At 42.3% G+C, this 112,883-nt stretch overlaps 1 protein-coding gene across 2 annotated transcripts; it reads right to left on the minus strand.

Annotated features, from left to right (window-relative positions):
- Window positions 1–31,690: 31,690 nt before the first annotated feature.
- On the minus strand, window positions 31,691–109,288 carry adamts18 (ADAM metallopeptidase with thrombospondin type 1 motif, 18). Of its 2 annotated transcripts, XM_084006668.1 has the most exons (23): window positions 109,168–109,288; window positions 107,300–107,613; window positions 86,863–87,118; window positions 85,165–85,379; window positions 84,122–84,205; window positions 83,853–84,012; window positions 80,015–80,120; window positions 78,303–78,440; window positions 78,043–78,196; window positions 75,982–76,077; window positions 74,359–74,507; window positions 60,969–61,141; window positions 59,961–60,091; window positions 59,144–59,267; window positions 58,598–58,842; window positions 48,261–48,381; window positions 46,810–46,936; window positions 41,888–42,092; window positions 38,087–38,284; window positions 36,476–36,546; window positions 36,203–36,368; window positions 34,054–34,249; window positions 31,691–32,638 (listed from the first exon to the last, which is right to left on the minus strand). In XM_084006668.1, the coding sequence occupies exons 1-23, from the start codon at window positions 109,208–109,210 to the stop codon at window positions 32,523–32,525; spliced, it is 3,588 nt and encodes a 1,195-aa protein (XP_083862794.1). In that variant the 5' UTR covers window positions 109,211–109,288; the 3' UTR covers window positions 31,691–32,522. The 2 variants fall into 2 exon arrangements, with proteins under 2 accessions (XP_083862794.1, XP_083862795.1); XM_084006669.1 differs by lacking the exon at window positions 109,168–109,288 and having other exon boundaries at window positions 86,859–87,118; window positions 107,300–107,424.
- Window positions 109,289–112,883: the final 3,595 nt, after the last annotated feature.

A 112,883-nucleotide genomic window follows, 5' to 3' on the forward strand; every position in this document is an offset into this window, starting at 1 on the left:
GGCTGCCAGCAGGAGCAGACTCGGGGCAGCTCCCAGCTCTAATGTATGAGAAACCAAGCTCAGTCAGCCGCCTCTGCATAAAAAAAAAATGTTAAAAACTTTCAGCCTTCGCTTTTCTCTTCCCCTCTTCTCAGCTTTTGCACTTTTATACCTTCCTCCCTCTGTGCTCAAAGGCAGCAGTATGCCCATTAACATTTAACTATGCACAGTTAATGATGCCATCCTCCTGTAATTTTAATCTTCAGCTTGTTTCATGGGCACACCGTCTAGCGACTTATCTGCTACGCAACAGACAGTAAGAGGTGAACGCACACGAAACACACAGTTTTGACAAGGGTCTTATTAAAGAGGCTTGTAAAGTCATCTCTGAACCCTCACTGCCTTGCTTCCATTCAGTGAGTCTCCACAACGGGAAAAAATAAGGAGGGTGAGAAGTGAGAGAGCATTTTATGCCTACACTTAGTCTTAATTCCTTAGGTCGCTGAATGCACTGTGAATGTCAGTCATTGCACTGTAATTGTCCGCATAATTGGGACAAATATGTATGGTTACACAAAATGAGTGTGGGCTCCCTGCTGGCAGATACTCAAGGCCATTTAACGTTCTCAGAAGGAAACAATGAGAGGTATGAGAGAGGCAGGCAGGAAATGGGAAGCAAAGAGGGAGGGAGAAATCTAAACAAAAGCTCTGTAAAGGCACAGGAGGGTGTTCACGGCAGCATCTGACCTGGAGCAAAAACACCTGCAGAGACCCAGCAATCCACAAACACAGAGACCACTGTCCTCACCACTGAACTCATCCTTATCACCTCTCCCTATATTACAGGACTCATGCAAAATCAGTCACAGCAGAAAATGCATGAAATAGTCTCTCAAACTAAGAAAGTACTCAGACATGCAGTTTCCATAATGCCTTATTTTTCTATAAATATTGGCATATTGGTGGAACTACATTCTGAATATTACGTACAGAAATATCATATGACCAAAAGGAAGGGATGGCAACCCTTTTGATATGTAATGCCATTTATTCATTTTTGTATTACTCAGTGTGCCATAATCAAAATTAAGATGGGTGGATTAAGTTGAATTAGGACACCGCATCTCATTTAAATCTCCAACGGATCTGTCAAAGTATTCCATCCACAGAGGCATCGTGCATAGTAACATTTTTCTGAAAACAATTTCCCATGATCACGACTTATTTTTATTGGAATATGAGAGCACTAGAACGCTGCTATCCCTGTGAAAACATCCACATCTGAGTTGAACTCATTAACCCTTCCGACTTCCCAGCAAACTTTTCATCAGCAATTAATTCATAAAAGTCTTGAAGGCCGATATATTTCTATTGCTTTCAACCCTTTGTTGAACAGAGAGCGCCATCTATTGGGCTCAGAAAATAAAGAAAATGCTTCACGAAGCTTCATTTGGACATCACTAAAAAGTCTGCAAAGAAGGCAATGAGTACCATCCAATTACCAGCAGAATAGAGCGGGCTTGTACCGAATGCAGTTGCACAAAAATATCTAACTATGCCGTAAATAACAGGTCACATAACTGCCATTGGCTGGGAAATATGTAATTTGGCACTTAAACATGTCTCTCTTGCACACTTATTGCTGATGTGCCATTGACTAAACCTGTGTGCCGATGCCTCCCTCAGGTTGTTTACCCCTGTCCTAAAGTCTGTTGAAGGTGGAGCTAATATTCAGTACTTTATATATTGCTGGATAATTACATCTATAATGCATAATTTATTTGTTAATAGTTTGTGTGAATAAATTGCAATGTAGCAGTCAATAGCTGTCAGCTACAGTGCAACAGCATAACCAGACAAGGTTTCCAGGGCGCCGGATAGCTGACTTGGTAGAGCCCCATGGGCCGAGGCTAAGTTGGTAAGTATGCAGCGGCCTCAGGTTGGAGTCTGACCCTGGCCCTTTGATGCGAGTTGTCCCCTCTCTCTCCCCCTTTCACTCATATGCTGCTCTCTTCAGAAATAAAGCAAAAAACAACAACAAAAAACAAGTGCAGTGTTTCCCTCTGAAGACTCCTTGCATAAGTATAGAGTTACATAAAATGTAAGTAGAGTACCTCAAAACTGCAATTAAGCATAATATTTGCTGCTTGGTCGACTAAAAATGATGGTCCCATACCAACAGAAGTGATGTTGCATACAGGGAAACATATTTTGTCATGGATTATGTTTGGTCTTTACGTATCACCTATACGTTTCAAACAAGTGAGCAGAAGTCACAATGCTGTATGTGTCCCATTCAAACCAAGTAGATTTCTGACTTTAACTATGGAGTTTTGTATCCTGTTTTCTTTTTTTTTTTTTTTTTATTAACCATGTGTTTTAAACTGTTGTACCATGCCTCAGCCATGCGATCCCCAGTCCAGACGGAGGTGTGTCTGTCACCAGCCCAGGCAGAGGATCGTCCGTCACCAGTCCAGATGGGGTACTGTCCGACACCTGCCCCACGCAGCCGTCCGGGAGTGCGCTCGTCGCCCCTTCCTGTTCCTGTCCTGACGGGGGACAGTCCTACGCCTGCTCCACTCAGCCTATTGGGGGTTCGCCTGTCGCCAGTTCCTGCCCCGACAGGGGACCGTCCGACGCCTGCTCCACGTATCCTCCCGGGGGTTCGCTCGTTGCCCGCTCCTGTTCCGACGGGGGACCGTCCGACGCCTGCTCCACGCATCCTCCCGGGGGTTCGCTCGTTGCCCGCTCCTGTTCCGACGGGGGACCGTCCGACGCCTGCTCCACGCATCCGTCCGGGAGTCCGCTTGTTGCCCATTCCTGTCCCGACGGGGGACTGTCTGATGCCTGCTCCACGCAGCCTTCTGGCGGTTCGCTCGTTGCCTGTTCTGGTCCAGACGGGGGACCTTCCTCCTCCACGCAGCCTTCCTGAGGGGCCCTGCCCACTGGGTCGTCTTCCTGTCCAGCCTCCCGAGCGGCCCCGCCCGCTGGATCGCCCTCCTGCCTGGCCTCCCGAGTGGTCCCGTCGGCTTGGCCTCCATCCTGCCCGGCCTCCCGAGTGGCCCCGTTAGCCTGGTCGCCCTCCTGCCCGGCCACCCGAGCGGCCCCCTCCGCCTGGTCACCCTCTTGCCCGGCCTCCTGAGCGGCCCCACCCGCTTGGTCGCCCTCATGCCAGGTGTTGCCCTCATGCCCGGTCTCACCCTCCTGCCCGGCCTCCCGAGCCCCTCCTCCAGGCCCCTCTGCCCGCCCTCCTTGACCATATTTATGGACTTTTGGAACTTTTGGGATTCGTCCCTTAAGGGGGGGGGGGGGGGGTGGTACTGTCACGCCGGCGAGGTTTGTCCTGTCTTGATTTTTGTCCTGTCATTTCCTGTTTTATTTTGTAACTCCCCTCTCGTTTCAGGTCACTTGTGTTGGGGATGTAGCAGGAGCAGATTTGGTTATCAACACTTAATTATTAATGTCAATATGATTATCGATATTAATAATTATATTTAATATATTATCAGGTCCCAACACTTGTCCTTCCTCATGTGTTTCCTGGTCTGATGTCATCCCTGATCCCTGATTGTTTTCACCTGTGGCCCATTATCCCTCTGTGTATTTAAGTTTCTGTCTCCCCTTGTCTTGTGCCAGTTCGTTACGTCTTTCGTCCCACGTCATGATACTCATGTTTAGTCAAGTCTGTATATCTGTGTTCTTTTGTTTGTAGTTTAAGTTTGTAGCCTTGTTTTTCCTCCTGGTGGAGCGATTTTTTTGTTTATACTTTTTGATTTTTGAATAAAAGCCTGAATACTGCCTCTGCCCTGCACCTGAGTCCTCCCTCCTTGTCCAAGCCTGACAATTTTGTAGGAGACAGAGTTGACTACTCAAATAAATGTACTCAGTTACTCTAGTTACTACTCATCCTGGATACAATCATTTTCCTTGGTTTTCCTCTACTTCTGTCGCTCACTAGAGAGAAAAACAACTAAATTAATTTAATCAAGTGTGAAACTTCTACCTACTACCTACTACTCTAGCGAGTGCGATTATTCATCATAAATGTGTCTGGGTCCCAGGCAGTTGCCTACCTAGTTTTGCATTTAGTTTTTCTGAAAATATAGTTCCTGGCTTTTTAATTAAGCAGAGATCTTGTGAAACAATTTTGAAAAGTTTCTCCTCACCTCCCGTTCTGAGTAAATTAGAGAAACTATTTCTGTCTGCACTTCAGGGACTTCAAAAGCAGATGATATCTGCCATCTTGTCAGCCTTTTGTCACACCATTGTTTTCTTTGTTGCTCCCAGTAATCCACATCAAAACCGAAAGCCCTCCAAGCATCATGTCATCACTGCTTGTCGTACGCTGCTTTCGGAGCCGTTTTATTCTTCCATGTCGCTCATTTGTACCATCCGCCGATTTGCCGAAATTGGACACTTCAATCCATTAAGCTGTTTACAAGAGTACATTTTTCTCTGTTAGCATTCATCAAAGTGGTGCCACAAATTGAATATATTTCAAACAGAAAAGGGTGTTGACATAATTATCAAGGAAATCACTGAAAAAAACTTCAATATCAATGCTCTTTTTGACTCTTGAAAGAGGAGGGGGCATGTTTGATTGGGCTTGCAGACAGTGAATGTTGACAGAAATAATGTTTGATGGGATGAAGGAGACTTGGGTCATATTTATTTATTGATAACAAGGCAGGCAAAACGTGGACAGATGAAAGCTTTATAATGTCAGTGTGTGTGTGTGTGGATATACAACTGTAGAAGTGGACGTAGTATTTGGGACATCACTTGGTTTGTGGACTACCATTTTGAAGTCTCGGGTTTTACATTTTGGCCGTCGCCATCTTGAATCTTTTGCAACCAGTTAAGGAAGTGACCACATTTGGACTGTGGAGGAGTGAAAGGTAAATCTGATGAACACAAGCAGCAGAGCAACAACCTTACTGGATTTGGATCCATCTGCATTCTGCTGTTAACAAAGTTAGCTTCATAATTCCAGGTCAACTTTACAGCTAAGTGTTAGTAAAGTGTTATGTCATCTTAGTAGCGAATGGCATTGGTAGCATGGTAAGGACCTGCATACGCTGCTTTCTGGTCTCTTGGACTCTAAATGTATCATAATACTAAAAACTACGATCGCAAAGAAGTTTGATAATGGTAGGTTTTGTGTGAGGCGGCTTTGTGAACCAAGCTCTTTGCTGCTCTCGACGCAAATGATATACGTCACCACCGGTAGTGATGTCCAAATGAAGCTTCGTGAAGCATTTTCTTTATTTTCTGGGTTGAAAGCAATGGAAATATATCGGCCTTCAACCCATTGTTGAACAGAGAGCGCCATCTAAAACCATTATAAGTCGGGGCATGTGGAGAGCTTCACTTATGCAATGGGGAGATTGTCGGTATTGTCCACGCCAGCCGCATTGAGAGGAGTTACAAGGCTGCAGTAGATTCCTGGTCTTCTCATCGGACGGGAACCGAAAGAATGAACAGCCGTACCTTCTGGAATAGGAACATTCAGGAACAAAACACACCGGCATCTTCGTTTGATCGGCACTGAATCGCTGTGAGAAAGGGTGATGACGTGACGTCATATACGCGACATGTAGTCTTTCTCATTGTGTTTTCTCTACAGCCTTAACACTAGAACTGCTGGCATTTCTAGTACAAAAAATGTACTCGGTCATTGTATTAAGGCATTGTCTTCACAAAAGAATGTCTCAAGTCATAAAATTATTTTGTTTAATAATTACCCTGGCCCTTTTGTTATATAATATAAGTATCTTTAAGAATACTTATCACTTTGCATGGCCGTCAGTATAAATCAATCTAAAATGACACTGAAAATGCGTAGGCTATTAGAAGAAAATATTTGCATATTTGGATGGTATGATATTATAAAATGAGCTAAATACCCCAAATAGACAATAATGAAGCCATAATAATAACAATAAACAACAGTGATTTAATGTTGCAGCAAAATTAACATGACAAAGTCAAGCGCACAATTTCAGTTATTCATTTAGGCATTTCAACAATGTGTGATTGAGAGAACATCAACAAGAAACTTGAGGTAACCATTAAAGCTTTTTTTATATTATCATATTGCAAATATATATTCATGAACACAGAGTAAGGCCAAAGCAACGGCCAAATAGGCTAAAAAGCCTGGATCACTGTCAGATGACCCGTCAGGTGAAGAGCCAACCCAGGACATATTGCTCAGTCCTGATATCTCCCCACCATCAGACTCGCCATCATTCATTTGGTGCAATAAATCTAATGCGTGTTTGGCATCCATAAATCACTTTCTCTTATCCATTGTTAGTTAGAGATCACACACCCTATCCAATTCCGTTGTTAGAATGCCGCGCTCGTGCCACTAGCCTGAAAACTGTGTGGCACAAGCGTGGCGTGCGGCATGGCCGCTGTTTTCGCTCGATTTTTTTTTAATAAATACATTTTTATATACGGGTAAATTTTACCCGGTGGCAGTTATAGGTATAAATGCCTGTGTTTTTAACCTGAATTGATATTGATTATATTTAACAATAGGGAGTGCAGCACAACAACGTTTTCGGAAAAGTCAAAGACTGGGGGACTTCCAATATTTTATTAAAACATAGTTATGTGCAATTGAAAAACCGCAAAGGGTAAAATTTACCTCGTGGCAGTTCTAGTGTTAAACGGTCAAACTCTTGACTTGAAAAATTATCATTTAAATCCACAAACAACATATTTCTAATTCGGGGCATATGACGACTGGGACCAGCAAATAATTATATTATCTGCATTGAGACCCAAACATTTTTTACAATCTCAGAGGTCCCATGGGAGTCAAGCGGAAGGGGCGGGACTTCACCACTCTAGTGGTTGCCTTCCTTTTATTCTCTGTCGCTCCCCCCATCTACCCCCATGTTTCTGTCCAGAGGGATGGTGACAGCTGTTCCTTGTATCAAGGGCTTCCCCTCCCCCTCGCTGATTCTCCCCTTGACACGTTGCTGAATTGTAACCCCCCCACTGGCCAGCTCTGCCACTGCGACGCAGCTATCTGCAGCTGATGCTGTGGAGCTGATAACGGTCTCTTTTATCTGTCGCTTAGCAGCACAAAGGGTCCTGGGCATTGATCAAATGCCAGCAGACTGATGGCTGCTCAACAGGCTGCTTTCTATGCCTGCGACACTGCCTAGGGGACAGAGGGAGAGGAAGGAGGAAGGAGGAGGAGGATTTAACTCTAGTTAGAACTGCAGAGCTTAAACTGACAACCTGATTCCATGGTAATAGAGAGAAAATAGTGCAATTGTCTATTTAGTTGAGCTCGCTGCAATATGAGCAGAGAATGACGAGATTGTCTGGCCTCGGCTGATGGCAGAAACTAATGCCAAGGAGGAAGTTGTTGTTCCACTGCAGGAGTGTGGCATTAAATCAACCCCAAAAACACTGCACAAATGGTTTATAACAAGCAGACAAAAAAACCTGTCACCAGATTCATGGCTCATTATTTTAGCCATGTGGCCAACCTGATCTCCGTAAAGGGGCCATATTATGAAAAACAGGTTTTCTCTGGTCTCTACACCTATAAGCTGGTCCTCCCTGAGCCTGTCAAATCCCAGGATGAGGAAAACAAGCAATTCCTGCATCGTCTCTGCAGCCCACCCTCTGGTAAAACGGTGCTCCTACAGGCTGTTCAGATTCAGCTCCTTTCGTTATGTAACAAAAGGAGTCATTTGCATAAGCCGAACTCCTCTGCACGATGATAGGAGATCCGAAAGGGGGGCGTTTCGCAACACAGGCTGCACAGACGCACTGACAGCGCCAACCGGAGAGACCCACGGAGAGCACTGACGGAGAGCATGGACAGACCGACAGCAGGACCGACAGCCCAGGCCAACAGCGGCACGGGCCGACAGCACGCACGGACAGACAGCACGCACGGACCCACAGCGCACGGAGAGTGCAGCCCAATTTACCGGTCATGGCGCTGGGTAATCTGGCTGGTGCTCCGTAAATAAATCCCGGTGCGGGTGAAGCTGGAGACAATGGCAGTCCGGGTCTGGCCTCTTGCGTTTCATTTTTACGGCTACGGTCCGTGTTAGCTTCTATGTGTGTGCTTACCAGTTCACATCGGACTGCTTCAGTAACGAGCGTCAGTACAAATCTGGCTTTGCCTTGACACTGAACCTCATAAAAGGATCTGTCCCCACAATACCAGACCAGCAACTTCACCTGAGACACATCGGCGAGCCATAGCGATACATCCACGTAAACATTGCCGCATGCTGCCGCGTAGCGCAAGCGTCCTGTCTCTCTCTGAGTAGGCGATGACAGACGGAGCTCATTAGCATTTAAAGGTGCAGACACAGAAGCAGCCTGTTCTCAACAGAGCTCATTTGAGCAACTTTTAGACAGCTGAAATTCAGGACCATGGATGGGTTTGGGGCAATGCATATCAAATCCAGTGTTGTTGGACCTCTGACAGCTGTATGAAATTGATGAAAAACAGTATAATATGGGATCTTTAAAGACTTGGATTGTGAGTTACATTTCAGGTGAAACACATTTTGTTGTGTAATGTTTGCCCTTGATGTTTCACAAGTTTCAAATGAGTCCGCGGAAGTCTCCGTAGGAAGGAGGTCGAGCTGGTGGAAAGGTCAAAAGAGTTTTGTTGTGCATTACATTTGCCCTTAATGGATCATAAATGAGTTTCAAATGGGTCTGTGGAAGTCAACACTGGACTGGCCATCGGGCATATTGGGCATTTGCCCAGTGGGCCGATGGCAATTTTGGGCCGAGCCTTTTTACTAATGGTACAAGTGTTAGTAATGGTATTAGTCATGATACCTATTGGTACACAAATCTGGTGGATCGGCCCATTAGTCATGATTGATTCTGGGCTGGACCAATTACAGCCGAGGGCCGATGCCCCCTCCCTCTTGGGCCTCGGCTGTCAATCAATCATACCGAGAGAGAGTGAGGAGAAAATGGACGACAGCAAGAAACGGAAAGGTGGCACCGAAAAACTTAGAGCAAAACAGAGGAAAGCTCTTCAGGCAGACGCTGCCAAATGTGTTAAAATAACACAGATGTTTGCTGGTAGTGACCATGGCGGAGCTTCAACTTCAGCAGCAGCAGCAGCATCCGAAGCAGCCGCAGATAATAATGGAGGAGGTGGCTGTCAGGTGGATGAGGGGAAGGGGAGGCAGGAGAAGGAGAGACCTGTGGCCGCTTCCAGTGCATCTTAATAGGTCTTAATACATAAGACACAAGGTGGAATAAATATAAGAATGAGGTATTGTATAAACAGCTGTTTTCTTCCAGCCTTAACCTCTCACTGTCTCTTAAAGGGTGCTTTCAGTCATTTTTGGAAGCCTGCCGTGGGTTCCTCTAAGTAAGTACTGTATAGAATACATGATTCATCTATTTTTCTAGAGTGAAGAAGTCCATCAGGTGTCATTCTTTCTGACCTTTCTCTGTTTGTCTCCTTTCACTTTAAAAGGTTGCCATGTTTGAGGAGATGTGCTGTGTTGCTGTGCTGAATGTTGCTGCTGTGGAGGTCTAAGGTGACTGTGGATTGATGTGGTGAGTACATAGTCTGAGAAAATATCACTCAATCACAATCTGTCATTTATACATTTTATTATTCAGCTCATCTTTGTTCCTCTCTGTCGCATTTTCAGGATCCCATCATATGTATTTATTGTTTGTTCAGGAGGTCCTCTAAGTACTGTATAGAGTATATGCTGCAACTATTTCCCCACATTTTTCTAGATACCAACTGTGATCATATAAGTCCATTAAGTGTTATTCTTCCTCAACTTTCTTTCTCTGTCTCCTTTCACTTTTTAAAGGTTGCCATTTTTGAGGAAATATTCTGTGTTGCTGTGCTGTTTGTTGGTGTGGTGAATCAATAGTCTATGAACATATCACTAAATCTGTCATTAATTAATTTGAATAGTCATCAATGATTATGTCTCACTTCTATTCCTCTCTGTCCTAATTTCAGGATCCCATCATACGTTGTACATTGTTCAGGAGGTTAACTAGACCAAGCAGCTGTTAGGTTTCCGCTAAATACTGTATAGAATAACTGGACTGGGAGGATGGTGTAGGTTTAAGTTTATTAGACAATTACATAATAATAATAATAATAATAATAATAATAATAATAATAATAATACATTTTATTTGTTGGCGCCTTTCAAACACCCAAGGTCACCTTACATGATAAATTCAATTCAATTCAATTCAATTATATTTATAGTGTCAAATCACATGTACACCAACAAGACAGTGTACAAGCATTGTCACAACAAAGTTTGTTTTCATTCATAGGCTTCATTATCTTTCCATCGATACCTGGTGGCCGGTCTCCACTGAAAATGCCCAGGCCGATTTTTTGTTCCAGTCCAGCCCAGGTGGAAGTCCACATACAGAGGGGGTCAGGGTGGCAGATGGTTACAAAAACACAGGGTTTCATCTGGACAGTGTCGTGTCCGGGGTGAACCATTTTTTTGTTGTTGTGAATTTGTTTTGCTGCCTTAACCTTACTATGTACGTTTGTTATTTATGTAGTGTTATTTCTTTTTTGTTTTGTTCATTATCCATGCGTTAGTGCAGTCTGGAAATTTTTCCCCAGGAAATGTAATTGAGAATGCAGTTTGGTTGTTTGGAAATTATAATAAATATTAAAAAAATTCATTTTTAAATTTTTAATCATTTTTTAGGAGCAGAGTTGGAATGGTTCGGTAAAGCCATGATCCCATCATGCCAACTTCATTGGAGATGTTTGCTCGGTATAGTAGCAAACCCTGCTGATGAAGACCATGCAATTTGGTTGAAAGACCCATTTTGTGAGGTGGAGAAAGAACATTTTACTAAGTTTGTTTATTACTTGTAATATAAAGAACATGGTCTGAAATCCATAATAAAGGAGATGTCCGTTGGTGTCACACAATGGTATGAGGTTCTTTTCTTAAAATACCAGCAAAAACAAGGATCTCCACTGTTAGTATAATTCCACCAGCGTTGTATAATTAATTAAAATGATTTAAAACTACACTTCAAATGTTAAATATAAAAAAGGGAGCAACATGTTACACTAAAAATGTCCTGTAATCCAGTCTGTAAAAAAAATGGGGGTAGGTATTCAAGTACTTTGAGGGGAAAGATGGATGCAGAGACTCCTGTGTTCGTCGATTCTTCTGCCACGGCCCTGGTACGCCGTCTGACAGTCCTCCTCTCACTGCCAATAAAAGACAGGAAACAACTGTGCGTTCATCAGTGATACACATTAACGGCCACTGGCACACACGCACACATCTTTAGACAGTTTGGTTCACTTTCCTTTACTCATCTTGTTTCGAGGCATTGAACCAAACTCCTCATGTCACGCCCTAAATGTCATGTATGCTTTCTTTCTTGCTCTGCGTGGCCGTCTCCTTTTCGCATGTTTGCTGCAAACGGTACTTTTTCCTCCTCACGGATCTCGTTCTTTCCACTGCCTCACGTCAGTCTCTTTCCCCTTGTTCCTCTCCTTCCCTTCACCTGTTTCCCACCTGCATTTAAAGTTCCGACTCCGTCTTACTGACCACTCCTGAGCTGGAGGCTTGTCACGTGTTGTGTCTCAGCTGTTTGTCATCACCTTGGTCCCACTCTAAAACAGTCTCTTCCACAATTAAGTAAAAAAAAAACCCACCATGCCATAAAACTGGTAATAAATACATATGCAAAAGATATGCAATGTGTGCTGATTATAGTTTTTGTGTTGCTCTTCAGGTATGTGTCCACAGGCGCGACAACTAGCGTTTAAAAACGCTTCTGTGGACATGTACCATTAGGCCTCAGCTCCCAATCCTCAGCTCCACCTCAGTGAGTGGTGCCTTTGGACACCAGGAGCCCGAATCAGCCAAGCTGGAGAGTATAAAGCTGAGAAGCTTCACTTCAGTCTCTCTCCGCCATGCTGTTGTACATACAGTATGTTAAGAGTAGTAGTGGCTGTTGCCCCTGCTCATTAGTTTAGTAATTGGTCAACCTTTTACTATAAGCCAGGATGCCACCTAGGGGTGAGCTGCCATTTTGTTTATGCCTATTTTCTCCTGTACTTGGTGTTAGGGAGGTTTAGCATGTGTTTCTTTTTGTGAGACTAGATTGTTGTGTTCCTAGTTAGGGATGTTTTTCGTTGGCCTGGGTTCTCCCTGAAGAGAAGTATGCTTCCATGACTGGCAATAAAAATGCATAACTGGACCACTTGACTCCTGCCCTTTTCTAAATTATGGTTTTATGTTACTCCCTTTAACCCACGCCTGAGTTGGGGGCGTAACCAAATCTATACAGATAACAAAAAATAACCTATAAAAATATAGACACACATGCACAATCTCCAGAGAGAGGGAAGAAATAATCCCTTTCTTACATTACAATACTTTACTAATTCCAACTGACTTGTCCCTGTTCCTCAAATTAAAAGGGAGAATCAATTAAGAAGTTCCTGTCAGCCAGAGTTGAAACAAACCAAACCTCTCCTGTCTCAGCAGCTGAGAGCCATTTGAGTTGCCCTCCGGAGACCTTCGAAGGAATTGTAAATGCATGACATTTTTAAGGATTTTTAAGATTGACCTGCAAGCGCATTATGAAGTGCTAAGTGCCCATTGTGAGAAATACATAAACAACTGAAAACACATATAGGTGGATTTACTTATTTCACCTACACCCTGCAGGGATTTTTCTTTCATTATTTTTTTATTATTTTTAAACATGTTTATTTGTGATGTGAATGGATTCTCACTGAATTAAAAATGACAACTGTGCCTTCCAAAACTAGCAAATGTTGTGAACGAAAGCATGAAAACATGTTCTTTTAAAGCGGCCCATACTCATCATCACTGCACAGTGCAAGCATTTGTTCAATATTACTGACTAATGGATGTATGGACTAGAAATCTAGAAAGTAGTAGAAGTAGAAGTAGAAACAGTTCTATTTCAACTTCAAGCCACATCATAAAAGGGTTCTTGCTTCAGACGCCTAAGCATTGAGAGTTCAACAAAAATATCACTTTTATGTTATTATACCTCACTCTGACATCTCCATACCTGGCTATTACCTTGCTTTTAGAGGGAGTTTCCTGTGCATTCATGTGTGTTGTACTCTGCAAACACAATATTAAATATAAAATTATTTTGGAACTGATGTCAGGTGGCAAATCAGTTCCTTTTTGGGGGATTTACATGAAATTGTGAACTTTTTATGAAACCACATGCCACTTCTCTGAACAAAGCCAGACATGTGTGCGATCCCCGCAGCAGCCTCAGCTAAGAATAGAGATACATAATGGCATTTTAATTTTCTGCTGCTAACAAACCCGCTGCTTCTCATCCCCTCTCTTTTGTGAGCCACCAAAGCCTTGACATTGCTGCTTTCAAAATTAAACAGAGGGTGTCAAACATTAAGACTGAGAGTGGCATTATTTTGTCACCTTTGGGTTGTTTTCCGGCTCAAGGAGACTCATGTCAGCGTTTAATTAAGGTGGAACGGTAGCATTTCATTTGTTTCTTGATGTATCTTTCTGACAGTTTCTGACATTTTGAACTAATAAAAAAATATATATATATTTTGTCTTTAAAGTGTTTAAAGTTTGGAGTTATCAGCCCAAAACAACGGAGGTTGAGCTCCATCCAACCTCTCTTCTTCACAATGGTGGGAGTAGACGTTTCTGAATTGGATACCTCAAAACCCGATGCCAATGCGTGGATATCAATAAGATTTAAGTGCAAGTGTATTTTACTTGGATTCATGTTTGGTAATCCAGGTGACCCAGGTATTTAAAAGGAAAACTTCACCCACATAATTGTCAATAACTTGCCACAATTACGGAATAAAAAAAGGACCCAAATGAAGACAGAGACAGGTAAATTGAACAAAAAGCAAATGTTAGTGACAAAAGCTGGTACAAAAAGACTAAACTGACTGACTAGAAACTAGTGATGTCCAAATGAAGCTTCGTGAAGCATTTTCTATATTTTCTGAGCCCAATAGATGGCGCTCTCTGTTCAACAAAGGGTTGAAAGCAATGGAAATATATCGGCCCAATAGACCAAGAGTTGTAATAATAACTCCTACAATTACAATAGGGCCCTCGTTGTCGATGCCCGGGCCCTAATTATTGCAGGATATTGTTCTTCAACTTCAACTTTCAAAGATGATAAAGTTTTGTCCTTACAGCTGATTGTAATGCCCCCAAGTGGCAAAAACAAACTATTAATTTAAGTTGTCTTAAGTGCTAATCACTGCGGATCCAGAGAAGAAGTCAAGCATTCAATCACATGCTCTCTCACCCAGATTCAGTTCTGTCCATGTTTTCTTATGTCACTATCTGCAGCATTCACTCTCTGTGATGGTGCGACTGTTGTGTTACCCAGACATCACTTGTCAGTCAAACAGTGGTTGAACAGCAGTGTGACCTCGTCAATGTGTCTGACTCCCTACTGAAGTGTGGTGTTCTGTGAAATGGTTAGTTCATGGGGCAAAAAGGAAAAATGTTGTGTAGATAGATTGATAGATTGATTGATTAATTGATATATTGATTTATTGATTGATTGATTAATTGATTGATTGCACATGTGTACGAACATCTACCAGACATGTTTTTCTCTGACGTGAATCACAACATGCCAATATGTGTTTAATGCTCCCATTAAGCTGGTATTGTTTCAACACCCCTCCCCTTTTCATCCTGAATGCTGCCCCCTCCCCCGAGGAGAGGAGCTCAGAGTAAAACAGGAGGGATCCGCTTTCAAAGTATTTCCATCCATCTTTTGATGTCCCTTTCATTTTTCTCCTCAAACGTAACAATGGTCCTCATTTGTCATCTCATCATTGACACCACTGTAAATCTGAGCCCTGAGAAGATTGGGAAAATACGTGTCTCAGCTGATTTATGAAACCTCCCTAACTATTGATACGAGTGCAAAAATCCAATGTGAAAGGTAGCCTGGTAACATTTGTCAGAGCCATGCAGTGGATACAGTCTGCATGTAGTTTTGCTAGTGAAAGAGAAATAGGCCATCTTTGTTGTGTGTGAGGCTGGGGCTGAGTCTCTCATTTCAAATAGTTTAGTTAATTCACCAAAGGCTGTTCTATTCAAAGGGGATACCGTGACAGAAAAATACTACCTCTGAATACCAATGTGCAACGCTGAAGGTTGGCATATCTTGCATAAAGACCGTGTTTAACTGCTATTAAGTTTCACATCTTGCATAAAGACAAGGTTTAACTGCTAGTAAGCTTCATATCTTGTTCATATGCTGTACATTCACATTAAATGTAAGGTGGACGCTGAGAGCACCAGAAAAAATCAGATTTTATGGCTGCCTCCATCTCACTCTTCCCCTTTGACATTTCCAAAATTAAAGGTAAAAATAACATAAGGAGATGTGTACCCACTTGCCTCCCTGAGTATTCAGCTATCATTGCTAATTCCAGAATATTGCAGCCACTTCAGCGCGCCGCTTCTCCCATGCCACAAGTGGCTCTCATGGGCTTTTTCATGGAAATTCAAGGAGGGTTTTCTGGCTTTTCGGTATCACACAGGTGCAGAGACAAAGAGCAATTATTCCAACCTCTTTGCAAAAAGCCACATTGAGACGTGGGTTGTGGAAATAAGCTGTGTGATTTGCTGCCCTCCTAAATAAAGAATGCCTATCCGAACATCAAAAGCTGGAGACCCTGAGGATGCAAGTGTAGGTTCAATCGATGCCTTATTTTCAGATACAATGCTCTCGAGTATCCATATGCAGGAGCATACTGAATGGATAATACAGTGTAAAGCTGTCGCTGGAAGAAATGACATTTCAGAGTTCTGCATTTATTTCCTATTGCATACATGAGATGAAAAGTACAACTTTAATCACATATAGTTCCCATTTTTCTGGTCCTTTTTAAGTTGAGTTTTTGGATTGTGTCTCTTTTAAAAGGGAGTAATTTGATTAATTGTGTTCAGACTTTAAAACAATTTGTTGGTATTTATTATTTATCGCGAATGTATTAAGTTTCCAAAAAGTTTTTATTAAATGGTACGTAAATAATTAATCTCATGATAATATTTGGTTTAAAGGCAATCTGTTTTTTTTAACCCATTTAGATCACATCACTGATGGAAAAAATTACAAACACATTTTTTTTTTTCATATTTTCTAATATCCAAAACCAAGTGTCTATGGAAAAACAAATATAACTCGTGCTTACATCAGCTATTACCAACCAATAATATCATGACAACCAATCATTCTGCAGCTTTCAGCAGAACCGATCCCGAGAAGATAATCTTTTCAACCAGCAAATACAATTTCTATAGTATAAATACTCTCGGAAATATGTAACAGTAAGGAAGATGGATACTCTGGATGTAATACTTTAAAGTCTGAGGAGTTTTTTTTTTTTAATTGTTTGAAGGATGTGTCACTACCCCACATAGCTTGTCCTTCAGCACAAAGGAAACACAGTAAGGGCGAGACCTTTTAGCAACACATTTAACCCATTCGACTGCAGTGTAAACCTCCATAGATCTGCCAGTGCTATTGAACACCTGATTGATCTGAAAACTGATTGGACGTGACAAGGCATTTTGGTTCGGAGCAAGAGACCATTAGTTAAAGGTGTGAAACAGTTAAAAAAGGTGTGGTTTCTAAATCAAAGCACCTTTCCGGGCTAGATGACTAGATGGGCACTCTCGACTACAGCCGCAGGTCTTGGAATATCAGCATAAAAATAATGCTCTTTGGAACTCATCAGTACCATAGTGATGGTTGTAAACCCAAATATTCTTTCATAATAAATCCCTGTCTGATGTTGGAGGTAGCTTTGGTTGCAAATATTTTCAGCCCTAAAATTGGGACCCAGAGTCAGAAAATGCTGGGAACCTCTGGCACATGATTCGCATTTGACATGCCTAGCAACAGGAACAACACCAGTCTCAATGCCTGTCAGGCTTCTTTTTCATTCTGTGGTAAGAAACCAACGGTGGGTAATTAAGCTAACTTTTTCTATTTTACATTTGGAACATAAGGAAGAGGAGCCCGTCTTAAACTTACTGCCTACAGAACACAGTCAACAACAGTCCCATCAATGGTTACTTCTCCAGAAATGTGTCATAATAAGCATTATGATAATATAGTGATAAGGCAAAACATGTTAGCTTCAATTCAAATGAGAATTATTCTGCTCCTGTTCTGGTTCCTACTTTTCTACCAACCACAGACAATAAGCCCAAATGTAGGTGGGAAGAGAGTCATACCATCCAAAAGTCTGTTATGTATTTTCTTACAAGGCTTGGACAAACTTCCTTCACAGCTGTGCTGTTGACTGTGTCTGCATTAGAAACAAAGAAAAGACTGACTTGTTGAAGGCAGCAGCAGGATGAGAAAATTAAAAAAAAGAAAAGAAATGACAGCGATACTTGTAGCTCCGCGCTATTGTACCAGCTGAATAACTAATATGCATCTGCCTGCTGATTTAAACGAGGCTAGATTCCAGACAGCCCCAAATAGGGCTGGGGTGGCGCTGGCTTGGTGGATGTCTCGCCTCGCAATCAGTCCCCAGCAGCACACGGAGAGCTGCAGTAATTAAGGAGCAGCGTCCCCCATGAATCACATCCGCGAAGCAGGACTTTAATTCCCACTAATTGAGGCCAACGCGGGGAGGGCTGAGGGAGGGACACCGTATTTGAGGCTTCCTGCCTGGTGGACCGACCACTGAGTTAGATGATTAGCTGAGGTGTAGCAAAGGTAGCTCAGAAACTGAACCTCGCCAGCACAGCCAGACACACCTGCCCACCTCTCCCCACTTACACCCCACTGCTCTCTACGAAGGAAACCCAACCCCTAATAGAAGCAAACTTTCCCATTTTAGCTCCACTTTTAACGGCAGCTGCTATTCTCTGCTGAGGGAGCAGGCGCTTTTGATTGATTTGCTTCATTTAGATGTGTATCTACTGCAGTTGTGATTGATGTTGACAGATGTTCATTCAACTCCAGACACAAGAGAAGAGGATATTTAGATACATTTACAGGTGCTACTAGTGCTACGTTGCTACTAATCAATCTAATAATTTGTAAAATTATTAATTTGTTGTGCTGGTAAGAATTGCTTAGACTATTATCATAGTTGCACCGTTTAAAGAGTAACTAAACCTCAGGGTTTTTGGTTAAAAGTGTCACTAGCCTGGAAATACTGTATGTCTCTAGAAGGTCTAAATGGTACACCGGCAGAGCAAACATGGTTTATTATTTTGGTAGTTGAAATAGTATTTTACTGTGAAAGATGTGATGTGAACAACAAATGATTATGGGAAAATATCCGTTTACAACTGTAATTCTCATCTACAATAAATCCATGAATCGTAGTATTTTTTTAGAAATCATTTTGGTGATCCTCTGACTTTTTATGTCTTCATGTTTAATGCTCAATAATTAAAGAGCATTGTTACATTTCCAGAAATGAAAGCCTGAAGGACAGGGGTCGCAGGTTGGGAAACTAACAGAATACTGCCAGATAACATGGGTCAAAAATGTGACTGGAGAAATAAAAACTCAAAAAACAGAAACCACAAAATGAAGTGGGAGTCACTGGACAGGAGGAACGAAATGGCAAAAAACACAAAACTTTGTGTTTTTTGCCATTCCAACTGAAGGTGTGGACCCTCTGGACATGGACCACACCCTGATCAGGGACCTGCAAGTCCCTTACATAACCCCTCTGACTGATTGATCGGTCAGTCAGCTGAGGGAGATCATCACAGGTGCTCCCCCATTTCCTGAGGGATCCACAATAGAATTTTAATGACAAATCTTCTTGACGAATTGTCATTTGTTCGGTAAAAACAGAGGTTAACAGTGCTGCACTGCAATTGGATTAATTTTTTTATCAGAAGAACCTTTTGTTAGCGAATTCAAATCATGATTTACGTAATTACTGTTATATACTTTAAATGTGTTGAAAGTTAATTAAACTAAACTGTAATTGTAGATTGAAAAAACTGTAAAAAAAAAAAGAAAAACTGAAAATACAGCAACTACACATTAGTTAAAAAATACAGTAACCAAAATTGAAATACAGTGATGATTCTGTCGACAACTTTACAGCAATTTGTAAGTAACAGTAGAGTTTACAGCAGCATTTTTACAATGTAAATAGCAAAGCTGTATGTTTCAATACTTCCACATTCATGTAATCAATATACAAATGTCAAACAGATGATAATCCACAAGAGAAATAAAAAAAAATAAAAAATAAGTTGGTTACAATAATCATCTTCTCATCAATGATCAATTTGACCCAGACAGATTGTAATCAATACGCTTGTCCACTGTTCTCCTCCCCACAGTCTGCATTTTAAGCATATTGTGATGAAGCATGGGCTGTAAAGAAACTAGTAAGGTGAGCGTCGTTCTGTATGTGTAATGGTGCAGTCTTTTTCACTTGCATGTATACTTCACCAGAGGAAGAAGCTGGAAGACGCGTCGTCACTGAGAGCTGTCACACTTCTGTCTGGATGGATGTGATTTCAGAGTCTGGCAGACAGACGTTCAGCCGGCAGACGTCTTCCTGCAATTGTCACTGTTGCCTTAGGAAAAGTTGAACTTTTCACACCTCCCAAAAAGCAGCTCTCTCTCTCTCACACACACACACAGACACACACACACACACACACACACACACACACACACACACACACACACACACACAGACATACAGCATTGACTGCAGTAAAGTGCTTCTGCTTGCTGATGTAAAGATGCAAGCTTTATTGTACACCAGGCAGCATACAGATGGACTCCTCTGGCGCCTTTTTACACCATCTTGCTGGGGTTTCCTGAAAACAGTGTGGGTTTTGTTTATTTGAAAGGCCCCCCCATGCAGCGCGGAGTTATTTAGGCAGCGGTAGGATGAAACACAGCGGCAGTTTGACTTTGTCTTGACTCGGCTCGTGGGATGACTTTGACATTTTTATCAAGTTATTCTGATCCATTAAGCTGATCTGAGCTGTGTAAAGATCAACTTTTACGCTGCGGCGATGGAGAATTTGTCCTTTCAGAGTGATTCGGAAACATCTTTCCACTGAGTTGAAATACCAGCAACGAAAGCAAATGTCCCTCTGAAATGACTTCAGAGACATTTTGTTCAAGCACGGGGCCTTTTCCCTTTCAAAATGCAATCTGTTCACTCTCATAAAGGCCTCAATTAGATGAAGGCGAGCCTGATGTGGGGGGCTCTTCATCTGCTGTGTGCCACTCGACAACACAACATACCGTGGGAGGTCAAGTAACAGGGAGTGCAAGCCAGCGGAGGGAAGTACAGTCATTATGTATGAGGACGTCTCCAACTTAAGTGTGTGTCTGAAAATAATGTATCTGCTGTAATGTGACCACTGCTGTGGCCTTGTTCTGAGCTCCAGCATGCCTCCAATATATCGAGCTTTGTAACATTACTTCCAAACACACAATTTAACACTTTTCTTGCTTGCATTGCACTAAAAAAGTAATAGTTAATTGATAATAGTTCTGACCTTGTTTCTTTCCGTTGGATGATGTTCCCCCCTGATTATTTGTAATTCCGCTGTGCCCTCAACATGGAGGAGAGCACTTCATTTACTTAGGAAATCACTGGTGGTCTAAAAAAAAACAAAAAACAAGCCTGGCTGCTTTTCGCCTATTCATCTTTTTATCCGCAAGGGGCTTAAATGAAGGATGGCCTCGGAGATTCAGCTGGCTTCACGGACCAAAAAGTCTGAAATATTGAATTTACATATCTGTTGTGCAATTGCATTCCCTGTGGCAAGCACAAGCACGTAGTTCATCAATAAAATATGACTGCTTGGGAAACAAATGTTGAAATCGCGCCTGTCAAAATGAAGTTTGGGAATGTGCATATAGTTGTGTTGTGATGATGTTTAACTCAGTGACAGAGGTCAGAGGAGTCAAGGCTTTGTGTTTGGGCGACACAATGAAATCAAGGGGAATCTATTTGCATAATATCGATATGTGTTAGAGAGTATAATTTATTTTGCTGTTGTTCTTCGTTCTTTATGTTGTCGTTTGTCATTTGCATTTAAAATGTAAAGACTAAGGGAGTCGAAGGTGTATCATTGTGTATATATTAGGTAAGCATTGCCCTCTGGTGGCCAGACGAGTAACTGAGTGGTGATGTTTCTCATTTCTACTGCAGCTCCCTGTGTGTGTGTGTGTGTGTGTGTGTGTCTTCCATTGTCGAACACAGCAGGATGTCACAGCTATCTATCTATCTATCTATCTATCTATCTATCTATCTATCTATCTATCTATCTATCTATCTATCTATCTATCTACATATACATACATACATAGGCTACACAAAGCTTATGAGAACTTTTCTTCCAGAAGCGTATTTGTGAGGTCACACACTGATGTTGGACGGGAAGGCGTGGCTCTCAGTCTCCACTCTAATTAATCCCAAAGGTGTTCTATCGGGTTGAGGTCAGGACTCTGTGCAGACCAGTTAAGTTCATCCACACTAAACTCTCTCATCCATGTCTTTATGGACCTTGCTTTGTGCACTGGTGCACAGTCATGTTGGAACAGGAAGGGGCCATCCCCAAACTGTTGGAAGCATGGAATTGTCCAACATCTCTTGGTATGCTGAAGCATTCAGAGTTCCTTTCACTGGAACTAAGGGACCAAGCCCAGCTCCTGAAAAACAACCCCACACCATAATCCCCCTCCACCAAACTTTACACGTGGCACAATGCAGTCAGACAAGTACCGTTGTCCTGGCAACCGCCAAACCCAGGCTCGTCCATCAGATTGCCAGATGGAGAAGCATGATTGGTCACTCCAGAGAAGGCGCCTCCACTAGTGATGTCCAAATGAAGCTTCGTGAAGCATTTTCTTTATTTTCTGAGACCAATAGATGGTGCTCTCTATTCAACAAAGGGTTGAAGGCCGATATATTTCCATTGCTTTCAACTAGTGATGTCCAAATGAAGCTTCGTGAAGCATTTTCTTTATTTTCTGAGCCCAATAGATGGCGCTCTCTGTTCAACAAAGGGTTGAAGGCCAATATATTTCCATTGCTTTCAACCCTTTGCTGAACAGAGAGCGCTATCTATTGGGCTCAGAAAATAAAGAAAATGCTTCATGGAGCTTCATTTGGACATCACTACTTTCAACCCTTTGTTGAACAGAGAGCACCATATTGGGCTCAGAAAATAAAGAAAATGCTTCACGAAGCTTCATTTGGACATCACTAGCCTCTGCTCTAGGGTCCAGTGGCGGTGTGCTTTACACCACTGCATCCAACGCTTTACATTGCACTTGCTGATGTATGGCTTGGATGCAGCTGATTGCCATGGAAACCCATTCCACGAAGCTCTCTACACTGTTCTTGAGCTAATCTGAAGGCCACATGAAGTTTGGAGGTCTGTAGTGATTTACTCTGCAGAAAGTTGGTGTGCAAAAGTGCCTCAGCATCAGCTGACCCCACTCCATCATTTACGTGGCCAACCACTTCTTTGCTGAGTTGCTGTCGTTCCCAATTGCTTCCACTTTGTTAGTTAGAACACCTGATTTCAATTATTTGGATGGGTTAGTGAATACTTTTAGCAATATAGTGTGTATATATATATAAACATACATATATGCATGTGTGTACATGTAATGTATATGGATCTATCTGAATAAATTGTCAAGCAACGCGTCTCCAGTGAGTAGGTGGGGGAGGAGGAGGTGGGACAAATATCAACTCCTCTGACAATGAAATGGATGAGCTCTCTGCTTTACATCGATTAATTCACGTATGTACACAGACTGAACAAACCCAACAGGAGCAAATGTGAACATGAGGGAGAAAAGGAGGACGGTCAGAGAGAGGCTCGAGCAGGGAGGCCAGTCCATTTGCTGCTTGGATCCAGTTTCCTCAAGGTCGCAGGGTTAACAGGCAGGTGGGCACTGCTGCAGCTGGCGCCTGCAGGGCCCCCAGGAGCTGAATCAATTCTTACATTTCAGGAGGAAGTGGTGATAAAGAAGATGCTGAAGAGGAAGAAATATGCAAGAGAGTTGCTGCAAACACACAAATCAATAATATTCAATCCTCTAGGAGAAAATATGTTAAGTAAAATGGATATGAGCTGAGATGCTCGATGACACAGCTGGTATGTCCACCTTTATTCTCTGTTCCATTCACTCCAAGACTTGGTTGAGACCAGACGCCAACCGAGGGGGCGCTACTGTCCCTACCACGCTACCAATGCCGTTAGCTGCTAAGACTACTTACCTGACAAATCGCCCCTATCAGGTCACATAGAATGGCTCTATGTCCAAACCCTGTTCTCTGGAAATGGGTGTCCAGTCAATTTTGATGGCCTTGATGGTTTCTTTGGAAATCTGTAGTTCACATGAGAGAATCTGTGCTTAAAGTTAAAAAAGCTGCTATTTAACAATATTATTTGAATTTAAATACTTCCTTTGTGTTGATTCTACATGAATTCCATCATTTTACATTTAAATATCCATTATAACATACTTTATTCTTAAGAAGAAAGAAAGCGATTAATTGCGATTAATTAAGGCAAATTGTGCGATTAATTAGTTAATTGTTTTTTAATCGATTGACAGCACTACTTTAATTACAAAGCCACCTTGTATTGCTAGATCATCAGCCTCATTAATCGATAAAATCCTTTTTAATTCTCTGGACTTCTGAACTGGACTGAAATCACGAAGGGTCTATTGATGTGTGATATTTCAAATCATCTCCCGGTATTTCAGATTGTTCATACTATTGATCTGATCAATGTTGTTGTGTTTCTAATCAACTTAAATTCCGCAAGTTCTCCAGAAATAACTTAGAAGCATTTAAGACAGCCATCAGCTATGTTTCCTGGGATGAGGTTCTCAGGCTAAACGATGTCAAAGCAGTTTATCACCTATTCTTAGTAGTTATTAATTCTGCTTTAGAATAATCTTTTCCCTTGATTAGCCCTGAATCTAAAATTGATTCTTCTAAAGGGAAATCTTGGATTACTGAAGAACTGAAGAAACAGTACAATGCAGATAAATTCACACATGCTTCAAATGACATCAAATCATCCTGGAACCTCATTAATCATTTGTTGAATTGAAAAAAATCAGCAGCATCTGTACCCACAGAGATGCGTGGGACAGAGAGGATCCTCTCAAACCCCAACGAAATTGCTGATGCCTTAACAATTTTTTTGTTAATATTGGCTCTGACCTGGCTTCCAGTATTTTGCATACCAATGAGAACCCTAGTCACCTGATTAAGGGGCAATATCCTCCTCTCAATACCTTTGATCCTCCAACCACACAGGAAATCCATATCATCATGAAATTAAGAATTCTGCACCAGGGCATGATGGCATTAAGAGCATTTTGATCAAAGAAAGACAGATTATTTAGTCCAACCTCTAACCCACATTCTTTCTTTATCACTCCAATCGGGGATTATCCCCCTCAATCTAAAAATTGCTAAAGTTATTACCATCTTCAAAACGGACTGATGACTTATGTCATGTTAGTCGGAAACTATCGACTCATATCCATCCTGCTTTGTATTTAAAAATTATTGAAGAAATCAGTTTATACAAGAGTATCCAAGCAATGAATTGACAATAACATCCTATATGAGCAACAGTATGGTTTCTGTAACATGCTCTGTTTAAAACATTCAACAGAGCATGGGTTACTCCAGTTAACTAATTAGTTAATTAGTTAACTATTATTTCAACAGCCATGGACAAAAGAAAGTTTGCCATTGGGATCTTTCTAGATTGATACTGTTAATCACAGTATTTTGATAATGAGTGAAGGATATTGCCCTGAACTGGTTTATAAATTACTTAACAAATAGAGAACAATGTGTCGCTTAATGGATATTCTTCTTCCAAGTCCAGAATTATACAGGGGATGGCACAGGGTTCAATCCTGGGCCCCTTATTATTTTTGATTCATAAACGATAAACGATTTAACAATGCCTTGTAAACATCTTCTTCCTGTATTATTTGCTGATGATACAAATCTTATAGCAACTCATAATGATTTCAATTATTTGATCAACTGTGAATGACAAATTATTTTTTTTTACTTCTAAATGGTTTCACCTTGATAAATTAACACTTAATCTTAAGAAATGTAACTTTGTGATCTTTTGCAGAATAAATAAGTCTTACCCCAAAGAGCTATCTAAAATTTTCATTAATGGATCACAAATTATGCAAGTAAAAGCTACTAAATTCTTGGGAATATAATAGACGAAAATACTTAAATGGACAAACCACATAGTACCACGAAGATGATGGGCATATTAAGAAAAGTGTCTAATTCATCCTTCAGCTCATTTAACCCTTTACTACAGCTTTTTCCAGATCCAGTAAGGTTGCCACTTGGGGTGCCGCTTTTGTTCATAGGATCAACCCGTGCCTCCTCCACAGTCCAAATATGGTAGCTTCCTTTCACTGGTTGCAAAAATCCAAGATGCTGACAACCAAAATGCCGAATTCAAGGCTTCAAACCGTAGTCCAAAAACCAACGGGTGACGTCACCATGACAACATCCACTTCCACTTCTGTGGTGAGATACACAGGTGGAATTTTATTTGGGTCGCAAAATAAACTGCTGAATTTCAATAAATGTAACATTTATGTCTACAGCACACTTTTGAGCCACATGACAGAGCCTGGATGTTAGTACTGTTCTGATAATTGTCTACTTTTATCATTGAATTTGATATGAAAGGCTAGCGTACATTCTGTTTGTTTGACTGCTAAATTAAGTTTTAACCTGTTAAATGTATTAATTTGGTTTCATTTCTAAAGTATTTAACTCATGGATCAATTTTCAATAACATGCATAAAAAAAGATGTGATTTATCAACTGTGTAATATCACTAAAAATGGCTGTAAAAATGGTCAAGAATGTTGAACTACGCACTATTGGCTCTACTTACGATGTAGAGAAAAGGCTATTTTTGATTGCATGGGTCCCCAGAAGAACATTTAGGAACTCTGCTCGTCCACTGCCACGGTGCTGAAACATGGAGAGGGGATGAGAAAAAAGGCCCTGTAATGCTGGTTAGTGTGTTTGTGTGGCCGATAAAGTCTAAGAACAATGAAACAGGTGAAATATATATTTTGTGAGATTGCTCAAGCAACCACAGCGTCAGCTGTGACTCTGCTGCAGTGTGACACACAGTTGCTTATTTATAAAACAACTGTTTTTTTTCTCTTCCCAAAAACATCCGCATCGACGCTGGCTGTGGCCGACTCCCTAGTGAGACTGCAGGTGGGGTTATAAAGTGATCTGGGTGCTCCGAAAAGCCAAACACTACAAACTTTTTAGAGTTTACAAAAAGCAAGGCTAATGAGAAGAAAGGAGTGAGAGAAAAAGGTGATGAAGGTGATGAGGGGGTTTGGGAAATCAACGTGGAGGAGATGTAAAACAAAACAAAACAAAAAAAAAACAGATGGAGATGGATAGAGGTGGAGGCTAATGAGAGGCAGGCTGGAGGAGTGTGTGATGGGCCAAGATCTGGTGCAGGGTTCAGGAGAGCTGAGGAGGTTTAGTTAGATATCCACGGGTCTTTAAATCACCCAGCGTGACAGACACACAAGGGCCGGCTTCCACGCAGTGCTGTCATGCGTCTTTTGAGTTGTTAATCATGGAGATCTGCGAGGGGGCAGAGCTCTTAACGTCGGAGGAGACGCCCAGCTGCAACACATGAGCCCTACACCGCCACTCCTACGCAAGTGCACACCTCTAAAGCCCAGATCCACCTGCAGTCACCCTGCAGCAAATACCAGACTCTTCCCTGTGCAGGCAGCCACATTGTCTGTGTGTGTGTGTGAGAGAGAGGGGCTGAGAGTGTGTGTCTGTTATCTTTTAGTATGTGTGCACACGCGCTCAGTGAACTCTGGAGGGAGGAGATGGGTGAGGTGGCATTGAAATATGACAGCTCTCACTTGTTCTGAAGCCTGCCCTCAGAGTAAGCCCCGCAAGAAATAGAGAGATCAGTCTCACTTTCTCTCATTCTGCACACACAAACACACACACACACACACACACACACACACACACACACACACACACACACACAGACACACACACACACACACACACAAACACACACACACACACTAAGATGGAACTCTGTTAAAGTGTGATTAGGCTGACTGTCAGTTGTGAGGGGTCCTATCAAGGTTCAGTGCACGCCAAGCGCACACAAATGGCCGTCTTAGCCGTGCACGCCTGACAGTCGGCTAGTAGAGGGATGTCGAGGCTGGAAATAACAGCCAGCCCTGACTTACAGCTGGACTGACAATGACGGGTGCTTTGCCAGCTCGAAGGGGGGTAAAAATGAAACTGGAGACCGTGTTGAAAACAGGAAAGAAATTCCTGCATCGATCAACCTGCGTAGTGAAGGAATTAAGAGAGACAGGCCTATTTTGGAGTTGACAGACCAGAGCATCTACTTCGGCTCAGTGTGCACATTGTGTTCCCTCTTTCCAAAATAGGTTGAATTGGTGCACTTGTTTTTCTCTAGACAAGCTTTTCTTATCGAAGATGGTTGTTACATTCATGACAAAGAGAAAGTGATGAAATAGGAACTTTGAACAAGACAAAGAGCTGCTCCGTGACCGGCGTGGTAAGGCAGCACAGCAAGGCAGTGTAGGCCAACATGTTCACTGTGAGAATGTTTACACGCTGATGTTTGGCTGATATTATCCATGTTCACATTATCATTTTGTGTTATTATAATGATTATGTTTCTAATAGGCACTGACAGTACAGCTGTAATGCTATTAGTTTGGCAAGTATTTTAAAGTATCAGTCAATAACAACTGCTAGCACAGCTGCTTTTCCTTATCAATATGTTTTGTGACACCTCACTTTGCAGCCTGGTCTCTAAAAATGAATTTCCCCACACAGGGAAACTGCATTGTTTGGAGGGAATTATGTTTGCTCTCCACATATCACAAATTAGTTTCCCGGGTAACATGTAGGGAGGACGTATGGGTGGTGGGTCAAAAAACTCTGTGTCCTGTGTGAACTAAGTGCGTTTGTGTGTGTGTGTGTGTGTTTGTTTATCATCATTTTAAAGCCAAACTATAATATTTTTAACTCAGTAGTTTTGTTGCCTTTAACCGTGTTTTTCAAACTGCCACCATTTGGTCTGGAAAAAAAACATGTTGCCTGGAAACACAATTGAGAGTGCACTTAAAGTCGCAGTTGGCAACATTTGTTTGATCATATTCACTGAAACCGACAGTATGCTCCGATAGAACAACATAAATCATCCGGTTTTAGAAAGAAAACGCACCTCTACATGAACCTAGAGCTTGTTGTTTGTTTTGCGCCCTTATCATCCTGTCCACTCAGTGCAGTTCACAGTAAACATTCAAAATTTGTCAACTCGATCTGCCAGACTTGCTGACTGCAGCTTTAAGCTGTATGGAATTCCTTGATTCATGATGGCCAATGAAGAATGATTATCTGTAATAAGTCTGAGCAAGCATTTGGTATCAACGTTTGGCAGTTTTTAATACAATACGACGAAAAAGGATTGAGGTTCGTAACCATACACCCTTCTGGTGTAGAGCCAAAGTGAGAATACCAAATAACATCACCTCTCTGTTTCGGTCTCTTTATTCCAGTCGTGGTCATTCCATTTCTCTGCTCAGTAATGCTTGATTTGCTCCCCACGCTAAGATAATCAAAATGTGTTATTATGAACCAAAATGGGGGGTGGGGGGTGGGCTGGTATCGAGTCCCATCTGGAAATGAAAGCAGGATGGAGAAATAGAAAATCTCATCAGCTCAGCAGTAAAATTGCTCCCCCACTGAGAAGGAGACATCATAAGCACGGCTGTAGGGACATACATATGTATTGTACAAACAAACTCTCACCCTTTAACACACACACACACACACACACACACACACACACACACACACACACACACACACACACACTAAATGCATGAATTCAACCAGAAAACATATACCCCAGAAAGCATGCAAAACACGAGCATGCTCAAACTCACAAGCAAAAGTACACTAAATATACACCTTCACAGGCAGCCCGCTGCTCAGTGAACACATTATATGTGTGCATGTTCGCTGAGCCGACATGTCTGCGTGTGTGTGTGTATGCGTGGGCCCCAGCTTGTGGTGTCTGGCTCGCAGCACGCCGGTAAACAGCGTGCAGCCGAGACGATGTGGGGACTCCAGGCTCCGTGATTCATGCAGACGAGTTGATTAAAGAGCAATCGCTGCCCCCGCGGTGCGAGAAAGGGTGGCGTAATCACCGTAAGAAAACACTGTTTGGTAGCAGAGATCTCGGCACGCTTCGAGTTCTGAATGTTTTGGACCGGGGGGGGGGGCATAATAATGGTGTCCAAAACTTTAAAGCTGCTCCGTCAGTATTGTTGTCAGAGCAGATAAGCTGGTGCTGAGTAGGGAGCAGGTTCTTCGCCGGTTAACTTTGCTGCCTGCAAGCAACACAGGGAAGTTACAGGTTGCAAACGAAAAACACCTGAGAGGCTTCGTGGCTAAAAGAGTCAGGTGATCTACCTGCGAGCCCTTTCACATCACACGTGCTCCTTTTCTCCGTCGTCAGTGGAAACAGCAGGGAGCTGCAAGAGACACAGCTCCTTGGTTATGGCATCGTTTTGTTTCTTGAAATCAGAAAAAGGAACATGAACTATACACCCATGAAATTTGTCGAAAGAAAGAAACCACAACATATCATTGCCGATAAAGTAAGAGCGAAAAAGTAGAAGCAAATGTTTGGTCCTCATCCGGGTAAAGTAGTAGCTGTTCAGCAAGGATATAGTGATGCGATGTATAGTGAGAACAGAAGTGGTCCTTGTACTGAGCCGTGAGGGACACCCATTTCCAGAGCGCAGGGTTTGGGCATAGAGCAATTCCATGTGACCTGAAGGGTACGATTTGTCAGGTAAGATGAATGATGAACCAGGATAGAGCAGAGTCAGTGATGCCAAGTTCCGCCAGGGTGAATGGCAAGATGTCGTGTGAGATGTCTTGGAGAAGAGAGGAGGGCATCGGGTCAAGGGAGCCGGTGGTGGTACGGTTAGACGTAACAAGTGTGTGAATGTCTTCAGAGGAGAGAGGGCTGAAGCTGGTAAGGCCATCAAAGTTGAGAGTTGGAGGAGATGGTTTCTGGGAGAGTAAAAGAGTGACTGAGGAGCTGATGTCTTTTACTTTCTTGGTAAAGTCAGTTGCAAAGTCATCAGCAGTAAGGGAGGAAGGAGGAGGAGAGGTAGGAGGGGTGAGGAGGGAGGAGAACATGGAGAAGAGTTTCCTGGGGTTGGAGGCGCAAGAGTTGATCCTTGACAGGTAGAAGGCAGATTTAGCTGCCAAAACAGTTGAGGTGAAGTCAGAGAGGAGGTGGTGGTAGTGTGCAAGGTCCTAATCCTGGACAGATTTCTTCCATTTTCTCTCTGTCGCTCGCAATACTGATCTGTTGGTTCGCAGAGATTCGGACAGCCAGGGATGGGAGGGAGATGATTGCGCTGGTCGTGACAGAGAGTGTCCAAAGAAGAGATCAGGATGGAGGAGGCTTCCTCAGTAGGCATTAGGGAGAATTGTGCTGTGAGGAAAGAACAGTTGAGGAGAGAGTGGAGGGGGTGAGGCACTTCAGGTTGCGGCGGCTGGTGACAATTCGAGGCGTAGAGGGGAGGGACGTGGTGGACTTCATGGGGAGGGAGAAAGTCACTAAGTGGTGGTCGGACACGGTGTTCAGGGTAACAGAGAGTGCCGAGATGCCACAGGATCTTGTGAAGAAGGCCAAGTTGGTTCCTAGCCCGGTGAGTGGGTGGAGAGGGGGAGAGTGTGAGGTCAAATGTGGAGAAGAAGTCAATGAATTCAGATGAGTGCAGCTTTCCTGGGTGGGTCCTCTCTCATCGTCACCTTTGCCACTCCCATCACTTAGCAACCATCTACAGTTGACAAGAAAGAGCATAGAAGAAGTGACTAATGAAATATGAGATCATACTGGATTCTTTTTATTTCATACTATGATGGATGCTTCACCGCTGGCGCCATCAGCACATCATGTATTTCAGGTGAGAGCATATTTCGGCTGCATCTTCCACTGATGAACCACTCGCTGTTGCCATGTTGATTAAAATCCAATCGTCTCTGGCACGCAATGAATCCTAGGATAAGTTGGGCTGTGAAGCATCCATCAGGTGGATCCTCAGAACCAGAAAAAGGCGGTCACATTTCTGGGCTTTGAAGGGGGACGCATCTACTGAGTCAAATGAAGCCTTCGGGACATTGTTGCTGTTCTGTGGCACCAAACTGAATGTGACTGTGTCATCACTCATCTGCAGTCCTCACATCAGAGCTGCAGTCCAACACACTTTAGTGGAGGCAGACCTTCACCGTTCTCTCTGAACAGCAGCAAAACCCTCATGATGTACATGTAGACTGTAGCCACGCCCACCTGCCTTCATCCTCTCCTCTCCACCCTCCTCTCCTCACCCTCCTCTCCTCTCCCTCCTCTACTCTCCCTCCTCACCCTACTCTACTCTCCCTCCTCACCCTACTCTCCTCTCCCTCCTCACCCTACTCTCCCCTCCCTCCTCACCCTACTCTTCTCACCCTGCTCACCCTACTTTCCTCTCCCTCCTCACCCTACTTTCCTCTCCCTCCCCACCCTCCTCTCCTGTCCTCCAGGGACACAGCCCATTACTCCCCTCATTGTGGCTCTAATGGAAAGATAAAATGCAGGAAAGACAAGACAGACCGACAGATGATCAAGCTGTATTACAATAACTGTATAGGAGAGCGGCCACTCACAACATGACTGGATCAAATGCTTTACGTACACATAGAGGCTTGTTGTCATAGCGGGAATGGGCTGGACAGGAAACATCTATTCCAGTTTGTTCCAAAGTGATTCAGCAACAGTAAACATAACAAGCAGAGAGAGAGTGTGTGAAGGAGGAAGTGCAGAAGGCATCTGACCAGCGATTACTCACAAATGCCTCATAGAGAGTCTCATAATGTGGATCAAAGGGCACAATCCTATGGCATATACAAACATAGAAATAACTTTTCACAGATCCACTGTACAGCTGACAAAATGTAAAACCATATATTATGAAACATAATAACTTAAATAAAGGCATACGAAACCAGGCGCCTTTAGAAATACGACATATAAGCAAACTAAAGCGCCATTGTCCTTTCCTGTTCTCTTGATGGCTTGTAGCTTGAGAAGTACCCAAAAGAGGCGCTCAACAAAATGACAACATATATATTACAAGTCTTCTGTATTTTGCATGGTGTGATCGACAATGTGATGACTTCACTGCTCCGGTGAGATGAGCGTCAGCAGCCATGTCGTCTTCTTTCGAGTCCACGATTTCTCTCTTACTTCTTTTCAAAATCCATTAGTCAAGTGCGCCAGGAAGTAAGCACGCGAGTGTTGAGCGTGGCGTCTGTGGTTGTCGTATCCCGTAGAGGCCAGAAGCCACAGACTCTACTGCCTCTTGCTGGAGCAGGACTTGCAGCACTGCTGTCCATAGAACTTGTGGTTACAAACGCCGTGCTGGGGAACCAAGTGGCACCAGCTGAAGTGGTCCACGCAGTGTTCATCTGCAGGGAAAAGAGAGAGGAAGGCACGTTGTCAGTAGCTGTTCAGACATGTTCACACCGCAAGTGACGACGGTGCCATCAGTGGCCACTGAAGTGTTGCTCCAACGTGTGTTGACGTACAGTAGTTGTCGTTAAAGTCAAGATGAAATTGAAAAAATTGCTTTTTAAATCCCTTTACATATCATCAGATCCCTCATCATATTGTGCACAAATTTAAAGTCCCAGTCTGCAACATTTTTTTGATCATATTCACTGAAGCCGACACTATGCTCCGATAGAACAACATAAATCATTGTTTTAGAAAAAAAAGCGCGTCTCTACGTGCACGTAGAGCCTGTTGTTTGTTTTCCAAATCGACAGCGCCCGGCTCATCCTGTCCAATCAGCAGCTGTTTTACATTTTAAGCCCATCCACTTTTTAGTGGTCCAATCAAATGCAAAGGAATTGATTTAAATCCCTCTTGTAACTGTACGCTGCTAAAATAATCCTTTTCTGTGAACTGACTGGAATGTCATATATACAATGCATCATAATCACATTTATAACACATTATAATGCATTTATAAGGCTATATAAAAGTGGTTTTAAATGTCAATAATCATGCATGACACCTTATAACAAGATTTATAAAGTATTATATGTGGTGGACATAATGTATTACATTCATTAAGTTCAGCATTTATAACGCTTTGTTCTGTGTAACCCAGTACTCAGATTCTTCTTTAAAACATGCGCTCACTTGGGCATGGAGATATAAAGCCTTATAAATGCATTATAATGTGTTATAAATGTGCATATGATGCATTATATACATGACCTTCATAGAAAGTGCTAACAAAATTTTTCATTTCCATTTCTTAGACAGCTCAACTTTGATGAGCAGCGTGTCACGGCAGCTTCATGATAACGGCTTCTATTGAAAATGACCTGTAGCCTGTGGGTATGTTGCTTGTTGTGTGTGACTCATCATTACATCTATTGTTTAAACTGTGGATTGTTTTCAACTGGTTGAATAATTCTTCTGCTTAGAAATTAAAAGAAAATCTAGAAATTAAGGAATGAATAGTCATCACATTTCTGAGAAACACTCCTTAAATGTATGATAAAGACCAAACAAACAACAGGATATAAGCAGCTAGATGCAGATTCTGGGAAATGTTTACTTTTATTTCATGGAAGATTGACTTCTTATTTATATTTTATACAATTTGTTGTGTTTTATTTTTCTGTTAATCAAGTCAATGAATAATTTCAAAACTACATTTCATTTAAATACAAGACAAATTAAATGCAACTGAGCAACTTGTCATTGGACAAAGGAGGAATTGATGAAATGGAGCAGAAAGCCACGTAAAAATGCCACTCCACGTTATAAGGAAATGAAAGTGGATGAATTCCCCCTCAGAGGCCTTTACCTTTCAGTGTCGGTCCAGCAGCTGTGACCCGGCCGGGCCGCTGTGCTGGAGCCGGGGGGGCGGCGGGGCAGAAGTGTGTGTTGCACGCCCGAGAAGTGACGGGCCTCTGGTGGGGCAGACAGCCAGCTGCAGGACGTCCTTGCCGGAGACACTGGATGGACCGAGTCTGGACTCCTCCGCCGCAGGACACAGAGCACTGAGCAGCAGAGAGGCAGGAACACATTCAAGTACACAACGAGGTGGAAAGACATGAGGAGGAGAAAAAAAAGGCACAGACGTATAAATAGGAGAGGGAAATGAAACATTGCAGTGCACAGAGAAAAGAAATCATCATGAAAGGAGCTGAAGAGGGATGCAGGAAAAGTCTATGCAGAGACAAAGAAGAGATGAAGAAAACAAACATCCCATCCAGCATGTACTTGCCCTCCAGCGAGCTGTCAGGAGATATCTTCTCTGGTGGAAACATACTGCGATCACAAGCTCCAGATCAAGGAGAATACGACACTGTGCTATAAGAGGTTGCCCTCAAGACTTTTTGCATAATAGATGATATAACACAGAGCCTACACAACCTGCCCCGAAAGACTGTATCAGAGTGGAGCTTTTGGATTGCATTTGAGGCCTGTTCCACACACAGCAGCTATACTATGCCTGTGAACTCCCTCCACCTACACTGAACAGGCTGCCTCTGAGATTTTTTTTGGGGGGGGGATATCAGAACACAAGAGCCACCCATGGTCATATATCTTGGATGGATTGATTGTTTTGGCCCAGACGTTATGGCTCAGCATGTCAGGGCCTCCCGGAGAGAAGGGGCCCGGTAAACAGAAATCAATGATGTGAGAGATGTGAATCTGATTAACCCTTTTCAGTGTATTTGTTAGTTTTGAAGCAAACTATCACACAAATGAGATGATTTCGCTCCAAGCTACTTTTGAAGAACTGATCCCATTGACAGCAGTGCATAATACTCACTTCCCACTACTTCCTGTCCTCAGTCACGTCGTGTTTTTTGTTACGCCTGTCAACCTTTCCCTTCTTGCATGTAGCAGTTTGACATTTGTAGTAATTCGTGAAACAATGTTTACTTGATATCAGACAGAGTCGATGCAGGGTAACTGAAGCCCCATGGACACCAACATGTGGACAAATGCAAAGCTGGATAGGACTGCCTTTGTTATGGTGAGGCTATGATTGGACGATTGCAGGTGGAGGGGTTTTAGCCAGTGTGAGAGGCGTGAGTGTCTTCTTAACCTCAGACATACTGACGTTAAATAAGGACAGTGGCGCAAACTCCATCTAAGAGCTCAGGTATAAGGTAGCAAGAGAACCCCTCTGTCAAAGTACACTACAAAAAAAGTATTCAAATCCACCAACACTACATCCCTCACTTTTTGCACTTTTTTACAATATTTGCTTTTCTATGTCCTCCTGTCCCTGTCCTGGGAGTCTGGCTACCGCATATAACATCTCCAGGATTGGGGAAACGTTCATTAAAAAAATGTATGAACATCAATAACAATAATTAAAAAACATAATTTGATGGTCAGTGACCCGGCGGTGAAGTCCGTCTATATTTTAGCTCTGGAGATGCTCACTGGACTTATCAAAGACAACGACCATTTGCTAGCTCTCTGTAGCTCTAAACCAATATCAGGAAGCTTGTGTGAAGTGGAACGGATTGGTACGTTGGTCAAGTCAATGTCACTGGAGCATCGTTGCCAGAGTTAAGAGATGTACCAAAACAACTTCGACTGATGACGGCTGTGTCATAAAACAGATCAACATCGGCCATAAGTATAAGTTGCTAGATCTGAGGTTGCTGCTGCTATTTCCCGATTGGAAAGGAGTTTGAGAATGGAGACACAGAACGCGGAAGGGGAGGAGTAAAGTCTGACTTCCTTTCTCTGGGTGTTGAGTTGGGTCCCGAGTCCTCACTTCCTGTTATCTAGACTACTGTCCTGGTAACAGATCTAAGTTTCATCATGTCTATGATGAGAAATTGTAGTTGGGGCATCCAGTTCTGTGTTCCACATCAGTGCAGAGAACATATTGGAGAAAAGCTCTACATTTGAAGACTGGGAACGCATGCGTAGCACTCAGAGTCTCTCATGAAGACAGATGATGATCACAGTCTGATCAACTGTACCTGCTGCCAGGGGGACGAGTACCAGCCTAAGACCACGGTGCTGGAGCTGGTCCTGCCGGGGTCAGCCCGAGGCGGCTCTGGGCACGAACGTCGGTTGCAGCCCTGCTGGAGATCCACCAAAGGTTTCGCCATACTTCTGCACCTCCGTACGGGGAACTCCACGTACCTGCACGGGAGAGGACAGGTCGTTGGCTCAAAATGACACATTTTTTAACACATTCCGACTCGGAGGATAGTACACAGATCTATAAAAGTGTCTTAGTGTGCACATACCCTCCTTGTGAGTCTCTCTCCCCACAGCGAAGCTCTCTCTTCTGGATGCCTGAGCCACAAGACCTGGAGCACTGGAACAGAGCAGGATTTCACTAGATTAACTCTGTGAGTGTTCATCGTGCGGGGTTTCCATAGCAACAGACCCCGCAAGGTCATCTGTCGTTGTAGTAATAGAGCCAGACTGCTAACGATGGATGTACTGATGATTTGATAAGATATCACACTACCATTGTGAGAGCTGCCATTGTCTTTTATCTCGAAGGTTTTGTGCTGCAAGTCTCACCCTTCCACTGACATTTCCATTCCATATTCTGCAATATGAACTATTCAGCATGTAACTGAGTGGCCTCTCTCTCACTCAAACTGCTGCACTTAACATAAATATGAAGAAAGAAGAATTTTCAGAAACAGTGCAGGTAAGAGTTCAAATCTATTTGGCCCTCAGCACTAAATGAATATGCAATGTGAACTGATGATTTGAAAATATGAATCAAGTCATCGATTGGAGTCCCTTGTTTTAGCATTAGCTGCTTTGAGCTGTGTGACGCGTTGGCAGCAAAGAGGTCAGACATTTGACAGGTAGCTCGACAATCACAACTATCTTCATTCCACCAGTTATCTTTTGAAAGAACGTGTTCCGATGTATTTTATCATTTATTTTTAGTCCTTCCTTTGTTCCTCTACTTCCAGTCCTGCTTCTGCTTCCTCCTTTGCCACTCAACAAGTTCAGTGGAGGGATGTAACGTCCAGCCATGCTGCTAGCTCCTGTATGATTGTGAATTTTCTTATATATATATATATATATATATATATATATATATATATATATATATATATATATATCAGGCTTGTGCAAAATTCTGAATTTTAGAATTGGCCTCAGTTCAATTCAGGAATTGGAATTGAATTGGCTCCGCCCCCACAGGAAGTTGAATTTAAATTGGAGTTGGGAATTACAGGAAGTGGAATTCAATTAATGGCAATTCAATGAAATTCTACACACACAGAAAGAATATATTGAATTCTGTATATATTCAGAGTTAGGACATGTAATTAATTGCTATAAATTATCCATTATCAATGTGGTATATTTTATTGTATTTTGATTACTTCATCAATGTAATATCATTTGTTGACTGTATGTAATAAGACTTCAAAAAAATTCAGCCCTGAGCAACAGGTTTGCTGTGGATGAACTTGACTGGCCTGCACAGAGTCCTGACCTCAACCCGAATCCCTTTGGGATGAATTAGAGTGGAGACTGAGAGCCAGGCCTTCCCGTCCAACATCAGTGTGTGACCTCACAAATACGCTTCTGGAAGAATGGTCAAAAAGTCCCCTAAACCCAATCCTAAACCTTGTAGAAAGCCTTCCTAGAAGAGTTGAAGCTTTTATAGCTGCAAAGGGTGGGCCGACGTCATATTAAACCCTATAGATTAAGAATGGGATGGGAAGTTCATATGCAAGTCAAGACAGGTGAGTGAATACGTTTAGCTGAGGTGCATCGTGCCAAGCTGTTTGTTTCAGGTGGAAATTCTCAAACTGAACATTTCCGAACAGGTATCATGTAGATGGCTGCTGCAGCTTGGCTCGTCTGTGTGTTTGTCCTACCTCTCCCCAGGGAGTGGTGATCCACTGCAGCCGCTCGTTCTTCGGGCAGCGCCGCAGGACGCACGCCTCCTGGGCTTTGGGTCTGTGGTGATGTCTGCACATGCTGTCGGGCACCACCACCACCGCTTTGGCCCCGGGATCGGTGCTGCGGCAAAACACGCTCCGCTTCCTCAGTCCGCGGCCGCAGCTTTTGGAGCACTGCGTGGACGAGACGGCGATGAAGGGTGTCAAAGATGTCAAAAACACAGACGTGTGAATCATCAGGAGATTAGTGATTCCAAAGGAAAAATTGGACTATAATACTAAATCTATTTCAGAGTACAAACAACAACTTGTGCTTAGATGATTCTTAGATGTTGGAAAGAGCCTCAAACAACTTACAATGAAAATGTGGAAGGAACAAATGATGGATGCGTATAAAAAGATGTTCAATGACAAGTGATAATCAACATGTTTAAAGAACAACGGTTTTAGTGACTCAGCAAGAATATCGACAAGAAGCTGATGGTTTAAGAGGATAGTATTCTGTTATTTCTATCATGCACTAAAGCCCACCACATGATTGTAACCACAGAAGGATATTTACCTTATCAATGTCAGTTTGGTTACCCGCCTGTTTTATGATGGATTTATTTTTGTTTCTTTTCCTTTTTCTGTTTTGTTTGTGAATATTATCTTTGATAAAACACACACAAAAAAAACCTTCCAATCATGAAATAATCAATAAAAACACTTAGCCTTGTACTTTCTTATCTTTGCTTCATCCTTTAGCTTTCATCACGTGCAGCATCGAGTCATTGGCTGTAAAATTAATTTGTGATTCACCACGTGATATACAAGCAAACAGAAGGTCACCGGTTCCGTGACAGCCCATTAGGGCCTGATGTTAAATACAATAAACCATAACTCGTGGATGAATGTGACCCCCAACCATAAGAGTAGCCACCAACAGCAGGCAGCGCTGCTGTAAACTCCAGCTGGAACCTGGAGGAGGACAACAGCGTAAAACCGCTCTGCTGGGACTGAACCGCAGGCGACAGGGCACTTTATGTGACAACCTCACATTATCCACAACACACACACACACACACACACACCGTGCACGGACACACAACCCAGTTGTCCTTTTGTCACTGGAAGGTCCGATTGATGTTTTCACACAGACTGGCCTCGGCTCTGTGTGACCGCTGACTGAACTTTGGTGTGAAACAAACCATCCAGGCACACAACCGGAGTGTCCTAAAGAGTGTGTGAGTGACAGATGTGTGTCCGGACTGTGCAGGTCACACCAGCTAATCATCAGATCTGCTGCCAGGCTATTAATCCTGTGTATAGGATTATGAGCAAATAAAAACCCTGTCTAGTGTGTGTGATGCACTGCGGTGGCAGAGGAAAACCATGGCATACTTGGTCAACAGCCACAGGATTACATGAGCTAATCAAACGCTGGCTTTGCAAAAGACAAATTCATACAATCCTTCAAATCAACATCCTACACAAGGGTAGGCAGAGATCATTCTGATTCAACTGTTCAAATGAGATTCCCCAAATGTTAGACAAGAAGGATGAGGATAGAAGAGAAAGCATGTATCAATAGAAGAAAAGCCATTGAAAATGCAAATGTCTGACAAGTCCTAAAAAAAAGTGTCTCATTCGTATCAACAAGTTTCACACAATTAAATGATGTTGTTTATTTATTTATATTTATATATTCATTTTTTTTTATTAATGTTCTTCTCAATGTCCAACAGAGGGCAGCAGAGCGTTTGTTTAAGTATGACTGAAAGATCTGACAGCTGGCATAGGAAACTGTGTGCGTGTGTGTACATGTTTGTGTGTACATTTGTGTGCATGTGTGTGTGCGTGTACGTGTATGTGTGCATGTGTGTGTGTGTGTGTCCTTACAGGCATGAACATGTTACCGTAACCGTCATGCAGATGTCTAAACATGCAACTGTGTTTGAGCCTGCAGCAGGCGATGCTCTCTATGCGATGTTGAACCGACAGATGAATTATGACAATGAGCACATATAAGTAACATATAAGACCTGACAGCAAAACATGATGAATTTAAACCAAACACAGACAAGACAGAGAGAGAGAGGGAGGTCGAGCTTCATCAACAGGACTGACATAGGTTTCCCTGTTAAACTTACTTTGCTATACTTGAACAGTGAGTATAAGAGTAGCTACCGTATATGCTTTTTTCACACGCCACAGTGAGAAACTAACAAAATGAACGTTGGAATTGTATTCAGCTGCTTCAGTCTCATTTTCCTGGTATTGGACCTAAAGGCTCACTGTCATGGACGTGGGACACTTGATTGACATTACTGGTGTTATTATATCAAATGATCTTTTCTTAGCGATGTAGTGACAAGAAAACCTGTCTGCTGTAACAAAATAAATTACATGTATTTCATTTGTGGACAGTGTAGCATAAAAGGAATAAAAAAGCATCAAAGTTGTTTTTACAATTACGTCCATGAGGTCAGCTGCACCTCGTTAGACACCAACTCTGGACTTTGTCAACAGTCACTCATGACTGCTGGTTCATTTTGTGACTGGTGCAGCACCAGATATTAAGACATGAAATAATTCATTTAGGGAAGCATGTATTGAAAAAAAAAAAAAAAAATAAATAAAAATTTTTTTTCAATTGTTCTCAATCACCAACGAGTGTATAGGTGGCCGCCTCGAGAAAAAACTATTTTTCTGAGCGCTCTACTTGAAAAGTTGGAAGTCAGAAAAGCACTGGTGACATCACTCTAGCAAACGGAGGAAAGATTGCTTTGGCCGTGTCCCTCAGACAGAAAGTATCACGACATAGAGTGTAACAGCTCGGGCGTAGGAGACCAGCCAGCAGACCCTGAAGGTGCTGGTGAGCGTCGTGCTCGTATCGCTGCACGTGCTGCCTCTGATGGATCGTCCTCCTCGCTTGGCTGTCAGATCGAGATTACAAGTTCACCCATGCAAAGCAGCATCCTCCGATTGGTGAAAATAACAATGTCAGAGACACCGATAGTAGCCCAAACAGATACAGAAAGCACAGTGACAATGCATGTCCGTCATTCCACAGTGGTTAGTGGTGTTAGTATATGATATGTTATGTATGATATGTCAAGATAGCATTTGTGCTCCCTAGAGCCCTGCAGTGTGTGCATGTGACACAGGCCCTTAGTGTGCAGCAGAAAAATGGATAAGATTCCACAATCATGTTCGCAGCATCTAGCTAAATGCTAATGTCGGCATGCTAATGTTGACCATCTTTGTTTAGTGTGTTAGCATGTTAACATTTGCTAATTTGCATTGGATCAAAGAGTGACAGGGTCCCCAAAGGTTTTACGGGCAAGATGATTAGCATTACTTCGACCGATATGTTCTTCTGGTAACATGAAAATTAAAATTTTGTGTCAAAATTAAGTTTGCACATGACAGCAACAATGTTCACTCATAAGTTTCATGGAGATGACTAAGATGTCCTGCTGTTATCTGAAACTGTTTATGTAAAATCATATCATGGTTGTCAGGCTGTTCTTTTGTGTTGTCGTTATGCCGTGTTTGGATACGCCTATTAGTTCTTATGTTTGAGTCTCCTCCGGGGATAGTGGGGGTCGCCAGTCTCTGACAGGGCTATTTTGGGGGTCGTGGGCTGTTTGGGAACCCCTGATCTATCAAGGTCTCTATCAAATTGTGTACCAATCCATCTGGAAAATATAAATATATTTCACACGATACATGAGTTTCCGGTTGCTAGCTTGTCCTTTGCTAAATAGATGGCACGTGCTGCCACAAACCCACCTGTGACCAGGATCCGGTGCTCCACTCGGGCGGGCAGGCCTGGGTGTGGCAGGGCTGGACCTGGGCTGGAGAGATTACGGGGCAGAGGGAGTGCACCACCACCTCTTCCCTCTGGTAAGTCACCTTCCTCAGGCAGCGCAGCGTCCTGGTCTGCTGACCGCCTCCACACGAGCGACTGCAGGGTCCCCAGTCTCCTGTCCCCCAACTGTGGTAGACGCAGAGAGGAAGAATGTATGAGTGGATCTATTCTGGACTGTATGTGCACACCAACCACATGACTGAGCTCCTAATCAGGACAGACGACCACAGGTTGTGCTGCGCTTATTTAGGGACCAAACACACATGGAAAAACACCATTTCACCGTAAACCCACCAAAGACTGAAGGAATCCACTCATCATCAGGTGGCTAAACACTCCCAATTGGTTAACTATGGGTCTTTCTTGCTTTCTTTTCTTACTTTCTCGTATGATTTATGAAAACCTAAACCTGCTGCTTTTAAAATACTCACAATATGTTTACACATTGATCTTTGTCATAGCAAAAATTGGTAGTTATGACCAGACAAAGAAAATACACAGGCTGAAACATATATCCACATCCATCCACCTCTCTCCGTACTATTGGGATGTGAAACTAAACACGACGACCATATTGTATATACAGCGCTCTTTGCCAGGTCTCCCAAGGCTAACCGCAAAATACAACATACAATAAGACTGCGGACGGATGAGGACTACAGTCCCTCCCTCCTCTCTCCTGTCCTCTCTTGGATTTAATTCCTCCGTCCATCTTTACCCTTCAGCTCTCTCCTCCCCGTCGTTTTCTTTCCTATCTCACCTCTTTTTGTCCGAGTTCTGCTCGGCTCTCCTGTCCTCTCTCTACTTTAGTGTCTTTGAAATCCTGCTTCTCCTCTGATGAAAGCCTACTGCTATTTCTAAAATAGCTTCTGTCCTGGCATTGAGGCCGAAGGGGGAGATTACAGCAAATGAGTGGTTTGACAACCGCAGGCTTAGAGGAGGGAGATGGAGAGATGGGCAGATGGCTCAGTCCAGTTCTGAGATGGCGTGCTACCGCAAAGACCGTTCCTCCACGCCGCCGATCTGCTGCAGGCGGAGAAAAAATGCTTTCTCTTTCTTTGAAATGCCACGGAAAAATGAGGCAGCAGGACTAAACTGCAATTTGGAAACGGGAGAGATGTGAACTATCGGGCCCAAAAGCATCGGTTTGGGAGTTTTGGGGACTGTTTGCTCTTTTTTTCCTGCTCAGTTTGCCTGGCTTATAAATACCAATATATCATTGGGGAAAAGTGGCTTAAGTACCACTCTGCCTCGCTGCAAACCACCACCCACCAAACCTGAAATGTTTCAATAACTGACATATTCAGAGGTAGAAGAGTGTAATTCTGCAGACGATGGTGTAGTACTATTCAGTAGCTCCAACATGCGCTGGCATTTCAATTCCTTATTTTTTAGTCCTTCACAATGTTGGTATTTGTTCACGTTGCTGTAGGCGCTAATTGAACTCTGTCCTGTTTCTCTGGATAATAGCAGACTCCCATATGCCATTTTGAATTTTTTTTGGCTGAATTCCATTTAACTGCTTCAGGGTCGTGTCATGCTGTGGAGTTTGACTATGGGATCTTTTGTGTTTATTGGCGACACTCGCACTATGTGCAAGATAGGAGGCGGGGCTTAACTCCATTTAATGTGGGTGCAAACTACATTATTGAAGCTGCCAATCATTTTATTCACTAGAAATCTTTATCGTCTACAATTGTCAACGTCGTACTGAATTATCGTTTCTCTGACCTCGTCCACCAGCAGCTAAATGTTTGATCTTCATTACGTTTCCATTTCAGCCAATTTCCTTTTACCTCATCCATTCTATGTTTTTATACCTTACACATACATTGCAGTTCATTTCACATGTTAATTGTTACTGGAGATAGTCAATTCCCTGGAATCAAATTTAACTTAAAAAACTCACTCAGATGCAAATGTGTATCTGGTCAGTATCTTGTGCATATTCCCTGGCACAGGTTCACCATGTCTCACTCTTGATCTGTCTCCTACATCAAGTGTGCTGCTGCCTGATGCACTGAGGAATCCCAACCTGTACTAAGTGCTTCTACAGATGGCCTCCGCCAAGACAAAGAGCAAAGTAAACAGCGGAGACAGACACAGCAGAGGATGGTAGGGCGGAATGATGTGGTGACGGGCCTGTGCTGTGAAGAGAGCAGAAAACAGACCGACTTTTCAGGAAAATCTATGAAATATGAGCATATCGCTTCCTTGCTGCACGCTGGGCTGGAAGATGGAACTGGCTTCTTAGAATTCTCCTTGCATGCCTCTTTTATGTTCAGAAAGTGCTGCTACGCCACAGCCAGGAATCCCACTTTTGGTTGACAGGCTAACAGCAGTATAGGGAGTGAAGGTTTAAAGCAATTCCAGAGCAACAGGGGGTAGATGGGAGTGTAGCGGCGATGGTGGTGGGGGGATGGGTTGACTAGATCTGCATGGCTAGACTGGCCGGGCCCTGTGGGAATCCTGCCGTCTCTGCACAATAAAACATGGATAGGCCTGTCAGCGCCGGAGATACGTGCTGCAGAGATAAGCAGGCACTTTTACATTCCCCCTCCTGTCAGACACACGTACATGTGCACATGCATCCCACCTCATTGTCAATTTTTCTTTTCTCTGCCTGGCTCTTGAATGTGCGGCCATAGATTCCGGGGGACTTAATGCAGTCATTAAAGCTTTCGTGCTCCTCACTCAACATCCTGTGCAGCACCCGTGGATTGGCCCGTACACACAACCAACAGAAGAATGGCATCAGCTAATGTATAATGAGATCCATGGTTGTCACTGCTACATTTTACTGAATGGACAGGCACCCCCATGTTATTTATCTGGGCTATACCATTTTCTTCACTCAAACAAAAGAACGGCGGGGACACACGTAACGGGGCTGTTTAATACATTATGGCCAAGATAAGAGAAATGGTATGCCCAAGATAAGGGGCTGGAAATGCCCTCTCGGGTGGTGGGAAACTTAGTGAGAAACAGAGGCTGTATGTTGGAGGTGTAACCGATAGCTGTCTGGCTTGTTCAATCCCCCAGACACGGGAGAAAGTTCAGTCTGGACTTGTTGTGCCATGGCTAACGGTGGAGTGACAACATGGTTAACATCACACAGAAGCAGCATGCATTTCTATTTTCACATCGTGGTTTGGATCCAAAATGAAAAAAAATGTTCAGCATCATACAGTACATTTGGAAAATATGTATGAACTGTAACTGCCCCTTTTGTGTGTGTGTGTGTGTGTGTGTGTGTGTGTGTACTCCCTCTGAACCCAAGACACGGTTCCCTGCCTGTTCTTTGGAGCAGCACTGTAAATCAAGCTTGCTCCAGTCCCTTTTATTTAGGCCATGTATTTAGTGCTGTTTCAACTCGTTACTTGAACTGCTTTGCTCCGTTAACCACCGCACCGCTCCCCAAATGAACCATCTGCTTTAAAAATGCATGCCATTAACAACGACGTCTAGACAGCAGCAGAGATAAAACACAGGCGTGATTTTGCCACAGATAGGATCTTTGAGAGGGATGAAGGCAACAAGCACTCCTCTTCCTTGTCTCTTTTTCATAATCTACTATTCTCAAGTGTTCACTAAAGTAAAAGGTCTATTAAACATCCCTCCGTATTTGCTTCATCACAAAAAAATATTGAGAAGGGAATAAGATCAGTCACTGACGGGGCTGTAGCCAGATTTTCGAAAACACCAAATTTCCAGACAGAAGTTCAGAGATGCTTTGCCTGCCACCAACCGAATGTATATGAATTTTAAAAAAAGACAGTTTTATGAGTTTTTTTGTTTTTGTTTATATTTAATAAAAAAAAAAAGGTTTCCATCTTCACAAGGGTTTGGGTTCATGCAAGTAAACAACTTAATTAAATGCATCGCTGAACCGACAAAGTCCCGCCCCCTTCGTTCAGACCTCTGTTCAAAGCCGCTCCCCCAGATTGCAATTAGGAAGTAAGCATTGACAGGCAGGCAGACCGTCTGACAGGTTGGACGGGGTTTTTACAGTCTTTTTTTTTGTCAGAGCATTTAATATATTAATTGCTGCATCGTTCGACACCTTTTAAGGTGCTTAACACAGTCCAGAGTAGACTAGGAGCCCATCCACACAGAATTTTTTTTTGTGTGTAAACGCACAACGCGTTTGGCCGACTGTCACACTGATCCGGCGTTTTCAGGGTCTGAAAACGCACTTTTTTGAAACCAGGTCCCAGGTTGAAAAAGAAAAAAAAGCTGCCTCTCCGTTGTATTTTTGTAGCAGAAACAGCGCCACATAAGGGCCTGGAATATGTACTACAGTGCGCTGAGTCGTTTTCAGTGGATTCGTCTGGATGCAGATTTTCTTGAAGGAAAAATGGAGGAAAAATGGAGAAAAGAAGTTTGATTTGGCACATGCGGACGGCCTCTAGCTGTTCTGCTTGTAATCTACCAGGTAGGTAGATTACATTCTCATCAAGACATCAACAAGACCCAACCAACACCATCATCATTGCTTCAAAGCCATGACACTGTAAAAGGGAAGCTGAAAGACAGCAGATAGGGAGGGCTTTCATGTGTTTTCTCAAATAGGAAAGGAAAAAATAGAGAGCGGGCAGGGAAGGGAGGATGATGGAGAGAGGACAAGAACACAGGCTGAGCAAAAGTGGTGGACCACAGACCATCTCTAGACTGCTCCGCCACAGTGTGTGTGTGTATGTGAGCGCGTCTGTAATAAAAACAGCGCCTACGGTTCCTGAAAATTTGGCAACATGAAGACGCGCCACAACCAACTGTACAAACACACACACACACACACACACACACACACACACACACACACACACACACACACATTACTTACTAAGCAGGGCAGGGCTGTGTGTTGCAGAGATGGGAGCCCAGTGTGGGTCTGGTGTGGGGGTTACACATGGTGGAGTTGACCTGAACCTTCTGGTCCTGCAGACAGATAGCCTTGGTGGAGATACGACCTGATGGAAAGACAAGACAAGAGAGAGAGAGAGAGAGAGAGAGAGAGAGAGAGAGAGAGAGAGAGAGAGATAGAGAAAGAGAGAGAGAGAGAGAGAGAGAGAGAGAGAGAGAGAGAGAGAGAGATGTTACAGTTCTCAAAATCAGTGTGTTTGTGTATGAGCTATTGAGAGTGGAGCTACAAGGAGCACAGTCTGAACACACACACACACACAGACACTCACAAACACACACACACAATCAAATGAGCAGGAGGGTTGCTTTTCAGTCTTAACACGCTTCCTGGACCACACCGGATTAGTAAACAATACACAAACACACAGATAAAATCTGACACACGTGCACTTAGAGTGTACCATTGCGGTATAGAAGTGGTTGTTGTCATGGTGAAAGCACCCATTGGTTTGTGGACTATGGTATTGAAGCCTCAATTTTGGCCGTCATCATCTTGGAATTTATGCAACCGGTGAAGGAAGTGACCTTATTTGTACTGTGGAGGAGCGACGAGTGGATCCGATGAACACAAGCAGCAGAGCGGCACCTTTACTGGATCTGGATCCATCTGGATTCTGGTGTGAAGCTGCTAACAAAGTTAGCTTCATAATTCAAGGTCAACTTTACAGCTAAATGTTAAAGTCATCTTAGTAGCTAAGTAGCACTGGTAGTGTGGTAGCGACCTGTCAATCACAAGGTAGTCCTGCCCTAAAGCATCCCCTCCTTTATGGTCTTTTGACTCTAAATGGACCATCATTTACTAAATCTTCTCTTTTCAGAACCAGAGGTTGCCTTGAGTATACCCATGAATATGCACATATTTCTACCTCTTTTTATGCTAACTGACCAGTAGCTAAGCTTGTTGACAACTGTCATTGGAGGATTTCATTAGCTGTTGCTAGCTAGGTACTTCAGATATTATTTGGCTACATGTCTTTAAACAAGGGGCATGCGGACAGGAGGAGCCAGGAATTGAACGATTGGAGGAACGACTTAAAGCCACAACAGCCACAAATGCTACGAAGAGGAAAAGCTTTGAAGATGAGAAATAGCAGATGTGTTTGGTGAATCCAACTCTATCTAGAGTAACAAGGGCTTATGTTAGAGGAGCTAAACTCTTTATAATTCAAGTATCCCTCTCACTGCATGCTGCTTCAACATGTGGAGATAGCCAAAGCTTAACCGGCCCACTGCGTCTTGATGCTAAGCCGTTAAGTTGGAAAACTGAGAGGCATTCAGGGAACGGTCTCTTCATGCACATGGCACACACAAAGATATCTTCTAGTTTCATCCCTTAAACAAACACACACACACACACACACACAGTCTAACCTCCAGCACACGGAGCAGAGCAGTCGGAGCGCACCACACCCCAGCTGTAGTCGGGCTTCCTCTCGGTGCGAGGCAGCGTGTACTCCCACAACACCCCCGGGTTCTTTCCCTGCAGGAGGATCTGTCAGGCACAGGCACACAAAGGTGTCACATGTGTGAATATAGTAACATCAACTTTTCAAACATTCACAATGAACACTTTTTCCAGCTGCCAGTTCAAACCAGTGACCTTTCTCCCCCAAATGTCCATGCTACCATTATGTAGGGAATCACTTCATGTTCATACCAAGGGTCAACCATATAGAAAGAAATTCTAAATATAAATAATTCATATTCACTCATTTTTTTTAGCCAGCTGCAACTAATACTTATTAACTACTCATTATTAGAAAATTAATTATATGTATTGAATTATTAAAATGTAAGCTGAGAGCAGCGGACACAGACTTGCTTTTTGTAGTATGAGGACGTCACACCAATAAAGACTGTAATATCAAATTTGAGTCATGCTGCATAGGGATATTATGGACAATATATCTACTTTTGTATGCTGGCCTATGGATTTAATACTGATTGTATTGCAGTGTAATTGATTCTGTTCTGATAAAAAGAAAAGGAAAGATAAAGAAAGAAAGCAAAGAAGAGTTTAAGGTGACATCATTACATTGCTTCTTTTGCTTGACTGACAAATCCTCACATTTAAGAGGCTGGAAATAGCAAATATTTGGTTTTAATTAGTTTATGAATCATTTCAGCACTAAACTGAAGACCCTTTTTTAAACCTCATGTAAAGAATCTTGGGGTAACATTCGACAGTGGGCTCAGATTTGATAAACAGATTCGGTCTGTTGTTAGCACAAGCTTTTTTCAGCTGCGTCTCCTGGCCAAAGTGAAGCCTTTTGTAAGTCGGCAGGACCTCGAGAAGACGATCCACGCTTTTATTAGTTCAAGACTGGACTACTGTAATGCACTTTATGTCGGCATCAGCCAGTCTTTAATCTCCCGTCTTCAACTTGTTCAGAACGCTGCTGCTCGCTTTTTAACAGGCACGTCCAGGCGTGAACACATTACCCCTGTACTGTCGTCACTCCACTGGCTTCCAGTTCATTTTAGAATTGATTTTAAACTGTTATTGTTAGTTTTTTACGCCATTAATGGCCTGGCTCCCTCCTACCTGTCGGAGATTTTAACTGTCCGTGACCATGGCAGGGCCCTCCGTTCTTCCGGCCAGCTCCTGTTAGAAGTCCCAAGGTCAAGACTCAAACAGTGGGGCGATCGTTCTTTTGCTGTCACAGCTCCCAGGCTGTGGAACAGATTGCCCCCTGACATTCGCACCATTACTGACCTCAGCCTTTTTAAATCAAAGCTGAAGACACACTTTTTTAGATTGGCATTTAACTGTGACTAGGGTAGTCCTGCTCTTAGGCATACTTATTTTGCCTGTTTTTACTTAAATGCACTTTAGAGGGCCTCAGAGGGCCTTTATTTCGCTCACCGCACATAAAGGCAGGTATGCTCCTGACAATTTATATTCATTAAATACATTTTTTTTAGGGTGAGGTCACCATAAAACATGATGCAAGCTTCATACAAAACCTTAGTAGAAGCTTAAAATGTGAAAATAATTATTTGGTACAGCACTTGGAATTACGCTGCAGTACTCCTGTGTGCTTATTGTGCAAACAGATGATGATCTCTTCGGAAGCGTTTTTTTCTTACTAATTTTTGAATGATTGAGGGGAAGTCTTCAGCACCAAGGAAAGTGCCAATGCTATTTTGTAGATGGATTGTAATGGCTGTAAATGGAGCTTCAACAGGAATGATATTGATAGTACTGCCGCTGTGTGGTTTATAGCAGCCAGTCTAGTGGTCAGTTGTGGCGATATTGCTTTAGAGCTATTATGCTGCATGGCTGTATATTATTTCCATGCAAGTTTGAGATTTAGCTATAGATAATGTACTTGTAGGATCTTTATAATAAAACAAATACTACATGGATGCTTATAACCTGCTGCGTGCATACAAATATCAAGGGCAAACCCCTGCTGAAAATACACTCTGTTACTACAAGTCACCCAAAGGATTTTACCCACTGTCTAGGAAAAAAGTTAAGCTTACAGAAGGTTAAATCAAAGCTGAAACCAAATGAAGGTTTATAAAGGTAGAGTCTAATAAGTCTCGAGATTAAATGCAAACATCCACAGTGTCTTATCATTGTGACACTGAGCTCTCTTATCAACAACCACACTATCAACATGTTATTGACCATCGGCCACAAGTCAAATCAAAATGGTTTTACATCTGCACACTCGTCTCTCAGTGCCCCCTTTAACCTTGAGGATGTCTAGTCTAAAATGTTCAAACAGTGGCCCTGGCCTCTTACCGTATACTGTAAACCAGATCAGAACAGTTGATAGTTTAACACCCACACTTCCTTTGTTGATGCTACCAAACCAAACCAAACCCAAACCCATTACAACCTGAATCAACTACCACCACTAACCGCACCAGGACTTTATCCAAACAAACCAACTCTTACCAACATTCTTGCTCCTTTGCCAATCAACCACCATGATGGGAACCAGCAGCTATAAAAACAACTTCCAGCTGTATTTTTTTTATAATCCATTTAAGAACCTCCACATCATTGAAGCCTTGACACTTTCTAAATAAGTGATGCCTCTTTCCCAAGCCACCCACAATGTTGAATGGCCTAAACCCAACCAACTACAGCATTACCACTGTCTTAGAGAAGAGACATTCACTTTTAAATCATCATTTCAGAAACATCCAAACCCGTCTCTTCTGCAGTTCTTCAGTCTGGCACAACTGCCACAAAAGCTCATCCCCTGACTGACAACACCAAAACCAAGAGCAAAGAACAACATCCTACTGACCGATGACTTCCAGCTTGTTCCCACTTCATGGACAGACTTTGGTTGTCAAAGCAAAGTGACAACAGCAGGAGACTACTGCCATTTCTGGGCTGACAACAGAAGCTACAACCACAATGTTATATGGTGAAACAGATCCATCCAATATCATTGGTGCCCAGATGATCCTTGGTACTAAAAGACAATACCTATCCCAGCAACACCCTGCTGCTGCCTCAAGCGATACAGAAATATCCACTAACGTACTACGAGACTACAGAGCAGCTTCTTTCCTCAGGCTGTAAAACTCCTCAACTCCACTCATGACAATCAGCTTTAATGGCAAAGTAAGTGAGTACATTGATACAGGTACTTTTTGGAACATCCACAGAAACAGGGACAACTAGAAAGAGGCAGATCTCCATCAGGTGCATCTCCAACAACCACCGCTGTATTGTGTAATTGAATGAAGTCAGTCCACAAATAGCAGAGACCACATCTATACAACCAAGTGGCACCAAATACTAATTAAAACTCAAAATCAACCAGTGATTTAAGCAGGGAATCGGCTCAACGATGCCATGTGATACACGTCATATACTACACGTCATATAATACATGCTATATAATACACATTATATACGACATGTCATATAATACACGTCATATAATGCACATCATATAATGCACATCATATAATGCATGTCATATAATGCACGCTTTATACTACATGTTATATAATTGTGGCAAAACCAAAATTTACCTGAGCCGGAGCTTGGTGAAAGGTCAGTTTGGGGGAAACTGCTTAATGCTGGCACACTGAAGAAGTATATTGTTACTTTTAAGATATTACAATACATTTAGCAATGAAAGCAATGATGTTAATCTTTGTAAGCAGTGTATAGGATTTGGCTGGGTTATTTTGAGTTCTGGTTTTAGGCTTGTTTTTGGGCTGAATATATTGTTCATTAGACTGGTTTGGAGCTGATTTTGATTGGACATTGGGCTGGGTCTTTTTTTTATTAATTGAAGAACCAGATATTCATATTATATTCATGCCCATCCAAGCTGTCGAAATGCTCCAACTATGAGTCATTTTACTTTGTTTAAGGGAAAAACGGAATAGGGCTTTTACTTTGAGAACCTGTGGCGCTGGAAAGAGCTCCTGGCATTTTCACAGTGCTATTTAGTGCACATAATAAAACACCTCAGACAAGGAAAGAGTTGCTGTAGCAGATTGTTAAATCCAATAATTAGATCATAACACTTTCATTAAAAGGTTTGAAAAATCAAAATGTTGAAATGTGTATTTGTATTTAGAAAATGTAGACATGTGAGTAAGAAAAAAAGCTTTAAAATGAAAGTCAAATATTTTGTTGAAAAAATATAACCTATAAAGAAAGAAATGCATATTTCCTAGAGAAAATGTCAGGATGACGTGCTGGTGTGATTGATGCAAGTCTATCTTCCTACAGCACAACATGGGACCGCAGGCTGTCATCGCTTTCACAACCCAACCACCACACCACTCACAAAGTCGGATGAGACGATGATGAATCAGAATGTGGTGGATAGAGATATCAATCTCCCTGGTGGACCCACAATGCTTTGCCCTGGACTGGCATGACCTTGCCTCACCATACCACAAGAATGTCAATTCTGGGGGGGGGGGATCCTACTCAGTATCCAGTGAGACCTCAGCCATATGTTCCTGGTCCTCTCCCTTCCCCCCACCAGCTGCACAGCTGTATAGATATGAACACCTTGTCACAGTTTGTGCTCACGCTGCTCAATATTTCTTTTTCTTTGAGTGTGTCAAGCTGAGTAAGGGTCTGCAAGTGATCAGTGCATATACCCTACCCCATGCATCAGTAAAGTAGAAATAGATAGAAGATCAGCAGTGAAAAAAGACCTACTCACTTCATTTGCAGTTTAAGTCCCTGTGCCCTGACCTTAACTTCTCACATCCAAAGAGTTTAATTTCAGAATTCTTAATCTTTTAATCTCACTCTCACTCCTCTCTCTCTATCAACCTCTTTCTCCTTTTTGTAATTACAGGACATACTTATTATGTTCGTGTCATTTGCCGATCTGCAGCAGATGTATGACTGGGACACATGGACAAGCAGAAGGAGTGCTGGCAGACGGAGCAAAGTCTCATCTTTAAATAATACTTAGGATTTGGGTAATTGTTTCTATTGGTTGTGATAAAACTCTACTTACAAGTGGTGGGGATGCAGTTGTATTGCCACTATGAAGTAGGCCAGGACAAGAAACACTCATGTCTGCTGATCTGATTTTAGGCAAACCAGTAGTTTAGTCTGGTTGTCTTAACAATTTTATTGGTAAGACCAAAAGTGAGTGAATCCTCATCATGCATTAAACCTGTGAGCATGCACTACTGCAAGTCCTGCAGGTCCAGACCCGTATCGTAGCAGATTGTGAATCAGTCCCAAATCCACATGAAAATAATGGAAAGCAAATAAGGACCTTTTTTTCATGATGGACACACAAATTAACTACATCCATGCAACGTTCAGAGCTAGTGATAGTAGAAATAGTAGATAAAAGACCACTTTAATGGTGGGCAGGTGGGGAGGAGGATGCGTCCAGCAACACAGGACTTTCAACCAACAACACAGGACTTTCAACAACACAGGATGCAAAACATGCCCAAGTGAACCAAACTGATCATTTTGTAAACATGGTTACTACATTGATACTACAAAATAACATACATTAATTTTAAAGCCGTGCTGAATGACACAGAAAAGGGACATAATGTCCATGTACACAAATCAATAGATTTGAATTGTGTGACTATTTCAGAAACTGCCCTGACACTGTGTTGGCAGGTTAAGCTTGAACCAGGAAGTTGGTCTAACAGACAGTTATACAGTTTGCTTTCTTTTCCACATAAGTTTGACTAACACTTCTCCTGCATTTGACTTTTTGGCACTGTCATCACATTCCCAGAACTCGGCAGATAACTTGGTGGAACAAATAGGAACAAATGCCAAAGTACACGTGAGTATACAGCCATGCTAGTGGTTCATTCATCATGTTGTTCACCTTTTAAAGCATGTTAGCATGTTGCTTCTCACTAATCACCATTACCTACAAACTACAAGCATTTCTTTGGATGTTATTTCATCATAAATCAAAGACTTCTATGAACCATACAGGTGCCTGAAGTAGATGTTGAAAAATGTCATCATCAGCGCACCATGCATATCTGTAATATAATATGAATCTATAACAGCTGTTGAGAAATTTCAGTCTGGAACAACCACCTGTCTGACATACGGACACCACATAGCTAAAAATATAATTTGTGTATGTCTCTGTTCTACAATGGGGAGAAAAGCACAGACATTTCCTGGTGGCCAAAGAAGTGACCAGGCTGGCACTTTGGAGATCTTCCTCTTGGATTCACAGGCCACTCATTCTTGCTTTAACCACAGCTTTTTAGTAGCCCAAGGGACAGAGGGCAGGCTGACTTTTACACAACCACTTCCCCCCGTGGTGGAGGGGGGGGGGGGGGGGGGGAAACAACAAATGTCGACTCTTCACCTGGTTTCCACTTCTGTTTCCACGCCTAAGGGTCAGAGTTCAAAAGAACATGACTGCTTTCGCTGACAAGTTTTGACAAGTTATGTGAGAAGAACATCCCACGCATCCCACCACCATTCACTTAAGCCCTACAGAGTCATACGGAAAATGACTCAGCCACTTTTCGAATATTAGTTTTGCTCTCAGGAGGATACGCCTGTCCAGCATCCCACTCTGCTGCTTCAGGACGGGTGGAGACGCACCCTCCCCTCCAACCTCTGCTTTCTGCTAATTACAAATGTGGCAGCAAAAAAACCTACTAAATCACCTTTTACGATGTAGAACATCTCACTCCAAGTATCCATTTTATTTGATAGCTTTCATCCCCTGCCTCTAACGGGCAGTTGACTGAGGGACTTTCTCATTCTATTAGCCATGATTCACAGAGCTGCAACAAAGCATTTCTGAGATCAGTGGCCAGGGGGGCCACATCCATGGCTTTGAGTACATGTACTGGGACAAACGTGACTGCGGGCTTCTGCCATGTGAGACTGAGCTGAATGCACTCTAACCGATTTTGGTAGTTGAGACAGTGTTTTACTGTCATTTACAGTAAGAGATATCCGTTCATTGAAGGTGCTGAAGTTAATATTTGCACGTGCAGTTAGCCACAATGTTGAGATGTATGCCTTATCAGAAGTGTTTGTAAGTTAGCTTCAGCTTGTCTCTGATGAAGAGAAGCGTATAGCCACTTCTCTAAACTTGCTTTCGACATTTAAAGAGGTTACTTGCCAACAATAGACACAGAAGAGGATGGAGGAGTAACTTAGATATGTGATGGCTCAGCAGAGATAACGGAGAGCCTAATGGCATTATATTCCTTTATATTTGTAATTTTGAGTTTTACTTAACATACATAAAGACAGTTTCACCATAAATGAGTGCAGAAAATGTTTTCTGATCTGCTGCAGTTTATTACCATAAAGATGTATTATCACAGACTGAATATAGGGAATGTACGTAGTCAACACTGTCACCCGTTGGTTTGATGACTACTGTTTTGAAGCCTTTTGAAGGAGTTCTGCATTTTGGCTGTTGCCATGTTTGATTTTTTTTACAAACAGTGAAGGAAGTGACCATATTTGCACTGTTGAGGAGCGACAGGTGGAGAGAACCCTGAGTAGCAACCTTACTGGATCTGGATCCAGATTCTGATTCTGGTGTGGAGCTGCTAACAAAGCAGCTTCATAATTCAAAGTGTTAAATTCATCTTAGTAGCTAACTGCATTGGTAGCGTGATAGTGACCTGTCAATCACAAGGTAGACCAGCCCTAAAGCTGCTTTATAGTAGACCTGCACGTTATGAGGAAAATCTGTGATGGGCGACAACATTGTTTAATATTGTGATGACGAAATGACCTTCGATATTGAAATATTGAATTGTGCATATTAGCTATGCAGTTCCTCTGTCTTTCTGCTTTAAAAGGTCCACTGCTAACAAAGACCCAGAACATCACTGAACAAAGAAATCATTCTTACTAGCATGATTTTATTGGAAATAACTTGCACATGAAGAGCCAACCAAACAATACACAAATTTAAATGAAACATTTACTTATAATTTAAGTTTAATTTCCCCTGCTACCTTCAAAATATTTCTCCTAATCTCAACAAAAACATCTCTTACCATACAGTTTTGAAATAAAAAAGATATCTGGAGGAAAACCATAAACCACAGCTGAATACAAATTAAACATTGTCATTTAAAATAACTAATGTTTCCAGGCACCAGCTGGTTGGTCATTCTGTGATGAGTGAGTCTCTGGGAGGTTGAGCTCCTGTTGGACTTCTTTCACTTCATCTTCTGCTTCCAGCCTCTTCTGCAAACAAGACATGAACACATTTGAAATGATTAAAGGACCATACCAGTCACTACATGTCATTGTCCATCGACAACATCAGCCACCTAGCTTAAATCAACCTCTACCATGTTTAGCAGAATTGCATGATTTTTGCGAATGTTTGTTTGTTTACGCTTTGTCCACATTTAACAGAAGTTACAGAATGTTGTTTGTTAAAATCCTCTTTCTAGCTCAAAATCACAGTTGGAAATTCAGTTATTGTAAGGAACTATTTTTCCAGGCGTAATAAAATTCAGCCCAATGACTCTCTTTGCTCTGTTGTGATTGACAGCTCAGAGGGCAGAACCAAAGTATAAAGGAGGTCAACGATTGGCTGAAAGTTAGACCTCAGTTTGTGAATTTCAGGCTCATATTGATACGACTCAACTCCATAAATGAATGATTTTCAACTTCTTCCAGTTCGTCATCCTCACATTCATACTGGGACATGTTGGGAAGAACTTTTGGCCAATGGGATGCAGCCAAGGGAACATGTGGTCCTTGTGCAGAGAGTGTGCTTAATATTGAGGTCAGCGTACACCGAAATGAGACCAGAACCTGCTTCTAGCTGCGGACGCAGATGTGATTAGATATCAATGCGAACATTTGAATGGCTTTTATTAGAGTAATACACTAATTTAAGATCAAATAAACAACTGTGATTTTCAAAAGGTTCAATTATCTAAACCCAGAGACTTAACAGGCTCAATAACATGAGGTAATAAAATGGGCATGCTTTAATCATTTTAGTGAAGAATCCTGGTATGTTGTTCGGGTAACAAAATAAAATGCAAAAGATAACGATAACGTAATGTAAAGCACATGCATTCATTTCCACTTACCGATGGCGAGATGCAGCCTGAGGCCAAAACACTGAAGTGTGACTCGGTGGTTGAGTTCACTTCGTAGTCAGTAGTGATGCAAACGGCAGCGGGCCAACAGCTCACGTAGTCCAATGCAATGTTTTCTCCAGTGTGGAAGGCGGTTATCTGTATGGGGCTCCGTCTGATTGGTCACATGTACACTTGCTGAGCTTTTATGTGAATGCATGACGCATGTGAAGGAAATGTTTCTGTTTATGCTTGGAGCACACACAAACTCAACAAAGTTGCAGGACCAATGCACACAAGTGCTGTCAATTTGGTGGCAATAAGGTGCCACGTGCTAGGCATACCTGTGACTGGCATACACCTGCCAGCACTAGAAGCTCAAAATGAGAGTGAATACCAACATTAGAATATTGCAGGGGATTTTGGCACATTCTTTTGGGCCACTACCCACACGGTTAGCTGTGTTGCTCATTCCATGAATGCATGATCCTTGCAAGTTGTACCTCGTTGTAAAGGTGACTAATCAGGCTTTCCAACGATATAAATGCAATACCAATACAATACAATACCAATAGGTATTATTAAAGGGGAGGAATAATTGACTGAAATAACGTTTATTACTGTTTTTGAGGATTTTTTATATATATATATATATATATATATATATATATATATATATATATATATATCACCAGTCACCACTGGATTTAGACAAAGAGCCAATTATTGAGCTTTCTGTCTTAAATTCACTTTGACAGTGTGTTCCAGGTGAACCGGAAGTGTTCACTTGATTTGAATTAATCCTAGACACGTCACAAACCTTTTTTTGTCTCCTTCTATTTTTTACCCTTATATTCCCTTTCTTTTACCCACACAGAGGGCCGCTCCGCACAGGACAGGCTGTTTGAACCCTCCCAATGTATCTGATTAAAGTCTTCCACGCCACCCACCCATCCCCAGATCATCCCTGACATAACCAATAACCAAACACAATGAATCCCCCGCAGAAGCATTGCAGGCAGTTACAACCAGCCGAGTTCTCCCTACCACCCAAACTTATTTTTTTCCATCTAAGCCTATTCATAACCAGACGTTAAAAAAAAAGAGGCGCGGCAGCTCTGCCAGGGACCCTGTCACTGTCAATTGCCACAAACGGACATCACCCGGCAGCAGCGGCTTACTTCAAACACCAGCGTCTCATTAGTAGGTCCAGCGGCATAAAGGCTCTCCGGCTTGTTGAAAGAGCGCTGGTAGTCGAACACGGTCCCACCAAAGTGGAACTTCCCCGGCCAGTCCACAGTCCAGTCCCCTGTCAGGTAATACTTCCTCTTCATGGAGCGGGCAGCCAGGTAGCTGGTGGATACCTGCATTTCCTGAATGTGAATGCTTCGTGCCCCAGCTGGGACTGTTACCATGGAGTAGTACTCTAGAAGAAAACGATAAGGAAGTAAAGAAAATAGAAAATATACTTATATTTGGTTATTGCAGTTCTCTTATTTTTATGTAACGTTTCTTCATGAAATCCTGTGTCCACACAGTGTCATCCCTACGTTACCTCATCATGCACTTAACCTCACTTGAAGTCAATCAGTCCATTATAAAGGTGGGATTAGATGCATTTTACTGTGCATGAATTTTCTCTATGTCCTTGCTTGTCGGCCCTTTGTCTTTTATAAATTTAAGCTAGTTTACATGAACAGACACACCACAAAAAAAGATGAGCTTACCGTTGGCCCTGTGTTGAAGAGTGTACTGGCCTTTAAAGAACTTGCAAGTGGAGTTATCTCCCTTACAGGCGCCGCAGGCATCCAGAGAGGCCTTGGAGCCCAGAATCTGGTCACAACCTACTGCCTGCACATGTAAAAAAACACCCATCCATGTGGACGGACCTCAATTCATTTTCGAGAAAAGAATAATATGACATAAAATAGACACTTTACAGTTGTTTGGTTCTAAGAAATAAAAGGGAAAAAAAAGACGAAATACTGAAATGACGCGGGGGAGATTCTTCATCTCTCAACGGCCCCCATTCATTTTGTATCATTTTTGTCTTCATTTGCTGTCTATTCGTTTAATTATGGGAGCACTGAATGGCCTATTACCGAATACACTTATCAACATCTCAAAAGGAAGTGTGGGGTTTGGATTAAGTGAAGGGGACCTTGACAGGATCACCGTCCACTGCCAACCACCCAGCAAGACTTGCTGGACCACATACCATGTGTATCTGTGTTGCATAATGACAACATATATCATCCCTGAAACCTTGAATTGGGCAGGTTTTTAACACCTGTAGCATTCAACATGCCAATATGAATTGATGCTTGTGTATTCATGCGTTTTATTATAGGTTACACCCAAAATATCTATTGCAATCATATTTTTACACTACAGTTGGTCAGGGCTATTGGCTCCTTACAATTTCATAAATATTGTTCCAATGTTTTCCTTCTTTTTATAGGCAGGTGTTGCTACTGCAAATCATTTACCCCAAACTGCACTGTTCTAACTGTGAAGCACAGTGAGTCCATGCAGAAGTTGTACCTCACACATTCCATCGATGCAAACATCTCCTTTGTGCTCGGAGCAGGACGTGCCGTCTTTGACCTTGCTGGACATGGCAAAGAAGAAGTCAAAGTCTTCTGCAATGCAGTACAGCTTACAGATGTCTTCATCTGCACACAAAGAAGACACAAATACACACAGAAATAGCAGGAAAACTTGAAACTTTTGGGGGGGAATTACACTTAAATTTGACTGATTCAGTTCTACTATGACTTGGTAGACTTAAAGTCACTGTGGCTACTGTACTGCAACCTGTTTTACACCACTACTGCTGAGCCTGAATTGGTAGAGACAGGCACTGCATATGAATGCGCCCAGGGGTTTTCATGTGGGGCTCCAGTTTTACTTTGTGGTTCAGATCAGTTATCACAGACAAGTCTCTACAGCCGTGTTTGATTAAGATAAATGACGGTGAAGGTGACTTGGCCCAAGGTCTCAGAAGGCAGTTCAGAATCTGTTCCTCTCTACATCCCCTCCCATTCAGCCACAGCTTAAACAGGCCTGGGACCACGGCCAATCACACTGCTCCCCTTCACTGCACTCTCTCCCTCCGCTCTGTGTAACAAAGCTGGCCCGTAGGCTTCCTTTTTAAATCTATTCCCACTCTGTCAGAGAGTGCAGGTGACTACATGCACATTACACAGAGTGATAGTTTCCTCCAGCTTTTTGGCCCTAATCATCGCAGCAGTAAATAGAGGTTGGCATTACAGAAACACGTTATAAAAAAGATTAGGACTCCCAGAGTACAGAATGAAAAGATCTATGGAATTAAGACAACAAAAAGCCTGCCCTGAGCAATATGCACTTCACTCTGTGTTTAGCAGCACTGTGTTCTTTGAACAATGACATTTATTTTCTTATGCATTATGTGCCCATAATACAGCAAAGATGTCTTCATCATACTTAGACAATGGGTAATTGTAAGGTAGAAAATCTATGACAGAACTGGACGGACTTGTTTGGTCTTATAAAAACTGATCACCTCACCTTCCACTTTGGTGTAGGGTTTCCACTTGTAGTACCAGCCTCTGAAGGGCTTGCTGTTGTATTCAGCACACTGCTGGGCTCGAAAGTCCACATCGTTAAGAGGGCATGGCCGGGTGTTACACAGCTGGTTGAGACGGCTGGAGCCGAAGCAAAACTTGCCGTTGTTCTGTGGCCTGGAAAAGAAGAAAAAGAAACAGATTTACAGGTCAACTAACATATTTGCAAGACGGAAGTTAAAGGGGAAAAAAAGCACTGATAAAGTTAACCTAACTTCACGTCAAGTGACTAGCTACTCACGTTGCTAGTGAGTGACAAACGAGTCACTTCACTAGCAAGTCAAAGGTGACTAATGGCTGGTGACAAATTGTCAACGTTTACTTTTAGTTTCACACAGGGCATGAACAAAAGTCTCTGGGACGAAAGCCCTGTTGACAACTATTGCAACGGGAGGGTTTACAATGAAGTTGTTTGACTGACCAACTGTGATGTGTGTGATGTGTTGGGGTAGTGAACGGGTTGTGTAGGGAGGAGGCTGAGATGGAAGGATGGGTCATAGAAATACAGGACTTTCATCCAGGAGGCTGCTTTCCATCACCTATGTAAAACCAGAAGTCATTGGTTTAAAACTGTGACTATTTTACAACGTGCACATGTTGCTGATACTCTCCAACTTTCATATATGTCACTATTCTCAACCAATGGCGGGCTGCAAGACGCCATCTAGTGGGCCACATAGGTACTGCCAAACAGTCGGAGAGCATTTCTAAATGTGCTCAATGATAATAAAAAACGTCAGTGACTGGTAACACTTATCAATATGTCAATCCAGACCTATCACAGGTAGAATCAAATGTGTTTTTCCACTGTTAGCTAGCTAAAATGTATTGTTTTTTAAAAGTGTAATGATGATGTCTGTCAGCGATGTGTAAGGGTACATGCAGAACATTTTTTTATTACAGCTTACAGAAGCAAAACACATATTTACATAAAAGTTTATATTTTTCTTCCTTTTCTCCTATTTTTTGTCATGATATAATTTTTTCTGTATATATTTGGAAAGATGGTCCTCTGAATGTTTTAACAATCTCAAGTGGCCCTTATGAAGTGGAGTCATTGGAAGTTACCTATTCCGTTGTTTAGGTATGAGAATGTGTTTTAAATAATATTTTTTTGAAAGACAGAAAATGCATTCAACATGTTAGTGAGATTTAGGTTCGGGTTCCTTCTGTGTGGAGTTTGCATGTTCTCCCCGTGTCAGCGTCGGTTCTCTCCGGGTTCTCCGGCTTCCTCCCACAGTCCAAAGACATGCAGGATGGGGACCTATCTGTCTCTACATGTCAGCCCTGTGATAGACTACCTGTCTGTCTCTACATGTCAGCCCTGTGATAGACTGGTTACCTGTCTGTCTCTACATGTCAGCCCTGTGATAGACTGGTTACCTGTCTGTCTCTTCATGTCAGCCCTGTGATAGACTGGTTACCTGTCTGTCTCTACATGTCAGCCCTGTGATAGTACCTGTGTGTCTCTACATGTCAGCCCTGTGATAGTACCTGTCTGTCTCTACATGTCAGCCCTGTGATAGTACCTGTCTGTCTCTACATGTCAGCCCTGTGATAGTACCTGTCTGTCTCTACATGTCAGCCCTGTGATAGACTGGCGACCTGTCCAGGGTGTACCCTGCCTTCGCCCAATGTCAGCTGGGACCCCCCCCCCCCCCCCCCCCTCCCACCCGCGACCCTGAATACAGATGGATGGATGTTTGTGAGGCCTCCATTATAATTTGCTTTAGTGAGAAACTCTGAATATCAATTTTTATCTGTTCATAGGGAAACGAAAAATAACAGCTTTCAAGCTACACAACACAAGTTTGCACACCAGCGTCTCTCAATCATTGTGACTGATGAGCCGAGAGGAAATCTTTCAGAGCACAATGAAATCAAATCATAATGAAATCAAATCCAAGATGGTGTCATTTTAGAATCTCTCTCTTACGCCCCATCATCCATGACAAATCCTACTTCAGCAATACTACAGCATCTTATCTTGTCAGTGAGTTTTTAGCAGGAAAGATCATGTTCGTTTATTAGGGATGTCAAATGCCAAATGAAGTTGGAATGCCATTCAGTCAATATTAGAATGCCAGACTTGTACTGGAAATTCCAACACAACCACCAGCAGAGGACATTGAGTTTAGCTATTTGCCAAAGTGGTCAGCTCACACAGAAAGTCCATGCTGGTCAAACATGCCTAATGCGTGTACTCACACTAGGCATTCCTTATGTGCCCAAGCACGTTTGACCCTAAAGTCTAGTTTGTTTGACTAGTTTGTTTGAGTAGTTTGTGCTCAAGCCCAGTACACCTCCTCGGCCCTGGCACGGTTGGAAGAGAAGTGCTTTGGAGAAGGAACTGAAAAGGAGTAAACGGTAAACACCGAGAAGAGAATTCTACTGGAGGCATATTTCTTTTACTGATGCAACAGTATTGAACGCGTCTGCACTCAATGAATGTCAGCAACAATCAGAGGCAAAACTGTGTGTTGTTTAACTACATTTCTATTGTACTCCCTCGTTCAGACCTGTACCCAATCAAATAGTGTCTAAGCTGCTAAGAGTGATGGAGCACCCCAAGGTGTGTGTATGTGTGTAAATCCACTCTGTGCCAATCTCGCTTCCCTTGGCGAGGGGTTGGTGGGGTGGGGTGGGGGGTGTTGGCCCAGGTTTTCAGAGGCCTGATCCTATTACGATTTAGTGGCAGACAAATGCAGCCCATATGGTAATGTGCTTATGGCAGGCCAGTGAGGGACTTCGTCATATACTGCGTCAGTCATGGCCTTCTGATCAGAGGCGAGACTTACAATAAGTACATTTGTCAAAAGAAGGAAACAAAGAAACCACAACGTATCATTGCCGATAAAGTAAGAGCTAAAAATACTCAATAAATTATCCAAAACTGTGACGTGTTGATGCGGTGACTGCATTATAGTTGGTTGAAAAGAGGGCAAAAAGGCAGAATATCACCCAGTTTTCAACAAGTAATCAACACTGAAACCCTGGTCTGGGCTCAATGACGGCTTTCATCAGATAATCCCAAACAACTCATTTTCAAGACTGAGCAAAGATACATGCTGACCCCATAAAATGGATGAGGAGGTGCAGAATCATAAAACATGATTCTTAAAGTGTAAGACCGGTGAAAATGGACCCCATAGTCTTTTTCGCCATGAAAAAACATTAAATAAGCCATCCAGACATTTTTGTTCAGTGATCACCCATGTATCGAGAAAGCCTCGAAAGACGCTAACAGCCCCATAGCGCTAACACTGATTAGATTGGGGCGATGCGCCTAACGCATCCACAACGGCATATTTTAACCACTAATATTGCTCAAAATAGCACCAAACCTCTTCAGTAGCATAAGGGAAAGAATGGAGTTGATGAATAATGTTCCAAGTGCCCTTAAAACAGGACCGCCTCGTTTCTTTTCCTTATCCGAAAATGTTGCACGGTGAATGGATGTTGCCCGTTTCGCTAAGTTTTCTTGTTGTTCAACATCGTTTGCACTTGGTCTTCTGCTCGGCAAATGCTTCCTTCCAGGTATGCCATGAATATTTGCTTAGGTTAGATTCTTTATGTGAACAGAAGATGGAACACAATCTGTGCTTCATGTCGACTGTTTCACTGAAGTTACACATAAAACCAACACCAACAACGTAGTTAGCGAACCTGGAGTTTATTAAAAAGGACTGTTTTGAAAGACTTACTCACTGCCCAACTTCCAGGTACTCTCGTAGTATAGTCCGTACAAGTCGATTATCGAATCAAGACTTTCCTCATTGAACTGAACTCTAGTGCATTCGGTAATCGACTTGTATGGACTACCTGTCAACATGAGCCTACTGGTAAGGCACAGACTTCTAAACTAGTCTTTTTTAATAAACTCCGGGTTCGCTAACTATGTTGTTGGTGCCTGATCATTGAAAAAAACTGTCTGGATGGCTTATTTGATGTTTTTTCATGGCGAAAAAGACTATGGGGTCCATTTCCGGCGGTCTTACACTTACACTTAAGACTGCTCCTGCTGAGCGAAGATTTTGCAGTCGGCCAGAGGCGGACATTTTCAAGAAGCATCACGTCTGTGTGGTCAACTTCCAAACAATGCAGGATTTAATAGAAATTGTCAAAAAATTGGAGACATGGTTTTTGACAAGAATTCTAAAATGTCAGTAATCTTTGAGGAGATTGTCCAGACAGTTCATTTTGGGGGTTAAGATGACATTAGAGACCGACAGTCAGATTGGTGCTAATCCTTTTTGTTCTGCTCAGATTAAGAGCAGAGGGGCCCAGCCAAAATAATCGCAGAGATTACTGGAGACAAACATCCTGAGTCAAGAACTAAAATGTGACTCAGGGTTCATTTTGCAGCTGGGATATGGTCCGAGTGTGGTTGGGTGTCTGTATTCTGCAGGTGAAAGTGTGTTGAGCATGGTGATGGAGGTGAAGAGATACCATAAAATTGATTCTATTGTCTTCATTGTCTCATTGTGTGTCTTTGAAAATCATATCATGACTCGGCTTTGTTGGATTTAGGTTGTGTCCGAAATAATTTTGTAACCGACTCACTATCCAGACACTGCTATGTAGTGGACGTCGTCCACTAGACGATATAGAGGCCTATATAGTGGACTATGTAGGGGACTATGTAGAGGGCTTTGTAGAGGACGATATAGGGGACTATGTACAGGACTATGTAGATTACGAGATACAGGACTATGTAGAGGACTATATAGATGACTATATAGAGGACTATGTAGAGAACTATATGGATGACTATATAGAGGACTATGTAGCTGACTAGAGGAGTATGTAGAGGACTATATAGAGGACTATGTAGAGGACTACATAGAGGACTATGTAGATGACTATATAGAGGACTATGTAGAGGACTATGTAGTGAGCTCATCTGTAAAATTAAAAACACTTCTCAGGTAATTTTCTCTGTTAATCCGTTAATAACATCAAAACCTGAGATCAGCAGCGGCTGGTGGATCATCCATAATAAATACCAACATTATATTTTGTAATAAATACATATATAAGCTAATTTGTTGTGAGTAAGTACTTTGTATCCCTCTGTGTTATAGTACATTATATAATGCTTGGTTAGTGACCATCAGTTCTACACAATTTTGTAAGATGAACTGCAGGGTTACTCTGAGTTCACTATGTAAGGTAAAATAATATACCCAACATGACACTACCACACGTAGAAGTCACTTTACAGTGACTAGTGAGTGATTTTGGACCCAGCCTTAATGTTCAGCCCTCCCCATCTCACCATCCCCTTTCTGTCCCACTGACCCTGTAACTCCCCGTTTAGCACCACCAACCCATTTCTTAGCTACAAAGCGCTCTTTAGTGCCACAGGAATGATAAATGATCTTGACAGCTAACCTGGTAGGGCTCTGTGGCCCTTTTTGGTCTGCCGGTTCTGGTGTATAATGTGTATCATATGAGGGCCTGTCTGCCTCTGAATCCTTTTGGTGTTTGATCCCTCATGGGTTGTCTGCCTGGCTGCTAAGTAAGCTGTAATGAAGCCTGTGGAGTAAAGAGGATCCAATAGTAGAAGTGTCTGAATAGCTAAACAGGATGCTCAAGTTGATATGATGAATAAATAAAAAATAACCTAAAACTGGAAAAGGCTGTTTAAAAAAAAAAAAAAAAAAGGTTTTGTTCTCACAGCTAAAGAAATATGTTTAAAGAAGACATATTAAGCGTATATTTCTGGTTCATACATGTATGTCAGGTTGCTATGAGAACATGTGTATGAACTAGCTCTCTCTGAAACGCTCTATTTGAGTTCCTGCCCCTCCCTCCCAAAAAGCCTCTGTTGTGATCGGTCAACAGCTTAGCATTACAATTACCATAACCAGATACCAGGAGGTGAACTGCAAGAATAGTGATCAAAATACATTTTAGCCTCTTGCTCAGCATGGAGACTCCATGCTGAGCTCCACACTTACTAGCTTTATTTGAGGGTGTGACAAACTAGCAGCTGGGCAGATATATTGCAAATACTTTGTGACTTCATCACTATATGGAAGAAAATGCAAGATTTGAATTGAGGTGTTTCAGGCTGTTCAGGAGAAGAGTTTCTGTTGGGCAGGGTAACTACCATTGAACGTGGACTTAAGGATTTGACACTCGGGAGACCTTTTACATCCAGAAAAACTGTATACTACAGTACAGGAAAGGCCAGAAGCAAAAAAGCATAATAGGTCATTGTTACACATTTCCAATTGCTGAAATAGTAGTGATGTCCAAATGAAGCTTCGTGAAGCATTTTCTGAGCCCAATAGATGGCGCTCTCTATTCAACAAAGGGTTGAAAGCAATGGAAATATATCGGCCTTCAACCCATTGTTGAACAGAGAGCGCCATCTATTGGGCTCAGAAAATAAAGAAAATGCTTCACGAAGCTTCATTTGGACATCACTATGAAATGTGAAACAGTTGAAGTCATAGTGGAGCTGACAGTCAATTCAAAATTACTAAAAGTTGAAATGGAAATGCTGAAAGAAGTTGAACATCAGTGAATCAGTCAGTAAATGTAAATACTAGGGCCGGGACTTGATTAAAAAAATGAATCTAATTAATTAGAGGCTTTGTAATTAATTAATCGAAACTAATCGCATTTTAATCGCATATACATTTGACAGTGAGAAGTAATTTTTTTCACATGGATTTTTAGTATACCATTGAATAATGACTGAATACATAAGCTTAAGCAACAAAATATTGTTTATTTTTGTTCAACCAAGTCCAACAGACCAGTGCAATTTTTGCCATTTAGTGTAGCAATACCATCTGGTGGAGTGTGGGTTGGGTGTGGGTCCTTGTACTCGGAGTCGGGCTAACGTCCAGGCTAGATGCTATATGTTTTGCATTGAGGTGATACTTGAGGCTCGATGTGCTGCGGTGATATGCGAATTCCTTGTTGCATAGCTTGCACACAACCATGCTCTTATCGCGCTCCATCCGTTCGTTGAAACAAAATTTCCCATCCACGGGGCCAACCAAAGCGGTCTCATCAGCTTCTTCTTCGTTCATGTTCACTGTGGTTTGTTGTTGTCTGAAGTCATGAACGCTAATTGGTGCTCCAGTATAATCGGTCCACCTGAAACTCATCCAGTGAGAAAAGTTCCGAAGTGCAAAAATAAGTGCGCTTAAAATGCGTTAATTTTTTTAACTCGTTAATTTTTGTGTAATTAATTCATCTTAAAGGAGAAATCCGGTCATTTTTGACCCCATGTCCGTTGTCCTCAGGGTCATCCCGACTTATTAGAAGCAAAAAACCAGACAAAAATTGACGTTGCTTAGCCCGAGATCTGTACCTGCCTGGCAGCCTTCCAGACTCGCTACAATGCTAACCCATTGGGGCACCGTTGTATCTGCTTTCCTGGGCCTCAGAAAACAATTCCAAGACCTATGCAACACAGGTTGGGTCCGTACGAGACACCACGGCGCTCGTTTAGCACAAATAGTGTTGCAAAACGACATAAATGTGTGTGTTTTAGCATGAAGTTACTCACCTCAAATCACCCCGTAGAGTAGACATTAGCAGTAGACAGCCGAGCTCCTGTCGTCCCTCCCAGTCACCGCAGAAACGAAAACGTTTTTCACGTAGTTTTGATTTTGTATCCATAAAGAAACGACCGAGCAGTGCAGTCGTCATGTCCGTAATAAATCCATGAAGCTGTTACGTCCATATGTATGACTGTTACAACATAGCAACATAGCTTACAGCTAGTAACGTTCCGGGCGCTCGTCCGTCCCAGTCACCGCAGAAACGAAGACGTTTTCCTCGTAGTTTTGATTTTGTATCCATAAAGAAACGACCGAGCAGTGCAGTCGTCCTATCCGTAATAAATCCATGAAGCTGTTACGTCCATATGTATGACTGTTACAACATAGCAACATAGCTTCAGCTAGTAACGTGCCGGGCGCTCGTCCGTCCCAGTCACCGCAGAAACGAAGACGTTTTCCTCGTAGTTTTGATTTTGTATCCATAAAGAAACGACTGAGCAGTGCAGTCGTCCTGTCCGTAATAAATCCATGAAGCCGTTATGTCCATATGTATGACTATGTTACAACATAGCAACGATAGCTTACAGCTAAACAGTAGCCGGGAGCCAAAACAATGCAAGTCTCGCGCAAGTTCCCGTCTGCCGTCCTCACTCTGGAGCTGTTTTCAAGCCAGTACAGTGAAACATCTTGGACAGTCGCGCGAGGGTCACTTTGTTCTCACTCTGTTGATGAGAGACTGCAGTCTGCACGCGCGACACGCTACACGCGACTCCCACTCATGTCGTCAACACAACTAGCCTACTGAGACTGCGCGAGATTTGTTGTCTTTGTAGCAGCTTCAACTGTCACAAAGGCTAAGCAATCTTACTATGTAGGCTAGCGCCAGTTACACTGTCATATGGACATGACGGCACTACTCAATGGAAAGAAGTTTGTCACTAGTGGCTTGAAAACAGCTCCAGAGTGAGGACGTCGGGAGACGGGAACTTGCGCGAGTCTTCCATTGTTTTGGCTCCCGGCTACTGTTTAGCTGTAAGCTATCGTTGCTATGTTTCTGCGGTGAGTGGGACGGACGAGCGCCCGGAACGTTACTAGCTGAAGCTATGTATATTAATTAATATATATCGCGTTTTTTTTTTAAAGTAAATAAAGGAAAACATCACACTTTGGCCGTTTGTGTCGTCTTGTTCTGCTCTGCAATACATATATTAAATATTAACATTTATTATTGTACGATTATTCATATTTCCTCCGCTTTTTCCTGCTCTCTCTCCTCTCGTCCCTTCGCAATTTGTCTTTCAGCGCAATGCATGATGGTAAAATTTGCTCGGCTAGTGACCATCGGCTGTACACTACTTTTCACGATGCATTGTGGGAAACTTTGAGTGCACTATATAGGGAATAGTAACGCTCACTACACATTCGGACACCCCTACAAAATGGCGAACTCCCTATATAGTGCACGATATAGGGAGTAGGGAGTGATTTCGGACACAGGAGTAAAAACACTGTGGATGTTAGAAAAACATTTTTCCAAATAAAGACCTGATGAAACTGTAATCACTGAAAGTACAATGTTGAGGCCCGGCTGGTTATTCTCAGTGACACATTTTTTCTAATGCCAGTTGGGGCCCCGCCCCCTTTGTTCTATGCTGCGTATGTTCTCTGCAGAGTGTGCCATTGGTGCTGGGAGTAATGGGCGTCCCTATAAGAAGACCTGGTTAATGGCTGCTCGCTCTCTTGCCTCTCGTCTTGCTGCTCTGCTGGAGAGAGCCTCTACGCTCTCCAGCCCATCACCAGCTCCCACACACACGTCGTGTTTTACATCTTTTGTTTAATCACCCCTAGACATACTTTGCACTACACTTTTCTTTTTTTCACATTACTGACTTTATATCTGTTAATGCTAATAATAAATATATTAATTATTGAACCCCTAGCTGTAGTGTGTCTCCCATTTAATGTCACAGCTACTTTGAGCCAGGTGGTTGTGACAACAAGTACTCAGATAAAGACGAGGAAATGAAAGCAGTCAAACAGTCAGTCGTCCAGTTCATTTCAAAGCACTTCAATTGGATTTATAGAGCCCAAAATGATTAATTTGCCTCAGAGGGTTTTACAATGTAGACGATGGATGGATGGACACTTTACGATATCCTCTGAAAACTCAGTCTTCTCTAATGTATTGAGACTGTTTTTAAATAGCACTATATTGTCTTATGTATTTGATTGACAACCATTGCAACCAAAGATGATGGTATTTTGATTCATATGTGCACGTTACTTGGCTAAAAGACAGGACACAGGAGCAGTAGTCATTAACCATTCAGAGCCCACAGTGACAGTCTTCACAAACATGTCCTGCAATATCCTGCAAAGTTCCTGCATCCTCAACGTTACCTTATCACGTCTCTGAGTGACACATGCACATTTAACAAAAAAGCGTGTTTTTCTATTGGTAAGTTTCAGCCCTTTTAACAACTCTAATGCTTTATTAAAATGTACTGTTACATTCAAATATTCTGACCATATTTCTTGAACAAGTAATGAAAATGACCAAAATGTCACTTCAGCCTTTTAACATTAAAATCATTGCAGAAACACAGATGTGATGTCTTTTATCACAATAAGAAAAAATAGTAATGAGCTGCTCAATTAATTTATCTGATTCAATAATTGTGATTTAATATAGTTTCTGATGTTGAATTTAAAGCACATTTGAATAAATAGAATAGAAATAACGTCAAATTAATTACATTTTGAAACAAATGTATTTTCCTTCAAGGAAAATGGGTCTGGGTTGTTATGGGTTAAGAGAGCGACTGTGTCTCATATAATCCACATAGAAACACACAAGTGCAGACATGTAGGATTGGACCACTATGATCTAAGCTGCTATGACTAATTCCTAAATGATAGCAATCATTAAGGATACAAAGCAAACAGCAGATTCTTTGTGATAAAGTTGGAGATCTGTTGACCAATAAAGGTGGTGCAGTGGCCTTGGATGTCTGCCATAAGTCATGATACTTATTTGTGTGGTATGAGAGTCTGTCTATACTGCATGTGTGGATGTGTGTGCTCATGCATGAATACAAGTTCCGCGTTTGTGGCGATGCTGTTTCCTTCAATTGTTGTAGAGCCGCAGGCTTGATCCATTAGTCAGTGAAACGCGTGTCTTCAATAGGGATGCACCGATACCGATACCACTATCGTGTCCGATACTGTGCTCATGTACTCATACTCTTAAAAGTACTCTTAAAAGTACTAATACCACTGCAGCAATTAACCTCTCATCATTGAGCCTAATGAGCTGCAATAATAACCAGATGCAGTATGACGTCTAGTGAGTCTCCACCACATCACTTCATTTAGCTGGGAAGCGGTCAGCTGTGTGTCTGCTGATAGAATCTACCAGGGTTTCACCAATGTACTACAGCCTGATGTAATGTGTGACAGTGAGTATGTAGTGAGCAGTAACTTTACAGCTGTGAATGTAGCAGTGCATTGTGGGTACAGTATATTTGTCAGTGAATAAATGCTACAAGTAGATACAAGCTAAGTTCCTGCTTGTTGTCATCCAGCTTTTAATTAAAGTGAGGCTGGTTAGCCCCGAAGATAGCAACAATTCTGGCTGCTCCGGCTCAGGACGCTGCTCCTCAGGGTCTTTCAGCCTCAACTAAAAAAAAAGTTGAATATTAAATGTAACAACATCATCGTGTTGTATTTTTATTTTATGTTAATGTCAGAAAGTGAAGATTATCTGACAAGGTAAACATGTTCTCAAAGTTATTGTTAGAACTGTAATTTAAATAGTATTATTGAGTCATCATATCGGTACTCGGTATCTGCTGAAATGTAAGTACTTCTACTACTAAAAAAGTGGTATCGGTGGATCCCTAGTGTTCAAACAGCATGAAATATGCTACAAATGAGCTTGCTAGATATGGAAATATCTTTTTTGAATATTGAATATCAACAGTGCTTTAAATTCTTCTGACAACTGGCTAAAAACACAACAAATATCAGTGCTCAGTATCTCATTGCAGACAGCCTGCTTGTCCTCTATTAAATGACAGAGATAATCAATGAGCTGATCGAAACATTGTGACAGAACAATAATAAATCTAGAAATCAACTGTATGAATGTGAAATAAAGGCTAAAACACATCCAATGACGCTGGGATTTTACATCTGGTATGGCAGTATCACATCCCATTAAACAGAGGATCTCATGCCTGTATTGACATGCACAGAGCTCTCTGCTCACAAAGAGATATGCACTGCAGGGTTTGGGTCTGCAGAATTATTTAGAATTATGTTTGTATGAGTGAGCAGCAATAGGGGACGTTTTGCTGACTGTCTTGGCAGCTACCAGAGACAAGAGCATGCTATTAGGAGGTTTTCCTCGTCTGGAGCATGGGGAGAGATAGTCTGTCTGTCTGTCTGGACTATCAAGCTGACTGATGAGAGCCATTATCAGGCACGTGTGTGTGTGTGTGTGTGTGTGTGTGTGTGTGTGTGTGTGTGTGTGTGTGTGTGTGTGTGTGTGTGTGTGTGTGTGTGTGTGTGCATGTGTGTGTCTGCCCTGACAGCTACCTGGCACACAGTGGTTTCAGGTGTTCAGAGGGAAAGGATTTCAGGACACAAGGCTTTCAAGAATGACTTTCTGGCCAGACCAGATTTTCATTATAGACACAGCAACTTGACAATATGAACTAGAAAATTCCCTCTGGGGAAATTTTGAAAGGGCCATGGGGGCTACTGCCGGAGTGTGTACATTATGATGAGATTCTTCATATATTTTAAAACGAGACAGAGTTGTTTTAGAGGCAAAGACAGAGACTGCTTGCTGATAAACTGTCACTGAAGGGAACGCGCACAAGGTTTTGCATTAATTTACCTCTAAAACGGCTCCATCTCGTAACGTTACATTATCATCACATAGCGTGGTGAATGTGCAGGTCACAACTTGTCCACGAAAGCGTTTTGGAGTTGTTGGATCGTGTATTTGATGAGTTTGATGAGGGAAACCAAGAAATCCCATTAGCCTCCGTAGCGTAGCTCTGAGCAGCTAAAATTAGTTTACACCAACAAATAAAGGTAATGAACCTACTGCTGTGACTATAGGGATTATGGCAATGCGCCAATTTGCCAAAATGTTGAACTATCCCTTTAACTGTGGCTCTGGCCTGAGGCTCAGAGGTCACCACGGCAACTTGAAGTGGTTGCCATGACGATAGAGGAACCCAAGGCTGAGGCAGATAGAAACATGCAGAAAAACAGCGATTTTCTGCTACTGCACTGGTCTCACATTTGGGCACATTCTGAAAAACGGTCGGTCCTACCAGAAAAAAAAAAAAAAACAGACCATCATTGCTGTAAGGCTTTCCTGGACGATTTGATATGATTTTGGTGTTTCTGCAGTAAATATTTGGAGACAGTTGCAAGTTTAAAACTGCTTCTTTTGTATTGAGTCAATGAGGAGCAAAGACAGACGTGGCTGCACTTAGAGGCTGCTAATTCAAATTCTGTAAATCTCTCTGATTTTTTTAGCACATTGTGAGAAAGAGTACAAGTTTGTCTACAAATTTGGAAAATATCATGTGTATAGAGTGTAAATTGTGGCCGGGAGGAGTTTGGAAAGAGAAAAAATCTCTTGCCCCGTGGGCCTAATAATAAGTAGGAAAAAATCCACAGTATAACAATAGGTGCTCGGGGCTCATGGCCCTAATGACTTTGTCATCTGTTTGGCTAGTCAATAGCATTCAAAAGGAGTTGATGAATCACAGGATCATGTGTGCGTACCTTGGGCTGGTGCAGGAGCGCTCCCTGTACATGACGCCTCCTCCACAGGTTCGGGAGCAGTCAGACCACTGGGACCAGGCCGACCACTGGCCATGGACTGCCCGAGGACCGTGCTCCCCATATTTAACACACTGACCCCTCCGACACCACTGGAGCAAAGAGAGAAAGACGTAAAGGAATGGAGAGGAAAAATATGCACAGAAAGAGCTTTCTTTTAGAACCCAAGGGTTGGCCTGGGCTTCTTGCATGAGTTTCCTGGTTTGGATTAATGCCCAGCACCACACCTGGATGCGCACTCTCTAACTACACCACACCCGGACCCATCCAAGCCAAATCCTGCACACTTTCTACATATCATCTCTTTATACACGAAGAGGAAGAGCTGCTCTGTCTCCAGCAGGGAGACGTAAAAATGCTTCTGCAGGTGCAGGCGTGAGCAGCAAGGGTGCATACATCACTGAGCAGTAATCCATCAGGACTTTGAATCAAGGAATCTTACAACTACAAAAAAAATCATGTGAGCTATCTGCTATACTTTCATAAGCAATAATTTACTTTGGCCCAGTAGAAGTGAGCATGCTTTTCAATTGATTACAACTTGGCTGTTATATTCACAATATTTCTATGGCTAATAATAACATTTCACTCAGTGATGTAATTATGTTGATCATGACATAGAAACAACAACAAAGCCTGATTTCGCTAAACCGCCCATAAAGTCAGTACTAAAACATTGAAATCACTCACAGTTAAAACTATTTATACCAGTCAGTCTGTAAACTTTAAATTCATATTTGCTCTTAAATAAATATTAATAACTGGGAATTTGTTTAAAGCAAGAGTTGCAAGTAGGTGACAAAGTGCATTCCCCTCAAACTGTTCTTTTATAACTTGTCTGACTGTTTGTAAGGGCAGTGTTTTCACTTCCAATATTAATTTGGCCCCAAAACACAGATTGCTATAAATCATAATTATACTTAAAGTATCTTATTGGATCCTTATCCAGTTACGAGTGTGTTTTGTTTGTTTATGGGTTTTGCTTGTTTGTTTGTCTTCTTGAATTTGTTGTCTACACTCATTCATATGCAAATCATATCCACATTATACATCCAAATGAGACACTATTGGATACATATTTACCTTAATGATTCATTAGAAATGTATGCATGATGTCTTATTAGTGGAGTGAATCCAGCAGACAGGCTGATGATACGGTGCAGGAGCTTTTAGATTTTGGAAATGCTTTTCTTCACGTCTGTCACGATTCTTTCTTTCTCAACAACATTGTAATCTCTTGAGGAAGCATCAAACAGGCAGAGCACCACACAGCACCCAACATCCGGTCCTCTTTTGTGCTCTGTGCTCCATATTACTCAAAGTGACAGAACAGAACATGTAGCGGAACATGTTGCAGAAGGCAAAAAGAAAAAAAAAAAATCCAATGTGCTAGACTTTGTGTCCGTTGACGTCTGCTATGGCACTCATTAGGGTTCCCGACCAAGAGCTGACACGGTCATCAGGCTGGAATTGGGCCGATGTTGTGCAGTTCTTCCTGTTCTGTGTGGATTTTTTTTATATAATCAATAAAAATGTGCTCACACCCAAAGAAGTGAGTTTCCTCACCATGTCAGGACCACAGCTGGTGCCCTCTGCAGCAGGCATGAACTTGGTCTCGCACCGGTGCCCCGTGCGATGGCACCACAGCGACTTGCAGATGTCCTGTCAAACAAATCAATCACACACAAAAATCTGGTATGAGATGGTTTTCTTACGACCACAGACTGACAGCCTTTTGGCATCGTGTGCCTCCCCTCTCTCCTCTTCCTGACCCTACAGCACCTGCTTCCTGTCAGGACCACCATCACGCTGGTCAATAAGCCCCCACCAGGGATAAGCTTCTCCACAAAGCCTCAGTGTCAAATTGAATCACAGCACTTCTTTAATGAAACGGGCTATAATTGTATGTGTCATCTGACCTAACAATACAGAGACAGAGCGAGCGAGTGAGCACAGAGGGAGAGCCGGGTTCGAAAGACTGGCAACCTGCCCAACTGCAACTGGCAACCAAAGAGAAACCCAAAAGGAGGGAGGATACGAGCAGGGGAGGCTGCTCCGGTGTGTCTGTTTAAGTCTTTGTCCTCAGAGTTGGTGGTTGACAACCAGACAGGCATGCTAAAAATCATTTTACATGAGCCTATCAAAAAAAAAAACAAGAGTGAAAGGCAGCGCTAAATCCACTGTTCATCAGCGTGTAGGTTAATTTACCACCCACCAACTTGCACACAGGTCTAACAAACATAGACGTAGTGTTTGATCTTCTGTAAGGGAACATGGCAGGGATTTAGCAGGTTGTGAATAACCAGGGCAATGTCATGTGTCCTAATCCGTCATATATACGATTTGGCAGAGTCAATTTCCCAGCAATTACAGCCCTGGAGAGGATGCCCCATAGTATTTTAAACAGCATTTACATGTGAATCGACAGCGCTGAATGCACCCAACATAAAGGCTAATACCGAAACCTGAGTCCAAGGCTTTGGAGGTGGGGGGGTCGGAGGGGGATCCCATTCACTTTATGGAATGCAATTGAATGGTGGGTCAAATGTGGGGGGTTCGAGGTTGTTGTGCAAAGATCAGGCTAATTAATAAAGTCCCAATTCAGCACTGCATTATTAGCATTATAGAGCAGACAACTGCAGGCCCTTTATGATCTGGGTGCTCCCTCTCATTACTGGAGGCTCATCTAGTGAGTCTTAGTTGAGGGAAAGAGGGGACACATGAATAATACTTGATTTAGGAATGTTGGGTGTAATGTAAAACCATGTAAAACCAGAACTATTTATATTAACTGCTATTGATTTGGTTCTTTGTAACTGCACAGCACATACCACTTACTAACTTTATCTATTGTAGGATGGGTTCTGCCAACTTTTTTTTAAATTTTCTTACTGTTCTTACTTTGGTTTAAAGTGTCTTTGTGGGTCTATATAACATGCTGCCATTTTGGTCAAAACTTTATCAAAAAAGACGCTTACACTAGATACTGTCTGGAGTACACTGTGGTTAAACCTGCAATAGCTTATTTTTTGGATGCAGCAGCTGAAAACTTCAAACATATCATCACCTTTTAACTTGATATGGTAGATTGACTGTTAGTAAACAGTTTCCATTTGACACATCCAGGAGATGTGGAAGAACACCAGCATTTTGAGATTTGGCAGTTGCGTTATTTGTGAATGTAAGTCCAATGTTCACTTTCATCCAACTCCTGAGGGAAATATCAGGCTCTTTAAGCTGCTAAATGCTTCACTTTGTTCACCAGCCAGTCGCTAGCGTTCTCTCTTCCATTTGGTGCTTGGGAGGTAGCATATAGTGGGCTTTTAGTTTTTGCATTTTTGCGAAAAAAATAAATAAATAAAAATAACTGCCTGCTGCAGCTGAAAACACTAATGAGAGCAGTGAGAGTAAACCAAAGAATGTGGGCAATAAATCCCAAACTAGGAGCTTAAATATGCTATAAAGCTCCATAGAGCTGCAGGTAACTACTGGGTCAGATGATGATCCTCTGTCTGTTCATCAAGAGTGAACCCTTCACATACCAAGTGGTCTTGTGATCCTCTCTTAACATTAAAAAAAGTCTGATTCTGGCAGCCATGGTAACAATGTATAAAGTTAATATCTCACCTTGACAAAATCAAGGCTGCACAGTTTGGCCTTGGCGCCAAACTGCCACTTGCACTGTGTGTCTGCGTTGTACAGCTGACCTGGAAGCTGTTCAGGGTACTTGTACTGACCGATCTGCTTGGGTTCATCCACCAGGCAGGATGCCTGGGCTGTTCTGGTAACACAGCAAACCAACTGTGTCAGCCAGGGAGAGAGCAGCAATAACTGGACTGGCAAAGTTGACATTTGTTTGTGCACTAGGACTAGACGTTGAGGCCTACCCAAGGAAGCGGCTGAGGTACTGTCGACTGCAGGTGGACCAGAAGAAGACCCCGTTGTTTCCAGCCAGAGTGGGAGACATAATGTTGCCTTCTGTCTTGCGACAAGGGTTCCCCTCACCATCATGGATCATCCCAAAGCTAGAGAAAATAAATGAAAAGGTTCACTTAACTTTTAGGCATCTCATTCTCTCAAACTGTATACTCTGACATGTACCTTAGCCTTTCGGATCATTGTTTACATGCGAAGTATCCGATCGGTTGAGCATGATATCGTGACCAAGAGGCCAGACTATAGCAGCTAAAAAGCTACAGCGCTGTAAATAGATCTGCGGTCGCACCCCCTGCACCAGTGCTTCCGGCGTGCCTGCATGGGGATGACATTGCAGAAAGGGACATGCCGACACGGTGGTTGGATTCAAACCTGGGCCGCTGCAGTGAGGCCTGACTCTCGGTACGCCAAGTCTACTACTGAGCTATCCTGGCATGGTTGTAACTTTAAAACATTTAATACTCCATTTACTTTGCAAGGAAGTGGCCTTCTACAACAGTTGCAATGGCAACAGTACACATAACAATGGCCGACACTCTGAGCATCCTGATACGTTGATTCAAATAGGAATGTTGTAGTTCGATTTTATTTCTATGGTTTACACATACCGAGGCACGAAGACACATTCCTCATGAGTAGAAGTGGAGGCTTTCATGAGGGAAAATTTAAAAGTGTTCCTTGTGATGATCAAGCCGATTATCAATCCACCTTTTTGATGGTCTCTTAAAATTACATTCCGACACGATAAAACTGCATTTTGAATTACGTTCTCATTACATGTCTTTTCAAGCCAAATCATGATGTTTTTTTTTACTAAACCTAACCAAGAAGTTTTGTTGTCTAAACTTAATTGTGCAGTTTTGTAGAATTTTTAGTTTAATTTTGTTCATTTACAACATTTCAAACACGTGGTTTAAAATTGTGGCCATTCAATCCAGAAGAAAAATGTTTCCCTGGAAACTGGATTGTGAGTCAGTTTAGTTGTATGAAAATACAATTTTGGAGGAGACGGCTGTGCACGACATAATGAAATTAAAATATGATGTAGCTTGTTGCATGAAGTCATCAGAGAATCACACACTTATGTTGATGCTTACTTACAAATTCATCACTGCGACATATGTTTAGTAATCACTGTTTTGTTCATTTGACAGTGAAAATGTTTCTGGGCATATCTTCTGTAATGCAGGTTCAGTCATTAGGATATCCCAACATAGAAGAGTTTTAGTTTTGATGCAACATGAAATCTAAAAAATAAACAGCCTCCTCTCTCAATGGAAACGTATAAACACAAACACTGGGCCATGTGGCCAGAGGCTGTTTCCATTATTCTCTCATAAAGTGTCATGGAGCGGATGAGGTAGTGCTCTTATGTAAGTTACATAGAAACAAATATACTCTGAAATTAGGGTGTTACATAATGTAACACCCTAATTTCAGAGTATATTTGTTTCTTTAAATCAGTCCACATCTATTTAATTAAATATAGATTCATTACATCCATTAACAGCAGAGCCAAAATAGTGACTGGTATCCTGTGATGCGCTAAAATTACACTCAAGTCTATCATAGTTTCACTTGTTTGCGTCTGGGTGGTCCGAAATATCCAGAAAATGATTTAGATTTATTAAGCTTGCTGCCATGCCGTTTTTGTCAAACATACTTATGTCCAGACTCGTGAGCGATGGTGAAGGCCAAGCCTAGTCCTGTATCCTCATTGATGGTACAGCTCCTGTACTTGCTGCACATCCCACTGATGGGGGCAAAACCTGCATAAAGAACAGAGGAGGGAGAGAGATAAGGTGTTAGGATGATGAGACACTTGGTTTTTACTGACTGCAAAAAAAAAAGCTGAAGGTTAATAAAATCAAATTTCCAATTCCATAGGAGACAGGTAAGAGGTAAAATCCCCCTCTATCATGCAAAGAGGGGGATTTTATCTCTACTTGGTTAGGTTTTGTAAAAAAAAAAAAAAAAAAAGCATCATGGTTTGATTTAACATGACTATGAAATTGAAACAAAACAATCATGCAACAAAACTGCTTCGGTGTGTTTCGGCAACAAATCACTGACACGGCACACCAGTGGTCCACCAACCAGACCTCCTCCCTAGATGGACTTCTACAGACTCATTTGAAACCAATTTGCGATATGTCAAGAGAAAATGTAATCAACAACAAAATGTGTTTCCCTTGAAAGATGAATTAACTGCGGGGGACCAGAATGTTCGGGAGCCCAGGCTGAGAGGAGGACTATTGCTGATGGTATAACAGACCACATTAGGAAAACGACAAGGTGTGGGATGTACTGTCATTGAAAAGCTGATGAAAATATTCAGTGTTCAGTCTTTTTTCTCACTGTCTTCTCTGGCAAACATTTCTCCAAAAGGACCCATTTTTGTAATTAGAATTTGAATTACATGTTTTGTTTTAAACATTGTCACGTTTTGTTCAACAAGTCAAAATACACCTATATGCATTTCCATAATAATAATAATACATATATATGTTTTCATTAATTGGGACCATTATTTGATCAAATTTACAAGCCACAGATTCATTTTCAGACACATAAAGACTGAACGTGAGTATTATGTGATGGCTTGTGCTATATTCAAGATCTGTCCATATTAGCAATGTATTCCAAGTCTTCCCACTTGCTGAAAGAAATGTGCTCGCATGATGCCACTTTTGCCAACTCGGTGAACCATAACTGAAAAAAAGAGGACCCATCTAGGTTTCTCCAGTTTCTCATTAGAATTTGCTTTCCAGCCATACTGAATAAAGTCTGTGGCTCAACACTGAGACGTCATTTGTCGATCACTCAGGCAAAGCTCAAAGTTGGTCAGGTTAATGCCTTTTAATACATTCATGAAACATTGGCCCCAATAGACCCAAAATATAAGAACATGTACAATAGAAACAACAGCATATGGTCGATGAATATGATTTAAAGAGCCACGTTTTACTTAAACAACCCTGGCAGAACATACACATACATAAAGAAGTTACAATACAACAGTCACCTTTCACTTTACCTCCTAGTTAATGAGCTGAAGTGCTGCTCTGAGATTAACAATAAGTGGTGTGAAAGCAATATGAATATGGGATTAGTAAGGCTTAGTTGGCTCCGTTGATGTTGATGAACAACTACCTTTTGTTCCTACAATTGTTAAGATGTATGCGTAAACTGAACATAAGGTCATCCCAGAGTGCAGCGCTGGTGACTTATGACGTGGTGAAGCAGGATTTTTGTCAACATTTGCTTCATTGTTGCAGATTTTTTGCCTTGCTTATCCAGACCTAGTTGTTTCATACGGTTGTAATATCATGCAAAAACTTAACAAATAAACAAAAATAGGTTGCATGACATATTTCTAATGTTTCAGAAACAAATATGTGTTATTATTACAAAAACATTTTCCTTCAAGTACAAAGAATATCCTACAAAGACTAAAAAATAATATATTCTACAAGTACAAAAAATATATCCTTCAAGTTTGGCACAATCGTTCTGCTGTGATAACACTTCTTCTCAAAAATGTCCTATTGGGCAATATAAACACACCAGGAGGACATTTGTGAACAAATGTTCAGCATAATTACTGCAGAATGATTGGGTCAAAAGTCACAGGGTATATGTATAAATGACAAATGTCAAAATGAACGCACGTCGGTTAATTTTTTTGAGTCAATGCACACATTAACGCAAAAAAAAAGAACAAGATGGAACTTTCAATGAACGATGTAACATTAGCGAGTGTCCAGTGGAGAGAGGGAGAGGGAAAGAGAGAGCATGACGGTAAGTATGAAGTCAGCAGCTCCAGCTCGCTTACAAAGAGCAGCTGTGAATGTAGCAGTTAGCCCTGACATTAGCAACAGAGGGAGTCAGACCCCGTTACAGCTGTGAATGTAGCAGTTAGCCCCGACATTAGCAACTGGCTCAGTCACACTTAAAGTCCCAGTCGGCAACATTTTTTGATCATATTCACCAAAGCCGACACTATGCTACGATAGAACAACATAAATCATCCGATTTTAGAAAAGAGCCTGTTGTTTGTTTTGCAAAAAATCGACAGCGATCATCCTGTCACTCAGCATGCAGGGCTGTGTTCTTGCTCACACAGAGCCGATCCCCCTCGGGTCGTTCCACTATCACAGGGAGGAGGCAGAGGGAAGTAGCAACAAGCTTCCAATTCCTCGGTTAAAAACAGAAACGAGGAGGTCCAAAACAACTAAGGAAAGGAAAACACCTTTGGAAAAGAAGGAAAAAAAGAACATAGCGACGGTGCCCATGATAAAACCAGAGTCAACATCGGATCCACGTTTCAAAGGTGGCGTGATCGAAGGGATTTCAAAGGGCAGGAAGTCGAGGGAAAGGAGCTCGGTGGTCGTGGGGGAGGAGCGTGAGAGTTGTCAACATTAAAAATCTGACAGTGCCCTTGATCCGCTGGACTTGCCGACTGGGACTTTAAGGTGGGCTGACCTTTTAAGCTCTGCTGGCCTTTAAGGTGGACCAGCACTATTCTCCTTTCAGTGACAAGCTGCTCCTCTGATTCTCTGAGCTTTTTGAGCTTTAATATTTAATTTAACTGTGTAACTGGCAGCAGGTTAAATAGTTTATTATTAATATCTCTACTGCAAACTCTGTTCTGTTTGTACCAGGAAAACACAAGGTTGAATGTTTTCAAAGTTATTGTTAGAACTGGTATTATTAAGAAGCAGGACAAGTATTGAAATTTAAATATTTGTACTCGGTCTGATATAAAGTGATATCAGTGCATCTCTTTTTGTAGAGGCTGCACATTCTGGTGCATATACAGCTTCTGTCATTTATCTTTCCGTTTCCACAACAATACACAGAGAAAATGTATGAATGGTGATTAATCCACAGCTATCTTGTGATGAATCTGATTAATAATATATATATATATATATATATATATATATATATATATATATTAGAGGTGTAACGATTCATTCGATGAATCGATGAATCGATTGTCATTCCTATAGATTCAACTAAATCGATCTGCTAAAATAAATAAATAGAATGAATCATTTTGGCTTCACCAATAATCGATATAAATGCATTTAATCGGATGAATCGTGATTCTTACTTATGATTAATGTTTTAATACGTTTAAGACTCTCTCTCCCCTGCCAGCATGTAGTCTACTGAAAATGTTCAAAATAACTGAGCGATGTTTAATTACATTTTTGTATTCAGCATAAAATATTATGCAGGACTACTTTTTTATAGAATAAATATGTTATTTTTTCACCTTTCAGAAGAATACCGGTAGTCTCACTCGCATTATTGCATGTTTATTTCATGGATATAGAACTTTGGTTACAAGTTACTGAATCGAATCGTGGTTTACAGAATCGAATCGAATCGTTACAAAAAAGTGTACAACTAGTATATCGTTAATTGAATCGACTCGCTGTGAAGCTAAAGATTCACACCCCTAATATATATCGATGCTTGGCTTGTCTTACCCAGAGTGTCACAGGGCTCATTCTTCCAGGAACAGATGTCCAATCCAGTGAGTAGAACAGCATGGTCGTGCCGTTTACCACCTTTTCCCACCAGACCTGACTGCCACTGGCAGAAACTATTGAGGGATTGGTCAGCATGGTGATTGATGGTCAAGCCCAGCTGGAAATGAAAGGAGAGAAACATACACAGCAAAGAGTTAATTCATCAGTCACCAGCATCCAGTGCAAAGCGACACATTGTTGCAGAATTGGAGTCTGAATCCACTCACAGGGTCCTGTTCCAGTAGTAACAAGCTAACCACCACAATGTTGATGTCAGTCCCAATGGTGCCGTCTTTGAAAAGACTGGAAACCTGCAAAAAAGTAGAAAAATAGAACATGTTGGACTTAAAAATATGCAGGATGAAGATCTAACTTCTTATTTGCCTACTGGTACTGTAGGTAATAGTTAAGAGTGAATAACACAACTGTCCTTGAAAAGTTAGCAAAACTCTGAACAGTAGCGAGAAGAATGGGGTAAAGCTTGCTTGATTGACCTTCCATGTTTCTTTATTTTTTACCTTTAAATTTAGGTTTCACAAAATGTGATTTGAAGAAAAATTCAAACAGACCTGTAGCATGCTTTTCTCCCTCCCAAGTTAGACATTACATCAATGCGGACTATTTATATGTTACTTCTAGTTATTCAGATTTTTGGAATCATATTTAAAACTAGCCTGTGTAACTTTGGCTAAATAGTGACCATTGTTAAAGCTAGCCTGTGTAACCTTTGCTAACTAGCAGCCACGTTTAACGCTAGCCTATGTTACCTTTGCTACTGCTTACTTTGGCAACAAGATGTAAAAACGCATCATAACGGTAGCACAAGTTGAGAGGGGTTACAAAGTCAACAAGCTGACTGATATGGGGGTTATACAATATTATCTATGTTAAGTTTGCTTGCTTTGTTGATGTTAGCCACTATAAAAAACTGGTGATACTAGGGCAGTTAAAGCATTACTAGTAAATGTTACATTGTCTTCACTTTTGTGTGATTACTTTGCAATTTCTGTATTCTAGCTGATGCACAAGACTGTCTGGAAAAGCAGATTAGCTTGATAGCATTATAACTTGCTTGGCTTTCCCCATCAGTCCTGTAACGCTTACATTACAGGTCATAGAGGTCTGTTGAATCACTAATGTTCAATAAATGAACATGACCTGGGAGAAACAGAGCAATGCAACACATTTTCCATGTGTCATTGAACCATCTCTATCTTATATTTCCTTGCCGTACTCCACCTTTCCTCCTCCTCCCTTCTACCGCCCTCACCATATTCATGACAGTGAGGACGTAGGTGGTGACGTTGTCCCTGCCATGCTTCTCCAGCATCTTCCTGTCTGCCACCACCAGGGTCTCCACATTCAGACCCCCAACCCTGTTAGAGTTAATGGGAGATCTCTTCGCCCTTCCTGGCCCTTCTGGCTCAGGTATGGCAAACTCGTCTGGCATGATGAAGCGGTCCTCAGCGGGAGGCTGGGGAGTGTCTAGGAGGGCAAAAAGGAAAGGACGGAAAGGAGGGAGAAGAGACGGAGGGAGAGAAATTGGCAGTTAGGGTCAAATGAATGAACTGCCTTTTTCCTGGCCCGTGCCCGGTGATAAGAGTACAGGCTCTGGTGTTGAATGGACAGGAAATTCACTCCCGACACTGCTTCCTACCTCTCACCACTCGAAGAGAAGATAAAGCTGTAGAATAGCCTATGGGCTGAGTAGCCTCAGGCTGATGTAGTCCTATTGCAATGGACGCAATATACTCAAAGGCATTTAATGTGGTTTAGGGTTACCTACTTTATAAAATATTAAATTAACATTTTCATGTTATGAAGTGGTGGTAATAATGCTGTGACAATGCTTTATATTAAACTATTATATTAACTGTCTTAGCGAATATCAATGTGTTTTGTAATAGTCTAGATGTTTTTCAGTGGCTTCTCTACCATGGCACAAATCATCTACCGTAAATACAAATGTTCTTTTTGATGTGGCAAAGTCAAATAATTAAGATTGATAACACAAAATAATCAATGAGAAGTTTCATTGTATACCTGTATATAATATGTATCACAATACTTTGTTAGAGTGCATGGCAATTGTATAGTACATAACTGCATCCTACCCAACACCCTTGAGCATACTCAAGGGAATATAATCAGCATCATGAAATAGTATTGTTACCGTGATAGATTACATCATAAAATCACAATAGCGAGGGAACATCAATCAATCATGTTTATTGTCACTTCCAAAAAATCCGTCAGCATACATGGGGGTAAAGTACCATTCTCCATTGGTCAGGAAAACCATGCACATACATTGATTTTTCTTTCTTTCTTTCTTTCTTTCTTTCTTTCTTTCTTTCTTTCTTTCTTTCTTTCAACAAATGTACTTATTGTAAGTTGCTTTGGACAAAACCGTCTGCTAAATGCCCTAAAGGTAAATGTAAATAAATTAATAAATGAAAAGTCAGTGTTCACATCTAGAGTAAGAGAAAGTGCTGGTGCTTTGTGTGCAATAGGGAAATCTCTCTTCACCCTGTAATTCATTTTGAAATTCAAATCAGAATGGAATCAGAATTAGAGTGTAAAGGTGATAATAACGACATGATTGTCTAAATGATGCATGTGTCTGTAATCCACAGATCTATCGGACACCAAGCAAAAACATGTTAAATCATGGTGTGAATTTCAGTCAGAAAATAATTAATATATAGAGTATATAAAATAATATGTGTTTATGTCTGTGTTTACTGTGCACTCAAATTAATGGGAGGACTGGAGTTCAGATCACCTGACCTGGTGTGAATGCCGCCTCATTGTAGTTTTGAAGTACATGTCTAAAGATCAAGAGTGTAATGACTAGAATGGCTGGCCTGCCTGCTTTGTATATCACACCACAATCACTGTTACTGTAACTGAATATAAGTGTGCACATAATGAAAAAGTATAAGGAATATAAGGTTCCCTTACATACATTGCTTGCGGCGTCCGCAGAAGTGTTGCCTCTGCAGCTTTCCATACTGGTAGTCATGGTGATGATACTGCTGATGTTGGAGGTCAGGTGTGAAAGATTGGCTGCTAGATCTTCTGTGGACAATGTGTTCTGCAGAGCGTTTATAGAGTACATGCGGGTGGTGACCATCGGGGGCGCTGTAGTTGTGTTGCTCAGCCATGTGATTCGGTAGTGGTGCGATCAAATAGTCCTCCTGTGACACACGGATCAAACCTGACTGGAAGACACACACATGGATAGAGAGTGAACCATACAGGGTACTCACAGAACCCCGCGGAAATCTGTTTATCATGTACATGACATCACCAGCAGTACATCATACAATTCTTGTGTTAGTACTTTCAAAGAAAACATAATAATGACATTACATCCTCCATGCATATCACAAAGCACTCATATAGCTCACATTCTGCACAAAAACACCTCTACAATGTGATTTGACAGTACAGGGCTTCCCAGGTTCCACTCCCTGGCCTTAACAGAGCTACAGTAGCTAGGAAGCAGAAATCATTACATAGATATGTCTGCCAAGGCATTCCTGAGATATCGCTGTGAGGTCACCGTGACCTTGAACTTTGACTTTTCATCTCCAAAATCGAAAACAATCATCCTCCCCAACATTTGCCCAGAATTTGACTGATGCGTAAAATTGCAATGAACAACAGACTGTTGCTCAGGATGCAGTTTCAATCATTTTTAAACCAATGAAATACAATTTATATCAGTATTTTGTGTCGAATGATTGATCTCTTTAGTAACATAAGTAGGATAAGGGACAACATGAGGGTAGTTATTGCAGAATGAACCCCATCATGGTGATTCACAAGAGGTCTGCTCACCCTGTTGTAGTTTATTTGGCTGATGTGACAAACTCACTGTACATTATCCCTTACTAATGTATGTTCCTGCTTTTGTTAAACAAAATATCTAAATAATGTGTTATTGTTCATTTTCAGTATTTCATTCAATTTTGAAAGTTGAATACAGCATATATACTGGATGTACTGCATATAAACATATATCATTCATGATTTAATCATTCTTATTCACTACTTAAACTATTACCTGGCACTAACTTATCATTGTATTTAGGCTACTACTTTGAAAAAAATCCACTCATGTAGATAAGCATATATATATGCTATTTTCATTCATCTTCTACATGTTTCACAAGTGACAACATGTCCAATACCGACGTTTCACTGCTGTAGAAAAGATCCAAATTAGTTTGGATCCTGCCTTTGTTGACATGTTCTACACAGCTCCTGGCCATATTGTTATAACAGCAGACTGGCTGGGTGTTTTGGCTCTCTTGTTTTAGTGGAGTGGCCTTAGCCGCCCTCTACGCTGAGACACTGAGCTACTGAGCTACTGAACCTTAACATTCCGTCTGACCACGGAGTTCTACCTAATTCACCCTACGCCACGCCAAATGCACACAAAATAGCTGTGCAATCACACACACACACACACACACACTCACACAGACACACAGATAAAAGCACACACTCACTGAATTTATCAAAACATACACATGCACCCTTTGACCCAATGACCTGTGACCTATTTTTGTGTGTGTGTGTGTCATCTATTTCCCTAGCAACTTACTGAAGTGTGTGTGTGTGTGTGTGCGTGCGCATGCGTGTGACAGGACTCTGCTCTTGTTGAGCTGACCCCATTCCCCCCTAGAGTAGCAGGTGGCAAAATAAACAGAGGCAAGACAAAGGGAAAGCCATGGCAAGGCTCTTGTTGTCAAAACAGTGCATGGATACATGGCAGGCTGCCATCAGCAGCCCCATCCGTCCCTCTAACATCCATCCATCCCTTTAAGCATCCGTCCGTCCTTCTAACCATCCATCCCTGTAACCATCCGTCTGTCCGTCCATCCGTCCAACTACCATCACAGTTTCCATCACATCTCATCTGTTTAAAAATCATCTTCTCCATCAATCAGTCCTCCGAGGTGCAATGGGAAGTTTTACAGGAAGTTAACTGTCAAACTTCATTATTGTGACTACACAGAAGGACCACATGGTCCAGTGGTTGGATGTTTTGTTCTGCAGTCAGTGGTCTGAAGCCCAGCACATCAATAGCTGCCAAAATCAGCCTCGAGCTAGATACTTCAGAGTTACCTGCTCCTGCAGCATCGCGCTGAAAGGCTCAACCTGCAAGCACATGGTTGGAAAGAAAATGTCCCCCCGGGCAATGGATGATATCAAATCAAAGACTTGAATTAAGAAAGAGAAGGTCCTTGGCAAAAAAATGACTCCACCTTCCCAAAATAGATCGGAATTCAAAACAGAGCCAGGGTAGGTCAAAGGAAGTATCTCCCATCAGCACACACTCCTGTCATCTCTTATTTGCCTATCTTTTCATCTGTCTTTCAGCCTGGCATTTACAGCAGACCTGACCTTAAAAAACATACACCTCATGAAATATTCCTTGTTTAAATATGAAACACTTTAAACTTTTTTTTTTGACAGCCCATTCTGTCAAACAATATCAGCATAATCATCCCGCAACACTTGGAGATCATTTCATGTGCTTTTTTCTCCCTTCAACTCATGCTTCCAGAGATTACACTGAGCTTATTAAGATCCAGTAAGGTTGCTGCTCGGGGTGCCCCTCTACCGCTTGTGTTCATCAGTTCCATCCATCACTCCTCCACAGTCCAAATACTTCTGTTCACTGGTTACATAAATCCAAGATGGTGGCAGCCAAAATCCAAGATGGCGACACCCAAAATGGGGAAGTCGAGGCTTCAAAACTGTAGTACACAAATTGATGGGTGATGTCACCATGACTACATCCACTACTTATATACAGACTATGGTATTTCCTGGAGGGACTGATACCACCTTTCATACCAAACAAGTCAAACCTCACCTATTGCAACTCTGGTGCTGGCCTATACGTTTAATGATGTGCGATGAAAGAGAGAGATGAACTGTATAGAGTTTCACAGGCAGAAGACCTCTAGTTATCTCTGTACATTAACACTTGTAAGACTTGGATAGATTAAAGGGATGAACGCTCTCTGCAGAACACCACTTGGCTTTCCTCCCACGTTTATACGCAGACCCATTTCTCTGATTCACACAGTGAGATTACAGGTTGAACCAGGTCACCTCAAATCAGCTATTTTTTTACACAAGGGTTAAAAATCTCCCCTCAGGTCTTTGAAGCCAACCCAACAAACAGCTCTCCCTCTCTTGCAGCCTAACGGTTTATGTCAGGGGAGACGGCATCTTTAGCATGTCTCTGAATAAACTGTAGTCTCTTTTTAAGGTTTCCTACCATGATATTATAAGGCAAATGAGTAAGTGCTTACATGCTGTTAAAGACCAGTGCAGAGTGGCGAGAAGCCCCAAGCTGGTGATTACCGAGCTCTAAAGCACATCTGCACTCCAGCTCAGCAGAGAATCACAACATGCATGGTGGTGGTGGTCGGGGGGGGGGGGTTATACAGGAGCAGAGAGGCCCCTCAGGCATCAAACTTATTCAATAGAATCGCAATCTGAGTAATTACAGTTTGCTTGAGTGAATTGTGTGTCTTTAAAGTGGGGGAAGAGCTGGGTCGGGAAGAGATGGAAATTTTGGATCTTGGATCAGAAGGAGATGGCACAGTAGACAAGGGGCAATGATAAGGTTGAATTTCTTCTCCCTTTAACTTCAAATGGCTGTATTTCACAGCGAACAGTTGCATTCAGCTAGGCCATCTGCAATCACTCCATTAGTTTTAGGGTGCTTTCAGACCTCACCCCATTGGGTTCAGTTAAACGGACCGAAAAAGGTCAGTTTACTCTGTTGGTGCGCTTCGTTTGGGCTGGTGTGAAAACTGTCAATCCAACCCTGGTGCGGACGAATGGCCGCTTAAAAAGGGTTGGTCTCGGTCTGCTTCCAAGAGGACTCTGGTGGTTCATTTGTGGTGTAAAGGCAAATGAACCAAGCACAGGATTGTATGATAGCAGATACTAGTGATGTCCAAATGAAGCTTCGTGAAGCATTTCCTTCATTTTCTGAGCCCAATAGATGGCGCTCTCTATTCAACAAAGGGTTGAAAGCAATGGAAATATATCGGCCTTCAACCCATTGTTGAACAGAGAGCGCCATCCATTGGGCTCAGAAAATAAAGAAAATGCTTCACGAAGCTTCATTTGGACATCACTAGCAGATACGTGATTGTAACATGTTTTCAAAAGCTAAACTACTAGATGCCATGTGCCGGTGGTGAAACCTGTTCAGGAAGTGATCTTATAAGGCCTTTTTACAAAAATATGCCACAATCGTTCGTACCATTTATGAAGAACGGTGTCTCCGTTTACACAGCATCCCGGCTTGTACATCAAAACAACAATGAAAGGTGAACTTTTGCTCATCTCGCATACATACACGACTCTTCAAACGTGTGCATCATATACATGTTGCTGCAACAACGGCGGCCTCGTCCAAGCAACTACTGGCTTTTTATCTTCTCCGGATCAATGCTTTGAGCTTGTTAAATCCGCTGGTGACGCGTCGCCCTGGTAACACATGTTCACAAAGAGGCCGGCTCCCCTCGTCTCGCCTCTGATGCGGCTGCTCTGTGACGACCTCTGTTGGCGTCACGGAGGCATAACATTCTGTCACCCCTTTCCGTTTCCGTAGCTTTTAAAATGACGACGGTGTGGAAAAAAGGAGTGATACCAAAACTAAAAGACATTATAAAAGGGGCTATACATTTTTTTAACGGTCATGAAAACTGTTCCTCGTATCTGACTCAATAATGCTCATTGGGGGCGCACTTGCAGGGCCATTCGATCCGTATGTGCCTCGGCACGATTGCCCCCCCAGGGGTTCCAAGCTGGCTTGCACTAGTGATGTCCAAATGAAGCTTCGTGAAGCATTTTCTTTATTTTCTGAGCCCAATAGATGGCGCTCTCTGTTCAATAAAGGGTTGAAAGCAATGGAAATATATCGGCCTTCAACCCTTTGTTGAACAGAGACCGCCATCTATTGGGCTCAGAAAATAAAGAAAATGCTTCACGAAGCTTCATTTGGACATCACTAATGGACAGTAGAGGGTCAGCCCTCTAAGTGGCTCTGCGGCTGAGTGAGTGAGTGAGTGAGTGAGTGAGTGAGTGAGTGAGTGAGTGAGTGAGTGAGTGAGTGAGTGAGTGAATCAGTGAGTGAATCAGTGAGTGAATCAGTGAGTCAGTGATGAAAGTTGCACCATTGGTCAGTCGAGTTTACTACGTCACCAAGGGGCTGCTCATGAAGCACAGTCGCCTGAGGGAATCAAAGCAGCAGAAACAGTTGCATTCAAAACTCAACACAGACATACGGACAAACAGCAGCAAACATTAGCAAGCCTCCAGCCAGTAGTGATGTCCAAATGAAGCTTCGTGAAGCATTTTCTGAGACCAATAGATGGCGCTCTCTGTTCAACAATGGGTTGAAGGCCGATATATTTCCATTGCTTTCAACCCTTTGTTGAACAGAGAGCGCCATCTATTGGGCTCAGAAAATAAAGAAAATGCTTCACGAAGCTTCATTTGGACATCACTACCAGCCAGCGTGTAAACAATCCAACTTTACCTCTGATAGACAGCAAAAATCAAGTGAAGCATCGCAAAATTCATCAACATGTTTACATGATTAATTGGCTCATTGCATACATTCCTGTTGGAGATAACTGGTTTACTGTGACAACGGTCTTGGTTAGCTTAGCATTTTACTAGCATTAGCCAACACTTAGCGACTGGCTGCACCTGAAACTCCTCACCAACCTATTTAGTCTCCACAACACTGTGGTATGTCCGACACCTTAGTATGACAGGAGTATTCATGAATTGCAGACTATTAACGGGGAAAATATCACAGTATGACGTACAGTGGTGCAAAAGCAGCTAACGCAGCAGCGCGAAGTGACACTAACACAACTGGAAGGAAATCATGTGTGTTTCGCATCATCAAAAACAGTGTTTCCCTGGTAAGTGTTGAGAGTTGAGAGAAAGATGGATTTGGTTTTGTGTGGTGTTTAAAAAAATAATTTAAATAAAAATGTGTGCACTCAAATGGAGTTTAACCTTGAAATGTGATCTGCACAAAATCACATTGACCAACACGGTCCAGGCACATACAAGGTTTCACCTAGTCTTTTCTGTCAGTCGGGATGACATTAAGCAACAAAATGAAAGTTAGGTTTAGGGAAAACATGGTCATGGTTGGGCTGAATATAAGTACATACTGTTAGGTTAAAGCAACGAAACGGACATCAGGTTGAGGAAAACCATCACAAAATCATCACTTAATAATGACGCTTTGAGACACACAGTCTGAAGCACTCGTCATGCTCTGCTTTCTCCACATTCCTCAACTTTGGCCACTATTTGTGGTTTCTTCTTACCGCACCATCCCCTTAGTGTCTGCACTGATGGATGCAATGTCGTTTCCAAAACGAGGCATGATGAGTGTGACCAAAATGTGGATCAAGTAATAAACAACAGATGCAACTCACTGATGGATGATTCACTCCATGCTTTCAAATAAAACTACCATAGTTGGTATTTATCACACAGCAGGAGATATTGACTGTTCTGTAGCCCGTTTATTGACATCTTGTACCAAATACTACAAATGCTTCATGATGACATGGAGGACTATGTAGCGGACCATAGAGGAGTATGTAGAGGACGATATAGAGGACTATGTAGAGGACGATATAGAGGACTTTGTAGAGTACTATGTAGCGGACAATATAGAGGACTATGTAGAGGACAATATAGGACAAGAGGACGATATAGAGTACTATTAAGAGGACAATATAGAGGACTATGAAGAGGACGATATAGAGGACTATTTAGAGGACGATATATAGGACTATGTAGAGGATGATATAGAGGATATGTAGAGGACAATATAGAGGACAAGAGGACGATATAGAGGACTATGTAGAGGACGATATAGAGGACTATGTAGAGGATGATATAGAGGACTATGTAGAGGATGATATAGAGGACTATGGAGAGGACTATGATTTTGAATACAGCCTTAATGAAACACAGTGATCCTCATTCTCAACCAGGCAGTTCTTGGTACTTTCCAGTGAGCCTGGACTGTTTAACCACAACACGAGTGAGTGAATGAAGTGCAGTGGTGACAATAGTAAGTCATATTTGATGAATGGCCTCTGTTTGTAGAAGTTGCAGCATCGACTTGAAGACCTCAACACCAGCCATTAGTCTTGTGTAAGAAAGACCTTGCAGAGACTAGAAAGGACAGCACATTTTTCTTTACCCTCTCTCACACACACACACACACACACACACACACACACACACACACACAATAACATCCCACACCCATGCTGAGAGTATGACCCCCCCCTCCTGCTGGCACCTAACAGTGGGCACTACATCACTGTCAGGGTCCAGACCACCAGGGAACGGCTCCGGGCCACTCTCCTCTTGTAGCACCAAGCTCTGAGCTCCTCTGTGGCCCGGCCCAGTCGCTGAATTATGGCCAAGCCAGAGAGGCACATTGTATCGGGGGAGACGTTCTAATTTGTTGGCCTTTACAGAAAACAGACAGGTATAAATGGCCCTAGTACTTGCTGGAAATCACTCATTCAAGTGTCATTTTAACTCGGCTAAGAGCCTCAGGGATTTGAACAACACAGACAAACACACACCCATCATGTGTCTCGGCCCCTGTGGATGAGTAATCATATATAGTCTCATCCATGGGCGTTGCCACCATATATTGAGGGGGGTCGGGCCACCCCCACGTTTTAAAAAAAGTCGTTTGAACCCCCCCACATTTGTCGTTAAAAATATTAGTGCATGACAGGTCTAATTTGTCCAGCGCTCTTTTCATTGCCTCGTGATCAAATCCGTTCCACTTTATCAGTAAGAGAATACCCACAGCAATAGGAATCCACTACGTGTTTTCCTGCTTTCCTACACACAAACACACACACACACACACACACACACACACACACACACACACACCCGCAGCACGCACAAGCACCAAAGGAAGTTTGTTTCTTGCAGCTACTTGGTCAACGAGTTAACGCCACTGGACACCGGTCATATTTCAATTTCAGATGTCAGTTCCCATCATGGACGTATTAAAACAGGTGACGGTACGGCCCTCCGCTGCAACACTGCCGTTTAACGCATCCGCAGACAGTGGTTATTGCCAGTGGGCCAGTTTAATACTGTCAATTAGAGGGGGGGATGCGAATGGCCCCTCCCATCTTAGACTGCTCCACTTTTTCTTCAATCTGATTGGCTCAGCCTGACCCTTGGCCAGGTCACTGACTTCCCCCGGAAGTAAAGAAGTGGCCGCCATGATAAGAGCCGTTCGGATTCTCTAAATCAGGGGTGTCAAACTTAAGGCCCGAACTTGTTTAATCTGGCCCTCAAGATGATTTCCAAAGTATAAAAATAGCTGCAATTTTTCAATAAAAGAAACTGCTGTTCTAAATGTGTCCACTGGATGTCGCAATAGCAATTCTGTTACGCAAGCAAACTGTTTATACCGGGGCCGAGCAAGTAGGCCTTTACCTGACAGCTGGCCCGGAGCTGCCTTGTCGTTCTGCCTATTACGTCTTCTACCGCGCTTTCATTGCCCCAAAACGTCTCTGTCAAAAAAGAGAAAAGTGGACACAGAGTGCAGAGTTTTCCAAGAAAAATGGTCATCGTCCTATTTATTCACTATGAGACTTTTTATGCCGAAAAATACAAGAAATTGCAAGGACAACAGAGAATAGAGAAGGTGAATGAATTGTTGGCGGGTCTGAAGAAACAGCAGTCTGTGTTTACTCGTAGCCGAGAAATAAGTGATGCTGCAGTGAAAACCAGCTACATTATTGCTAATGAAATTGCACTGGCTTCAAAACCATTTAGTGAGGGTGAATTTGTGAAGACATGTATGCTGAAGAGATTGTGTGCCCTGAAAAGCGTCAGGCTTTTGCAAATATCAGCCTGACAAGAAACACAGTTGCAGACAGGATTTCTGATCTTTCGGAGGATTTGGACAGCCAATTGAAGCGCAAAGTAAAGTCATTTATTGCATTTTCAGTTGCAATTGATGAAAGCACAGACATTACAGATGTTGCACAACTGGTCATATTCATCTGCGGAGTTGACGACACTTCACTGTCACAGAGGAGTTCGTGGAGTTGGTGCCAATGACGGACACCACAACAGCAGCTGATATTTTTCACCGCCCTCGTCGGAGTGCTGGACAGGGTCGGAGTGGACTTGTCCTGCGCTGTCAGCCTGGCTACAGATGGTGCGCCTTCAATGACTGGGAAAAAAGCAGGTGTTCAAATTCAGGGAGAAGGTGCAGACTGCAAATGGAGGACGTGATTTTTGGACTTTTCATTGTATTTTGCATCAGAAGGCATTGTGTTGCAAATAATTGAAGATGGATGAAGTCATGGAGGTGGTCGTCCGAACCGTGAATTTCATCCGATCCAGAGGCCTGAATCACCGCCAGTTTGACAGCCTTCTCAGAGAGAAAGACCACGACTACGGCCTGCCATACCACACCGAGGTAAGATGGTTAAGCCGAGGTCCTGTGCTGAGGCGCTTCTTTGATTTACGTGAGGAAATCAAACAGTTCATGGAAAAAAGGGCAAGCCAGTGTTAGAATTTCAGTCCACAGAATGGATGCAGGACCTTGCATTTATGGTGGATGTTACAGAGCATCTGAATAATTTTAACAAAATGCTGCAAGGGCGCGACAAAGTTGTCACGCAGTACTATGACAGCATATGTGCGTTCAAGTTGAAGCTGTCATTGTGGGAGACACAACTCGCAGGTGGTGATGCTGCTCACTTTCCTTGTCTTAAAGATGTGTGTGCGACCCAACGTGCCGCAGACAAGAAGCGGTTCAAAGAGAAAATAACGGGACTAGTGCGGAAGTTTGAGCAATGCTTTCAGATTTTTGGTGAACTGGAGAAAGACTTCAGAGTTTTTTCCAGAGAAAACTGGAACTAGAAAATAATAGATTTGCAATGTGATTCAGATTTGAAGGGCAAATTTGCCGCAGCTGGCTTGGACACATTTTACCAGCATCTCTTGCCAGGTTACCCCAACTTGACAGCCCTTGCTGCAAAAGTATTGCGCATGTTTGAAACCACATATCTTTGTGAGCAAGTTTTCTCAGTAATGAGCATCAATAAAACCAAGCTGCGCTCAAGGCTCACGTACAAGCACTTGAATGAGAACCTGAAATTGGCTGTCACTCAGGATGTGACACCTGATATTGATGCACTTGTGAAAGCTAAAAGATGCCAGGTTTCAGGAGTAAAATAAACAGTGGGTAACCCCACTTAAAATGCTGCATGAGACACATTATAAAGCCTGATATAGTTCTGTGAAAATGAATGTCTTCTGTGGAAATTTAAAGAAAGTGAACAGTGTGATTTACTGTAATAATGTCAGTCACTTCAGTTCATAAGGTTGGTTTGTTGAAATTGTTCATGCATCTTTCATGCATCATGCACAGCTTTTATTTTTCTATCAATAGAGTAGCCTACAAGGCAGGGAGTAACTCAACCCTCTTGAATAGTTTCTACCTCAGTTTGTATGGTGTGGTGAGTTAGCTCAGAATTCAAAGGTGGAAATGATAAATGCAGTATTTGATACCTAAAAGAGTATTTTGTTCAATCCCACATAGGCTGTGACTTAAAGTTGTATGTTTTTTTGTAGTTACACTGAGACGAAGTCTAAGTTCCAATCACTGAGGCATAGTGTTCTTGAAATTGCACCATTTTTTTCCTCAGAATGTTCAACTAATTTGAAGTGTTCTGTAAAGAGCATTATTTGTGGTGTGTACATTTTCGGAATATGCTTGTACTATTTTGGACCAAAGTAAAACAAAGGAAACAAATTTGAAGTTGCTGTTATTTTTAAGTTATTATGCCATGTGTTACTGGTCCGGCCCACTTGGGAATAGATTTTCCTCAATGTGGCCCCTGAGCTAAAATTAGTTTGACACCCCCGGGTTAAATGCCTTTTGGTCAAATACTTTGATTTTCCAGATGTAGTATGTGGACATTTTTTTCAGATATTTAAAAATCCCACACAGCAGTTTGGGAGAAGAAGTGACTTCTCAATCGTCAGTTGTTCCTGGAATATGTGTTCAATTTTACAAAACAAGCAAAGAGGCTTTGATGCTAGCAGCAGTTTTGCAAAGGAGGATGTCACATGTTCCATGCAAGCAACGGAGCTGGAGCTCTCATATATTCATGAATGGTGATGGGCTCCACAGCCATGAGGTGCAGGATAAGAACAAACGCACTCTTAGCACCACAGGGTGCCCCGTGTCAACGACGACAATCAGACGGGTTTCATCTGAGAGAAGATGAGGTGCGTGTCCACACATTCTCTCACATGAAGCACTTTGAACTGTACCGGTCCCCAGGATCCATGTGCCATGGGCCGAAAAAGTGTAAGTCGCTCTTCCTGAGCTCCAGGGGGCAGCAGGAGGTGCACGTGCCCGTATCCAAGATTAATTTGCCGAAAAAGTCGCTGTCCACCACAGGGGACAGCCCAGCCTGCGCTGCACCCTGCGTGTCCAGAAGCGCCTCTCACTGATGTGATCTCCTTTCATTCACGCTGGCTCTGAACGAAATTGCGTTTAAGCGTTTTGTAGGGATAGACCGATTATCGGCCGGTCCGATTATCGGCGCCGATATTCAGCATTTTGACGCAAATCGGCATCGGCCTTTTTCTTTAATCCGACGGCCGATAAGAGATCAATTTAAAACTGGGTTATTTTGGCTCTGATGGAGCCGCGCCTCTCTGTCTGCAGCCACTACTCTGTCTCCAGCATTGTCCCACCCACAGCACCATCTGATTGGTTACACACAGAGCCATGGCATGGGTAACAGCCAATCAGCAGTGAAAGCTGTGCATGCTCAGTGCTGCTCACACACGCGGCGGCGAGGAGAAAAAGTTTCGCCGAGTGGAGAAGCTGCGGAGGGCAGATATACGTTTCGAAGATAAGTTAACGCAGCAGACTCTCCTGAAATTGTAATAAACATCCCAGTCCTTTACAACTCACAACTACTAGTAACGTTACCATGAGCCCAAAACACAAACATAAGCGGCAGCTCTGCTCGCTCGCAGTCCCTCCAGAGGTGTCTGTTAACTGAGACCCATTGTAGCGTAGACGCTACAAAATATCATGTTGTCTTTAGAGCGTCATAACTCCGTAATGGTTTGCGCGAGAAACATGCGGTTTTTTCCTCTTAAACTAGAGAAACGGGGCTAAATAACGGTACCCTGTTTCCCCATGTGAGCGATTTATTTCTGACAACAAAACGAATGCGTAAAGTAGTAAAATATGTGACTAGATGTCTCCTCGTCTCCGTGGCGCATTTCTCTGTTTTGTTTATGTATATCGTCGATCACTTCTCATCCGCCATCTTGCTAGTGACGTATAGAGTTACGTTTATGTCTCGGACACTCCTATTGGCTCCCGTAGCAGCTTTTACAGCCAATCGGAAAGCCTGATTTACGCTTGGCCGTGAGTTGTTGTGTTTGCCACGGAGACACGGAGGAGTTCAGAGCAGAGCAAATGACGGTCAAAGAGTTACTGTAGTGATAGAGAAAGTTAAATACATAAATGGCACCGAAGAAGTACACTATATACACACATATTTAGGGCAGGGAGAGGAAAGGACCATTGCTGCCAAAACAAAACGCCCATGGACACTACTCAAAAGAATATCCATATTTCATAGACAGAAGCAGCTTATTATTATTATTATATTATTATTATATTATACATGTTGCAATTCTGAAAAGCTGTTTAATAAACATATGCTTAAAGGCATTTAAAAGAAGTTAAGTGTTGGTGTTTGTATTATTCAAAATTTTGACACCAGTATTTTCACTTTTACTGCAAATGAATATCGGCTCCGAATATCGGTTATCGGCCTCCTTGACTACTAATAATCGGTATCGGTATCGGCCCTGAAAAAAACATATCGGTCTATCTCTAGCGTTTTGTCCCTCCTTGGCAGTCATAGTCTTCAAAATGGTGGAATGACATAGAAGCCTCCTGAAGACTTACCCATCCAATGTAAATACAAATAAGAAATGATTTGCTAACGAGGATAAATCTGATTATTGGCAGACCTAATTACAAACTTATGTGGACCTATTTATGAATGAAGATATTGATTTTAGCTAATAAATTACTTAAAATGTGACACAATTTCCCTTTTAAAAAAAATCTGTGGTTTGTTGTTGACTCTTCTGATACTTTGTAGTCCAAATTAGGGCTGGACGATTAATCGAATTTTGATCGCGATTTCGATTTTGGCTTCTAAAGATCATGAAAACACTGTAATCGAAGAAAAACGATTAGTGTGCAGCCACGCGGCATGTATGCAAATTACTGCGCTGTAAAAGCACAGTGAACGCACCTGTGTTGCCTGCAGCTGCAGCAGTTAGAGTGTGGATCATTGTGGAACGAGCGATTGACAACATGGCAGAAAAGCAGCCTTTAGTTGAAAAGAGAGGTCGGACAACTTCGGTGGAGACATTTTCGCTTCAAATCGTCGGACGTGGAGGAGAAGGAGATTGTTTGCAAAGTTTGTCACGCTGTCGTGTCTGCAACCCGGGCAACGCGACAAATGTATTTAACCATTTAAAGTTCAGCCACAAAGTGGTCTATGACAAAGTATTGAAGGAGGAAAAGACCCCAAAAAGTGCAAGAGCGTCAACTTCAGCTACCGATGCCGCTCCGTATCCCACCGGCCCCCGGTGACAGCGAGCGATAATGGAGGCTGCGACATAAATGCTATCTAAGGACATGTGCCCTATCACTGATAGGGCACATGTCCTATCAGTGATAGGGTAACGGTTACCTGTGAATAAAAGTAACGCGTTAGAGTACTCATGCGTTACCAAAAATTAAAAGCCGTTTGCAGCGCCTCGCACATGCTGGAACTGACACACACACAGCCTCCTTTAAATGCACCGAGAAGTTGTGACAATGATGAATAATGTCAGTCGTCCAACCAAATTAACTCTGCAGGATAACAATAAAGACAGTTAGCAACATGCCACATAGCGCTTTATTAATAAAAAAATGTTTTTGATCACACAACATATGAATCAAAATTCACACCTACCCAGCCCAGGTAGCCTATATATGAGCACCAAACAAGATTAGGTTTTTTTAACCCGAATGCAGTTATGAAAGTGCATAAAGTGCGCTTACTTGTAAACACAATCTGAGGTAAACAGGTAGCAGATTCAGATCCATTTAGAAATTAACGACCAGTCAACAATCTAACAGAAATTTTAACAGCTGGATCTATGTCGAACAAAAATGATAACAGGCCGAATAAAATCGCTCACTGGCACACAGGCAAATGAAAAATAGAACTAAAATACTATTCAAGTGTCACAGGCCTAAATTCACTTTACCATCGTCCACTTACGTTTAAAGTAGTGATTAAAACGTAGCAGAAGAAGATTTTCGAAACGTCTGTCCGACAGTCGATTTCTCCTGGGAGTAAGAACGAGACTCCACAGGTGCGCTGGAGGGTGGTGGAGTATTGAAGCGCTGACACAGGTGACGTAGGTCAGCAGCAGGGCACAGACGCATCACAGCGCTGCGCCTCCACTGACACATCCGCAGGTGGCACACTACTGTCTGACAAAAAGCAGGCTGCAGTCGGGATTTTCCTTTCCGTATCCGGAGAAATGTTTTAAACAACGGATTACTTTTTTAAAAAAATAACGAAGTTACTGATTGCTTGACGCACGAAACTAACGCGTTACGTTACATGAAAAAAATAATTAGAGTACTTTCACGAGTTACTTTGTAACGCGTTACCCACAACACTGCCTATCAGTACAGTTAGCAACCAGGCTTCAACACTTTGGACAAGCGGTACGTGTTTCCGTCACACAAACACTTCAGCAGTTGCGCTGCCTGCTTTGTGAGACAAATGTCGTGCTGAAGTTGAAAAAGATGTCTCTACTGCCGAGTATTATTTATTTTTATTTGTTGTTTTTACATTGGTATTACTATTATTCATTCATCACTGAAGCCTGAAGTGAAAAGATGGTGTTCCTGCCAAAAACCTCAGTTTGTAGGAAGCAAACTGCAGGGAGAACAGTCTGAGTGCATGTAGACTGGGTATTTATTTTTATTTGTTTTATTTTATTGCTATTATTTTTATTATTATTTATATATATTATTTAATATATTATAATTTTACTTTTTTACTTGTTACTAATTTATTTCTGGTTGTTTTTCCTAAAAGTTATATTTAAAGTTGAGTTTTGGTGGCTCAATAAATACTTTTTTTTTAAATCAACGAATAATCATGTTTATTAATCGTGATTTCAATATCAATCAAAATAATCGTGATTGTTATTTTTTCCATAAAAAAGTATTGACATATTAATCAATGAAAAAAAATCTATGTCAGTGTGTAGTCTTGTTGTTCTAACTCCAAGCGAATTATCATCTACACACACAAGTTTAACCATAGGTTGATTTGTGTTTATTGGCGTCACTCATGCTGGACGCCCTGGTGAGGAGGCACGGCTTCCCTCCATGGAGACACCAAGCAGGTTTCATCCATCATGGCTGGAATATCCACTATTGCTGTTTTGTTGAAGTCCCGGATCCACCAGGAAACCAAATACAGTCCTGTCTGAGTTCATGACATCATCCAGAGGTGCTCGGTGGATTTCACCAAGCTGAATTCACTGGATCTAGCAAGACGCACGTCTGCTGGTTTACTACAGCTTCTTCAATTTCCCAGCTTGGGATAAATAAAGTATATCTATCAGCTGGAGGAACCCAGAATAAACTATTTAGCTGTGATTTAATATCAATAACTAGATGAAAAGGATGCTGAAATAACTCCATAATGATGGTGATCAGTAAAAAGTGTGAAGTTATGCTTTGTTAGGTCTGTCTGCAAGACCACAAGCTAACTACTTTTAAAATGCTTGTTTTCTGAATGGAGTCTGGTTGATGGGTGCTAGGCTATGCTAACATTGTAGCTGCTACCAGCTAGCCTACCTCCAACAGTCTCTGGTTTCTCCACATAGTCTGGTCTGGTCTCCGGACTAATGTGAGGTACTATTGTAGACATCTGGGGGACCACAGACACAGGAGACAACATTTTTTTCCTCCAGTTCTGATCCAGCAACATCAGGACGAGAACCTCAACGCTGAGAGGCTTTCACAACACCGTGTCACCGCCTGCCGCAAATGGGCTTCTATTCACATTTACATTGAATTGTATGCAATCGTGTCACGTCAAGAATTGCTTCGCTTTTTTGTGTGAACCCAGCAATAACATCACTTTAATGTACTTATTAATATTTTTTTTTGTTTGTCTACTGCAATTTGCCTTTCATTTACAAGTTCCAAACAAGTGTCAACATGCTGACCACATTGCAAGGCTATCGAGTGTGACTATTTTTCTCACAGGCCCAACAGCACAGGTCTCAGATCTGCCCTCGTCACCCCGGGGGAGAAGAATCCTATCCTGGGAAGGGGCTGGAAGGACAGAGGGGAGCAGTAAATCACTTCTTGTCTCTGCATTCACAGGAGTGGCGGTAAGCTCTGAACCTCCACCACATACTAAGAACCTGCCAGAGTCCAGGTTGACAGCACCCAGCCGACCCCCGTATACACGAGCAGAGAGGATTGAGAGAGGGTCAGAGAGGGTCAACCCACCAAAGCGACCTCAGATGAGAAACCCTCAAAAGAAGAAAGAGAGAGGGACCCCCCCTCCCCCCTTCCATTCCTCTTACGAATCAGAGAGCATTACATCTGAAATGACGTCCTTTCAGGCAAAACAGAAAACTTCATTTCACTTGAGAACATGAGCCCGATGCTCCGCGAGGACACGGAGAGAATAATTAAAAAGCAACAGCATGTTTGATTAATGTGGATTTACAGAAAATCCCTCTTTGCCAGTCATACGTCCGGCCCTAATCTTAATGCCATCTCACCCTGGTCTTCATTTAAACAGATGAATCCCTTCCATCTGCTTGGCCTGGGTCAGGGTGTATGTTTAAACAGGAGTGTTGGCCCAGTAGCTGGTGCTGACACCTCGTAACAAGCAGGGTCAAGTCCAAAGAGTCTTATTTCAGACACGTTTTACTCTACTCTGTCCAAAGGACACAATGACATGAAGTATGAGGGAGCTCTCTCTTTCTCTCTCTCTCACCCCATTTCTCCTCCAAAGCCCTTTGATATAAACAGTCCATCCCTCCAACTCTGTTTAAAGAGACCATCCAGCCTCTCTGGGAGCTTCGATCCCAGACAATTCATTCACCTCACTCGTATGCAACACTTTCTCTCCGTAGCGCTGATCTCCCAGCCAAGAATACTTCTCATTAACCCCCTTTTGCTGTTCTCTCTCCGGTGCTTCCCTGTCTGTTTTCCCTGACTTTTTCCCCTTTACCATTGTTTTTAATCCAACCTTAATCTCTTTCTCGAGCCCGCCACTGCATAGGGCAGACTTTCCTCATTTGTACTTAATCCAAATATTTAGGGTAGAGGCCCGGATGAAAAGCCAGGGTCAACTGCTTTCGTTGTTATTTAGTCTCTCAGCAGTATGGATGGGACGATATAGGATTTTAATGCAGATTGAGATAAAAAAATAAAAAAAAACAATAAGTTAGTTTGTGGTGAATTCTGAGAGATAACCATAAATAACGTCACAAGTGACATAAAGATATCCCTTGCAGACAAGTGAAAAATAGAGCCTGATTTTAAAAAATCAGAATACCAAAAATACATTTTTTTTTTAAATGTATTTGTTTGTCCTTTATTTATGCAGGGAGACCTTATGATTTGACATTTTCATATTGTCTCACAGCAGTCCAACAATGTCCACACACGAACTGAGAGATGTTTCTATCAATGTTGCTTCTCAGCCAAAGACATAACAAGATAACACACATAACAACAAGTCCCTTTAACAGGCAGGGTGATCATCCCACCAATGATGGCTGCGGGGGTCACACTTAGGGGAGGAAAAACACACAAAAAAAGAAAGCAACAGCTTGTGAGGAGTAAAAAATAGATCAAAGTGTTGGTCGGGGCCCATTCAAATGCAATAATGACCCAATCACATTGTGTTCTCACAGCGCTTTTAAGAGGACGGGTCAGTGGTGTTTTATTGTGAGTGGGAGCTAGCCTAATGAAAGGGACAATGTGAAGATTAGCAGTGGCGGCCAGGCGGCTCAAACTTCACCCTGGCTTTAATTGCTGCAAACAAGAGGAGATGTAGAGGCAGGGCAAACAGGGGACAAATGAGCAGGGCAGGCTCAGGAGGAGCAGGCAAGAGGAGGTATGAAGCCTGGATTATGAATGGAGGTATGGCTTTTGTGGAGGCATAGTGTGTCCATCTGGTCCAGGCTGGTGTGGGATGTGTCAAGAAATGTGTATGTGCTGGTGGGCCAAAAGGTCCTCATAAACCATGAATGAAAACAGAGAGTCGTGTCATTATAGAGTCTGCTGAGAAGTTTGGGAATCATTCTGAATTGTTTTCTGGAGTCACATCATGTTTAGCTTGGTTACCATTCGACTGGAGGCTGAACTTTTTTTTGTACCCTTTACATTGGAATGCATGAATCTGGTGCACTTTGAGAGGAGAATATGCACTTAAATCCTATTCAAACAGTCCTGTGTATTACTGTAGATGGGATTATTGGTGTTGTAACTTTGCCTTTTGTGTCTTCATTTACAGATTTTTATATTTTTGTATAGTTATATTTAACAAAAAATACCACAACACAAATATAATTTGCACAATTTATTTACAGATTTTTGCCTAATGCTTAAACACTAAACATGGTTGCTATGCCCAAAGCATAACTGTTTTTTACATAAGACACTTTGTTCAAAAATGAAATCTCCTGCAACAATGGGCAAAACACATCTTTTTAAATTATAAACCTAACTAAAATTTGAAAAGAACACAGACTCACACACATGAAAAATAAAAAATAAAGCTAATTGAATACCAATCAGTGTGAGCCTTAGCACTACAAATAGACCTCAGGTGAGTTCAGCTCCTTTGTGAGACAGTGAGAGTCAGGGGAAGAGGACAAGAGAGCGACAGGAGGATGAGGACAAAGAAGACAACAGATGGAGAACTGTGAAGTTTTTGCTCATCCACAAAGGCTACATCCAGCCTGGGAGCATTTAATTCTCCTGGGCTTTTTAAAGAAGAGCTCCAGGGCTCTTCTGTAGGGGAATTTGGTGGTGGGGGGGCCATTGATGCTGACTCTCAAACATGTGCCGCGTGCTGCGCAATTGACGCAATTGACGTTACGATCTGCGCAATTGACGTTACGCGCTGTACATTTTCTAAAAGGAGCTACGTAAAAAAATTTTTTTTTTTTTTTTTTTAAAGGATTTTTATTGCAGCGGCGGAGAAAATTCAGCAGCGGCGTGAACGTGGGGGAAACACTGCTGCTTTCTGGTCTGTTGGACTCTAAATGGACCATAATGTACTAAATGAACATCATGCTGGATTGAAGAAGACTTGAAACTAGAGATTGAGACCATAAACTCATGTTTACAATGTTTACTGAGATAATAAATCAAGAGAGAAGTAGGCTAATTTTCTCATAGACTGCTATCGTTGCCCCCTTGTGGCCAGCAGAGAGAATGCAAGTTTCAGGCACTTCAGCTTTGGCTTCACTTTTCAGAAACATAGGTTGCCATCTCTAAATATGTCCTTTAGTTCTCAAAAGCTTACACTTGAAACTGCACTTCTTTGTGCGAGAATCAATTAGTATCATACAGCATGCTCAGATTACTAATGTGGCTAAAGCTAGGCTACACATGTACTGATTCCAGGTCTGTAATAAACGCACAGACCCGAAGCATTTAATATACTCGTCCCACTCTCTGAAAGAATACAAATTTAATACTCATTTTGCAGTTCACACGTGCGTGTTGACCAAGGTGAATTGGAAATTGCAGTGACTAAAACTTAGCAAGGCATAAAACAATGTCAATGACATGGAAATCTGATCAAGGCTACACAACCAAGTGCAGACAATGATGCACCGAAAACAGGTCATCACAGGACAGAAGGCTTTTAGGGAATAACGGCATGGGGCACGAGGCCAATATATAATCTGGGTGAGAGTCTTTTATTTCCAACATGTCCATTAAATGTTTCAGCAAGTGAAAAACATTCTTCTCAGCATGTTTAAGAGCATTTAAACAGGTTTGGAAAGTTTTGATCAACCCAAGGGCCATATGTGTTCCAGAACAACATAGAAACCACTTAATCTACATCAGCAGATAACCATGTCATCAGTTTAACATTTTTCAAGAGACAAAAGCTTGCAATGCCCCAAGAAGCAGGACATTCCTGGCAGACACTCACCAGTCCAGAGCACGTTGATATGGCTGCTGAGGAGGCCGTCAGGTTCCGGATAAATCCCTGATACAGGCAGTTGTGAAACCTGAAATCAGCCATCACCGTGGCGATACCATCCGAGCCAAGCGTCTGCACGGTGAAGCCCGGTCCGACCACGGAGGACGGCTGCAGGTCCAGGTGCATGTCCTGTCCGAAGGCCGATAGCCGGTAGTGCAGAGAAGGAGACAGGGACCTCCTACTGCGACGGCTGCTGCTGGTCACATCGTGACTCAGGTATCGTCCCTCAGAGTCCACCTCTACAGGGGATACGAACACGTAGTCTGGGGAGGACAAGGATGGAAGGGAGGTCACCTGAGAGCACCAACATATACCACTCACATTCAGCTTCACTTCGTTATTTCCAACATTTTCCACAATGTATTTCGCCAAGAACAAGTGTGAACATTTATTCGTATACATATTGTACATAGACATGGGACGATATGAAAATGTCATGGCACAATTATTCTGGCCAAAATAATTGTGATTCACAATATCATCCTGAGAATCACCAAAATATGCTGCAAACTCATAAAATGGCCCGAAAAACATACTGGAATCACTTAACTTTAAAACTTTTATAACTTTTTTTATTGCATCACATAAAATACACATCTATGAGTTAATAACAATCAAATAATCTTCAATCAGATGTTCAGAAATCATAAGGTCTCCCTGCATCAAGCATAATTAAATGACAAAAATTATGTGTATGTATTTTTAAAATCAGACTATTTTTTCAGTTTTCTTCACATCGTCATCACATGACTGTTTTTTCATTGTGATCTGTGATCGGATCTGACATGGTCCCACAGATAGACACTAAAAGTATGAAAGGAAGTCAGTTAGTTGGATTGTACTTGGTGACTGCTTTGCATTCTGGTCTTATACCTGTTGAGTTAATGTCGGCGCGGCATCACGTTCAACCAGTTATGCCAAGAAATGCAGCCAGAAACTTAACACATGACACAAACTAGTCAGCAGACGTGTCAACAGAAAACACACAGCCGCTCACTGAAGATGACACGTGTCAGTGAAAGTCTCAGCTGCTGCACGTCATGTGGATCACAGATGACTTTGAACAGAAGCCACGGCGCCAACATCATACTTCCATGTCAGATATGGGTCAACACAGAGGTTGTGATTATATGATGCAGCTGTCATGGTGTTCCAGGCAAGTAAAACACCAAACTGATGTATTTACTGAGGGTTCAATACAGTAGAGCAGTGAGAGCAATACATAACAACTCTCATTGTTTTCTCATTGTTTCTCTTCTGCCTTGAATTTGAGTATGACTGAGAGAATCAAGAACGAATAATTCAATTTTATTTATATTAGCATCAAATCACAAATTTGCATCAGAGGGCTTTACACTGGACTGGTCCTGGACCCCCCCATGGAAACCCCTTCTAACAGGGAAAAAGAGGAAGAACCCTCGGAGAGACACAGAGGAGCAGCGGTGGGAGTAATGGCAGAGATAATAGTAGAAAATGAGTCCCACAAAAGCAGTGGATCGAATAGGATGATGATGATGATGATAATAATAGGTATGTTTTCTTCACACCCAGAGAAAAACCAAAGTCTCATCTGTGAGTGGGAGCAGCCAAAGGGTATCCCTGCGCTCATTGGCTTGTCCCCCACAGCCAACGCAGCAGTGTCACATTAGGGGGATCCTAACCAGGTTTTTACCCAATAAGCACCCCAGTTAACGGTGACGTTCTATTCAGTTCTTATGGGAACCATAACAACTGAGGCCATCACTGCCTCAGCTCTCTCTACAAACGTGGAAGCCCGCCAGCTGAAAGAAACCCCCCAGAGATGACGAGGCACTCACCGTGATTGAGTCCGTGGCTGGACGAGGAGCTGGCCGTGACCATGAGGGAGGCGTGGGAGCAGTAAATGTGCAGCGTCTGCAAAAAAAAAACACACAAACAGAAGACCAATTTATAAACGGACAGGTAGCAACAGGTTACATGCAACTGGGAGAAGTGGGAGCCAAAAGAAAGAAAAACAAAACCAGATGACACATGGGGTTCCTCTGTTGAAACATGAGTTGCAACCACTCGTCTTACTTTGCACCACAATCAATGAGCGTGAGCGCGAATCGTGCAGCAAAGAGACAAGCTGTGTTTGTTTTGGTCCCGGACTAGACCGCCGGTGTGTCGGCTTTAACAGGGTGTTGAATGAAGTGCCACGTGCCTTGACAATATTCCAGGACAACAGGGCGGACAGGAGCTGGACCGAGGTGCAGCCGACCAGCGGGATGGGTAAAGTCCACATCAGAAGAAAAAGGCAATCCATGGTGATGGCATGCACGCGTACACCTCCTCCCCGTTACCTCCTGGAAGAGCGCGAGAGTCGCAGTAACCTGCGGTAGCGCATAATGCAGTGTGCAAGCATCGCTTGAGTGGTTGTGTTGCCGCGTTGCTCGTTCAGGTGAAGACGGCAGGTTGTCGGTGCGCACAGGCTGAGCGCGCACTCATGAGTGTGACTGTTTAGAGTGTGTGTGTGTGAGTGAGTGAGTGAGTGAGTGAGTGAGTGAGTGAGTGAGTGTGTGTCTGCCGGGGATCACCGGGAGGAACGCTGACTGAGCACTCGGTCCCGGCTCTGTGAGGGTCGGCCTGCAGGATGGAGCGCAAATCACCGGCCAGCAGCCAATCAGTGCGCAGCATCATTTACGCGCAGATAAAAGAGAAGAAGAGATTCTCCTTTTGGCAGCGGAAGGACTGTTGCTGCCTTCAAGTGCCGCTCGTAAATCTCTACTTTAAAAGCTTCGCGAGCAGATATATGAATGAATATTTTAAAATGGGTGTGGGGTTGTTTTCTTTGCAGCGGTGGAATTAAGTGGAATAAAACACACTAGGCACGTGGCCATTTCTAACTTTTGTTTTACAAAGTTCTGGAAAGTATAGACAATAATACACTATTTCACTTACCTTGTCTCTTCTTTGGTTAGAACTATCCAGTTGTACAGTTTTGGGTACTTTCACTTTACTTGAGTATTTATTTTACATTTATCTGACACTTGTAGTTACTTAACATTATCATTGTACAGTAAAATAGGTGTATTTTGAGCTAAACATATATAATACACTGTTATAGATTAAGATGTTTCCTTTGTTGCTTGGTCTCGTAAACCCACAAAAAAGCATTATAAGCAGTATTGTTACATTGTTGTAAGTTATTAAGGATTCAAGGATCATGTCTTGTCTTTATGCAACACAGGGTTGCCAAACTAAATGCAGTTTCAGCCAAGTTGCAACACAATGAAAACAGAAAAACAAAATGCAAAGAGCAGTTGGCCCAGAAGTCGAAGTCTTGAATCTTCACGTAAAATGTTTATATTCGCCTCCTGGAGACAAATGTGTGATTTTTGCTATTGGGCCAGTTTTTTACACACCATTATAGTTATTATAAGTATGTTTTCAAAAAAGTTGTTTTTTGGGCATTTCTTTTTTTTATGAGGATTGCTTCCACCATCATACTTCAAATTCTCACCCTTCAAATAACTATATGCATTTGTATCAAAAAACATGTGTCTGTCCTGGGCCACAATAGCTCAGGATAATCACTGGTCAGAAAGGAAAGACAGACGCACTTCAAAGACTTAATGAGTAGAGATGCCTTTACTGAATCCTGGCATTAAACTACCGTGTTTCCACTCCAAAACAAGACTTCTTCATGTCCCACACACATTTGGTCACAGTCTATGTGCATTTGCAACTTTTTTTTATCGTCTGCCTCAGTCTCCACTAAATTTTGCACGCAAGATAACATTTCAGTCTTCTTTGTATTGCTGACATTTTACGCATTACTTTTGGTAGACGGGTTGCACTTCAACAAGCTGTGAAAACAATAAATGATCCATTATTATAAATGAATACTGCTTAAGGCTGTATACTTAGCCGTTCTAGCATAACATGATCATTGCCAGGGTTCCCTGAAGAGGTCTTGGCCCCCTTTCAGCCCTGTTTCATCTGTAGATGTGGAGCTGTCAGCAGGTACAAATAACATTATGAATTTATCACACTGTAGTATTCAACCAATGAAATAATATATCAATGCATGTGAATGAAATGTACCAAAACAGGAACAAATAAGGACAAATGCACAGAAAACAGAGCTTAGCAGGGATTAACGATATTTTGTCCTTTATTTGATACTGAGAGCTTGTAGTAAATGTAGTTAAAGTGCATGTTCTCTGGTGGCATCTCAAACCAGCATTAAAGGTCATATTGATACCATTTTATGTAAACGAATAATGTTTAAAAAAGAATACATCCACAGAGATAGAAAGGTACAGAATCAAAAACCAGAGTGAACATTGGTTCAGCGTTTGATCGTTGGAGTCAGCTGAAGGAGTTTCGAGGACTGAAAAGCCACGCTGAGGTGGCTACTTTTCTTCTTGACCGGTAAGATAGCATTAAAGCTAGGTTTTAGCTAACACGAACACTGGCAGCCCGTTGGGGGCGCATTGCGCTTCGAGCAACAGCTGTGCTGTGATGTGAATGCAATGGAAGGGGGGAGTGCGAGTGCGATATCTAGTAGCTGGATCTTATCAATGTTGTCAATAGCATCTTTAAACTTGACTCAGTTCAGCGTTAACAGCTGAACTAGCCAAAATGGAAGCACACTGTTTGAAGTGTTTAAGAGTCATATAATTAAATCTGTCAAGTTAAAGTGAGTGAAGGTTACACACACTACCCTGGCTTGCGTTGTTGATGCATGTGTGCGGTGAACAGGTGGTCCCACAGGAGCCTTTTTCCATTTGGTTGGCTGGCAAACACCTGGACAGGTTGCTGAATGCAGCGACAGACATCCAGCTCAAGAGAAGACCGGTTCACACTTATTCTCACAGCTCACGTCAGCTTTGCTTCCGATTGGTTTCCCCGGTGTATCTGGGACTCCACAACATGTACAAAGCAGAACTAGTGGTTATTTCAGCCATGATGGATGAAACACTGTTGGTGTCTACATGGAGGTAAGCCCCGCCTCCTCTCTGGAAGTCAAATGTAATGCCTCCTTCCCGCTAAACAGCATGATTGCCAAGCTAAAGGAGCGTTGCAGGAGATCATTCATTGCACATCCAGAACATATCAGAACACAATCATTTTCTAGTAAATAATAATAATGAACTATTATTGTTCTCTCCGGGTTGTCCGGCTTTCTCCCACAGTCCAAAGACATGCAGGATGGGGATAGGTTAATTGATGACTCTAAATTGCCCGTAGGTGTGAATGTGAGCGTGAATGGTTGTTTGTCTCTACATGTCAGCCCTGCGATGGACTGGTTACCTGTCCAGGTGTACCCTGCCTTCGCCCAATGACAGCTAGGACCCCCCCCCCCCCCCCCCCCGCGACCCTGAATACAGGATAAGTGGTAGACAATGGATGGATGGACGTATTATTGTTCACATTGACGACATATCTGTTTGTGTCATTGTCAGTAGTGTATTTTAATGTATCTGGCTCAAGCCTTGTCTTTGGTTTGAAGCAGTGTGACATTACAGGTTTCATTCCCATGTCTGCAACCTTTTCCCAACTGAGCTGG

The sequence above is a fragment of the Eutrigla gurnardus genome, assembly GCF_963514095.1.
Source record: "Eutrigla gurnardus genome assembly, chromosome: 1".
Taxonomy (NCBI): Eukaryota; Metazoa; Chordata; class Actinopteri; order Perciformes; family Triglidae; genus Eutrigla; species Eutrigla gurnardus.

Bases quoted from the DNA above. Each gene is read 5' to 3' on its own strand.
- adamts18 (XM_084006668.1), bottom strand. From the start codon at position 109,210: ATGGTCACGGCCAGCTCCTCGTCCAGCCACGGACTCAATCACG. The intron at 107,614-109,167 runs GTGAGTGCCTCG...TGTCCTCCCCAG, and splicing joins CAGCCACGGACTCAATCACG to ACTACGTGTTCGTATCCCCT. The intron at 87,119-107,299 runs GTGAGTGTCTGC...TGTGTCTTCCAG, and splicing joins TATCAACGTGCTCTGGACTG to TCAGGTTTGATCCGTGTGTC.